At 45.5% G+C, this 144179-nt stretch overlaps 1 protein-coding gene across 1 annotated transcript; it reads right to left on the reverse strand.

The window, feature by feature from the left end:
• Nucleotides 1-23512: 23512 nt before the first annotated feature.
• tspan13a (tetraspanin 13a) lies at nt 23513-110141 on the reverse strand. The gene is made up of 6 exons (XM_038797470.1): nt 109878-110141; nt 62340-62507; nt 55958-56038; nt 46387-46500; nt 33339-33443; nt 23513-25053 (listed from the first exon to the last, which is right to left on the reverse strand). Exons 1-6 carry the CDS (start codon nt 109938-109940, stop codon nt 24979-24981), a joined length of 606 nt encoding a protein of 201 aa, XP_038653398.1. The 5' UTR covers nt 109941-110141; the 3' UTR covers nt 23513-24978.
• Between the last annotated feature and the right edge of the window lie 34038 nt (nt 110142-144179).

A 144179-nucleotide genomic window follows, 5' to 3' on the forward strand; every position in this document is an offset into this window, starting at 1 on the left:
CGGGGCCGGATGGGTTTCCGGTCGAATTTTACAAAATGTATGCAGACCTGTTGGGCCCCCTGTTGGTTAGGACCTTTAATGAGGCAAGGGAGGGGGGGCTTTGCCCCCGACTATGTCACGGGCGCTGATTTCCTTGATCCTTAAACGGGACAAGGACCCTCTACAGCAGGGGTGGGCAAACTACGGCCCGCGGGCCGCATGCGGCCCACCAAGATCAAATCATTAAAAAAAAAATGTTTTTTTTAATTTAAAAAAAAACTTTTAATATTTTTTTTATAAGGTTAATGGGGGGGGGGGGGGCCTGTTGGGTTACTGGTATAGGGTGGATACGTTGACTTGAGTAGGGTGATCATTGCTCGGCACAACATCGAGGGCCGAAGGGCCTGTTCTGTGCTGTACTGTTCTATGTTCTATGTTCTATATGAGGCGCCCAGAATCATAACCGGGTGAAGAGCCATTTTTGAAAAGTAGAGAAAAAGAGGGCTAAAGGCAGGATGCCGCTGGGGGAAGCGCTGAGGTATATGCCGCACGCTAATTGGTTACAACCGGGACTATTAATTAATATACTATGCGGCCCTTTAAAATTGTGGATGTCTGAATGTGGCCCTTGCACGGAAAAGTTTGCCCACCCCTGCTCTACAGTGTGGATCATATAGGCCGATCTCGTTGTTAAATGTGGATGCCAAGCTGTTGGCGAAGATCTTGGCCACAAGGATAGAGGACTGTGTGCCGGGGGTCATTCATGAGGACCAGACAGGGTTTGTGAAGGGAAGGCAGCTGAACACAAATATACGTAGGCTTCTGAATGTTATAATGATGCCGGCGGTAGAAGGGGAGGCGGAGATTGTGGTAGCATTAGACGTGGAGAAGGCCTTTGATAGGGTTGAGTGGGGGTACTTGTAGGAGGTGCTGGAAAAGTTTGGGTTCGGGGAGGGGTTTGTCAGTTGGGCGAGTGTAGCCACGAATAGGAGGACATCAGAGTACTTTCGGTTGTCCGGGGGACGAGGCAGGGGTGTCCACTGTCCCCGTTGCTCTTTGCGTTGGCAATTGAGCCCCTGGCCATGGCATTGCGGGAGTCGGGGAATTGGAGGGGTCTGATGCGGATTGGTGAGGAGCACCGAGTGTCGTTATACGCAGATGACTTGTTGCTTTATGTGGCGGACCCAGTGGGGGGAATGCCGGAGGTGATGCAGATCCTTAGGGAATTTTGGGGCTTTTCTGGGTACAAGCTCAACCTGGGTAAGAGTGAGCTGTTCGTCGTGCACCCGGGGGAGGAGGGGATTGGTAGGCTCCCGCTGAAAAGGAGGAGCTTTCGGTACCTGGGAGTCCAGGTGGCTAGGAGCTGGGGGGCCCTTCACAAGCTTAACCTCACTAGGCTGGTGGAGCAAATGGAGGAGGAGTTCAAAAGATGGGACATGTTGCCGCTGTCGCTAGCGGGCTGGGTGCAGTCCGTCAAGATGACAGTGCTCCCAAGGTTTTTGTTCCTGTTCCAGTGCCTCCCCATCCTTATCCTGAAGGCCTTTTTTAGGAGGGTCAACAGGACTATTACGGGATTTGTATGGGCGCATGGGACTCCGAGGGTGAGAAGGGTGTTTTTGGAGTGAGGCAGAGATAAAGGGGTGCTGACATTGTCCAACCTCTGTGGGTACTATTGGGCTGCCAACACAGCGATGGTGCGTAAGTGGGTAATGGACGGGGCAGGGGCAGCATGGAAGAGGATGGAGATGGCGTCCTGCGTGGACACAAGCCTGGAGGCGCTGGTAACGGCGCCGTTGCCGCTCACTCCAACGAGGTATACCACGAGCCCGGTGGTGGCGGCTACCCTCAAAATTTGGGGGCAATGGAGACGGCATAGGGGGGAGGTGGGGGGGCTCGATGGAGTCCCCGATACGGGGGAACCACCGGTTTGTTCCAGGGAGCATCGATGGCGGGTTTCTAGGCTGGCACAGGGTAGGGGTTAGGAGGTTGTGGACCTGTTTGTGGATGGGAGGTTTGTGAGCCTGGGTGAGTTAGAGGGGAAGTTTGGGCTCCCCCCGGGGAACATGTTTAGGTACATGCAGTTTAGGGCATTTGCCAGACGACTAGTGGAGGGGTTCCCTCTGCTGCCCCCACGTGGGATACGGGACAAGGTGCTCTCGGGAGTGTGGGTTGGAGGGGGGAGGATTTTGGACGTGTACCACGTCATGCAGGAGGTAGACGAGGCCTCGGTGGAGGAGCTGAAGGGTAAATGGGAGGAGGAGCTGGGTGAGGAGATTGAGGAGGGGACGTGGGCGGATTCCCTGGAAAGAGTGAATTCCTCCTCTTCCTGTGCGATACTTAGCCTCATACAGTTCAAGGTGCTGCACAGGGCCCACATGACCGGGCGAGGATGAGTAGGTTTTTCGGGGGCAAAGACAGGTGTGCTAGGTGCTCGGGGAGCCCAGCGAACCATACCCATATGTTCTGGGCATGCCAAGCGCTGGGGGAATTTTGGAAGGGGGTAGCAAAGACGGTGTTGAGGGTGGTGGGATCCAGGGTCAAGCCAGGCTGGGGACTCGGAATTTTTGGTGTTGCAGTGGAGCCGGGAGTGCAGGAGGCGAAAGAGGCCGGTGTTCTGGCCTTTGCGTCCCTAGTAGCCCGGCGGAGGACCTTGCTTCAATGGAAGGATGCGAGGCCCCCAAGCGTGGAGGCCTGGATCAATGATATGTCAGGGTTCATCAAATTGGAAAAGGTGAAATTTGCCCTGAGGGGATCAGTACAAGGGTTCTTTAGGCGGTGGCAGCCTTTCCTGGACTTCCTGGCAGAACGGTAGGAATATAGGCCGGCAGCAGCAGCAACCCGTGGGGGTGGGGTGGGGGTGGGGGGGGGGGGGGGGGGGGAGAGGGGGGTTTGTTTCGGGGGAAGGGAGAAATGTGTATATGTGTTTATTGAATATGCCGGGTGTTTATCTATTTCTTCTTATTGTAGTTACTGGGGGTGGCGGGGGGGGGGGGGGGGGGGGGGGGGGGGGGGGGGGGTTGGTTTTGGTTTTGGAGGTTAGTGTGTTTTTATTTTTGTTGTTGTTAATACTGTTTTTTTGTTGTTCTTATTGGAGCACTCCAATAAGGAATCATAAAGAGAAACCCATTGACATAGACATAGAACATACAGTGCAGAAGGAGGCCATTTGGCCCACTTAAGCCCTCCCTTCCACCCTAGCCCCCTAACCCAATAACTCCTAACCTTTTTGGACACAAAGGGCAATTTAGCATGGCCAATCCACCTAACTTGCATGTCTTTGGACCGTGGGAGGAAACCAGAGCACCCAGAGGAAACCCACACAGACACGGGGAGAGAGTGCAAATTCCGCACCGACACTGACCCAGCAGGGAATCGAACATGGGACCCTGGCGCTGTGAAGCCACAGTGCTAACCACTATGCTACTGTGTTGCCCATTGTTGGCTTAAAGGTTCAGTGACACCTTGCTGAGATCCTCCAGAAGCAGTGCAAGATCACAGAGAGATTTTTTTTCCTGTCAGATGGATGAAGAAGGCTGACATTACCAAAGAGCCCTGATCAGAGGTGAACAGCCAGGGAAATCAGCAGTGTGATTGGATGTAGTTTCTTTTGGCATATTCAGTAATTATCAAGCCAGGCAATAACTCCTCCAGTAGCCAAATGGAGATTTATGAACCCTCCACTGAATTTTACCAGCAGATAGTCTTCAATATGAGTCATCGATTAGGGTGCACCGCAGCTGCAGCCTGGAATCCCTGCAAGGCTCCACTTCTGGTAATTTGCTGCACAAAGGCCTTATCCACTGTAGAAATGGTTGTGGAGAACCCATTGTTGGCGTGGCAAGTTGAAGCCGGGTGAGTGGGGTATGGGGCCCGTGACGAGGTGTTTTGATTCCATTCCTGTTGCCATTGGGTGCAGTGTAGGCTACTCCAATCTCTGCATTTTTAGTCCGATCAACCACCTTGCTCCCCACCCAGTTCTATCTCAGCAAGGATCAGAGGAGGAATATTGGGCAGTCCTCCACCAGCCTGTATTTGCTTCCTCCTGTTGAAAGGGTGCATGTGTCTACATCTCCCACTCATGCAGCACTCTTCAGTGAAGTGAAGTGAGGAGGAGAGTGGGAACTCACATGGCATGTAATCAGTTAGTGATTAGATCATGCTGGAAAGGAAGAGCATTATATCCGCGGGTTGATATTTGAACGTTTAGTGGGCAGGATTCTCCACTTGTGAGAATAGGGGCGGCATTCTCCATCAGCCGACACCAAAGTCGTGAAACGCGACTGAGCAGAGAATCAGTCATGATGCCAAAATCGTGGAGGATGCCTGGTACATGCCAGAACGCCATACTTCAGTGCCTTGACAGCGGCGTTGATGTGTTCTAATCCGCACGTACAGTAAACGCTGTTGACACATAATTAGCGGGCCTGACCTGGTACTCTCCAGGGTCTCCGCAATGCTCCGCCTCTGCCGGGGAATTATCAATGGCCAGTTTCACTTGTGGTTTTAAAAATCTGGAAATAGGTGCCGTGACTGTTGAGGGAGAGAGAGGATGTAGGACATGCAGAGGCGTGACCATGAGTTTCCGGCCCTGCCGCCGGCAGGTCTGGCTGGGGGGTGGAGGTCTCCGCCAGGCCCGGGACAGCAGGGATGATGGGGGGAGGGGTCAGGGTGACACTCCACGGGACCGGGTGTTCAGGCACGGACCATCTTTCTATGCACCCCGCTGACCGCCCACCGTGGCCCTGGTTGTGCAGAGTGTCATCGGTCATTTGAGTGCACATCTCAGTATGGGGGTACGCACCATGATAATATGTCTGATTTTCACCCCCGAAGACAATGGACTTTGGAATCCAACCAGGAATGGTGGCCTACACCTTGTCGCCGCAGCCCTGGGAGATGCACTGAGGCTGTATGAGCTGGAGCTGCTCAGGGAGGACCCGCAGGGGCAAAGCCTGCCCCTGAGGAACTGGAGTCAGCGGTGAACATGGAGAGCCAGCGTCCCAACAGGCCGAGGAGGAGGAGGTGGGAAGGAGGAGCCACATGAGGCCTTGTGTATAGCGGCAGCGCCCATCATTCAATGACCTGCCGAACCGGGCATGCCATTGAAGACTCAGGCTGAGCAGGGGGACAGTGGAACATATCTGCCAGATCACGGAACACTGGCACTGTGGTATGGGAGAGGACACCCACGCCCGGTGGCCGTCAAGGTGACGGTTACCTTGAACTTTTACACCACGTGTCCTTCCAGATGCTGAGTGGGGACCATTCCGGGTTTCACAGACCTCAGTGCTTAGGTGCTTCAGCGCCGTCACGGAGGTCCTATATGACTGCCAAGGCACTACATCCATTTCGATGTGGACCAAGCCTAGCAGGATGCCCAGGCGGCAGGGTTCGCTGCCATCGCCGGGATACCGCAGGTCCAGGGGGTGATTGACGGGATGCATGTCGCCCTACGAGCTTCACAAATGGAAAGGGGTTCCACTCGATGAACATGCAGCTGGTGTGTGATAATGAGCAGAGCATAATGCACATGTCTACGGTCATACTTGGTCAGTGTGCACGACGCCTTCATCCTGGAACACTCAACAGTTCCTGTCCTCTTTGAGGTGCATCCCTGGCTGAGGGTTGACTCCTCGGCGGCAGGGGTTATCCACTGCAGCCATGGCTGATGATCCCCATCGGAGGCCACAGACAGACGCGGAGAACCCGCTACAACTACGCCTATGCTACGACCAGGTGCGCAATCGAGTGGTGCTTCGAAATCTTGAAGACGCGGTTCAGGTGTATGAACCACTCTGAAGGGGCCCTCCAGTATGACGCTGGTAGGGTTTCCCGCATTGTGGTGGCATGTTGCGTCCTCACGCAGCAGACGGGCGATGTGTTGGCGGAGGAGGACGACCGCCAATCCTCCTCCCATGAGGAAGATATGGGGGGCGACTGAGGATGAGCAGGACACGGTGCTCGGGCAGGAACAGGAGGCCACACAACATGTGCACCTGGGCCGGGCATGCACAGGACGTTCGAATCACCTCCAGGTTGACCGAATAGAGGGCATGGCCAACGGCATGGTCATCCCATCCCAACCACCCCTCCCACCGTCTAACCACTCCCTCCCATGAACCCTCGCTCTAAACAGCCCCACCTTCTTGCAACCCCTTCCGTGATTCCTACCTGCCTCCCTCACTGCATGTGTGAGGCCCTCAGTTGGCAGTAACAGCGGGTGAGGTCAATGGGATGGAGGATGATGACATCCCGCTCTGCGCTGAGCTCGACAAGGTCTGACTCCTGCCCACGGTAGCACTTTCCACTGTCCACCTAGGTGATCTCTGCATACAAGCTGGCCATTCAATCACATAGTCCCACCAAATCCTTGGGGTGGCGGACGTGGGGACAGTGGGGGTTTGGGGAAAGAGAGGTGGGACATCAGAGCTGTGAGTGCTTGCTGAACTGGAGATGCTGCACCACGCCCACCTCCATCATCCACCTATCACGCCATCCCCCACCCTCACCAGCCTCTGCAGGCAGCCCATACCAGCCAATCCCATCCCTCACATCCTTCTGACAGAGCATCGAGGCAGGTAGTAACATTGTGAACAGCTGTTTAATGTGAACAGGTGAACAGATATGTACAGGTTTGTGGCGTAGCCCCTATTGCTATCTTCTGTGCTGAACCCCTGCCAACTTAATGTGTCTATCTTTCTGGACTTAAAGACCTGAATGCTGCGCCTAGGTGGATCCCCAAGTGGTACCCCAGGAGGGGAAGCGGTCTGCTAGGATTCCCATCCTGTGACCTGGGTCCCCTTTGGTGGCCATCTTCTGGGGCGTCCAAACCTGGATGCGCCCAGCTGCTGCTTGGGTGTCCCTGGTGGTGTGGTGCTGCCCTTCAAGCAGGAAGGCAGTGCACGGTCCCCTGCAGTCATCTCCCTCCAAAGCAGGTATATCGTTTTGGATACTGTTGGGGGAGATGGCTCACCAGGGGAAGGCAGCAGGAGCCAGGTTCATGGCACCATGGCTGGCTCTGCTGTTCTTCCTCTGCCTGTTGGTCACCCATTTCCTATCTCCCTCAGTACTCTTTATCTGTGGTATGACCAATTCACTAAACGTTGGGCACTTTAGTGAAGAGGCTCCTGGCCCACTTTCTGGTGTGCACCACATACTGTGCTGTGGTACAGTAGGTAGAGGTAGGAAACCCCAATGGAGCAGACATTCGGAGGGCAGCCCGACCCCAGGAAAAAGTGTGGTAGAGATATAGAGATAGGGGATTCGATTGTAAGGGGAGTAGACAGACATTTCTGCGGACGCAAACAAGACTCCAGAAAGGTATGTTGTCTCCTGGGTGCAAGGGTCCTGGATGTCTCAGATCGGCTGAAGGACATTCTAAAGGGGGAGGGTGAACAGCCAGCTGTTGTGGTGCATATAGGCACCAACGATATAGGTAAAAAGAAAAAGGGGTGACGTCTTACATGCTAAATTTAGGGAGTTAGACTAAAAAGTAGGACCTCAAAGGTAGTAATCTCGGGATTGCTACCAGTGCCACGTGCTAGTCAAAATAGAAATAACAGGATAAACAGAATGAATGCATGGATTGAGAGATGGTGCATGAGAGAGGGATTCCGATTTTTGGGACATTGGAACTGGTTCTGGGAGAGGTGGCACAATTACAAATTGGACGGTCTACACCTGGGCAAGACTGAAACCAAATGTCCAGGGGGTGTGTTTGCTAGTGCTGTTGGGGAGAGTTTCAACTAATGTGGCAGGGGATGGGAAACAACGCAGGAAGTCAGAGGGTAGTAAAGAGAGGATAGAAACAAAGGCCAGTAAGGAGAAAAGTGGAAGGCAGAGAAACAGATAGAACTGCATTTATTTAAATGCAAGAGGTCTAACGGGCAAGGCAGATGAACTCAGGGCATGGATAGGTACATGGGACGGGGATATTATAGATATTACTGAAACACGGCTTAAGGAGGGGCAGGATTGTCAGCTCAATGAAAATCCAAAGAGCTTTTACAGATACATAAAGGACAAAAGAGTGACTAGGGAAAGAGTAGGGCCTCTTAAGGATCAACAAGGTCATCCACGTACGGATCAACAAAGGATGGGAGAGGTCTTAAATGAATATTTGTTGTCAGTATTTACTGTTGAGAAAGATATGGATGTTAGGAAATTTGGGAAATAAAAAGTGATGTCTTGAAGAGTGTGCATATTACACAGAAGGGTGTGCTGTAGGTATTAAAGCGGATTAAGATAGATAAATCCCCGGGACCTGATGAAATGTATCCCAGGACATTGTGGGAGGCTAGGGAGGAAATTGCCGGCCCCCCTAGATGAGATTTTTGAATCATCGACAGCCACAGGCGAGGTGCCTGAAGATTGGAAGGGAGCCAATGTTGTGCCATGTTTAGAAAGGGCTGTAGGTATACACCTGGGAACTACAGACCAGTGAGCCTTACTTCTGTAGTGGGTAAGTTGTTTGAAGGTATTCTGAGGGACAGGATCTACAGGCATTTAGACGGGCAAAGGCTAATTAGGGAAAATCAACATGGCTTTGTAAGGGGAAAATCATTTCTCATGAATTTCATTGAGTTTTCTGAAGGGGTAACCAAGAAGGTAGATGAGAGCAATGTGGTTGATATTGTCTCCATGGACTTTAGCAAGGTCTTTGACAAGATATCGCATGGTAGGTTGTTGCAAAAGGTTAAATCTTATGGAATCCAGGGCAATGTAGCCAATTGGACACAAAATTGGTTTGGCAATTGAAGCCAAAGCGTGGTTCTGGAGGGTTGTTTTTCAAACTGGAGGCCTGTGACCAGCGGTGTGCCTCAGGGATCGGTGCTTGGTCCACTGTTATTTTTTACATATATTAATAGTTTAGGTGAGAATGTAGGAGGCATGGTTAGTAAGTTTGCAGATGACACTAAGATTGGTGGCATAGTGGATAGTGAAGAAGATTATATAAGATTGCAACAGGATCTTGACCAATTGGGCCAGTGGGCCGATGAATGGCACATGGAGTTTAATTTGGATAAATGGGAGTTGATGCATTTGGTAGTTCAAATCAGGGCAGGATCTACTGAGTTAATGGTAGGGAGTTAGGGAGAGTTACAGAACAAAGAGATCCAGGAGTACAGGTTGATAGGTCCTTGAAGGTGGACTCGCAGGTGGACAGGGTGGTGAAGAAGGCATTCAGCCTGCGAGGTTTTATTGGTCAGAATATTGAATCCAAGAGTTGTGATTGTAATACTGTGGAATACTGTATTCAATTCTGGTCACCCTATTATAGGAAGGATATTGTTAAACTAGAAAGAGTGCAGAAGAGATTTACAAGAATGCTACCAGGACTTGATGGTCTGAGTTATAAGGAGAGGCTGGATATGCTGGGACTTTTTTCCCTGGAGCGTAGGAGGCTTAGGGGTGATCTTATAGAGGTCTATAAAGTAATGAGGAGCATCGAAAGGTAGATAGTCGACATCTTTTCCCAAAGGTAGAGAAGTCTAGAACTAGAGGGCATAGGTTTAAGGTGAGCGGGGAGAGATACAAAAGAGACCAGAGGCAAATGTTTTTCACACACAGGGTGGTGAGCATCTGGAACAAGCTGCCAGAGGCAGTGGTAGAGGCGGGTATAATTCTTTACTTTAAAAAACAGTTAGACAGTCACATGGACAGGGTGGGTGTGGTGAATGTAACCGTGTCGCGTCTTTTCGTCCGACGTCACTTCGTCCAACGACACTTCGTCCACGTCTTATGGTCCAACGTCTTTTTGGCCGCCCGTCTTTTGGTCCAACGTCACTTCGTCCAATTATCCAATTACAAATTGACTCCGTATAAAACCATTTAATTGATAAAATGCAAGTACAATACAGCAAAATGCAAGTACAATACAGCAAGTGAATTTAATTGCTAAAATGCAAGTAATTGATAAAATGCAAGTAAAATGCAAGTTGAAAAATGCAGTTAAAAAGTTAAAAAATCTAAAAATGCAGTTAAAAAATCTAAAAGTTTACTAATTACTTAAAATTCCCGAAATTACTTAAAATTGATGTAAATTGTAAATTCCCGAAATTCCCTAAAAGTTAGATTTCCAGAACTGTACCCGAGAGAGAATAATGGGGAGAGGACAAGATGATTTTATATTCTACAATTCTGACAGACACAGATATAAGTGGGAGTCTAATTGGATTTAGACAATGAGTGCAGTTCTGAAAGAAGCAGATTTAAACTCGATTTTCGTCGAGTGATTAAAACCTCTGGTTGGCAGTGGGTTCTGACATTACAGGTCTGAAATGATCAAATATTCCATCAGATACAATGGCTCTCATCACGCTGGAGCATACATGGGTGAATATCCTGCAGCTTATCTTAATAATGTCTGGAGATCAAGCAGCACAAATGCAGAACTCAACCTCAAGAGGCGAAATAGGTGGAGAGGATCCTTGAGCAGTAACATTGAAAAACTAAATTAAACTATTTGTAATTGGATAATTGGACGAAGTGACATTGGACCAAAAGACGGGCGGACAAAAAGACGTTGGGCCAAAAGACGTGGACGAAGTGTCGTTGGACGAAATGACGTCGGACGAAAAGACATAGCACCGAATGTAACATGGTAATTTACACTGTATCTTTGTAAGCACAGTAGCGTTATCCGACCACAAGGGGGAGTAGCTCTGGGAATGCTCAGGAGCTTGTACAGGGCTCCACCCACGACTCCTCCCCCTTGTGCTGCTGTATAGATACCCTTGTCCAGAGTCAGCCCGCAGTTCACCGAGAGTTCATCAACGGGCAACAGGCTGGCTCTGTAGTAAGTAGATTAAAGCCTACATTCATATTGGAAAACACGTGTCTGGTGAATTGATGGTTCCATCAGTGGGTATAGACGGATATGGGCCAAATGCGGGACTAGCTTAGTGATAGAAACTGGGGAGAATGGACAAACTGGGCCGAAGGACCTGTTTCCATGCTGTAAACATCTATGATTCTATGACTCTAACTGAGATGAATGTCTTTGGGATGGTGGAGGGTGTTAGAGACAGTTGTGATGGAAAGTCAGTGTCGGCCCCAGTCTGGTGTTCCAGGGTGTATCACGCTGCGGGCCAAGGGCTCCCATCGGGCTCCGAGTCCTCCTTCTCGCTGCTCTCCTTCTGGGGTTGTGCAAGGGTTGGGGGCACGTTCCCGCACCAGAAGGGCCCACCTCATCGGCAGTTGATCCTGTAAGATACAAGACAAGGTGCATGATTGGACCATGTGTTGGGGTGGCGGGTGGAGGTGATGCTGGAGAGGGCATTGTGGGGGTGGGGGTGAGTGTGGTAGGGTTGGTGGAGGGGACAGTATTGGGGGGTTGTGTGTGTGATAGTGTTGGTGGTGGGTGTGGGGGTGGTGCCACACGTACCATGGGGAACCACAACTCAGCGGTGTTTCATTGCTGGCCTGATGCCAACCTCCGCCTCGGTGACCGCCCTCTCCCCAGGCCCACTGATCAAGTCCAGTGCCCACTGCTCAGCTGCGGTGAGGTGCTGCAAGTCCAGCATCCCCCCTCGGTTTTTGCCCTCTCCTGGTGGTTGTGATACAACTTCTCCTGGGGTGGGGGAAAGACAGAAAATGCATGATGTAGGACAGTCGGATGCACGCACACTGTCCTGGATGAGCACAGTATCTTCTCTGCCTCTCTGCCAGACAATGCATCATTTTACAAGTCCGTAGCAAATGAGGATGTGGTGAACCTCTGTTCACCTGTATTAGGGGATGTACGGTAGGACCTGCACTATAGGTTCGCCGGTAGCCCCTGCCGGCTAGCACCGCCCACAAGGTGCCATATAAATATGCGTGACCTCCTCCTGATCAGCCATTTCGCCAGCTGCAGCAGGAGGCCACGCATCTGACTGCAATAAAGCCACAGTTGTACCAATCTGACTCTTTTGTGCAATTGATCGTGCATTGATTTATTACAGTCAGATTTTTCTACATTATGGACATCAGAATCAAACCAGATCGCCTGCAGCTGGATCCGCACTCACCAGACGCCAGAAAGGACTTTAATCACTGGCTGGCTTGTTTTGAGGCCTACATCAACGCTGCGACCCCCGCTCCAACGGAAGCTCAGAAGATCCAAGTTCTATACTCCAGGTTGAGCTCCAACGTGTTCCTGTTGATCTAAGACGCCCCAAGTTACGCGGAAGCGATGGCACTCCTAAAAGAGAACTACGCTCAGAAGACAAACACACTCTTCGCAAGGCACGTACTCGCGTACAACTATCTGGTGAGTCGATCGAAGACTTCTGGCAGGCTCTTATCCCATCGTACGGGACTGTGACTGTCAGGCCGTCACGGCCACTAAACATTCCAATCTCCTCATGCGTGATCCATGCGTAACGGGGATTGCATCGGACCCCATCCGACAACGACTGCTGGAAGGGGCCACGCTCGACGTAATGGAGACGAAAACTTTAGCGCTCTCCATGACGGTTGCATCTCGTAACGTCCAAGCCTACCCCGCTCACCGCGCGGCCCACCCGTCCTACCCCTCCTGGACCCCGCAAACGACCCCCCTGGCTGGGGCCCCTCCTAATCAATACGCCTGCGCCACCGCCACGCATCCTGGGTGGTCCCCACTGCTACTTCTGCGGCCAGCAAAAGCACCCCTGCCAATGCTGCCCATCCCGCACCGCCACTTGCAAATCCTGCGGTAAAAAGGGCCACTTCGCAGCTGTGTGCCAGGCCCGCGCAGTCGCCGCTATCACGCCCGCAATTGCCCCCTCCCCCCAGCCGAATGCACAATGGACGCCGCCATCTTCTCCTCCCGGGGCCATGTGCGACCAGTGGGCGCCGCCATCTTCTCCCCCCAGATCCACGTGCGCACCATGGGCGCCGCCATCTTGCCCCGCCCCCACAACGTGCGCTCCATGGATGTTGCCATCTTGTTCCCAACAGGTCCTCCGGACGCTGCCTTTTTGTCTCCCCCACAGGACTGGACTGCTGGATCCGGGTCACCGACGTTCCCCATCTGAATCCTCGGACGACCACCCGCAGCTCGCCTCGATGACACTGGACCAGTCCTGTCCTCACAACCTGGCCACCGATTTGACGACAGTGAAAATCAACGGCCACGCGACCTCTTGCCTGCTGGACTCCAGGAGCACCAAAAGCGTCATTCACCCAGACACTGTAAGGCGCTGCTCCCTCACGGTCCACCCCGCCAACCAACGGATCTCCGTGGCCTCCAGATCCCACTCTGTCTCGATCCAAGTTTTCTGTGTGGTCGATCTCACTGTCCAGGGCGTAGAATTCAGCGGTTTCTGCCTCTACATCCTCCCCAACCTCTGCACTGCACTATTGCTGGGCCTGGATTTTCAGTGTAATCTCCAGAGCCTCACCCTCAAATTTGGCGGGCCCCTACCTCCACTCACCGTTTGCGGCCTCACGACCCTCAAGGTTGACCCCCCCTCCCTCTTTGCCAATCTAACTGCGGATTGCAAGCCCATCGGCACCAGGAGCAGACGACACAGCGCCCAGGACAAGGCCTTCATCACGTCCGAGGTCCAGCGGCTGCTTCGGGAGGGTATTATCGAGGCCAGCAATAGCCCCTGGAGAGCCCAAGTGGTAGTGGTTAAAACTGGGAAGAAACACAGAATGGTCGTTGACTACAGCCAGACCATCAATCGGTACACGCAGCTCGACGCGTACCCCCTCCCACGCATATTTGATGTGGTCAATCAGATTGCACAGTACTGGGTCTTCTCAACAATTGACCTGAAATCCGCCTTCCACCAGCTCCCCATCCGTAAATCGGACCGTCTATACACTGCCTTCGAGGCGGACGGTCGGCTCTATCAATTTCTTAGGGTCCCTTTCGGCGTCACTAACAGGGTCTCAGTCTTCCAAAGGGCGATAGACCGAATGGTCGACCGGTATGGTCTGCGGGCCACGTTTCCGTACCTGGACAACGTCACCATCTGCGGCCATGACCAGCAGGACCACGACGCTAACCTCTCTAAATCTCTCCGCACCGCCTCTCTCCTCAATCTTACATACAAGTGTGTGTTCCGCACGACCCGTCTAGCCATCCTCAGCTACGTAGTCCAAAACGGACTCCTGGGGCCCGATCCCGACCACATGCGCCCCCTCATGGAGCTCCCCTTCCCCCACTTGGGCTGATGGAACGGTTAAGTGTGAGGTATTTGAGATTGGGTTGGTCGCCATGGATCCGCTGGGAGGGCAAGTCATGGCAGCCTAGCATCAAAAGCACTGAATCAGGGCCTCCCTTGCATCATAGCACCACTGACGTTTCCAGATTTCAACCTGCCCCTCCTCACCTTCTGGCTGCCTGAGATCTGCATCAGAGTCAATATTGGTGTCCTCTTCTGAGCCAAGTGCAACAGCGACGTCCTGGTGCAGAGGTTCATCCCTCTAAAGAGCAAAATTATGAAGAGCACAGCATGCAACGACGATGAGCAACACTCGCTCAGAAAAATACTGCAGGGCACTGGCGGATCGGTCTAGGCATTGGAACCTTGTCTTTAGCAGCCCAATGGTCCTCTCCAATACTGGATACATGGAAACGGTTGTATCAGCCATCAGCCATCTCTTCAACTGACATCTCTTGTCACCAATCAACCACTCTTCCAGCCCAGCTGGAGCAGTATAGAACCTTGGCACTGAGTGCTGCAGTATGTAGACACTATAAGAGCTGCTAGGGTACCTTGCACAGACCTTCAGAATCGGGGTCTTGACACACTATCTGAACATTCATGGAGTGGAAACCCTACGTGTTCACAAAGGCGCCCAGCTGGGTATCTCTGGGCCAGTCATCTGGCAGATGGTCATTACAGCTTTTCTTGAAAGTTGAAGACTGCTGCAGCACTGGGCCTTTGTCATGCCCAGGGTGTTTGATTGCTGTCTGTACATCCTGGCAGCTGGGTCGTGGCATCTTCTGCAGAGGCATCCTCCTTGCCCTCCCTGTTGGCCCTAATGATCCTGTGTCTGTGCCTCTGCCCAAGGGTGGATGCCAGCAGCCACCAGGCCTCTTCTTTCTTCTGTTTTTGCTGCAGTTAAGCCGACATTGGACACTGCTTCCTTCTATGCAGGTGAAAAATAGAGCAATGATTTTGTGCTAAGTTAAAAAGAAATTGTGCTCTAAAGTTATTTTTGTTACATTTTTTTTGCTTACCCAAACAGTGATAGCAAATAATGGTTCAGTTTCACATTTCTAAATTCCTTAACCTGTGCCCGAGAAACTTTTAGTACAAGGGAGAGATCAAAAATTAAAAATAACTAATTAAAACTAATAGAACCAACCAAAACTGGAACCTTCTAGACTTTAAGACTTAATCGCATGTTGAATTTATCTATTCGGCCATCAGAATCTGTAAAATGCAAATTTATAAATGTTTTAATCTACTTTTTCAAGCAGTGTGACAGTGATTTCCCCGACCCTAATTAAATTGCGCAATAGTTTTAAGAAAAAATCCTGGGCTTACCTATATCTGCCAGCTATCTCTTCTGTGTCTGGCTGATGTCTTACTCCAGAGAGTTGAGCGTAGTACTGAGGTGTGTCATCTTTTGTGCAAGAAATCAATCCGAGGTCCTGTCTGCCTCTGATCTAAAAGGTCCAATGACACTGTCCGAAGAAGAGAAATGGAGTTCTCGCAGTGCCCTGGCCAACATTTATCCTCCAACCATACCAACAAAAGCAGATAATTGTTTATGTCTTCTACTGCTCTTTATGGGATCTTGCTTTGCACATTACAATAAATTAAGACAGTTAAAGTATTTAATTCACCATGAAACAGTCAAGATATCGCGAGGATGTGGAAGGTGCCATGTAAATATATTTATTTTTCATCCAGAAATACGATTCAGTATATACTGGAATGAGTAGGAATTGGGCATCATGCATAAGCAAAAAGGAGTCTCGGTATTAATATATCTTCAAAATAATCAAGGAAACCTCATTTTGGAAGTAGTTAACATAATAGCTCCGATGAGTATTTAAACTTATTGATGAGCATTGCAATATCAATGAAGAATGGAATCTCCTGGGTAGCTTTGTTGTGCTTCATATATGAGGTGACTTATGTTGAAACATTTGGTGGCTAATTTTAATTTAACTAGTATTGATTTAATTGATTGTCAAGGATAAATAAGAGAATCACTTGTATCAAATCTACCAAACACAAATTAGTTAAGAAAGGAATCTGCCTGATTAGTTCCGTTAACGTTTTTGAGGAAGTAACATTTTAAGCCGATTATGAAAAACGTTGTCATTTTGTAACTAGATTCCCCAAAGCCTTTGGCAAAGTTCCACATGAACTTGGGGCAGCACGGTAGCATAGTGGTTAGCACTTTGGCTTCACAGCACCAGGGTCTCGGGTTCGATTCCCGCTTGGGTCACTGTCTGTGTAGAGTCTGCACGTTCTCCCCGTGTCTGCGTGGGTTTCCTCCAGGTACTCCGGTTTCCTCCCACAGTCCAATGATATGCAGGCTAGATGGATTGGCCATGCTAAATTGCCCTTGGGTTAGATGGAGTTGCTGGGTTACGGGGATAGGGTGGACGTGTGGGCTTCAGTAGTGTGCTCTTTCCAAGAGCCGGTGCAGACTCAATGGCCCAAATGGCCTCCTTCTGCACTGTAAATTCTATGATGAACGTCTTCTACCCAAGTTCTCCTCCTCAGAGGAGGTTCTCCCTATTGAGTATACTATACCCATTTGCAAATGGAGCTGACCTGTGTGCACAGGGTGACAGTGGGACCTATATTTCAGGTACCAGGTGACAGAAATGTCCAGTGAGCTCCACAATGTGATAAATAAAAAACACAGAAAACTCTTTCAATACTCAAAAACACCCGTCACCTCATTCCCAGAAACTGTTTGCTCCAGCCCCTTTTATCACATCCTTGATTGAAAAATGTTCAAGAATGGTTGATCCAACTGCCCATATTCCTCTGGTGACGAGCTTGCAATGTAAAATACAGGTCAGTTTGGCAAATAGTCCACCAACTAGATGCCTAATTATCGCTAGACATGCTGCTGATCCAGGCCTGAGCCCTTCAACCGAGATATCGTGCACATGCGTCTACCCAGTACGTATAAAATTCTCCCCTATGGATAGTCACCTTGTGCAGTTTTAATAATACAGCTGAAACAAATTATACCAGAAATATAAGCAGCTTTAGTCTTAGTACCTAGTCCAACCCATGGCTTTAACTTTAAAAATAAATTCAGAACCATTTACTAATTTATTTGGAGCACGGTTGCCTATAAAGAAAACAGAATGGACCATAAATCAATGCAATTAGCAGACATTTGCCACAATGATTAATTTGATCGAAGGGTGCAGCCTATACTGTGAGCAAAATGTTCTTTGAGCCAGCACCGAAGACCAGGAAACTCAATTTGAACTGGGTGTGACATGTGTTTTAATCTCCTTGATCGTTTGCTCTGGTTTGACCATTTTTAGGCAAAATGGAATTCTATCCCAAAAGCTTTGACCATCTGCTAGCAAGCTGTTGGAACCAACAATTCTACGGACACGTGCTTGTAGGATTAGAATAGCGATTTTGATATACTCACAACAGAGCCAGCCTGTTAGCCATTGAACTTTCGGTGAACTGACCGGCTGACCATGTGGCACTGATCTTTATACAGCAGCTCCAGGGGGAGGAGCCCTGGGCGGAGCCAAGGGAGAAGCCCAGTACAATTCTCGAGCATTCCCAGAGCTACTCCCCCTGGTGGTCAGGTAGTGCAACTGCACTTACAATATAGACACATGTATATACAGATTATAACCCGGTGTGAATCACATTCACCACACAAGGTACAACTCTCGGAGTACTGAAAGCAAAAATTTTAACTGTAGTTCATTCACTTCTAGTGCAGCCCTGGACATTATAATTTTTTACGAGGCTTTAGCTTTGAAAATATGACTTCTCAACTTTCGCCAAACTGGAAATTTTGCAATTTGAACTGAGGCACAGCAAATTGCTTAAAAATGCAAAGACACCTTCCAAGGTAGCAGTGTGAAACAAGCATATTAGCCTCAGGGGATTGTGAATCATAGAATTTAAAGTGCAGAAGGAGGCCATTCAGCCCATCGAGTGCATCAGCCCTTGGAAAGAGCACCCTACCCAAGCCCGCACCTCCACTCTACCCCGTAACCCAGGAATCCCACCTAACATTTTTGGACACTAAGGGCAATTTACCACGGTCAATCCACCTAACCTGCACATCTTTGGACTGTGCGAGGAAATCGGAGCACCGAGAGGAAACCCACACAGACATGGGGAGAACATGCTGACTCCACACAGACAGTGACCCAAGCGGGAATCGAACCTCGACCCACAGAGTGATGAAACAACAGTGCTAACCACTGTGATACCATGCCGTCCAAAGAGAGGGACATTTCCTGTAATCCAGCCACCCATTGAAACTCGTAACTGCGTAAGGAACAGGCATTAAAGATGCAAAGTGCTGAATATTGAAACATCACTGCCACAACTAACACAACCAAACCTCTTGGAAATGAACAATGGGTGAAGTATTTCAAGGCAAGGCTTCCAGCCACTGGAGAGATTGCAAGTGACATAGGCAGTTTCAAGAACGTTTTCATCAGAGGAAACAAGCTGATGGCTGCTCTTCCTCCACATTCAGCATAAACCTTGTTCATGAAGTTAACTCAACCAGCAAACGGAGATCCTGTAATAATTGCACTTTTACATCTGACTGCATCCAAGAAACAAGCTAACCTAAATCTGTGCCTCGAAGGGCAACTAAGGACATCTAACTATACATTCTTCGACCATTTTTTATTCTATTCAAATGCCGCTTATTTCTGATGTTTGTGTGCTCACACAAATGACTACAGGAAGGCTGAATACTTGACATCACGCTTTTATTATTTTTCCTTGGGTTCAGGGTTAATCAGCTTGCTTTGTTTGACACAAGAAAACCTTGTTTTATTGGCTAACTGCTTATATAGTTAAATGTATTCTTAAGTGGCAAAGGCTTATCCTTTTCTAGAAGACATTTAAACCTTTTCTGTGACCAACGGAGGAGCCTGAACAGAGGTGAGTTAGTTCACCCCTTCTCACCTGATCATAACAGAATGGAAATATTAGGACTGTTCTTTTGTGCTGCAGAATCTCTGCTGAATTCTTTCAGAATGCCTTTCCCCGTTTCTTGCTCTTTTTTTGTCTCTCTCACTGCTTGCTATTGTTTTCTTGCAGCATTCTTCCTTTTCCTTCTTCATTGAGAGTCCAGCAATAGTCCCATGTTTGATTTTGAAGTGCCAAGTGGAGGATACCACAGACTAGAATACATGATCAGCAAAATTTGGAAAAGCACTCAAATAATGGCGAAGTTATAACCAAGTTCACCGTCAGATTTCTGCCGCCATTATGTCAATTACTACATCAAATTGTATTTGTTGAATGTCAACACAGAACCAAAAGTAATATACTGAACTTGAAACACTTCTCCAGTTGCCTGGGTGATTGCAGCTCAAACAATATGCAAGAAGCCTGACACCATCCAGGATCAAGTAGCCTGCTTGATTGACACCCCATTCACCACCTTTATAGAGTGATAAGAGTTTTACAGCACAGAAAGAGACCCTTCAGCCCATTGTGTCTACACTGGCCATCAAGCACCTATCCACATCCACTCTCTCCATCACCAATGTATCGTGGCAGCAATACTACAGCAAATCACCAAGTCTCCTTCAAAAGTATATTCCAAACTGACCACTTCTACCTCCTAGATGGGCAAGTGCAGGGAATGCATGGGAGCACATCCACCTACAACCTTCCCTCTCGTTACACACCATACTGACTTGATGTGAAGATGCCGGCGTTGGACTTGGGTGGGCACAGTAAGAAGTCTTACAACACGAGGTTAAAGTCCTAGCTTTCGGAGCGTAGCTCTGTCACCTGATGAAGAAGCTACCCTCCGAATGCTAGTGATTCCAAACAAACCTGTTGGACTTTAACCTGGTGTTGTAAGACTTCTTACTGCATCCTGACTTCGCAATACATCAATGTCCTTCAGCTGGATTAAAACCCTGGGACTCCTTCTCTGGCAGCGCTGTGGGTGTACCTGCATCACATGGACTGCCATGGTTTAAGAAGGTGGCTTCCCACCATCAGCTCAAGGACAATTATGGATGAGCAACAAAAAAGCTGGCCTAGCCAGAGGTGCCCATATCCCACAGAAAATAAAAATATCTAATGGAACATTGTCCTCTTTCACCTTAAACCCATTCACTATATGTTTTGTTTTACACTTATTCAGTTTTTCGACGACACGATAGTTAGTCACCACATACAAACAATCATTTTAACTCCCTTTCTCGCATAAATTCATCTGTGTTCCTGGAAAAATCACACATGGCTGTCAAATCCCCATTCTATTAGCTATCATTGATGATGTATTCAATAGCATCATACAGGGTGGGGTGGCATCAGTGGCCACTGGTAAAATTTATTTTTGAGAACAACTGGTAGAATTGGCTGGAGAGCCAGTGCACACCACTCAGCCTCTTGAGCTATGGATTGATCAGTGCAGCCATGAATGTCTTCAAACTTATTATTGCTTTGCCTGGCTCAAATGCATATAAAATAATAGATCCTTATCTAACTCCGTTGTTGTTTCATTATCAGTAGGTGTAAATGCCAAGGTTATACTGGGCACAGGCCTTTAGGACCATGTAAATAAGGAGCAATGTGCAACTTTGAGATTTTGTTACCATTTGGAAAAAAAGTGGTGTAAATACATGTATCCAAACAATCTGCTTTATTGTTTCAGAATGGCTAGACATGCAATTGAGAAATAATCCTCAGTCCATTTGCAGAACTCTGCAAAGCATTGATAGGACATTTTGGGAAAAAAAGAGAAAATAGATCAGGAGAGGGGCAGGGCACTTTTCAGCCAAGACCAACATATAATTTAGCTTCCGGAAGGGTAAATGAGCCTCATGATCAACACAATTCATTTTGAAAGACCCTTATTTGAGGATATGAGTTATATGCTTTGTGGTCCATAAGCCTGGTAATTGATAGCCTTAGGCGCTAGAGGATGGCTGACATGTCACAACCCATTTTGGATGGATTCTCGAGTATCGCAAGTAAATGCTCATCATATAACTAATGAGGCCCCAGAAATCATTATCCATAGATCAGGAATAAGACTATAAATCCAAACATATAGCCTAGGAAGGACCAGCTCTATTTTCTGGATAAAAGCAAATTACTGCGGATGCTGGAATCTGAAACGAAAGGGAAAATGCTGGAAAATCTCAGCAAGTCTGGCAGCATCTGTAGGGTGAGAAAAGAGCGAACGTTTCGAGTCCGATGACTCTTTGTCAAAGCTTTGACAGAGAGTCATCGAACTCGAAACGTTAGCTCTTTTCTTTCCCTACAGATGCTGCCAGACTTGCTGAGATTTTCCAGCATTTTCCCTTTCAGCTCTATTTTCTTGTCTCTCTGCCACATAGCTGCTACTGAATCTCTGTACCTTCTGCTGTTGAGGGTATAGTATATGTCCGTGATGCACTCGGGTAAATTATGGTAAAGGATTCACACATTTTATGGCAAGTTAACTGTTGGGGCACTTGTGAATAGATTCAGTTACCAATTTCAGGGTTAAAGCCTGCATTTACCAGTTATCTGAGGACAAACTAGCGTGAATTTCACTTGCTTGGACAAATTATTAGTTTCAAGGATATGCATGCCCAACTATGAAAACTGCGACATGATGCAAACCTCTTTAATAGCTCGAATACAGTCCAGGTAGGACAGGTTTGATCAGCTTTGGGCACTGCTGATGAATGATCAGTCAATGAGAGACTGTGATTCTTCCTGTTCAGCTCCAGGTGACATTATAAACCACTACACATTAAAGCCACTGAACCTGCTGTACCAGCTTAACAGCACAGGTGGACAGTGTGGGTTCTGCTGGCTAAGCTCCAGCAATATATTGCAGATACTTTTGAGAGACAAACCTTTGACTCATACTAGCTCAAGCAACCTTAATTTAGGTACAAGAGGTATGCCTGCATTGAGGAAAAGTATGTACATCCTAAATGACAAACAGAAGCTCTAACTGCATGCGTTTTACAACACATTGCTTTAGAAATCATTGGGCATAAGTGGTTTGCGCAAGTGTCAGATCCCACCACATACAATTTTATTAACTTCAGATCTTCTCCACAAAGTTATGATTTTTGATCATACACTGACTGCACTTCTGTCATATGTACAATTCATTTCCTTCGATTACCTGTGCAGTTTCAGCTTGGACTGCCTTTTACCAATCATGGCACTTAACCTCATTTTGCCAACAGGTCTCCGCAATTGGTTAATTCACCCACTCCCGCAGCAGTCCAGTGGCTAAGATCACTGAAGTCATCAGCAGAAAAGAAAGAAAATACAATTTTGGACTGTGTGGCCGAAAGAATACAACAAAAATCTTAAAGAGTTTGTGATTTATGGAAAGCATCAATCTAGTCCAGCTGGAATACTTCCTGTAATTCTCAGTGTGATCAAAAAAATACACCCAGGCATTAGAGGCGAAAGAGAAAAGGCCAACTAAATTCAGAAACTGAGATTAGTTACCAGAGGTATGAGGAAAGAATGCAGAAGCTACAATGTTCACAATGGAAAACAGATGACTTGAGTTGACCTTAAAGAAGCATTCAAAATAGAAAAGGTATGTGGCAGAGTCATAAAATTTGCATGGAAGTATAGCCTAAAATTAAGTAGAGGGATTTAACTATGCAGAAATAGAATGACTGCAATGAGAGGTAGTGGAGACGACAGGTTTGTCAGCAATTTCAGGAGATGTCTGGATAAATACCAGAAGAATGAAAAGTAACAGAAGGTATGACTGATATCATAAGGCACGACGAGCAGGTGATGGGTCCTGGACATTACAATGTTTGCCATTCAGGATCACCTCGAGGTGGGGATTATACATAAAGCAGTGTAAGAAACAGGTAAATCTTCTCAAATTAATACAAACAAGCTTAATTAAAATATCTTACACAAACAAATCCACTATGCAATGTGATATTGAGACATGAAGGCCAGTTCATATTCACCCCTGCATGGTTAGCTGATCTTTGCCAGGAAAATAATGGTGGTGCATCTAAAGAACTTACTGAATTCACAGGTTTTGTTTTGGTGGAAGTGTAGGATAGCGAGGAAACACTAAAAAAATAGCTAATGTTCCTGATCTTGTTTATTATCCAATGATCCATATTGGACTGAGCATGTGTGGATGCTGGGCAATAGATAAGACACTGTGGTTACAGGAATAAATATTTAAACCTAGGTCCTATGCAGCTTTTGGATGCATATGCAATATCCACCCAAACATTTAAAATGTCACTTCCATAGCTAATTATTAAAGCAACATTATAAGAAGGAATTAGCCATATTAAGCAGAAAGTAAAAAGATCATGTGTTCATTTTTTTGATTCAAGTCCTAACAAGCAAAGTATATAAATAAATTATAGTTGAAAGTGCAAAGAAAATAAAAAGAGAACATCCACCCACACAAGTGAAACTTTAATGGTTGGAGTCCACAATTTACCCATGGTCTCTTAAATTTTACAAATCTCATAAATACAGTAGTAATATTCTCCACATTAGCATTTTTCCCACTAGACATGTTAAATCACTGCTGTTTCTCTCCAGTGATGTGTTATGAACAATCAATGCTTTGGCCTATATACACAAATATACCAAGATACCAAGCTGTCAAATATACTTATAATTCTGGATAGTTATTCCATGAGCAAAACTGCACAATAATCAATATTTTAAATAACCAAATAAAAGGTGTTTCTCGATCATTTGCAAAGAAAAACAAATGTGTTGCAAACACATCTTGCATGATTTGTTTCCAAATAAGCTACATTTCTAACAAATCAACTTTACTATGTGCACTTGAAGCAAAACATTTTTTAAAAATCAAATGCCCCTGAAAATAATGTTAATAGATTAAAGTATTACTACCAAACCTCAGGGAAAAAATTACAGTATATTAAATCTATCAGTAATTATCAGGGCAGTGGAGTGCTATATCTAAACTTCACATTATAAAATCACTCTGGCAGGTGCAAAGACAGATTACAAGCATTTCCAAATAAGGTAGAAAACTAAATCAGCCATTTCTGATGGTGTCATTAAGGAAATTAGCTTTTCACACACGTACACACAATATCTTGCAAATGCTTTTGAACTCAAAAAGATCTTTAAGCAGCTAGAGATGCATTTCTTCAGGCTAGTATTGCTCACAGTGGATCAAGAGATCCGTGTGTTTAAAAACTTCTTGAACTTCTCAAATTTTGCCCAGGACAGAAAGCAAATCTGGAGATGTTTTCTGAAAAACCCACCAAATACAACATGAAAATGTTACAACAGTGAACTGCTCCACCACGCTGTTAATAAAAAGAGCATTACATTAATACTTCCATTTATTTAAATTCCAATTTGCTCAACATTAACTGTGATTACCTCCCAATTAAACAAAATATCCTTAATCTTAGCTAACATGCACTTACGGAAAATGGACAATTTAAAAACTAGAATTATATCATTAGACACTGCAATACTTTAGGGACTGGTGTGTCAAATAATGTTGTAAGCCAATTGCCTAATTTCCATTGATGTTAATTTTCAACATCATCAGTATTGTGCTTTTCTAAGAACGCACACGCAGGCAATTTTTAAAAAGCCAGAAACCTCGAGAGAATCATTAGGATATAGGGAACAATAATCAGCAGTACATTCCTTACAACCTTGAATGCCATTAGCGATCAACCAAGCTCAGTTCTCAGTTTCAGAACAACAGAAAGCAATAACAGATTTAAAACCCCCTTATCCCAGATGAAAGACGTGTCTTGAAAGCAGGTGGAGCTTCAGATATACAAATTCTCAACAACAACAAAAAAAAAATAGGAGGCTCCAGTACTGCAGTGTTCCAGTGATGTGACATTTCAGAGGGTATCTCCTACAGGAAAGCACTTGGATTTGCTCGTGGATCTTTCTGATTTCTGTATCTATGTGTTAGCCACACACCCAGGATCTGAAACAAACAACACTTGGAAATTATAAAATAAGCTAATGTGCTGGAACAACTTGTTTAAAAAAGTTAAAGGTGATGTTATAATTTCAAGAAAAATGCTAAACTTGTTGCTGTACAAACACATGCATATATATTTATATATATATATATATATAAAATGGCCAGTCAATATCACTCATTTTTCACCCAGCAATAAAAGTTAAAAATCACACTCCTTGTACTTAGACTACTTTTACTCTGGACAGAAAAGCACTGACTAAATTTGTGTAAAAGTTACACCATGATTGTGCAAATTGCAAAACATACACCAAAAATGCTTTCTCATAATGTGCATATGGTTCCAAAGTGGCATGACAGAACCACAATGCTTGTAGAAACGAGATCACATTGAGAAGATGTGGTGTATGTTGGCTCTCCAGACCGGCAGCAGGTCCAAAATAATTAACTGGAGTCATTTTGCACAATGCACTTATGCTTGGCATTTCACCTTCTCCCACCCCACTCCATAAATACAACCTCTCAAGTTACGTAGCTGAAGTGCAACAACTTTTCCATTTTTGAGCACATCTCTACTCACAAGGAAAACACTTATATCCCAAGAAAACCTCTCCAGTATGCCCATAATTCTCCCCATACTCTCCAGCGGGTCAGACAAAAACAGCAATAGGTCGTCTGCGTATAGCAACACCCGGTATTCCCTACTCCCCCTCACAGTACCCTGCCTTTCCACTCACCCGCTAGGGGCCATTGCCAAGTACTCTATCCCCAGCGCAACAGCAGTGGCGACAGTGGACTCCCCTCTGCAATCCAAAGCTCAGCTTCTCATCTCATTTGTCCTTACACTTGCCACCGGGGCCATATACATCAGATGCACCTTCTCAAACTTCAGGCCAAACCTGACCCTTCCCAAGATCTCAAAACAGGTACCTCCACACCACCCAATCGAAGGCCTTCTCCGCATCCATCGAGACCACTAACTCCGGTACCCGCCCCTCCGACAGGTGTTTAACAGCCTCCTGATGTTACTGGAGAGCTGACTGCCCTTCATGAAGCTCGTTTGGTTCTCAGCGACCACCCTTTGAACACACTCCTCCATCCTCCCCATCACTAACGTGGCCAACACTTTCACAGCCTTGTTTAACAGTGAAATGGGTCTAAATGACCCACACTCCAGCAGGTCCTTCCCCTTCTTCGGGATTAGTGTAATTGACGTCTGTGACAATGTCTCTGGTAGCTCCCCCTTCTCCAGCTTCACGCTAAACATCCGAGAAAATGCGGTCCAACTCATCCGGGAACTCCTTACAGAACTCCGCCGGATAGCCATCTGGCCCCAGGGCCTTCCCTGACTTCATCCCCCTTAAACTATCCATCACCTCCCTCCTCCAGCGGGAACTCCAGCCCTTCCAAAAACCGCCCATATCTCCCTCCTCACCACTCGGCTCAGCACTGAACAGCTTCTTGTAATATTTCCTAAATGCTTCATTTATCCACCCTGGCTCCAACACTACCTCCTCCTTCCCGAACCGCACCCTCAAACTTTCTCTGGATGCAGCCTGTCTCCATAGTTTGTGGGTCAGCATGCTACTCGCCGTCTCTCCGTATTCATACTGCAACCCCCCACACTGCTCTCCACAACTGCCCCACTGTCTTTCCTGTTGTCAGCTGTCAAACTGCCCAAGTAACCTTTTTCTCTCCACCAGCCCCTTCTTGGTGGGAGCCCTCAACTATTTCATTCAACAACTGTCCATACTCCTCCGTCCTCCTCTTGTCCCTGTGTGCCGTGAACAAGATAACCTCCGCCCCCCCTGAAAACCATCGCCTTAACGCCTCCCAAAACACGACTACCGACACCTCCCCATTCTGACTGATCTCCACAAACACCTAATCCGCTAAAAGCCCGGAATCCAGCCTCCATCCCGGCCTCTGCTCCCCCCTTGAACTAAGTCTGACCTCCAAACAGTGCGGTGCATGATCCAAGATCACGATTCCCTTGTACTCCGCCCCACCACCCAAACCAACACCACATGACTCACTACAAAAAAAATAAATTCTGGAATATATCTTGTACATATGCGATAAGAAGGAATACTCCCCCCAACCCAGGTTCCTAAATCGCCATGGGTCCACCATTCCCATATGATCCATGAACCCTCCCAGATCCTTCACCATTCTCAATCTTCCCATTGATTTAGGGCTCATAGAACACAGAACATACAGTGCAGAAGGAGGCTATTCGGCCCATCGAGTCTGCACCGACCCACTTAACCTCTCACTTCCACCCTACCCCAGTAACCCAGTAATCCCTCCTTCCCCTCCTAACATTTTGCACATTAGGGGCAATTTAGCATGGCCAATCCACCTAACCTGTACGTCTTTGGACTGTGGGAGGAAACCAGAGCATCCGGAGGAAACCCACGCAGACACAGAGAGAACGTGCAGACTCCGCGCAGTCAGTGACCCAGCGGGGAATCGAACCTGGGACCCTGGCGCTGTGAAGCTACAGTGCTATTGTGCTGCCCAAACCTATCCACACTCAGTTCCAACACACAGTTGAATTTCCCCCTCCCCCATCATCAGCTGATGAGTGTCTAGATCCAGGATCACTCCTGGCAACCATTTCATGAACCCCACATGTCTCAATTCGGCGCATATACATTCAACTAGCACCACTGACGCCCTCTCCAGCGCCCCACTCACTATCACATACTTCAACCCGGGTCCACACTTCTTTGGCTCCTACAAACCCCATTCTTTTGCTCACCAAGACTGCCCCCCCACCCACGCCTGAGACTTTAAATCAAACCCCGAGTGGAATACCTGACCCACCCATCCTTTTCTCAACCTGACCTGATCCTTCACCCAGAGGTGCATCTCCTGCAGAAACATTATCCCCGCCTTCAGACTTCTCAGGTGGATGAAGACATGAGCCCTCTTCACCAGTCCGTTCCATCCCTGTATGGTCCATGTTATGAATCCGAGGCTTATGCCTCCACTTCCCTCTACCATCCACCATCATCCCTCTTCGATTCCACCTCCTTTCATTTTGCCCTGAACCGGGCCGAACCAGGATGGCCCCCTTCTCCGCCCATAATAGGACTTTAAACTAGAGATTGGGGGGGAAGGGAAAGTTAGGGAACCAAGAGGTGAAGGAATCAGTGGGAAGCGTAGCTGCTTAGGATTACAAAAAATCACGAAAAGACAGAGCTCAGGAGAGGTTACGATAGTCCCCATCTCACAAAATATGACAGAGTGTATGGAAAGGCTCAGTAAACCAAGGTCCACCACACTAAGAAAACAAAAAGGGACAGTCAATAGGGAATTAAAGGTGCTATATTTAAATGCCCGCAGTGTACGGAACAAGGTAGATGAGCTTGTGGCCCAGATTGTGATTGGCAGGTATGATGTGGTAGGCATCACAGAGACGCGGTTGCAGGGGGTTCAGGACTGGCAGTTAAACATCCAGGGATTTACAACCTATCGAAAAGACAGAGAGGTGGGTAGAGGGGGCGGGGTTGCCTTGTTAATTAGAAATGAAATTAAATCAATAGCACTAAACGACATAGGGTCAGACGATGTGGAGTCTGTGTGGGTAGAGTTGAGGAACCACAAAGGCAAAAAAACCATAATGGGAGTTATGTACAGGCCTCCTGACAGTGGTCAGGACCAGGGGCACAAAATGCACCACGAAATAGAAAGGGCATGTCAGAAAGGCAAGGTCACAGTGATCATGGGGGACTTCAATATGCAGGTGGACTGGGTAAATAATGTTGCCAGTGGACCCAAAGAAAGGGAATTCATTGAATGTTTACAGGATGGCTTTTTGGAACAGCTTGTGATGGAGCCCACGAGGGAACAGGCTATTCTGGACTTAGTGTTATGTAATGAGCCAGAATTGATAAAAGATCTTAAAGTAAGGGTACACTTAGGAAGCAGTGATCATAATATGGTAGAATTCAGTCTGCAATTTGAAAGAAGGAAGGTAGAATCAGATGTAAAGGTTTTACAGTTAAATAAAGGTAATTACAGGCGCATGAGGGAGGAACTGACGAAAATCGACTGGAAGCAGAGCCTAGTGGGAAAGACAGTAGAACAGCAATGGCAGGAGTTTCTGGGAGTAATTGAGGACACAGTGCAGAGGTTCATCCCAAAGAAAAGAAAGGTTATCAGAGGGAGGATTAGGCAGCCATGGCTGAAAAAGGAAGTCAGGGAATGCATCAAGGCAAAAGAGAGCCTATAATGTGGCAAAGAGTAGTGGGAAGTCAGAAGATTGGGAAGGCTACAAAAACAAACAGAGGATAACAAAGAGAGAAATAAGGAAGGAGAGGATCAAATATGAAGGTAGGCTAGCCAGTAACATTAGGAATGATAGTAAAAGTTTCTTTAAATACATTAAAAACAAACGGGAGGCAAAAGTAGACATTGGGCCACTCCAAAATGACGCTGGTAATCTAGTGATGGGAGACAAGGAAATAGCTGAGGAACTTAATAAGTACTTTGCGTCAGTCTTCACAGTAGAAGACATGAGTAATATCCCAACAATTCAGGAAAGTCAGGGGGCAGAGTTGAATATGGTTGCCATCACAAAGGAGAAAGTGCTAGAGAAACTAAAAGGTCTGAAAATTGATAAATCTCCGGGCCCAGATGGGCTACATCCTAGAGTTCTAAAGGAGATAGCTGAAGAAATAGTGGAGGCGTTAGTTATGATCTTTCAAAAGTCACTGGAATCAGGGAAAGTCCCAGAGGATTGGAAAATCGCTGTTGTAACCCCCCTGTTCAAGAAGGGAACAAGAAAAAAGATGGAAAATTATAGGCCAATTAGCCTAACCTCGGTTGTTGGCAAAATTCTAGAATCCATCGTTAAGGATGAGATTTCTAAATTCTTGGAAGTGCAGGGTCGGATTAGGACAAGTCAGCATGGATTTAGTAAGGGGAGGTCGTGCCTGACAAACCTGTTAGAGTTCTTTGAAGAGATAACAAAGAGGTTAGACCAAGGAGAGCCAATGGATGTTATCTATCTTGACTTCCAAAAGGCCTTTGACAAGGTGCCTCACGGGAGACTGCTGAGTAAAATAAGGGCCCATGGTATTCGAGGCAAGGTACTAACATGGATTGACGATTGGCTGTCAGACAGAAGGCAGAGAGTTGGGATAAAAGGTTCTTTTTCGGAATGGCAACAGGTGACAAGTGGTGTCCCGCAGGGTTCAGTGTTGGGGCCACAGCTGTTCTCTTTATATATTAACGATCTAGATGACGGGACTGGGGGCATTCTGGCCAAGTTTGCCGATGATACAAAGATAGGTGGAGGGGCAGGTAGTATTGAGGAGGTGGGGAGGCTGCAGAAAGATTTAGACAGTTTAGGAGAATGGTCCAAGAAGTGGCTGATGAAATTCAACGTGGGCAAGTGCGAGGTCTTGCACTTTGGAAAAAAGAATAGAGGCATGGACTATTTTCTAAACGGTGACAAAATTCATAATGCTAAAGTGCAAAGGGACTTGGGAGTCCTAGTCCAGGATTCTCTAAAGGTAAACTTGCAGGTTGAGTCCGTAATTAAGAAAGCAAATGTAGTGTTGTCATTTATCTCAAGAGGCTTGGAATATAAAAGCAGGGATGTACTTCTGAGGCTTTATAAAGCACTAGTTAGGCCTCATTTAGAATACTGTGAGCAATTTTGGGCCCCACACCTCAGGAAGGACATACTGGCACTGGAGCGGGTCCAGCGGAGATTCACACGGATGATCCCAGGAATGGTAGGCCTAACATACGATGAACGTCTGAGGATCGTGGGATTATATTCATTGGAGTTTAGGAGGTTGAGGGGAGATCTAATAGAAACTTACAAGATAATGAATGGCTTGGATAGGATGGACGTAGGGAAGTTGTTTCCATTAGCAGGGGAGACTAGGACGCGGGGGCACAGCCTTAGAATAAAAGGGAGTCACTTTAGAACAGAGATGAGGAGAAATTTCTTCAGCCAGAGAGTGGTAGGTCTGTGGAATTCATTGCCACAGAGGGCGGTGGAGGCCGGGACGTTGAGTGTCTTTAAGACAGAAATTGATAAATTCTTGATTTCTCGAGGAATTAAGGGCTATGGGGAGAGAGCGGGTAAATGGAGTTGAAATCAACCATGATTGAATGGTGGAGTGGACTCGATGGGCCGAATGGCCTTACTTCCACTCCTATGTCTTATGGTCTTATGGTCTTATAACCACGCTCAGTCTCCAACTCTGCCACGTCGCATGCCTCTTCCCCCCCCCCCCCCCCCCCCAAACCTGGCCATCCCGCGCAGTCGCCTCCCTCACCTCAATTCCGTTCATCTGCATTACCTGCCAACGTGATAGCTCCTGCCCGAAGGCTCATCCTACCTCCTGCTGCATTCCTCCCCCCCATCTTTCCATCCTTGGCCTCTGCAAACAGCTCCCGTGGACCTCACCCTCCCCACATAAACAAAAACACATTCAAAACCACAGGCGGCCCCTTCCAAAAAAAAAACACCACTGATGGCGGAGGGAGCAGTTGAGTTGCCCCCTTACAAACAGACAAAATCACACAGCCCAAAAACTCCCCACCATACCTGCATACTCCAACCTCGGCAGTTCCAGCTCCTCCATCTCTCATCCACATGCAGTTCTCCCCCATTTTATGGCTCTAATGGTCATTGGCTTCTTCTGGCATTTCAAAACAATACTCCAACTTTTGAAAGTTACTCATAGTTTAGTCGGGTAAGTACCCCAAACCGAGTCTGCCTTCGGTGTAGCACCGCCTTGGCCTTGTTAAATTCGGCACGCCTCTTTGCCAACTCCGCACCGACATCTTGGTAAATTCGACCCGGTTCCCCTCCCATTCGCAGTTCTGCTTCTCCCTAGCCCACCACAGAATCTTCTCCTTCTCCGCAAACTTGTGGAGTCTCACGATCACCGCCAACGGCGGCTCTAGCACTCTTGACTTTTGCTTTAGGGACTTGAGCACCCTATCCACCTCTGGGGCCTTGACCAACTCCCCCTCCACCACCAGCCCCGCAAGCATCCACAAAATGCATCTTGTGGTGCTTGTACATTCCAAGTCCTCCAGCAGGCCCACAATACACAAGTTCTGTCTTCTGGGCCTGTTCTCCTGCTCCTCTACCTTTGCCCTCAGCGACATGCAGAAAGTCCCCCAGGATCCCCACCTCTACCTCCAACGACACCACTGTGATCAGACACCACCTCTTCCATCTCCCGCATCTGCGAACCGTGTGTCTGGAGACATTTCCCTACTCGCTCCATCAATCCTTTCAGGGGTGCTACTACTCCGTCAATGGTCTTTGACCGATCCTCGTTCATGTCCTTTCTTTGCTGATGAAACTCTTCTCTAATAAACGCCATAAACTTCTCCATCTGGGGCTTTCCAACTTGTGGCAACCTTTTGCCCTCCACCATCTTCGCAATTGCTACTGTGCCACAGGTCTCCTCTGGTTCCTTGACCAGGTCCATAACCATGTTTTTGACGGGTCTGATAACCACTAGACATGCCACTTGCAGGGGGGAGCTTTTCCTCATACTTTCGGGTCAAAAGAGCTCAAACCAACACCTTCGAGCCGGAGCTGCCCTGTGTGCGACCGCTCACTCCATGGCCGCCACCGGAAGTCCCTCAAAAGGAAAACACAATTGCCCACGAATGACAAAATCACTAAGGTCCAAGTTGGAGTAAACACCTCTTTGTGTTTCAACAACTGAGCTCAGCAAAATATTTCAAAAATGGGGCAAAGGGTAACTTTTAAAAAATCATTTGAAGAGAGAGTTCATAACACTGCTGGTCATCCACTATAAGTATTTGATGTTTCTTCTCATGGCATACTAAGCAATTAATATTACTTTTGGAAAGCTTCCTCAATACATAAACTATATAAAGTAGAACTCTGTAACAATGGAAATTTGAGTTTTGACATTAACTCGTTCTAAATTATAGGGCAGCATGGTGGCACAATGGTTAGCACTGCTTCCTCACTATGCCCGAGGTCTAATGTTCGATCCCAGCTCTGGGTCACTGTCCTTGTGGAATTTGCACATTCTTCCCGTGTTTGCGTGTGTTTCACCCTCACAACCCAAAGATGTGCAGATGAGGTGAATTGGCCATGCTAAATTGCCTCTTAATTGGAAGAAAATGAATTGGGCACACTAAATTTAAAAAAAACTAATTCTAAAATATATTTAAATTATTTCAATTTTCCATAACTTTAATGTAAATATCACTGCCCTTGTTAACAGAGCTACTCAGTTTTCTTTAATGCTATTGAAAGTTTTACCAACCTCAGTGAAACTGAAGAAAAGACCTATGCCACCAACAAATCTCAGTACTTCTCCAGCATAGGTTTTTAGGATCGATCCACATGGAGGACATTCACCAACACAATGCTAGAAAAAGAAAAAGGTGGCAGAGATTGTATTTGTTTACAATTCAAATTTTCAATAGTGAACTATGCATTTTTGGCTTCTTAGGTTGGCCGCAACAGTCCATTCTCCCCTCAATAATTCAAAGGTGTAATATGAATACAACAGTGCACTAAGTATTAATACAAAGGCCATTTTACTTGCTTGTTTGCCCAAGACTTCTCAAGAGATAATGGTGACTTTTGCCATCACTAAGGAAGAGTTCCACAACAGTGGAATCAGAGAAATTGCAGCATAGGAGCAGACAATTCACATAATTTTGTCTACGCAAGTTCCAGCCATCTGCATGCACTTATCGCCCAATAAAAAAAGGTTAGCTAGGTACTGAATTAGGATTCATCCAGGGCTTCACACATGCAGTTTAGGCATATTGAAACATTCTAGGGTACTGAAAAATCAATGGTTGAAAATTATGGGCAATAGCCTTCGATTTCCAATGTGGCGGCACCGTAGCACAGTGGCTAGCACTGTTGCTTCACAGCTCCAGGGTCCCAGGTTCAATTCCCGGCTTGGGTCTGTGTGGAGACTGCAAGTTCTTCCCGTGTCTGCGTGGTTTTCCTCCGGGTGCTCTGGTTTCCTCCCACAAGTCCCGAAAGATCTGCTTGTTAGGTAATTTGGACATTCTGAATACCTGAACAGGCGCTGGAATGTGGCGACTAGGGGCTTTTCACAGTAACTTCATTGCAGTGTTAATGTAAGCCTACTTGTGGCAATAAAGATTATAACATATGCACTAGTTGTCTGCAGCAGAACCTTCCAAAAAATACCCTGACATTTGACACAAACAACAAATTCAAAGTGGCTAAAATTTAAAATTCACTGACATTTATTTGTACATAAAACCTTACCGTATACAAACAGATATCTGCACCAATGATAAACAGTAGCTCGTCAGTTCAAATGAGTTCATAGTTATTGTCTACAGATTAGAGTTCATAGATCAAGCATTTTCCAAGTTTATCAATTAGATTCATTAAGAAGTTCAGAGGTACCCACCAACAGCACCTCTAAATTAAATATAAATTGTGATTTTAAAAAGTTAGATTGGAGGCTGGATTCTTGACCCTGGCAGATTGGAGATGGGCAAGAGTTAATCTGTTACTGGGGATATTTTTGTCAGTTCCTGGTTTCATCCCACTCTGTGTCACTGGCAACTCTACATGTGTCAAACAATTAGGCAATTACCAAACAAATTGAGGCTAATTAAAGGAAGCTGACTGGAATTTTCCACTTGGCCTCCAGCTTCCCACAGGCAGTAGGCCAATATTCCTGCCCGAGTGTTGGTACAGCAACATGCCACTCTGTATCCCACCCACCACCCCGACATACCCATCAGCTCTACCCCACCCACAGTGGAAGCCTGGCTGCAAAAGTCATTTTATAATTTAAGAGAAAAACGTTTGAGAGAGTCTCTCCATGTTGAAGTGCTCTCTTCAGTTGCTTGTAGGAACCTCACACTTTCAATTTCACTTGGCCAACACCATCATTCTCTTTTCTATCTTGGTCTGCAGATCTCTACTCCTCCTCTAATCACTTCTTTCAACAAGTGCTCGTGCCTTAGAAATGGCCAATCAAATCATGTTGCCTCTTCTTGATGATCACCATTGATGAGACCATCAATTCAAGCGACGCATGGTTAGAAGTGAACAGTGGTTTTAATCGTCTTACAACAGAGCCTGCCTGTGACGAGATGAACTCTAGATGAACTGGCAGGAAGGCTCCGACTGCCAAGCTTTATACAACCAGTGGGGGTGGGGGGGGGAGTGAAGGGCGGAGCCAAGGGTGGAGCCCAGTACAAACTTCCGTACATTCCCAGCACACCTCCCCCTAGGGGCGGAGCCGTGCAACTGCTCATGTGCCGAGCTTACAGAGGCATGGTACAACATGTGTGATAACAGTGTGAATTATGCTATTCTGATTCACCACATTCACCCCCTGTAAAAAAATCAAGTCCAGCGGGGGTGATAGTTTACAGATTGAGCCTGTCCGGTGGTCGAGTTGTCCGTTGTGATCGGCGGAGCACCGGGGTTGCAGTCTCTTTTGGTGGCTGGATGATCACGGTCAGTTGGGGTACGATGGCTGACTGCGGGGGTGATTCTGTCCGAGCTTCATACCCGTCTGGTTCGACTGGGGAGTGGGGCGCTGGGAGCTTGCGGGTGCGGGCGCGCGGAACATGTGTAGCGAACTGGTAGGCGCGGGGGCGTGGGGCACTGTGAGTTGGGTGGGGTGTAGTGTGAGGGGTACCTCGGCAGTGGTAATGGTGAGGTTTGATCCTGCAGGCGCTAGGTCCCAGAGGGATACGGTGTCATGACGGCCGTCAGGGTACTCTATGAAGGCGTATTAGGGGTTAGAGTGTAGTAGGAGCACTTTTTCCACAAGCGGGTCAGTTTTGTGTGTCCTGACGTGCTTCCTGAGGAGCACTGGGCCCGGTGTCTTCAACCCTGCCGGGAGCGAAACCCCCGTGGTAGTACCCCTGGAAAAGATAAAGAGCTGCTCGTGAGGGGTCTGATTGGTGGCGGTACACAAGAGGGACATAATAGCGTGGGGCGCGTCTGGGAGGACTTCTTGCCAATGGGAGATTGGGAGATTCCTGGACCGGAGCGTCAGTAGGACGGTCTTCCAGACCATCGCATTCTCCCTCTCCACCTGCCCGTTCCCCCTGGGGTTATAGCTGGTAGTCCTGCTCGAGGCGATGCCCTTGTCGAGCAGGTACTGACGCAGCTCGTCGCTCATGAAAGACGAACCGCGGCCGCTGTGTACATAGCTGGGGAAACCAAACAGGGTGAAGATGCTATGCAGGGCCCTAATGACTGTGTGGGAGGTCATGTCGGGGCACGGGATAGCAAAAGGGAATCGGGAGAACTCGTCGATGACATTTAGGAAGTACACATTCTGGTTAGTTGAGGGGAGTGGCCCTTTGAAATCGATAGCGAGGCGTTCAAAGGGCCTAGAAGCCTTGATCAGGTGGGTCCTGTCTGGTCTGTAGAAGTGCGGTTTGCACTCCGCGCAGATCAGGCAATCCCTGGTGACGGCTTTTACCTCCTCCGTGGAGAAAGGCAGATTTAGAGCTTTAATGTAATGGGCGAGCCGGGTGACCCCCGGGTGGCAGAGGTCATTGTGGATGGCTTTTAAGCGGTCGCTCTGCGTGCTGGTGCATGTGCCGCGGGACAGGGCATCTGGGGGCTCGTTGAGCTTCCCCGGTCGATACATAATATCGTATTTGTAGGTGGAGAGCTCGATCCTCCACCTCAGAATTTTATCATTTTTAATTTTGCCCCTTTGACAACTCGCAAACATGAAGGCAACCGATCTTTGGTCAGTGATGAGGGTGAACCTTCTACCTGCGAGGTAGTGCCTCCAGTGACAAATAGCCTCCCCAATGGCTTGTGCTTCCTTTTCGACCGAGGAGTGTCGAAGTTCCGAAGCGGCGAGGGTTCGGGAGAAAAATGCGACTGGTCTCCCTGCCTGATTTAATGTGGCTGCAAGAGCTACCTCTGAGGCATCGCTCTCAACCTGGAAAGGGACGGATTCATCCACCGCCTGCATGGCCGCTTTGGTGATGGCCTCCTTGATGCAGTTGAAGGCCTGACGGGCCTCAGCTGACAGGGAAAAAAGTGTGGCCTTAAAGAGTGGGCGGGCTTTGTCCGCATATTGAGGGACCCACTGGGCATAATATGAAAAGAAACCCAGGCACCGTTTGAGGGCCCTGGGACAATGAGGGAGAGGGAGTTCTAAGAGCTCCGGGTCCGGGTCGGGGCCCAGGACTCCGTTTTCCATGACATAGCCGTGGATGGCTAGTCTGGTTGTGCGGAAAATGCATTTCTCCTTGTTGTACGTGGGATTAAGCTTCTGGGCCGTCTGGAGAAATCGATTGAGGTTGGCATCATGGTCCTGCTGGTCATAGCCGCAGATGGTGACATTATCCAAGTACGGAAACGTGGCCCGCAGCCCGTACTGGTCCACCATTCGGACTATTGCTCATTGGAACACCGAGACCCCATTTGTGACGCCAAAGGGAACCCGGAGGAAGTGGAAGAGGTGGCCATCGGCCTTGAACACCGTGGAGTGGCGGTGCCCCGGGCAGATTGGGAGCTGGTGGTATGCAGACTTCAGATCCACCGTGGAGAAAATCCGATACAGGGCTATCCAATTCACCATGTCTGCAATCCTGGGGAGGGGGTATGCGTCGAGGTGCGTAAACCGATTAATAGTCTGACTATAGTCTACGACCATGCGGAATTTTTCCCCGACAACCACCACCTGAGCTCTCAGGGACTGTTACTGGCCTCTATGATCCCCTCACGTAGGAGCCTCCGAACCTCGGTTCGAATGAACACCCTGTCCTGTAGTCTGTACCGCCTGCTGCGAGTGGCTACGGGTTTACAGTCCGGAGTGAGATTGGCAAAGAGAGGGGGGTGGGGATTCACAGCATGGCTAGGCTGCAGATAGTGAGTGGGGGTAGAGGTCCACCGAAGCTGAGGGTGAGACTCTTGAGGTTGCACTGAAAATCGAGTCCCAGTAAGAGTGGGGCGCAGAGTTCAGGCAGGACGTATAGCTGAAAATTAGAATAACTAGCGCCTTGGATCGTTAGAGTCGCAACGGTGCGTCCTTGGATGTGGACCCGGAAGAGTGGGAACCCGAAGCGAGGGAGATAGTTTGCCGTGCAGGAAAAACAGGGAGCGTAACAGCATCTTACCAGATCTGGGTGTACGAAGCTCTCGGTGCTCCCGGAGTCGAAAAGGCACGGTGTACCGTACCCGTTGATTTGGACCATCGTCATAGAGTTGTGGAGATGTTTTGGGCGCGATTGGTCCACTGTGACTGCGTTGAGTTGCGGGTAGTCGGCGGCTCGGTCGGCTGCACTGGGGTGGCCCCGCGATGAGTGCCCACTGAGGTCGCAGTCTTCAATCAAAATTTCTGAGTTTGGAGAGGATGGAGCCCAAGATGGCCGCTCCCGTGGATCGTACGTGGCGGGCGGCGAGGAAGTCGCACATGGTCGGCCGCGTGGTGGGGGTCCGTCAAGATGGCGGCCCCCATGGATCGCACGTGGCGGGTGGAGGCGGAGTCGGGGTATAGGCCGCAGCGTTCCGGGGCCTGCGAGTGTGGAGTGCGGTTGCTTTGTGCCACGGGAGAGTTAGGGGCTGGGGCCTTCCTTGCCAGACACACTCTGGCGTAGTGACCTTTTCACCCGCAGCTGCTGCAGGTCGCGTTGCGGGCCGGGCAGTACTGCCGCGGGTGCTGGTACTGGCCACAAAATAGCAGGCTGGGGCAGCATGGTGGCTGGGCGGCAGCGCGGTGCAGGCCTGGAGCAGTCGCTGGTCGGGGGCCTATGACGGGATCCGCAGGAAACGAGGTGAGGCTACGAAACGAGACCTCCATAGTTGTAGCGAGTTCAACAGTATCTTCTAAATTTTGAGCCCCTTTCTCCAGCAGTCGCTGGCGCACGTAATTCGATCTGAGGCCTGCAACAAAGACATTGCGGACAGCAAGTTCCCTATGTTCAGCAGCATTTACTGCCTGGTAATTACAGTCCCAGGAGAAGGCTTTTAAGTCTCTTAGAAATTCTCCTAGCGATTCTGTGGGGCGCTGGCGGCGATTAGTAAAAACGTGGTGCACGTAGACCTCATTGACGGGCCTCACGTACATTTTGTCGAGTAGGGCCAGGGCCTCTGTATATAAGCCGGTACAATTTAACTGAGTAGATATACAATGGCTCACCTTTGCGTGCAGTAGGCTGAGTTTCTGCTCCTCCGTCGTTTCTGTGGTGCTTGCTTCAGCCAGGTAGGCCTTAAAACATCGGAGCCAATGTGAAAAGATTTATTTTGCCTCTGCATCCTGTGGGTCGAGTTCCAGTCGATCAGGCTTGAGGGCTGATTCCATAGTCGTTCCTTACTGTTTCTTAAGACGATTAAATTGATGAGACCATCAATTCACACGACACGTGGTTAGAAGTGAACAGTGGTTTTAATCGTCTAACAACAGAGCCTGCCTGTGACGAGGTGAACTCTAGATGAACTGGCAGGAAGGCTCCGACTGCCAAGCTTTATACAACCAGTGGGGGGGGGGGGGGGGGGGAGGAGTCATGGGCAGAGCCAAGGGTGGAGCCCAGTACAAATTTCCGTACATTCCCAGTACACCTCCCCCTAGGGGCAGAGCCGCGCAACTGCTCGTGTGCCGAGCATACAGAAGCATGGTACAACATGTGTGATAACAGTGTAAGTTATGCTATTATGATTCACCACAACCACCATCCTGAAGACTTCTTCATTGCTCTTGCATTCTCTCCAACCTATCCATTCCATCCTTCACCAGACCACATTTTACCACTTTCAAGGTTTTGGACATCCATTTTTCTTGGGAGCCACATTTCAGTCCATGCAACAAGACACTTCAAATCAGTCCTGATAATTATTTTCTCAATATCTTTCCTCATTACTATGTTGGCCGATTCTTCATGCTTTGAGAATGCATTCCTTGCCATTGATATTCTGGTTTTGATTTCTTTGATGGGATAACCATGTTTTGATCAAATGCTTCCCATGTACTTAAATGATCACAGTGACAGACTGCTGAAGATGAAACTCTATGCTGACCAATGGATGTTGATATTATATATCAATGCACATGCCCAAAGGCACTCAGATGAAGAAGTAGAAGAAGCAAGAGTGCCAGAAACTGGGAGAACTAATAGAAAAGGAAAATAAAACAGAAAGCTGCTTGCTGATCATGGGAGATGTGAATGCTGTAGTCAGTGAGTTGAAAATGAAAAAATGAAAATCGCTTATTGTCACGAGTAGGCTTCAATGGAGTTACTGTGAAAAGCCCCTAGTCGCCACATTCCGGCGCCTGTCCGGGGAGGCTGGTACGGGAAATAATGGAGTTAGTGATGAAAATGAAATTGAAAGTCATAGACTGGGTACCAGAATAGAAGAGAGGGGCTGGTTGAGTTCCATAGAAGCTGGAAGCTGGGCATCATTAGTATCTGGTTTTAAGCATTATCAGAAGAAACCTAAAAATAAGCTGGGGATCTGAAAAGGTATCAAAATGATTGCATCCTTGACAAGCAGGGATAACAAATCAGCATTAAGAATTAATGTACTTGAAATCTCATCACAGGGTTAGAGCAGAGATTATGAATTGGGCAATTCTACAGCCATGTTTCAGTTATGCCAGACAGTTTAACAAGGTTTAGCAAAAGTTCCAGATAAAGGAGCCTCTGGGGAAATTGGTGTCACCTAGCAAAGGAGATTCTGCAGGAGTGTGCCTTTCGGGAAACGACCAGCTCCAGGAAACTTGGATAGAATGCAACTTCTGGTGAACACAACTAGAGTGTTGAATTCATAAAAGTGGTAAGTGAGAGATCAGACAGACGGAAGTTGTTGAAAAGACTGTGGATCACACAGTCTTTGCGCGTGGAATGATGAGAATATCTGTAATCTCATGAGAGTCTTTGGTATATCTGTTATTCAATGTGCAATTTATAGTTCATACCAACCGTAATTTGCCTATCAATTCAGGCTTAGCTTATGACGATTCTAATTTGTGTTGAAGTTTTTTTTTTAAACGTGAAACCTTGTTGGTCATTTCTTCCTGTACGTGTTGTGTGGTAAATGTGGTTATTTTGGTTTGAGTGTGGAGAAATGGAGCAAAGACAGAGGAAAGGAAGAACTGACACTCTGAGAAAATAATGGAATTGATTGGGGAAGGGGAAGGTAAGTAAGAGGAATTGACAGGAGGGTTGGTACTCTGATCATAGAATCGGAGGAAGAATAGATGGAAATTGTATGACGATCAGTATGAGAACAATGCCAAGCCGATAGAACAAGGACCAGAAAAAAATACATTTCCCAGGATGATTTAGGGTCTCATGTTGAAGAGCATGAAATATTTGGAGTATTATAGAACTGAAGCCAGGTAAAGTAATAGGATTGATGGAATCACTACAGAAATAATAAAATAACTTGGAGAGAAGGTAACAAGAGAATCATCAACTTGTGTAAGGAGATGTACACAAAGGAAGAATGGCTGGAAGACTTTGAGGAGCGCAAGGGTTCCATTGGACAAGGTGGCAAAGACCACAAAATGTGAAGAGCATTGCATCATAACTTTAATTACACAAGAATCAACAGTAATGTTAAAGATCCGAACAGATTGATTCCAGATACTCATGGATAGAATGAATTAAGTGATAGATGCGTACAGAATGAAATGTTTGCACAAAAGATGAAAGTTATAAAGATTGGAGAATTAATGATGGAAAAACAGAGGTCAAGATAAATTGTCAACAATTGGAACAGTTAAGTATCACAATTTAAAATAATAAGACAACCAAATCAATGTAAAATTACGCCAGTGAGGCATGAAACTAGGCTAGCTGCCATGGAGATCTGAAATGTTAATTGGCTTCCCATAGAGAGATGTGCCAATTTATATATCCCATGATTAAACGCTGCTTAATTATGCATGTTTCTAGGACTATGAAGTACTGAACAGACCCCAGGCGTTCAGTCAGTTGAAATGGCCAGTCACTAGCAAGCATCTTCGGATAACTATTATTTTCATTATAGCTATTCTCAGCTAAATAAACAAGAAATGTTGTTTGCCTATGGTACGAAGTTTAGGAGTCTTTGTGGCTGAGGATTTGTGCTGTAGAGTTGTTGATTATCATAAACTTGATACTGATAGGAAAATAACCTGTTCCCCTTCTCTAAGACAATGTGGGTGTGAGTTTTAGCCAGCTGTAAAAGAAAAGCAAGAAATAACTAATTTGAAGAGGCTTAGCGATATTAGGCGCACATCAAGGGAATCAATAATGTTGTAGCTTTATTATTTTTAATATACAAGAAATTGTCTGTTGAAACAAAAACATCGTCTATTCATAAATTTCATAAAAACAGGCCAGTTTTTGGTTTAAAGGAATGATTTGTCTTGATAAGAATGCTTTTCGATCTATCTTCTCTTCATAGGCTAGGTGCGATATGTCAGTGGCTAACATATACAGAGCATGTCATCTATGGTCCCATCCCCAGGTTGTTATTGTTTAAATAGATATCAAGCAGAAATAAAAAGTACCTTCTGGTTTTCAATGCAAGCAAAATCTAATTACACAATTGACTGGGGACATTGAACCAAAGAGAATATCATAAAACTCAAAATAAATAATGATCACATTTATGGTCATGTTTGTAGCAAATTCACACCAAATATTCTGTGGTTTATTAGAAACCAGGGGCGGGATTCTCCGAACACCCGCCGGGTCGGAGAATCGCCAGGGGCCAGCGTCAATCCCGCACCTGCCGTGTCCCGGATTCTCCGCCACCCGAGATTCGGCAGGAGCGGGAATCGCGCCGCGCCGGTCGGCGGGCCCCCCGCCGCGATTCTCCGACCCGCGATAGGTCGAAGTCCCGCCACTGACAAGCCTCTCCCGCCGGCGTGGATTAAACCACCTACCTTACCGGCGGGAGCAGGTGGCGCGGGCAGGCGCCAGTGTCCTGGGGGGGGGCATGGGGCAATCTGACCCCGGGGGGTGCCCCCATGGTAGCCTGGCCCGCGATCGGGGCCCACCAATCGGCAGGCGGGCCTGTGCCGTGGGGCACTCTTTTTCTTCTGCCTTCGCCACGGTCTTCACCATGGCAGAGGCGGAAGAGACCTCTTCCCCTGCGCATGCGCCAGGATGACATCAGCAGCCACTGACGCTCCGGCACATGCACAGACTTACTCCGGCCAGCGAAGTCCTTTCAGCCCCGGCTGGCGTGGCATCAAAGGCCGTTCACGCCAGCCAGAGGAGTGGGAACCACTCCGGTGCGGGCCTAGCCCCTCAATGTGAGAGCTTGGCCCCTAAAGGTGCGGAAACGTCTGCACCTTTGGGACGGCCCGACATCAGAGTGGTTCATGCCACTCCAACACGCTGGGACCCCCCCCGCCCCGCTGGGTGTGGGAGAATCCCGGTCCAGACACTTTGACTACCAGGTAAATGGTTATTTCTAGGTCATGTATATTTTCCAATAAAATACAAAATTATCCTGCAAATCCTTACAAATGTGACCACTATCATTCATGAATGATGACAAATATATAGATCCATTGTTCTTAGTTCAATAACAAAGTACTTTTACTGGTCTTCGGGTCATAATTTTGTCTTCTGATGAAGGTGGGGCTAAAATCAAAAAAGATGAAATCCTGATGTTTTCCTTTGCAAAAACAAATTTCCTCTCCCTTCCCACCGCATACTATTTTTGTGTGGTCTTTTCATGGGTCAGGAAGCCCTTGACTCAGGGCACAACAAACCCAGAGCCCCACACTGAGGACAGGGCCACCAATGTGATCCCTATGGGAAGCTTGAATTTCCTTATTCGCCATTATTTTCATGTCCTGATGCAGACACACCTTGGGATCTTTAGTATAATTATCTGAAGTAATTTAGTAACCAAAATCCTGTTCACATTGGAAAAAACCCTTTAACCTTTCACCTAAAAGAAAAAAGCCATCTGTTTTTGCACTGCTTTGATTAACAGGACGTCTGATGTAGCTTAGAAAAAAAAGTCATCTAGCTTTTTAAGTTTCATTCGACTCTGTTCAGATTTCATATTGTTTATTATGACATCTAAGCTTATTATGCATGCTTGGCCAAGTTTCAAAGGTTTTTGAACGACTTCTCTCAACAGGGGCTATGATTGACCGTTTTAAGAGGTGATTACATGTTTATCTCTTCCTGATATGATATGCGAGTAAATGTTTTAATAAGAGTTGAATTTTATGAATAAGAGTTTATTCAGTTAGAGGTTTCTTAGAAATGACAGGTCTATTAGATTGTTAGGAGTTTATTTTTTTAATGTTCTTTTCAGAGTCCTCCTGAGATTTGCATATAGCAGCTACTGGGTAAATGACTAAGATAAGTAGGGGACATGAAAATAAAGTTTGGAAACTGGACATTAAAAAAATGAAATTGAAACAAAATATCAAATATAGAAATGTACAAATTGCTCATCTTCACTGGTCAAATGTTTTTAAAATAAATATTAATTGTGTAGCCATCTGGGATGGCCACTTTCAGTATATAAAATGGAAACTCGCAGAGCCTATACGGAAAATGGACAATGCAAAGCAAACAAGCAGGCACAGAGCCTGAATGTATATTTGGAAGACAGACTGTAGACGGAACCAAAACTCTGGGTCGATTTACATATTGATGGCCCATCTCCGGGAAACAAAGAACGAGTGCTCAGGTAGCCAATACTGTTCCAGACAGTCCGGCGCCACTACCCCAACCAGAAGACACAAATAAAGCAAGGCCAATGGCCACTTAGGACACACCCAGCCATCAAGGCACCCACCGCTTTATTGGCTTAGATTGATGACAATGATCAAGAAGCTGCCCAATTAATTGGGACCAAATTTAAGGCCCGCCTAAAAGCGCGCAAAGCCCCTCCAAGTATAAGAAGGAACCCCCACGAAAGGTTCACTCTCTTGGATTTCGCTCTCAAGCGGAGAGACCCTTCCACCAGCACCACCAAAAGCAAGTAAGTTCAAGTTCAAGGCTCACTACCAGACAGATGACCTTAGCTGTTCTCCTGTTACCTCTTCGAACCCAACAGTCTCAGATCCGAACAATGGCCATTGTTCCTCTGACCTAAGTGGGCACCCGAAGTGAAGTATAGGTGTTAGTGATAGATATAGTTTAGCCTCTCGTGTTATTGTGCATGAGTAAATCATACTGTGTGTAAATAAAGTAGTATTGGCTTTGAACTAACTAACTGGTGTATTGGCTCTTTGATCGGTATTCAGGTTGAACCTTGTGGCGGTATCGAGAGATACCTGGCGACTCTGAAAGCATACTCATAATTAGGATTAAGAAAGGCGACCTTATTAACCGCCATATTTATAGCAAGTAAACAGCAACAATTGGAAACAAATATCTGGAGAATTATTGAGACAAACTCTAAAGACAGAGAAAGCTAAACTGGACATCCCTACAATGAGTGGATTACTCCACACCCATTTAAATACATCATGCTAACGATCATGATTTTGCTGTGGAACCAGCACTAAATGTGCTGTTCACAGAATGCACACATTAGCACAGAGCCACAAGAAATTATAATTTCTTGTAAGTGTTACTTAAAGCCAGCCAACATCTTTTGAGGGAAGGTGCACTAGGGCTGCTGCAAGTGGCAACACCATTTGGATTTGCAAGAAAGAACAATGGTTGTCAATGGAAAAACATGTATACCAAGGTTTTCCAATGCTGCACTGGGGATTTTGGTGGAGTGGGTAGAAAGGAGGCAAGATATTTTTATCTAACAGGGCAGAAAGCCCTCCAAACACACAAGGCTTTGGGATCCTAAAGTTGTGAAGATAAATGCTAGGATTTCAGCTACAAGGACCGAGATGCAGTGTTGAAAGAGATTGATTGACCTCAGTGATCAACCACAGGGAATGCATTTCAAATACTATATCCTGCCACCAATAACCTCAAGCACTTCTCAGACCTGCATGGAGATCAAATAAGAGCTGTGAATGCATGTTTGGACAGAAGTTCAGAGCTTTTCTTCCTGACCAGTGAATGTTTTCTGCATGTGGATAGAAGCATCTGCTTTCTCCAACACAAAACTACCTTATCGGCACATTATTAAAAGTGACAGCTTGCCACTGGGTAGAACTATTACTTGCTCCAGTGTGAAGTGGCCCAAAGGAATGTTTGAGGGTTTTGCAATGTTCTGACTTTATTACTCTCAGTCTAAAGACCTGAACTACCAGTTCTGTCACATTGATACATACTGACCTAAATATTTGCAGTTTTGTGCAGCCTAGAAACAACCAGAAATGAATTGTTGGTTCAAAGACTTTTCACCAAAGGACAGGTGATAAGTTAGAGCATGGATTCCAATCTGATGTTTTGTACACTTACTGCTTTGCAGGTTTCGTTTATGTTCATTTCATTAAAGCCACAGCAGTTTAAATATCCTTCCACATCCCCTCTGGTTTCCACAGATTTGTTCCATCCCACTTCCAGAAAATGGTTCTGAAAGAAAACAACAGTATTATCTTGCATTTTGATACAATTGGTAAGGAAAAGAACTTACATTTATATAGTGCTGTCTTAATGTCTCAGGGCATCCAAAAGCGCTTCAGAAATGAGAAAACAGATTGTCAGGACCTCAATTTACTATCTCATCGAAAAGACAACACCTCCCACAATGTCAGTTTGTTCCTTTACTTATTTTACATAAACAAAGGCTAAGGATTAGACAGTACGATTGAGTGCAAAGTTAAAGTCTGTGGTTCTGTGGTGGGATAAAATGGAATTGTAGGTAGGTGGAGTCAGCCTGAGGGACTGATGAACTGTGTTTGCAGTAACTTGTGGGGAAGAAATTAGTCACGGGCAGAGTATCGGTGCATGCACTGCTGGAGGGCCAAGGGTGAGTCAATCAAATTTCAACCCTGAGCTAGCAGATGTGACCAAAGGATCTCAGCCATCAACAGTGGGCACAGGCATATCTGTATTCTCAGAAATGGGGTGAGGATCATGGGAATTAATTTCAAGAAGCAAAGGATGTAAAATTCAGGGATCAAGCGCAGGGTAAAAGATAAATCCAAGGAATCAGTCTGGATGAGGAAATTGGTCCATGGGGTAGCAGCAGGGAAAGGGGGAGAATACAAAATCAGTCTTTGCAGTAGAATCTGGAATAACCGGCCCAACTCAATCTGACTGTGAAGCGGAAGGCATAAAAATAGAGATTGTGCTGCAATTTGAAGCAGTACCCAAGATACGGTAAGAACTAACAGGAGCAGATTGGAAGCCTTTCAGTGTAGAATTAAATTTTTCTAATGATGGATCTGAGAACAGAGATTGCAGAAATAGATCAAGGACCTAAATGGATGGAATCCAGCTGAGAATACAATCTTGTAGAAAACAGCAACAAAGGGTGAAGTCACTGTTAGCCCAGAAGCCAGTGTAGAAATAGATTTCAGCCCGGAAATGGATTTCTGGCCAGGACCAACACAACAGTAAACCGTGAAGCCAGCAGTGCACTGAACTACAGCCCTGAAAATGAAGTTATAGGGTGATGTAGAGAGCAGGTGCTGGGCAGACCAGAACCAGCAAATAACAAGTTGCAGACCTTCACTTGATATTGGGCCACCATGACAATTTAGGAAATAAGCAGAAAAATCACCAAGCAGGGTAAGGATGGTAGCAGAACTTCCGCAGAGATCTTGGTCTAAATATGGGGTCATGACTTTGTTCTGAAGGAAGGGACAGGGCAAAATGAAAGGCAGGGAGAAGAACAATAATTTAAATATATACATTTTCAGGGGAGGGGGGAATTATTTACTTTACAAAATTGAAGTCTATTTCAATGGAAAATTGCTTGCAAAAAGAAAACAATTGATTTATACATGGATTACATCATTGTGCTATTAGTAGCAGGTTTGCATCTGCACCGTGGCAAGCATCTGCGGACTTAAGAATTACCAATAAAAATAAATAGTTTTCAAGTAATGTTACAATATCTTCCTAAAACATTACTCAAAACAAATCTAACAGCAGAGAGGTTTGTAGGCAGGACATGCAATGAGAAAGGAGGCATTGCTGGATCTGGTTCTTCAGAATAAAGTGAGCAAAGTGGATCAAGTGTCAGTAGGGCAACACTTAGGAAGTGATCATTGCATCACAATTAATAAACCAGTAACAAAAACAAAATGCTGGGCATTTCATGGGGAAAGAGGAGGTGGTTCAGAGTCACTTGGAAGCATTTAAAATTGATAAAGGGGATGTTTTGGATGAGCTACCTGCAGAGTTGATAAGACACCAGGTCTGGATGAGGTCCATTTAACGGTACTGAGGGAAGCGAGTGTGGAAACTGCGGAGGCACTGGTCATAATTCTCGGGGATGGCGTCAGAGTGCTGGAGAGTTGCAAATGTTCAAGGTAAAGGTAAGAAGTCCAGCAACTACAGGCTTGGTAAGTAGGGAACCTTCTAGAAATGATCATTTGGGTCAAAATTGTCACAGGGACAAATGCAGGTTAATTAAGGAAAGCCAGCATGGACTTGTTAAGGGCGAATCATGTCTAACTAATTTGGAGTATTTTGATGAGGTAACGGAGACGGTCAGTGATGGTGACGCTTGTGATGTAATATACATGGACTTCCAAAAGCCATTTGAAAAAAGCCACTCGATAAAATGCCACACAACAGACGTGTGAGCAAAGTTGCAGCTCATGGAATAAAGGGGCAGCAGCAACCTGAATGTGAAACTGGCTGTGATACAGAAAGCAAAATAGTAGTTCATTGTTGCTATTCAGATTGGAGGAAGATTTATAGTGGGGATCCCCAGGGGTCAGGATTAAGATCCCTACTCTTCTTGACATATTAATGACTTGGACCTTGGGATACAGGCCTCAATTCCAAAATTTGCAGATGATACAAAACTTGGAAATATTATGAACTGTGAGGAGCAGTGGAGAACTTCAAACGGGCAGAGAGGTTAGTGGAATTAATACTCATGTGCAATATTGTGTCCAATTCTGGGCACTGCATTTTAGGAAGGATGTAAAAGCTTTAGAAAGATCTGCAAAAAGTGTCATGAAAATGGTTCCAGGGTGAGGAACAGATTTGAGAATTTGGGACTCCTCTTCTTAGACAACAGAAGGTTCAGAGATTTGATCAAAATATTCCAACTCATGAGGGGTCGGGACAGAGCAGTTCCCATTGCTGGAATGACAAAGAACCAATGTGCATAGATGAAAGGCAATGGGCAAATGAAATGACATTGGCAACATGTGGGCAGCACGGTAGCACAGTGGTTAGCACAGTTGCTTCACAGCTCCAGGGTCCCAGGTTCGATTCCCAGCTTGGGTCACTGTCTGTGCAGAGTCTGCACCTTCTCCCCTCATCTGCATGGGTTTCCTCCGGGTGCTCCAGTTTCCTCCCAGAATCCAAAGATGTGCAGGTTAGGTGGATTCGTGGATTGCTAAATTGCCCTTAGTGTCCAAAAAGATTTAGTGGTGTTACTGTGTTACGGGGATAGGGTTGAGGTGTGGGCTTAAGTAGGGTGCTCATTCCAAGAGCCAGTGAACTCGATGTGCCAAATGGCCTCCTTCTGCACTGTAAATTCTATGATCATGAGGAAAAACCTTTTGATGCACCAAGTGGTTAAGATCTGGAATGCACTGCCTGTGAGTTTGGTGGAGGCAGGTTCAATCAAGGCATTCAAGAGGGAATTGGATTACGATCTGAAAAAGAAAAATGTGCAGGGCTATGGGGTAGAAGGCAGGGGAATGGTTTTAGATCAATTGTTCCATCAGAAAGCCAACATTAAACAAGGGGCGAAATTCTCCAACCCCACGCAGGGTCGGAGAATCGGCCGGCGGCGCCGATATTGCCACTCCCGCCATGTTAAAGATTCACCCACCCGCCATAAAACGGCGTTCTTCAAATCCCGCCGGTTGCCTCGGATAATGGCTGGCGCCGGCGGGATGCCATTGTTTTTTTAAGCTTTTTTATTCACCGGCCCGGATGGGCCGAAGTCCCGCCGACGTGGCCACAGGTCACGTCGGCGAAAATCAAAGTAGGTTTATAACGGCGTCAACCATTGATGATGGTTGGCGCCGTTCAGTTACCTACATCGAGTGCGGGGGGGGGGGTAGGGGGGTAGGAGGGTAGGGGGGGTGGGGGGGTAGGGTGGGGGTAGAGGTAGGGGGGTAGAGGTAGGGGGGGTAGGGGTAGGGAGTAGGGGGTGGGGGTAGAGATGGGGGGTAGGGGGGTCGGGGTAGGGGTAGAGGTAGGGGGGTAGGGGTAGGGGGGTAGCGGCGTGCAGAGGGGGGGGGGCGATGGTGCATTGGCCCCGGGCATCCATTGGATGGGGGCATCAGCAGAACTTCCTCAAGGCTCCACTTCCTCCCAGCTGCCTTGTCTTTGTTTGAGAGGGAGAGAGAGAGAGAGAGAGAGAGAGAGAGAGAGAGAGAGAGAGAGAGAGAGAGAGAGAGGGAGATTGTGGGGACGGACAGAGAGAGAGAGACTGAGAGAGGGAGTCCCGTCCGTCCTCTGGCTGAGAACAGGGCTTTGGTGAGTGCATTGCAATCTGCCTAAACCCAGGAATATTGCCTGGTTAGAATGCAGAGGGAAATGCTGGGATCCCGGGGTGGGAGATGTGTCTGGATTTGTCTATTTCTGCTTCAGCCTCTGCGATTTCAGGTCAGTTTCACAACAACAGGAAAAACGCGCGGAGAGAGAGGGATAAACTTTTGGCAAAGTTTCTGGGTTCTGCCTTTATAATTCACAGCGCAGAACCCATTTAGAACAAAGAACAGCACAGCGCAGGAACAGGCTCATCGGCCCTCCAAGCCTGCGCCGATTATGTCTGTCTAAACTAAAATGTTCTGCATTTCCGGGATCTGTATCCCTTGAATCCCACCTTATTCATGTATTGCACCAACTCCCCTGCCAGCGCATTCCAAGCACTCCACACTCTCTTGTAAAAAACATGCTTTACATATCTCCTCAAACCTTTCCCATTCTCACCTTAAACCTATGTCCCCTAGTACTGACTTTTCCACCCTGGGAAATAGGTCCAACTATCCATTCTGTCCATGCCATTCAATTTTGTAGACCTCTATCAGGTCGTCCCTCAACCACCGTTATCCCAGTGAAAACAATCTGTGTTTATCCAACGTCTCCTCATGGCTAATAACCTCCAGACCAGGCAAAATCATGGTAAACGCCTTCTGTACCCTCTCCAAAGCATCCACATCCTTCTGGTAGTGTGGCAGCCAGAATTGTAAGCAATATTCCCAACGTGGCCTAACAGGTTCTGTACAGCTGCAGCATGACTTGCCAATTTTTATACTCAATGCCATGACCAATGAAGGCAAGCGTGCCTTATGCCTTCTTGGCTACCTTATTGCCTGCATTGCCGATTTCAGTGATCTGTGGACCTGTAAGCTCATAAGATACAGGAGCAGAATTAGGCCATTTAACCCATCAAGTCCGCTCCGCCATTCGATCATGGTTGATCTCACGCTGGCCTTAACTCCACCGTCCTCCTTCTTCTCAACAACTCTTCAGCCCATTATCAATTAAAAATCTGTCTAACTCCTCAAATTTTCTCACTGCCCCGCCATCCACCGCAGACTGAGGTAGCAAATTCCACAGATTATCATAGAATTTACCGTGCAGAAGGAGGCCATTCGGCCCATCGAGTCTGCACCGGCTCCTGGAAAGAGCACCCTACCCAAGGTTAACACCTCCACCCTATCCCCATAACCCAGTAATCCCACCCAACACTAAGGGCAATTTATCATGTCCAATCCACCTAACTTGCACATCTTTGGACTGTGGGAGGAAACCGGAGCACCCGGAGGAAACCCACGCACACACGGGGAGGATGTGCAGACTTCGCACAGACAGTGACCCAAGCTGGAATTGAACCTGGGACCCTGGAGCTGTGAAGCGATTGTGCTATCCACAATGCTACCGTGCTGCCCAAGATGATTGATGAAGGAAGGACAGTCGATGTTGTCTACATGGACTTCAGTAAAGCCTTTTACAAGTTCCCTCGTGGTAGACTGATACAAAAGGTGAAGTCACACGGGATCAGAGGTGAGTTGGCAAGATGGATACAGAACTGGCTCAGTCATAGAAGTCAGAGGGTAGCAGTGGAAGCATGCTTTTCTGAATGGAAAACGGTTCAATCACTCTTCATATGACAAACCCTTCATCTCTGGAATCAATCTAGTGAACCTCCTCTGAACTTCCTCCAATGCCATTACATCTTTCCTCAAATAAGGGGACCTAAACTGTGCACAATACTCCACATGTGGTCTCACTAATGCCTTGTATAGTTTCAACAACACTTCCTTACCTTTATTCCTTTAGCTATAAATGCCAACGTTCCATTCACGTTATTATCTGCTGTATCTGCATGCTAGTTTTCTGTGACTCATGAATGAGGACCCCCACCTCCCTCTACAACGGTGCACCCCAAAGTCTCCCCCCAGTTAGATAAGTTGCCCAGAACTCTCTGCCTGTCAATACTCCTAAGGGTTCTGTCATTTACTGTTTAATTCCCATCTGCAGAAAATGCATTATCTCACATTTGTCCAGATGAAACTCCATCTGCCATTTCTCCGCCCAAGTCTTCAACCAATCTATATCCTGCTGTATCTTCTGATAATCCTCTTCACTATCTGCAGCTCCACCAATCTTTGTGTTGTCCGCAAACTTGCTAATCAGACGAGCTACATTTTCCTCCAACTCATTATATATACTACAAACAACAACGGTCCAAGCACTGACCCTGCGGAACACTATTTGTCATAGCCTTCCATTCAGAAAAGCATGCTTCCACTACTACCTTCTGTCTTCCATGACCGAGCCAGTTCTGTATCCATCTTGCCAACTCACCTCTGGTCCCATGTGACTTCACCTTTTGTATCAGTCTACCATGAGGGAATTTGTCAAAGGCTTTACTGAAATCCATGTAGACAACATCCACTGTCCTTCCTTCATCAATCATCTTCGCCAATTCCTCAAAAACGTTAGTGAGACGTGACTTCCCCTCCACAAAACCATACTGCCTCTTGCTGATCAGTCCATTTGTTTCCAAATGTGAGAAAAACTTGTCCCTAAGAATCTTCTTCAATAATTTCCCTACCACTGACGTAAAGCTAACCAGCCTATAATTTTCTGGATTTTCCCTGCTATCGTTCTTAAACAAAGGAACAACATTGTCTCTTCTCCAGTCCTCTGGGACCTCACCTGTAGCCAATGAGGATACAAAGATTTCAGTCAAGGTCCACGCAATTCCTTCTCTTGGCTCCCTCAGTATTCTATGGTAGATCCCATCAAGCCCTGGGGACTTATCCACTTTAATGTTTTTTAAGACATCCAACACCCCCTCCTTTTGATATCACCAGACTATCTACACATCCTTCCCTAGACTCATCATCTATCAAGTCCTTCTCTTTGGTGAATACTGATGAAAGTACTCATTTAGTACGTCGTCCATTTCCTCTGGCTCCACACGTAGATTCCCTCCCTCCTCTGTCCTTGACTGGGCCAACCCTTTCTCTGGCTACCCTCTTGTTCTTTATATAAGTATAAAATGCCTTGGAACTCTCCTTAGCCCTGTTTGCCAAGGCCTTTTCATGACCCCTTTTAGCCCTCCTGACTCCTTGTTTAAAGCTCCTTCCTGCTTTCCTTCTACTCTTCAAGGGCTTCATCTGTTCTCAACCTTCTAGACCTTACGAATGCTTCCTTTTCCTTTTTTGACTAGGCTCATAATATCCCTCGTTTTCCAAGGTTCCCAAAACTTGCCATACTTATCCTTCATCCTCACAGGAACATGCCGGCCCTGAATTCTAATCAACTGATGTTTCCCACATGTCAGATGTTGATTTACCCTCAAACAGCTGCCCCCAATCTAAATTCTTCAGTTCCGATTAATATGCTTGTAATTAGTCTTTCCCCAATTTAGCACATTCACCCAAGGACTACTCTTATTCTTATCCTCAAGTACCTTAAAACGTGCGGATGTATGGTGACTGTTCCCAAAATGCACCTCTACTGAAAATTCAACCACCTGGCTGGGCTCATTTCCCAATACCAGGTCCAATATGGCCCCTCCCCGAATTGGACTATTTACATATTGCTTCAGAAAGCCTCCTGGATGCTTCTTACAAACTCGGCCCATCAAAGCCTCTAGCACTAAATCAGTCCCAGACAATATAGTGAAGTTAATATCACCCACAACAACCCTGTTGCGTTTACATCTTTCCAAAATCTGTCTTCATATCTCTCTTGATCCCTCTCACCTGTTCTCTCTCCCCAAACATCTTGCGCCCTCTCACAGTTTCACTCTCCCAACATCCTTGCTCCCCTTCCTGAGCCCCCTCACTCCAACAATAGGGAGTGACAGTGGCGTAGTGTAGTGTCACTGGACTAATAATCCGGTGTCCCTGGCTAACGTGCATAGTGGTTAGCACTGTGGCTTCACAGCGCCTGGGTCCCAGGTTCGATTCCCAGCTGGGTCACTGTCTATGCGGGTTTCCTCCAGGTGCTCCGGTTTCCTCCCACAGTCCAATGACGTGCAGGTTAGGTGGATTTGCCACACTAAATTGCCCTTAGTGTCCAAAAAGATTAGGAGTTATTGGGTTAGGGAGATAGGGTGGAAGTGAGGGCTTAAGTGGGTCGGTGCAGACTGGATTGTCCAAATGGCCTCCTTCTGCACTGTATGTTCTAGGTTCCAATCCTCTGGGGGCCTGGGTTCAAATCCCACCAGGCCAATTGGTGGAATTTAAATTCAAGTAACAAAGGCTGGAATTAAAAGTCAGTCTCAGTAGTGGTGACCATGAAACCATGGTTGACAATTGTAAAAACTCACCGAGTTCACTAATGCCATTCTTACCTTAGCCTACATGTGACTCTTAGATCCACAGTAATATGGTTGACTCTGTGCTTCTTTCTGAATTGGCCTAGCAAGCCACTTAGTTCAATGGGAAACAAATGCCAGTCATGTCCACATTCCATAATAAAAAAGAATAAAATAAAATAACTGCACTAAAGCAAAAGTGGGTGGTCAAGTCTGGCAGCACTATTTCGATAAGTTCCTCAATTTACAAACCATGCAGAAACGTGCTATTAGAATGAGGTTTTAACCAGGGGTTCTCTGTACAACTAAACAACAATTAAGCTCCCTCAGGGCAAACTGCCATTTCCACCACCAGCCATTCTATCACCTCTGATGGAGTCTACCAATTTATTACCCAATAGTAGGAGTTTTATATTGTCACTCCACGTCTACCCAGAAGTGAGTAGAGACTGTTCTAACTAATTTTATCCAGAAAAAAGACATCCATCAGAGTCAGACTTGAATCCAAATTGAGAAGGTGAAAGGGCAGCAAATGTAAGGTGCCACCAATTTACTTATAGATAGAAACTGTGAAGTGTCATGACACATCCTATCAGTCTCATAGATTTACCAGTTTTTTTTTCAAATCGATAACACTAAATATAATGTAATAGTTTTCAAGGGTCAATTTTATGACGATCTATAGGTTTTCAATTTCCATACAATGGGCTTTAGGAACTTGTCAGAACGTCCAAATGGATTCCCTGAGCATGTACTTTACAGCAGGGCACCAGATAGCACAATCTTCCTAGGAGTTGCCTCCTGATCGGCCTCAACATGGAGTGGGCCTTGGAAGAGTAGATACAAACAACAGAGGTCTGTATCTGCCAGACCGCTAGGTCTCAAACCCTGGCTAGTACAGGAATTATAAATTTCTCAATGGATCTGTGATTAATATTCAGAACTGAGAAGGCTAACATTCAGGCTACTAAAATTCTTGTTGTCAAATCAAGTGTATAAAAGAGCTCGGTCGCTAAGCAGAAAATGAAAAATTAGTTCAACTCAACGCAACAGAGAAATTGAGAACCATTTCTGAATTTGCAAAAATAACAAAGAACTTAATTTTCTCACCTGTTGACTCTCATTAAGTGCAAGACTTGCGCAGGAGATCGAGAACTGGACGACAAATACCAAGAACAAAATGATCATATACTGATAATCAGTAGTTAAGGAAGCAAATATTAATAAAATCTTTTGCTGATCTTATGATATATTTTAATAGGCAACTACCACATCAGAAAATATCTGACCTGAACAAAATCAGCCAACTTGTCATTATGTTAAGTATTTTTGGTCATTTATCTATAAATTTGAAAGTAATACATTTTTCTCAAGAGTGGTTATGGTCTGAAATACCCTAACAGTTTCAATTGTGGTTTCCAAAAGGAAATTGGCTAAGCACCTGAAGATAAAAAGTACTTACAAGGTCATGAGGCTAGGACAGGGGAGTTAAACTAGCTCAGGCTTGTCCAACCTGTGGCCCAGATCTTAGCCCCTGAAGATATTCTATATGGCCCCAAGAACCAAAATGCCAGTAAGACAGATTAAGAGAGGTTGAAGGTTCTCAAGTGGCTGCTCCTCCAATCACAGGTTGTTCCTCTCCTGCACTTCAATCATTAACAAGAGTACAGTAGACAGGAGAGGGAAAAATGTAATTTTACCCGAACTACAGCTTCATTTTCAGTTAATCAATACAATGTTAAATTACAGAAGCAATACTTCATTATATTTCTAACAGGTGCCTGTTTAATCTCGAATATGAATGATTATTTATAGTCTTCCTCATTCTGTTCATCTGTGCACATTATTGTGGAAATAATGCAAATTCCACAAATAGGCGGCATGGTGGCACAGTGGTTAGCACTGCTGCCTACCAGCACCAGGGATCCGGATTCAATTCCGGCCTTAGAGTTTGCACGTTCTCCCCGTGTCTGCGTCAGTTTCCTCCCACAATCCAAAGAGGTGCAGGTTTGGTGGATTGGCCATGCTAAATTGCCCCTTGGTGTCCAATGGTTAGGTGGGTTACGGGGATCGGGCAGAGTGCTCTTTCAGAAGATCGCTGTAGACTTGTTGGGCCAAATGGCCTCCTTCTCCACTGTAGAGATTCATTGATCCTATGAAACAGTGCCATGGCATATTAGTTGTCTCAATACCTAAACAGTCCAAGAACAGAGTAGAGTCATTTGATTTACACACATTGGAAACTGATCTATCCCAAATGTCCCATCTATTGTTTACATGCATCCTTGATTCAGCCATCTTCCCAAATTATCTGTAGTTCAGCCAGCAGAGGGACTCAGTTGTTCTGCAAATATGCAAAGGCAATTAAATTTTAAGGATTTTGTTCATTTTACTAGCTTATCAGAATTTCAATCAGCGTTAATAATCCTAACTAAGCAGCTGGATAGGGTTTGGTCATTCTGCTAAATCAACAGGTTAGCCTTCTTGAATTTCAGAGAAAATTAGTTCAGATTTGGTCATTCTAATGGAGTTAATATTTTGCTTAAATGGCTTCTCCTGGACGAATAAATAAAGTCAAACTTTCGAAGTCGGTAAACACTTCAACTTAGATACGTGAACAATTGTAATAATTTTCACTTTATTTAAAAATGGAGGAAATAGTGAAAAGCCTTAAATTCTGGTAATACATTTTCTTGTTCATGGATATCAACGTGTTAAGCAAATATTAGAGCAGTGTCATCCTGCATAACTAGACTAACCACGCTTTCTGTGAAGTCAAACAAAGGGACCATTGCCAGATATTTATTTTCCCCACAATGCATTTAACTTCCTGTGGCAGCATATAGGATCCATTAACTTACCCACGTGCAGGCACAAACCATTTTCCAACTACTTCATACACACACGATTGCTCCAATTTCCTTCAACCGCTGTCCTGACATTTTCTTTCCATTTTTAGAATAATTTTCTCCCTTCCAATTACTTAGAATTTTACAGCACAGGAAAAGTACATTTGGCAGAATAGTATATAGGAGTGCGGGTCGTATAGGCCCATAGCCCTATTGAATGTAGATGCCAAGATATTGGCAAAGGTTTTGGCAGTAATGCTGGAGGGATGTCTCCCGAAGGTGATTGGGGAGGATCAGACTGGGTTCGTGAAGAGACGGCAGCTGTTCTCGTAAGTGAGGAGGTTGCTGAATGTGATCTTGTCTCCGGCGGGGGGAAAGGAGACGGAGGTGGTGGTGACACTGTACGCAGAGAAGGCTTTTGATTGGGTAGAGTTGAATTACTTGATGGCGGCATTGGAAGGATTTGGAAATGGGTCACGGTTTGTGGTGTGGGTACATCTGTTGCACAAGGAGCCGATGGTGAGCGCTCGCACTAACAGTACGAATTCGGGGCACATTGCTCTGCACAGGGGTTGAGGAAGGGGTGCCCTATGCCCCCCACTGTTGTTTGCACTGGCTGTAGAGCCCTTGTCCATCGTTCTAAGGAGCTCGGGACTATGGAAGGGATAGTGAAGTGGGGTCAGATAGAGCATAGGGTATCCTTACACACTGATGGTCTGTTATTGTATATCTTGGAACCGAGCACATCAGTGGGAGTACAATTGAGCTGCTGCAAACATTCAAGACGTTCCCAGGTACAAATTGAACTTTGGCAAGAGTGAGTATATCATGGTCTCCCAGATGGGAGTCGGGGCTGGGGTAAGAGGGTTGCCATTCGTTTGGTGCCAATCCACTTTCGGTACTTGGAGGTATAGGTGGCTCGGGATTGGGGTGGCCTCCGAAGAGATAATTTTACTAGTCTAGTGGGGAAGGTGGAGGCTCATTTGTCAAGGTGGGAGAACTTCTCCCCATCATTGGAGGACCATATTCAGGCAGTTTAAGTGAACGTTTTCACGATTTTTGTTCTTATTCCAGTGCCTACCAATCGTTTTACTGAAATCCTTCTTCAAGGAGATGGACAAATTGATCTCCTCGTTTATCCGGGGGGGGGGGGGCAGGATTAGGAGGGTGTGTCTTGCAGAGAGGCGACAGGTGGGGAGGGTTGGGCCTCTCAAACTTGTTGTCTTATTATTAAGTGGCGATTGTGGAGAAGGTGCAGGGGACCAAGGAGGGGGAGGCCCGATGCTGGCAACGGCGCCACTCCCGATAGCTCCAGGAAAGTGCTCGGTGAGTCACATGGTGGTGGCCACTTTGGAGATGTGGAAGTAGTTTAGGCTTCATTTTAAGCTGGGGGTCGGGGGGGTGCTGATTAGGGGGAATCATGGGAGGGTGGAAGCAAGGGTTCAGTGATGGGACGAGTAGGGGAATATCAAGGAAATGAAGGACTTGTTTCTTGATGGATGATTCGTGAGTCTGGAGTTGGGAAAGAAATATGGATTGCCGCAGGGGGGTTTAGGTACCTGCATGCTCAGGATTTTGCAAGGAAGGTGTTCCCGACCTCGATAGTGCCGGTCTCCTCTTTGCTGGAGGCAGCGCTGCCACCGGTAGGTGGAGAGGGTGGTTGTTTCGGCGATCTATGGGAGGATGCTGGAGGAGGACAGGATATCTATGGAGAGGATTAAGGCGAAGTGGGCAGAGGACTTGGGGAGGCAATGGAAGAGGGACTGTGGAGTGAGGTGTTGCTTTGGGTAAATGCCGCAACCTCGTTTACGAGGCTGGGTTGAACAGTTGAAATTTATGCAAAGGGCGCACCTCACAAAATCAAGGAAGAGTTTTTGACCCCAAAGTGATGTTTGAGCTGGAGGGAGGGGGGGGGGGGGGGGGGGGGGGGGGGGGTTGTGTGAAGGAAGGGTTCTACAATTCTTGGGGTTTGTTTATTATGCACTTTCGGAGTTGGTTGCCGTTGACTGTTGAGGGGGGAACTGTTCTCTTTTACATATTGTTGCTGTTGATCTATTTCTGATTCTCTTTTGTATGGTGAAAATTATGAAAATATTGCGAATTAAAATATATTTTTTAAAAATAGGTTATGTTAATGTTTACACGCCAAAGGATCTTCTTCCCGTCTTACTTTTATTGCATTGTATCGACACATCATTTGATAGAGGTTTGTTTTGATCAGTGAGTAGGTAGATTGTAGTCACAGAGCAATATTAGAAACCAGTTACTCAGTATGTTATGGCATATTGCTGCATAGAGTAAGCTAGTAGGGTTAGTGGGCAGCATGGTAGCACTGTTGTTTCACAGCTCCAGGGTCCCAGGCTCGATTCCTGCTTGGGTCACTGTGTGGAGTCTGCACATTCTCCCCATGTCTGCGTGGGTTTCCTCCGGGTACTCCTGTTTCCTCCCACAAGTCCCGAAAGACGTGCTCGTTAGGTGAATTGGACATTCTGAATTCTCCCTGGACCCGAACAGGCACGGAATGTGGTGACTAGGTGCTTTCACATTGCATTGTTAATGTAAGCCTACTTGTGACAATAAAGATTATTATCTGGTGACAAGAATTAAGGGTGGGATTCTCCGTCTCGCCGCACCAACTTTCTGGTGTGGCATGTTCCCCCCAGCAGTGGAATTCTCCGTCCCGCCAGCCGGCCAATGGGGTTTCTCACCGTGGGCAGCCCACACTGCGGGAAATTCCTAACCGCTGGTGTGCTGTTGGCGCAACGGAGAATCCTGCGAGCGGAGAATTCAGCCCTAAGTATTCCAATGCTGAATCTTATCACTGCAGAAAATAGTCATAAATATCTGGATCATGCGGAAATGTGCATTTGCTATAGAAAATCCAACTAATGACAAGCTTCTAATTCACCAATGTTTGATTTTTCATTTGATCGAGCTGCATTAATGGATGAATGCACCCCACACATACTGAGCCAAGTATCAAAAATGATCACGTGAACAAATTCAAAATATTTACCTAACACAGGAGGTTGGACAAGACTGCTCCAATTTGCCTTCTTCATTGTGCAACTTGAGAAGTATACATCAACTTTGTAAAACTTAATGGAGGCAGAAAGCAAAGCACTCTGACAACCTTTCAGCTCTCTCACATGGTTTGTCTTGCAGCAGTTTGGCCATTTAAGTAGGTAGAACCTCTATGTGCTTCTAATGCCACACAAAATTCTTTGGAATCAAGACCCACTAAGATCATTGCTGGTGGAACCAACTTCCCCATTATCTATTCAGGAGTTTACGGGTGGTGCACCAACTGGTCTGGACTGGACAATGCTCTACCAAATTTCATTCCAATATGGATATTTTGTATTTGATTACTGGAACATGATTTAGAAATGTGGGCAGAGGAAGCACTTAAAGGCACCAATCCAAGGTCAACTGTAAAAGGAATGTGGGAGGTGTGGTCAAAGGACTGTCACCATCAGGATACCTACCATCGTTACATGTTATTCTCTTTCATATAATAACAGAGCATACACTGCAATACCGCAGCATGACTCAAGATATATTGACACGCAACCAGTCATAAGGATTAGTTGCAAAAATGTTTACATTTGGTTTGGTACCTTTTTCATTTAATCTGGTCCCAACACTCAAATTAGTTTGAAACAAATAAGTAACTGCAGTCTACATGGACACCATTTAGAAGGATGGCTCAAATTGGAAGCTTGAGGAATGGAGCTAAGCTCATACTGTACACATATTTCAGACATCTACCAACTGCAGTATTTTGCTTCTAACCATGTGTACAATTAGATCTGTTGAATGTGTACAGGACAGTCAATTAACTTTGAATCTATTATTCAAGATTAAACACTAATCGGGAATACACACAGCATGTGCCAGAGTTATTCAGAAAATCTGCTTAGAACTTTCAAAAGTCAGGCTCTGATTACACAATGATCAGTTGCTGTACATGGGCAAGGAACAGGCTCTGCAAGTATACCCCTGGGAAACTAGCCCCTGTGGATTATATGGCATTTTCAATGGATTTGAGATGTCCACTTTAATGTGCACAGGGAGACCTTGATGCTATTGCTCATGGGTAATCCCAGGATATAACAGGGCTTTTTTTGTACCGATGTTTAATCCAATTCCAATATGTCTCAGCCATATCACACTGGTTCAAATCATGGTTGCACGTCTGAAATTGGTTCATTTTCACACCAGTCATTCTGTGATTTATGAATAAGATAACCAATTTAGAGATGTTTTTTTAAAGCTGTGGACTGGACACATCACCAGTAGAAACAGGATTGAAACTATGTAAATGTAATATGTGAAAGAATCTTAAACCCAATAGCCTTTCATCCTATTTAACTCAGTTAGCAACGTGAACACAGGCGAAAGACCAGCACCTAACCCACTACACCATCCAATCATCCAACAAATCAATGCTGCCTCATGGTTTCACTGACATTTTTTGCACCCAATCATAACAGAATTATAAAAAAAATGAATGGTGCATTTTACTGTGTATATTTCTATTTTGTACTTACTCCAGTTCTCTTCCATGCATCATTAAAACCCATTTTTTGAACTGTCTCAATGATCAAAGTAAATATTAATTATTTTCTGTTAAAGGATACAAAAAACAGCAACACTTGGTGATGCTTAATGGCTCCCAATAGTCCAATCAAAGCAATAAAGAAAAGAAAGATTCCCACACCAATTACTCCTGCGACAACAGAGAAGCTTGTAACGAGTCCAAAGGTTTTACCCCATGCTGCAATTCCAATCAGCAACAGACTCACCAGCTGTAAAAAGAAAAGCATACGTTTAGAATTACAGAGAGCCAAGTTCAGATGATAATTTTGTTCTCAGAATCACAAAAGTTTACAGTAAAGGGGAGTTCTTTCGATCATTGCTCCAACAATCAAAAGCCAATCCCATTTTCCTACATGTCCTTTAAGTACAAATATTTTTCCAATTTCCCCTCAAAATAAAGCAACAAATGAAGTCTTTGCCTCAAACACTTCCTGTGACAAAGCATTCTGTACCCTAATAACCCTCTAAATAATTTTTTTTCTGCGCCCTCTCTTCCCTCTGAGCAATGATTTGAATTTGATGATCTCTTGTCTGGCTCCCATTAAAAAAAACATTGGGCCTGGATTTTGCAGCCACGCCCACCTCAAGATCGCCATAGAAGGGACGAGGACCATATAGATGTCCGTTGACCACAAGCGAGAATTTCTGGTCGCCGGGCGAGCGTACCTGAAAAATCCTGCCCATAATTTTCTAATTCACAAATAAAACTTCAGGATTTCTCAAACTTTGTATTAAACTGGAGCTTAAGCTGCTGCATTGGAAATAGTTCCAGTATCTCGGGAGTCACTTCTTGACAATTTTCCCACTTCCACATCCTCTTGGAAAATCTATACTGTACCATCTTTATAATGTTATTACTTTTTCCACAATTCAGTGTGGTGTACAGTGCTCTGTAACCAAACAATGTTTTGTACATAATCATTACTTCCTTTCCTCTTCTACTTTACATGTATAAACAAAATGGTACCAGCTTTTTTAAAAACACATATAAAGTTTTATACTATTTTTATATAAATAATGCAGCAGAAAAAAAATACACCACACAACCGGAACCAGGACAGAACAGAGCTGAAAGTGATGTTACCCAGGGCTCAATGTTGGGACCCTTGCTTTTTCTAATTCATATAAATGATTTAGAAGTGGGTTTGGGGTGCAAAATCTCTGGGCGGGATTCTCCGATGTCATGCCGGGTCGGAGAATCACCGGCGGGCCACGCAAATCGCGCCATGAGTCCCGACGTCGGCACGCGAGTGGCCGTAAAAAAAGAGCAGAGTCCTGCCGGCACTGTTCTAACCTGCTCTGGGCCGGCGGGACTTCGGCGTTGAAGGGTCGGGTGGCGACCTTTGGGGTGCGGGGGACAAGTCCTCTGATGTGGCCTGGCCCGTGATAGGGGCCCACCGATCGGTGGCCAGCCTCGGTGGTTGGGGGCCTCCTTTCCTACGCACCAGCTCCTGTAGTCCTGCGCAATATTGCGTCGGGGCCGGCACGTTGAAGGAGGCCACTGCACATGCGCGCATTGGCGCCATGCCACTGCGCATGTCCTCGTTAGCGCCGACGCAACTGTGCATGTGCGGATCCCGCAGCACACAGTTCGCATCAGGATCTGCAGATGGAGCGGCGCGAACTGCTCCAGCACAGTGCTGGCTGCCTGGAGGGGCCAGAATTAGTCGTGGGAGCGGCCCGTTCAAGCCATCGTAAAACGCGACACCGTTTATGACGGCGTGGACACTCTGCCGCGGGATTGGAGAATCCCGCCCACAAAATGTGCAGGGAGAATACTGAATTGTGAGGATCACGCTGAGCGACTTCAGCGGGACTTTGACAAGTTGGCAAAATGGGCAGACACCTGGCAGATGAAATTGCAGCAAAATGTGAGGTAATGCATTTGGTCGAAGAAACATGGGGGAGACAATATAGGTTTAATGGTACAATGCTGAGGGGAGTACCGGAGCAGAGGGACCTTGGGGTTCAAGTGCATAATTCTAAGAAGGTGGCCAGGCAAGTTGAAACAAGAATGCTTCTAGTATCTTTGAATTTATAAATAGACGCATAGAGTATAAAAGCAAGGATGTGATGCTACACCTCTACAAATTATAGGTCAAACCACATTTGGACTACTGTATTCACTTCTGGGCACCTTATTTAAGGAAGGATGTTAAAGCACTGGAGAGAGTGCAGAGGAGATTTACTGGAATAATACCAGGAATGTGGGCCGGGATTCTCCCTTTTGGGGACTAAGTCCCCACGCCCGCCGGAAAACGGGCGAGAATCACTCCGGAATTTTTCCTCGAAAGTCCAGGGTGATTCTCTGTTTTCCAAGGGGCTGACAGAGCCCCAGCCTGCATCCCGCAACCTCTGGCTGCCGGCGGGGCCTGCTGTCCAGACTGCGCAGCCGCGCCTGCGCCGCCGACATAGTGGAGCAGTGGAGCTGCACAGCAGGCCCACGCGGAGTAAGGTAGGTCCCCCCCAGATCACGATGGTCTGCCGATCGGTGGCCCCCGATCGCGGGCCTGGTCACTACTGAGGCCACGCCCCCGGAGTCAGATTCTCCTCGACCCCCACCGCGGCCGCGGGTCCCAGCTCCCGCCAGGTGGTACCAGATGTAAACCACAGAGAATCTTCGCGGGGACCTGCTCCAATGGCCCCCGACAGGCGTCGCAACGACTGCGCGCGTGCGACTGGCGGGTCCGCGGAGAATCGCGGAAGCACCGTCGCGCCGGATTTCCGGCATGAACGGCTATTCTCCGACCCCGCCCCAGGCATGATTCCGGCGCGGAAGGTCGGAGAATTCCGCTCATGGAATTTTAGATATAAGAAAGGATTGGAAAAATTGGGCTTGTTCCTTGGAACAGAGAAGATTAGGAGGCAACCTTACTGAAATGTTAAAAATTCTGAACAATTTTTAAAGGTTACAGATGGATACTCTGTTCCCACTAGTCAGTGACTAGAGGGTCACAACTTCAAAATGGTCAGCAAGAGAGTAAGGAGTGAGATGAGGAAAAACTTCTTTACTCAGAGAATTGCTGCGGTTTGGAATGCGCTGCCTGGGAGAGTGGTGGAGGTGGATTCCATAGGTTTCAAAAGAGAGCTTATATATTTGAAAGTGATGTATTTAGAGGTCTACGGAGATAGGGTGGGGAATGGGACTAGCTATGTTGCTCGTTTGGGAGACAATGGGCCGAATGGCCTCCTCTGTGTTGTAAATTACAAAAATAAATGCAATGTAAGAACAAGCAAGACAGGGTCACTTCAGAAAAATGGACGTTAAGAACTAATAATACCCCCCGATTTAATACTGGATTATTCAGAAAGTGGGGAGGGGGAGAGAAAGAGGAGAAGGCCATATAAATTTGATAGGATAATGTCTCAGGCTGGCAGACACCTTTATGGATAGCAAAATCAAGACTAACAATATGACCCATGAGAAATTTCAGAGGAAGCTTTGCAAGAGTAAGTCAGACAATGCAGGATCTAGAACACAAGACATCATAAAACTTGCTCTCCAACTGTTTAGGTTCCACAGAAATCAGGACTTTTTCCACCGGGGAAATACAGGAGTTGAGATGCAGGCTTGTCTGATCAGGATAAAGTCTTTGATATACTTTTAAGAAGAGTTTCTCCGGATGTCAAATTGTTGGCAAAGCTGCTCAAAGGATGACAAGGAAGCATTACTGAACATATCTCCCAGCTTACAAATGTCTCTATTTCTCCAAGTATCAAATCCATAGTCTAATGTCTCCATAAAATTGTAGGGCAGATGGTAGCACAGTGGCTAGCACTGTTGCTTCACAGCGCCAGGGACCTGGGTTCGATTCCCAGCTTGGGTCACTGTCTGTGTGGAGTCTGCACGTTCTTCCGTGTCTGCGTGGGTTTCTTCTGGGTGCTCCAGTTTCCTCGCACTGTCCAAAATATGTGGTTAGGTGGATTGGTCACTCTAAATTGCCCCATCGAGTCCAAAAGTTGGTGAGTTACGGGGCTAAGGTAGAGGTCTTGGCTTAGGTAAGGTGCTCTTTCAGGGGCCGGTGTAGACTCGATGGGCCAAATGCCTACTTCTGCACTGTAAATTCTATGATTCTATGAAGATAATGGTAGACCGACTATCAAGCCAAATGGAGGTAGGATCCTTTCTAACCCACTTCCTTATAAACTTCTGATGAGAGACTAATTGGTACAATCTAAAGTTTGGGACACCCAGACTCCCCTTGGAACCTGGGAGCTGCAGCTTGGTGAACTTTAGGCAAGACTTCGTCTTACTCCAAATAAACAAATAAATCACTCCATTAATCTCTTTACAGACTCCCGCAGATAGCAAGATTGGCAACATCTGCAAGGGATACAGCAATCTAGGCAAAACATTCATCTTAACCAAAGCAATCCTACCAGCAATGAAACCGACAGGGACGACAACACAGCTTTTCTCGCCTATTACAGCACCTCGCGCAATTTTGTGAATATTCCACCATATGGTTCTGCTTCAACTAACTTTTGAGCAACAGAGTTACAAAAACACATGATCCTCAGAGAAAGAAATTCTCCTTACCTATATCTTAAATGAAGGACCCCTTATTTTTTTTTAAATAATTTTTATTCAAATTTTCACTAAATAGCAATAACAAAATACAATTTTTAAAAAAGAGGAAACAAACCCCCCATATATATACAAAAAATAAATAAATTAACACCCATCATCAACAACAAACAAATATCCACGCCCTTTGAACGCAAAACAGAGACGAACACCCCCCCCCCCCCCCCCCCCCCCCCACCCGCCCCAACGCCCCCCCAGGTTGCTGCTGCTGCTGGCCTTTTTTCTACCGTTCTGCCAGGAAATCTAGGAATGGCTGCCACCTCCTGAAGAACCCCTGCACAAATCCCCTTAGGGCAAATTTCACCCTCTCCAATTTAATAAACCCCGCCATATCGTTGATCCAGGCCTCCACGCCTGGGGCCACGCATCCTTCCACTGAAGAAGAATCCTCCGCCGAGCTAGCAGGGACGCAAAGGCCAGGATACCGGCCTCTTTCGCCTCCTGCACTCCCGGCTCCCCTGCAACCCCAAATATTGCGAGCCCCCAGCTAGGTTTGACCCTGGATCCTACCACCCTCGACACCATCCTTGCTACGCCCTTCCAAAATTCCTCCAGCGCTGGGCATGCCCAGAACATATGGGCATGGTTTGCTGGGCTCCCTGAGCACCTAACACACCTGTCCTCACTCCCAAAAAACCGGCTCATCCTTGTCCCGGTCATGTGAGCCCTATGCAGCACCTTAAATTGTATGAGGCTGAGCCTCGCGCACGAAGAGGAGGAGTTCACCCTCCCAAGGGCATCCGCCCACGTCCCCTCCTTGATCTCCTCACCCAGCTCCTCCTCCCACTTACCCTTCAGCTCCTCCACCGAGGCCTCGTGCTCCTCCTGCATCACTTGGTACGTTGCCGAGATCCTCCCCTCTCCAACCCACACCCCCGAGAGCACCCTGTCCTAGACCCCGCGCGGTGGCAACAGTGGGAATTCCGCCGCTTGCCGCCTGACAAACGCCCTTACCTGCATATACCTGAAGGTGTTCCCCGGGGGGGAGCCCGAACTTCTCCTCCAGCTCACCCAGGCTCACGAACTTCCCATCCACAAACAGGTCCCCCATCCTCCTAATACCTCCCCTGTGCCAACTCAGCAACCTGGCGTCAATTCTCCCCAGGACAAACCGGTGGTTCCCCCGTATTGGGGATCCCACCGAGCCCCCCACCTCCCCCCTGTGCCGTCTCCATTGCCCCCAAATTTTGAGGGTAGCCGCCACCACCGGGCTCGTGGTATACCTCGTTGGAGGGAGCGGCAGCGGCGCCGTCACCAGCACTTCCAGGCTCGTGCCCACACAGGACGCCATCTCCATCCTCTTCCATGCTGCCCCCTCCCCTTCCATCACCCACTTGTGCACCATCGCTGCGTTGGCAGCCCAGTAATACCCACAGAGGTTGGGCAGCGCCAGACCCCCCATCCCTACACCGCTCCAGGAACACTCTTCTCGTCCTCGGGGTCCCCTGCGCCCACACAAACCCCGCAATGCTCCTATTAACCCGCCTGAAGAAGGCCTTCGGGATAAGGATGTGGAGGCACTGGAACAGGAACAGAAATCTTGGGAGCACCGTCGTCTTGACTGACTGCACCCTACCTGCCAGAGACAGCGGCAGCATGTCCCACTTCTTAAACTCCTTCTCCATTTGCTCCACCAGCCTCGTGAGGTTAAGCTTATGCAAGCCCCCTAGCTCCTGGCCACCTGGACCACCAAGTACCTGAAGCTCCTCTCCGCCCTTTTTTAGTGGGAGCTTACCAATCACCCCCTCCTGATCCCCAGGGTGAACAACGAACAGCTCGCTCTTCCCCATGTTGAGCTTGTACCCTGAGAAATCCCCAAACTCCCTGAGAATCCTCATTACCTCTGGCATCACCCCCACTGGGTCCGCCACATACAACAAGTCATCCGCATAGAGCGACACTCGGTGTTCCTCCCCACCTCGCACCAGCCCCCTCCAGCTCCTCGACTCCCTCAACGCCATGGCCAGGGGTTCAATTGCCAGCGCAAAAAGCAGGGGGGATAAGGGACAACCCTGCCTCGTCCCTCGGTATAGCCGAAAATACTCCGACCTCCTCCTATTGTGGCCACACTCGCCACCGGGGCCTCATATAGCAGCCTCACCCACCTGACAAACCCCTCCCCAAACCCGAATCTTTTCAGCACCTCCCACAAGTACCCCCACTCTACCCTATCGAAGGCCTTCTCCGCGTCCATCGCCACCACTATATCCGCCTCCCCTTCTACCGCCGGCATCATTATAACATTCAAGAGCTTCCGTATATTAGTAAGGACACCTTATTTTTAAACAGCGATCCCTCGTTCCAGATTGTCCCACAAGAGCAAACATCCTCTCCATATCCAAATGGTCAAGACCCCTCAGGATCTTAGATGTTTCAATTAAGGTACCTCTTACTATTCTAAATTCCAGCCTAATCTGCCCAACCTTTCCTCAAAAGATAACTTGCCCATTTCTGGTATTAGTCGAGCAAACATTCTTTGAACTGCGTTTATACCGTCCCTCAAGTAAAGAAATCAATACTGTCCACAGTACTCCAGATGTGGTCGCACCAGTGGCCTGTACAACTGAAGTATAACATTCTTACTTTTATAATGAATTCCCCTCACAATAAGTTATAATATGCTATTAGCTTGCCATAGATGCCATAATGCCATAATGGGGCTGTTTAGCACAGGGCTAAATCGCTGGCTTTGAAAGCAGACCAAGCAGGCCAGCAGCACGGTTCGATTCCCGTTAACAGCCTTCCCGAACAAGCGCCGGAATGTGGCGACTAGGGGCTTTTCACAGTAACTTCATTTGAAGCCTACTCATGACAATAAGCGATTTTCATTTTAATTTCATTGATGTCACAGATGTCATAGATGTTTACAACATTGAAACAGGCTCTTCGGCCCAGCTTGTCCATGCCACCCAGTTTCTATCACTAAGCTTGTCCCACTTGCCCGCATTTGGCCCATATCCCTCTATACCCACCCTGCCCATGCAACTGTCTAACTGTTTGTTAAAGGAAAAAATTGTACCCGCCTCTACCACTGCCTCTGGCAGCTCATTCCAGATGCTCACCACCCTGTGTGTAAAAAACGTTCGCCTCTGGTCTCTTTTGTATCTCTCCCCGCTCATCTGAAACCTATGCCCTCTAGTTCTAGACTCCTCTACCTTTGGGAAAAGATGTTGACTATCTACCTTATCTATGCTCCTAATGACCTCTATAAGATCACCCCTAAGCCTCCTACGCTCCAGGGAAAAAAGTCCCAGCCTATCCAGCCTCTCCTTATAACTCAGACCATCAAGTCCTGGTAGCATGCTCGTAAATCTCTTCTGCACTCTTTCTAATTCAACAATATTCTTCCTATAATAGGGTGACCAGAACTGAACACAGTATTCCATGTGTGGTCTTACCAATGTCTTGTTCAATCCCAACTCCTGTATTCAATATTCTGACCAATAAAACCTAGCATGCCGAATGTCTTCTTCACCACCCTGTCCACCTGCGAGTCCACCTTCAAGGAGCTATGAACCTGTATCCCTCGATCGCTTTGTTCTGTAACTCTCCCCAACTTCCTACCATAACTGAGTAGGTCCTGCCCTGATTTGATCTACCAAAATGCATCACCTCACATTTATCCAAATTAAACTCCATCTGCCATTCATCGGCCCACTGGCCCAATTGGTCAAGATGCTGTTGCAATCTTATATAACCTTCTTCACGATCCACTATGCCACCAATCTGCTACCTCACCCTGGATTCTGTGAGATTTAACCTTTTGCAACAATCTACCATGCAGTACCTTGTCAAAGGCCTTTCTAAAGTCCATATAGACAAAGTCGATTGCACTGCCCTCATCTACCTTCTTGGTTACCCTTTCAAAAAACTCAATCAATTTTGTGAGACATGATTTTCCCCTTACAAAGCCATGCTGACTTTCTCTAATTAGCCCTTGCCTTTCTAAATGCCTGTAGATCCTGTCCCTCAGAATACCTTCTCACAATTTACCTACTACAGAAGTAAGGCTAATGGGTCTGTAGTTTCCAGGCTTATCCTGACAGCCCTTCTTAAACAAGGACAACTTTTGCTCCCCTTCAATCTTCAGGCACCTCTCCCGTGGTTGTCGATGATTCAAATATATCAGCTAGGGGGCCGGCAATATCCTCCCTAGCCTCTCACAATGTCCTGGGATACATTTCATCAGGTCCCGGCGATTTATCTATTTGATGTGCTTTAATACCTCCAGCACCTCATTCTCTGTAAGATGTACACTCCTCAAGACATCACTTTTTATTCCCCAATTTCCCCAGCATTCATATCTTTCTCAACAGTAAATACTAACAAGAAATATTCATTTAGGACCTCTCCCATCCCTTGTGTATCTGCACATAGATGACCTTGTTTATCCTCAAGAGACCCTACCCGCTCCCTAGTCATCCTTTAACCCTTTATGCATCTGTAAAAGCTCTTTGCATTTTCCTTTGCCTTATCTGCCAAGACAATCTCACCTTTTTGCCCTCCTGATTTCTCTCTTAACTCTATTCCGACAATCCCTATACTCTACAAGGGATCCACTTGATTCCAGCTGCCTATGCATGTCATATGCCTCCTTCTTCCTTTCGACCATGGCCTCAATATCCCGAGTCATCCAGGGTTCCCTCCTTCTACCAGCCTTACCCTTCACTCCAAGAGGAATGTGCTCACCCTGAACCCTAGTTAATACCTTTTTGAAAGACTCACACTTACCAGCTGTCCCCTTGCCTGCAAATAGGCACCCCCAATCAACGTTTGAAAGTTCCCGCATAATACCCTCAAAATTGGCCTTGCCCCAATTTAGAATTTTAACTTTTGGGCCAGAACTGTTTGTGCGGAGTCTGCACGTCCTCCCCGTGTGTGCGTGTGTTTCCTCCGGGTGCTCCGGTTTCCTCCCACAGTCCAAAGATGTGCGGGTTAGGTGGATTGGCCATGCTAAATTGCCCGTAGTGTCCTAAAAAGTAAGGTTAAGGTTAAGGGGAGGGTTGTTGGGTTACGGGTATAGGGTGGCTACGTGGGTTTGAGTAGGGTGATCATTGCTCGGCACAACATCGAGGGCCGAAGGGCCTGTTCTGTGCTGTAGTGTTCTATGTTCTTCCTATCATTATCCATAGCTATCTTAAAATTAATGGAATTATGGTCACTGCTCCCAAAGTGATCCCTCACTTCCATCACCTGCCCTTCCTTATTCTCCAAGAGGAGGTCAAGTTTTGCCCCCTCTCCAGTCGGGTCATCCACATACTGAATGAGGAATTCTCCCTGAATACACTCAACAAATTTCTCCCCATCCAAATCCCTAATGCTATGGCTGTCCCAGTTAATGCTGGGAAAGTTAAAGTCCCAACTATTACCACCCTATTTTTCTGGAAGCAATCTACAATCTCTTTACCATGGCAGGTTGATGGAAAAAGTGAAGTCGTATGGGGTTCAGGGTGTACTAGCTAGATGGATAAAGAACTGGCTGGGCAACAGGAGACAGAGAGTAGTGGTGGAAGGGAGTGTCTCAAAATGGAGAAGGGTGACTAGTGGTGTTCCACAGGGATCCGTGCTCGGACCACTGTTGTTTGTGAAATACATAAATGATCTGGACGAAGGTGTAGGTGGTCTGATGAGCAAGTTTGCAGATGATACTAAGATTGGTGGAGTTGCAGATAGCGAGGCGGACTGTCAGAGAATACAGCAAAATATAGATAGATTGGAGAGTTGGGCAGAGAAATGGCAGATGGCGTTCAGTCCAGGCAAATGCGAGGTGATGCAGTTTGGAATATCTAACTCAAGAGCAGACTATATGGTCAATGGAAGAGTCCTGGGGAAAATTGATGTACAGAGAGATCTGGGAGTTCAGGTCCATTGTACCCTGAAGGTGGCAACGCAGGTCGATAGAGTGGTCAAGAAGGCATACAGCATGCTTGCCTTCATCGGACAGGGTATTGAGTACAAGAGTCGGCAGGTCATGTTACAGTTGTATCGGACTTTGTTAGGCCACATTTGGAATACTGCGTGCAGTTCTGGTCGCCACATTACCAGAAGGATGTGGATGCTTTAGAGAGGGTGCAGAGGAGGTTCACCAGGATGTTGCCTGGTATGGAGGGTGCTAGCTATGAAGAAAGGTTGAGTAGATTAGGATTGTTTTCGTTGGAAAGACGGAGGTTGAGGGGAGACCTGATTAAGGTCTACAAAATTATGAGAGGTATGAAAGGGGCAGCAGGGTAGCATGGTGGTTAGCATAAATGCTTCACAGCTCCAGGGTCCCAGGTTCGATTCCCGGCTGGGTCACTGTCTGTGTGGAGTCTGCACGTCCTCCCCCTGTGTGCGTGGGTTTCCTCCGGGTGCTCCGGTTTCCTCCCACAGTCCAAAGATGTGCGGGTTAGATGGATTGGCCATGCTAAATTGCCCGTAGTGTGCTAATAAAAAGTAAGGTTAAGGGGGGGGTTGTTGGGTTACGTGGATATGGGGGTTTGAGTAGGGTGATCATGGCTCGGCACAACATTGAGGGCCGAAGGGCCTGTTCTGTGCTGTACTGTTCTATGTTCTATGTATGGACAGGGTGGATAGCAACAAGCTTTTTCCAAGAGTGGGGGTGTCAATTACAAGTGGTCACAATTTCAAGGTGAGAGGGGAAAAGTTTAAGGGAGATGTGCTTGGAAAGTTTTTTACGCAGAGGGTGGTGGGTGCCTGGAATGCTTTGCTAGCGGAGGTGGTAGAGGCGGGCACAATAGCATCATTTAAGATGCATCTGGACAGATATATGAACGGGTGGGGAACAGAGAGAAGTAGACCTTGGAAAATAGGAGACAGGTTTAGATAAAGGATCTGGATCAGCGCAGGCTAGGAGGGCCGAAGGGCCTGTTCCTGTGCTGTAATTTTCTTTGTTCTTTACATATTTGCTCCTCAATGTCCTGATAATAAACTCCTCAATATGCCAAATTATTTACTGCGCCTGCATACCAACCTTTTGTGATTGATGCACTGGAACACCTAGATCCTTCTGAATCTCAGGAGCTCTGCAATCTCTCGCCATTTAGATAATAGGTTTATTTTTTTATTGTTCCTGCCAAAATGGACCACTTCACATTTTCCCACGTTATAGTCTATTTGCCAGATCTTTGCCCACTTACTTAACCAATGTCACTTTGTAGCCTCCTTACATCCTCTTCACAACTTTTCCTACCTGTCAGAAAATTTGCAACCATACCATCTGTCCCTTCATCTAAGTCATTTATAAAGGTTGTAAAAACTTGAAGCCTAACTACTGATCCCTGTGGCAGACTACTGGTTAAATCCGAGCAATCAGAAAACGACCCATTTGTGCCATTCATCCCATCTCGTTTACTTTCTGCCAACCAATTTTCTATCTGACTATCTTTCAATATTTCCATCAGACTATATTTTCTCTTGCACTTTTATAACAAGCTTCAAGACATGTTATGATGCAGTTTCAGATGATCATATACACACTGCATTCGCTTCATCGATCCAATTGGCTATTTTTTGAAAAATTGTCAAATATAACATGCCTTTTACAGAAATGTGCTGATTGTCCTTGATCAATTAAACTATTTCTAAATGCTTACAGGTCTTTTCAAATTATGGATTTGAGGAAAAAGAAATACTGCTTCTTTTAAAGCTTTGCAAAAATCAGGGTGAACTCAATTTCATTGTCAATGTTCCAATACATGCTACCACTAATTCCTCTTCATTTAACGCAATTCACGTGTAATTAATATTAAAAGTCATAACCATGTATATTTAATAACATATTTAAGCTGACACATAGAATAAATGTTATTTTAGGAGGGCTTGGCAGGATGTTTCCCAATGGCTTTTTGGATGAGATCCAGACCTGGATTCACCCACACTCAAGTCATTTTTTGGGGGCTTGGGGAGTTTCGAGTCCACACTTCAAACTTTTTCTCTGCAGTGGGGAATAAACTCACCAGCCAGACCGCTCCTCAGATCAGGTGCCATTTTGAAACAGTGCACCGATCTCCAAGTGCATTTGAGAGTCCCCCACGGATAACGCCATCCACGGACATGGAATCACCCCCTTCCCAAGTGAGCACATCCCACTATGGGCCATTGAAGACCCCCCCACCTTTAGGGCCTCCCCCTTCACCCGCCCAACCTTTATGATACCCCTGCATGGATCCCTCTCTTCCCCCCCCCCCCCCCCCCCCCCACCCCCCCACCCGACCCCAACCCTGGAGTGGTGACTCCCGGGAGCCAGTAGATTGTGGACTTAACCCAGCCATGCATATTTACATGAGCCTAATGTATCATTTAAATATGATTATCTGGATCATGGCCCACATCGAGTCAGAGTAACTCACGTGCAGTTTTGAGCCTGGCACGAGGCCGGCTTTGGGCAACGAAATCAGTGCCCGGCAGAACACGGTGGCAAAATTACGCCTGTAAATTTGCTTGCTAACAACTGCTCAAGAAATTTGAAAAATAAATAACAGTTGGCTTCAGGTCAGTATAACTACTTCTAATGGAATAACGAGCTGCAGAGAAATGTCCCAAAGTCTCCAAGGATAAGTTACAGACAAACATTTCATTTAAAAATAACATTGAGAAGGAAGACAAAATCTCTCATTGCAAGCTCTTACAAAGAATTTCCATTTCCATTGATGCAGAAAGTCATTGTTTCTCTCAAAGCATTACTAACACTATTTACAGCAGTCTTGCTTTGACATTATAAAAAGAGGTCATTGTTATCTTGTTTGCCATGGGTGATGAAGTACAAAAGGTACCAAGCAACACCATGTTATAATTTATCCACAAACTGAGGTCTCAAATAACAATGTGCTGCTCAGTACTATATAGTAACTTGCCCAGAATTATAAAGCATAATTACTGTTTTACATGTCTCAGTAAAATTAATTTGGGGGGGGGGGAAGCTAATACATTCACTGTAATAGTATATCCTGGGAAGTTTATCACTGCCAAAATGGCTGTTATCTTCTGAAATGAACAATTTGTCAACATTCAATGCAAGAAAATATTCAATTATGCCATTATCTCAAAGAAAATTATGGATTAAAGCATAGGTTCAGCAGTTCTCCAGACGAAGGACAGGGTGGGAAATCACAGGTGAAACATATAGGTTCCTTTTGTTCATTAGTTGCTAGCTAAAACGCATTGGCATAGCCCTCAAAATCGGTTGCCTTGCCCAACCTCTCACTTAAACATGTAACTGCAAATGGATGGTGGAAAAATAAGATTGGAAGGGAAAAATCTGTTAAACTGTCAACTAAGGAGAATTTTTAATCTCGTGGTTTTATATCTAGTGTAATGGTTCTGCTCAATTTATTGATAGTAACTGACAACCAACATTTATCAATAATCATTGGGTAGCACTGTAGCACAATGGTTGGCACAGTTGCTTCGTAGCTCCAGGGTCGCAGGTTCGATTTTCCGGCTTGGGTCACTGTGCGGAGTCAGCACATTCTCCCTTGTTGGCGTGGGTTTCCTCCGGGTGATCTGGTTTCCTCCCACAGTCCAAAGATGTGCAGGTTAGGTGGATTGGCTATGCTAAATTGCCCTTTGTGTCCAAAAAAAAAAGGTTAGGTAGGGTTACTGGGTTGCAGAGATAGGATGGAGGTATGGGCTTGGGTAGGGTTCTCTTTCCAAGGGCCGGTGCAAACTCAATGGGCCAAATGGCCTCCTTCTGTAGATTCCATGATTTATGTAGGGAAACATTTGACACTGCTTCAACACTGAGCTGCATGGACACCAAGCAGATTGAAGATGGGGCGGGGGTGGGCAGACCAAAGGGTGAGAGTGCAAGTATAGTTGAAGTAGCACCCTTGAAGGAGACAGGAGACTTGATGATTGCACAAAATGTAACAGTACAGGGAACTGGGAAGAGAATTCAACAGTACACAAGTGAGTAAACAAAATGTGAGAGATTGTGGGACAGAGCGGGGCAAAAGGCAAGAGACTGCAGGACAGAACAGCTAAAACTGAGACACCCAGGACAGAGATGGGGTTACCCATCAGCAGGAGGAGCCAATCAGAATGAAAGAAATCGAGGTGTGGCATCACAGGGAAGGAGTAGATGTGTTTTATCCATTTATCTTATCTAAATTAGGGAATTTTAATCAGGATAAGTAGAACATTATCAGAAGCATGACGAGAGACATTAAAATGTAATTAAGAAAGCAATTAATTATTTAACTAAAACACAATAAAGGTGACAGGTGATGCACTGCAGCTGAAGTACGTGGTGCCTGCTTGAAAACCAGTGTGATCCAATGCAAACACGACCGCAGTAAGTGTCTGTGGCTCGGAGTTAATGACCTGGAGTCTGAGGTTTGGACACCGTGATGCATCACGAGGGGGAAAATTACTTGCACACTTTGATCCAGAAGGCAGCCACACCGCTTAGGCTAGGACCTTCTGATTTGGGCTATGGCCAAGCACAGAAGGGTGTGACTGCAAGCGAGGTAGGCATGGGGATTGAAACGGTAGAAGTGAAGGAGCCTCAGCCCTTGTAATTGGTTTGAGGTTCTTGTAGCTTGTATAGATGAAAGCAGGGATTGCAGGGTGGATGAGCGATCTGACCAGCACACCATGGTGCAGGTAACCATTTAAGTAGGGGTACTAAATAGGAATATCAAGGTAGTAGGAGATAGTCAGAGGGATAATTCTCTGACGCTGACAGCAAGAGTCCATAAGATTGCATTGGCTGCCTGGTAGCAGTGTTAGGGATATCTGTCTGGGCTGGAGAGGAACTTTCTGTGGAAGGGGGAGGATCCAATTGTCATGGCCCACATAGGTACCAGCAATATAAATAGGATGAGGAAAGAGGCTCTGCTTGATGGTATGAGGAGCTAGGGGCTAAATGAAAAAGAACCTCTGCTATTAACACCTACTCAGGGCCATTGCTCATTTTTTACTACTGCCATTACCACCCGCTTTGCCTTTTGTTCCATTACATCGTTGGTGCTTAATCTTCCCAACATCTAACCCATCCCTGACCTTCCCCTTTACTCCACCTGGCCGACCCCCCACTTCACTCCACTTTCAACAGCACAAAATCCCATTTCAACCTTTCTTCACCTCCGAAGGAGAATCGTATTGGACATGAAACATTAAATCTGTTTATCTTTCACCGGGTGCTACCAGGCCTGCTGAGTATTTCCAGCATTTTCTGTTTTTGCTTTAACGGTAATAATCTCTTGAAATTAGCAAATTGACACATTGAGTAAATAAGATCAGAGAGTTGAATGCATGGCTCAAAGAATAGGATGGAAGAAATTAGTTTCAATTCATGGGGCACTGGAACCAGTACTGGGGAAAGTGGGATCTGTACCTTTGGAAAAGTCTGCATCTGAATTGTACTGGGAGCTGTGCTCTTGTGAGACGAGACATATAACCAAGGCATGAGAGAGGGTTTGGAAATAAATAGTGAGGGTGAGATATGAAATGAGTGAAGAGGTGGTAAATTGAAGAAAAAACAAGGCAAGAGAGCAAGGTAGCAATAAAGGCAATGATAATCAGAGCGTGGAAGGCACGCAAAATATAAGGGGATGGAGAGAGAGAGAGAGCTGGCTAAAGTGAACATGGAAATTAGGTTAACATAGAACATAGAACAGTACAGCACAGAACAGGCCCTTCGGCCCTCGATGTTGTGCCGAGCAATGATCACCCTACTCAAACCCACGTATCCACCCTATACCCGTAACCCAACAACCCCCCCTTAACCTTACCTTTTAGGACACTACGGGCAATTTAGCATGGCCAATCCACCTAACCCGCACATCTTTGGACTGTGGGAGGAAACCGGAGCACCCGGAGGAAACCCACGCACACACGGGGAGGACGTGCAGACTCCGCACAGACAGTGACCCAGCTGGGAATCGAACCTGGGACCCTGGAGCTGTGAAGCATTTATGCTAACCACCATGCTACCGTGCTGCCCATAACGGTTATATGTCTCGTCTCACAAGAGCACAGCTCCCAGTACAATTCAGATGCAGACTTTTCCAAAGGTACAGATCCCACTTTCCCCAGTACTGGTTCCAGTGCCCCATGAATTGAAACTAATTTCTTCCATCCTATTCTTTGAGCCATGCATTCAACTCTCTGATCTTATTTACTCGATGTGTCAATTTGCTAATTTCAAGTTAAGAAGTAGGTCAGCAGTGATGGAGCAAAAGAGGTTTAATAAGGAAATAGTGGATGCAGTGAACAGGTTTTGTGTCTGCCTTCACTATAGAAGGCAGAAATAACATCGGAAATAATTGGAAATCAACGGGCAAAGGGATCATATTACAATTACCAGGGAAAGGGACTGAGAAAATCATTAGAACTGAAGCTTGACAAATCCTCAAGTCCTGATGGACTTCATCCTAGAGTTCTCAAAGAAGTAGTTGCTGAGATTACAAAATTGTTACAGGCAGGAAGCGGCCATTTAGCCCACCGTGCATGTACCAACTATACAAACAGTCATTATGGCTTAGTGCCATTCCCCCACCTTTTAGTCAATTAATTGGTTTTCATTTTCCCAAACTCCAAGATTCTGGAAGGTCCCATCTGTTTGGAAAATAGGGAATATCACTACTCAATTCCAGTGGAGGAAGAAACATAAAGCTGGAAACTACAGGCCAATTAACCTAATGTATCATGAGAAAATGCCAGTCTATTATTAAGGAGGATAAATCAGGGCACTTAGAAAACCTTAACGTTATCAAGCAGAATTAACGTAGTTTTGGTGAGAGGGAAAAGGAGTTCTTTAAGCAAGTAATAAGCAAGGTGGCTAAAGAGCACCCTGTAGAAACTGGGCAGCATGGTAGCACACGTGGATAGCACTGTGGCTTCACAGCACCAGGGTCCCAGGTTCGATTCCCCGCTGGGTCACTGTCTGTGCGGAGTCTGCATGTTCTCCCCGTGTCAGCGTGGGTTTCCACCGGGTGCTCCAGTTCCTCCCACAGTCCAAAGGCATGCAGTTTAGGTGGATTGGCCATGATAAAATGCCCTTAGTGACCAAAAAGGTTTAGGAGAGGTTATTGGGTTACGGGGATAGGGTGGAAGTGAGGGTTTAAGTGGGTTGGTGCAGACTCGATGGGCCGAATGGTCTTCTTCTGCACTGTGTGTTCCATGTGGTGTACTTGGATTTCTAAAAGACATTTCACAAAGCGTCACATCAAAGGTTACTTCACAAAATAAGAGACAAAGGTGCTGGGGGTAATATATTAGCATGGATAGAGGATTGGTTGGTTAACAGAAAAGAGACTAGGGATAAATTTGTAATTTTTGGTTTGGAAAGATGTAACCAGTGGAGTGTCACAGGGATCAGAACTCGTTCCTCAACTATTTACAATCTATATCAAGGACTCGGATGAAGAGACCGATGTACGGTTGCAAAATTTGCTACTGACACAAAGAGAGGAAGGAAAGTAAGTTGAGAAAAGGAGATAAGGGGCAGCATTCTCCCCTACCCGGCGGGAAGGGGGGTCCCGGCGTAGGGGAGTGGTGCCAACCATTCCGACGTCGGGCCTCCCCAAAGGTGCGGAATTCTCCGCACCTTTGGGGGCTAGGCCCGCTCCGGAGCGGTTGGCACCACAACGACTGGCGCCAAAACCGGCACCAGCGGCCTTTCAGGCCCGCCGCCCGGCACCGGGGCTGGCCGAAAGGCCTTCGCCGGTTCACGCATGCGCCGGTGGTGACGTCAGCCTAGCGCATGCGCGCTGGGGGATTCTCTTCCACTTCCGCCATGGCGGAGGCCGTGGCGGAAGAGAAAGAGTGCCCCTACAGCACTGGCCCGCCTGCCGATCAGTGGGCCCTGATCGCGGGCCTGGCCACCGTGTGGGCACCCCCCGGGGTCCGCTCGCCCCGCGCCCCCCTCAGGACCCCGGGTGCCCGGTCGCGCCGCCAATCCCACCGCCACCAGAGGTGGTTCAAACCTCGGCGGCGGGAGAGGCCTCCCAGCGGCGGGACTTCGGCCCATCGCGGGCCGTAGAATCGCCGCAGGGGCCTCGCCGATCAGCGCGAACGTCACGCCGATCAGAGGGACGTGATTCCCGCCCCCGCCAATTCCCGGCTGGCGGACCCCTGCTGGGGGTCGGAGAATTTCGCCCCAGGAGCCTGTAAAGGGATATTGATAGGTTAAATGAGTGGGCAAAAATGTGACAGAATATAATGTATGAAGATGCGAACTTGTCACTTGGCAGGAGGAATAGAAAAGCAACATATTTAAATGGAGGGGGATTGTAGAGTTATGTAGTTCTGTGGTAGAAAGGGATCTTGATGTGTTGGTACATGAATCATAAATATCTGTATGCAGATACAGCAAGTGGTTTAGGTGGCAAATCGAACATTGGCATTTACTCCAAAGGGAATGAAACATAAAAGCTGCTACAATTGTCGAGGGTGTGGGTGAGGCTTCATCTGATGAACTGTGTATAGTAAGGAGTTGTTTTCGGAGGAAAGGGCAGACATATTGGGCCTGTATCTATTGGAATTTGGAAGAATGAGAAGTAATCTTATTGAAACATACAAGATCTTTAGGGGACTTGAGAGGTGCATGCTAAAAGGAGGTTTTCCCTTCTGGTATGGGAGGGACTAGAACAAGGGCAGAGATATTCTGGCGCAGTGGGTAGCATCCCTGCCTCGGAGTTAGAAGCATGGGTTCAAGTTTCATTTGAGGACTTGATGGCCAAATAAGATGCCTTCAAAACACGGCCACGGCCAAACAGGATCAACTTGTAGATCCTTTTAACATAGTAAACGCCAGCTGGGAAGAGTGGGAAAAATTCCTGGTCAGTCATGTGATGGAAAGAAATTGGAGCTTCTAACATCACTATCCATAGCTCTTGGCTACAACTTGCATGTAAAAGTATACGCTGTCACAACATTTTGGACTCTTGGCTGGATGATCATTGTAGATCAGAGTGGTACCAACAGCACAGGATTTCTATCCCACTCTGGCTATGGTAGACTCAGGATCTGCCTCCTTGACCTACCCATGGTGGAGATGTTGGATCTATTGGTTGAATCTGCCTTCGGGCTGCAAACTCAATAAGGTTAAGAACTTGAGGATCAAGTTTAAAAATAAGGAGTTTTCTATTTAAGATAGAAATTAGGAGAATTTGGTTCTTAGAAGGTTGTTAGTCCGTAAAATTCTCTTCTCCAGGGGACAGTAGAGCAAGGGTCATGGAATATTTTTAAGGCTGAGTTAGACTTGAGTCAAGAATTTAAGGATATTGGGGCTATGCAGGAATGTCGAGGCCACAATAAAATGTATATAAAATTTTGCTACCCATGAAGGAGTGAGAGGAAGGATGAAAATTCAAATTCAAAGAGCAAAGGCTAAAAGGTGAGGTTTAAGGATGGAGAATATTGCAAAGTAGAGCTTATGCATAGGATGGCAATAGGCAAACTTACTTGCTTGCCCTGTTTTACAGAATGAATGTTCATGTTAGGCATGAAAATCAACATAAACATAACATAGATACATAGACATAGAACAGTACAGCACAGAACAGGCCCTTCGGCCCTCGATGTTGTGCCGAGCAATGATCACCCTACTCAAACCCACGTATCCACCCTATACCCGTAACCCAACAACCCCCCCTTAACCTTACCTTTTAGGACACTACGGGCAATTTAGCATGGCCAATCCGCCTAACCCGCACATCTTTGGACTGTGGGAGGAAACCGGAGCACCCGGAGGAAACCCACGCACACACGGGGAGGACGTGCAGACTCCACACAGACAGTGACCCAGCCGGGAATCGAACCTGGGACCCTGGAGCTGTGAAGCATTGATGCTAACCACCATGCTACCGTGAGGCCCCAAATAACACAGAAGATTAATGGGAAAGCATATCATTTTAAAAAATGAATGTGATCCTCTCCATAGAGTTAACAGCTAAAACAAATACAATGCATCAATAATTTAAAATGTCATGTGACAGGATTTATTCTTTGGATCAATGCTGGAAATCCTCTACCTCATTTGCATCAATGAAGTGAAATAAGGTTACTTTGCAATGGTTTGATCCAGAGCCAGGGAGAAAAATCATGGACCCTGGTGCATCTCTGCTTTCCAGGCCCCTTATTCCCCACATCCTCCCCCCCCCACCCCACCCCCAACCCCACTCCCATTTAACCCTCCCTTTCCATCATGTACGACATTTTGTCTCCTTTCAAGATTCACCAATCAAGTCACCAAACAATCACAGAAAGGTACTAGTAAAATGATAACGTCGATTGTTGGTATGTGGTTACAAATATCATCTGATGTATGTGTAGCTTGGGTTATTAATATTAAGGGCAGCAATGATAAAATGCAGTGTTAGTTTTTGTGTGTCTATATGATCCCACCACATTGGGAAAATGTTTGATTCCATTATAAAGGATGTAATTGAAGAGCATTTAGTAATATATAATATAATCAAGCAGAGTCAGCATGGCTTCATGAAGGGGAAATCATGCATGACAAATTTATTAGAATTCTTTGAGGTTGGAATGAGCAGGATAAATAAAGAAAAACTAGTAGATGTAATATATTTGAATTTCAAAAAAGCGTTTGATAAGACACCACCCAAAAGATTACTTAATAAGATAAGTGCCCATGGTGTTGTGGTAATATGTTAGTATGGATAGAGGATTGGCTAATTGATAGAAGACAGAGAATTGGGATGAAGGACATTTTCAGGATAGCAAACTGTAACTAGTCAAGTACCACAGTGATCAGTGCTGGTGCCATAATTATTTACAATATTTATTACTGACTTGGACAGGGAAAATGAATGTATTATTGCCAAGTTTTGTGAATGACACAAAGATAGGTAAGAAGGCATGCATTGACGATGACACACATCTACGCAGGGATATAGACAGGTTAAGTGAATGAGCAAAAGCCTGGCAGATGGAATATAATGTAGGAAAATATGCACTTCGGTAGGGACAATAAAGGAGCTGAATATTATTTAACTGGAGAGACTGCAGAAATCTGCAGCTCAGTGGGATTTGGAGGTCCGCCTGCATAAATGATAAAAAGCTAGCATGCAGGTTCAGCAGGTAATAGGGAAAGTAAATGAAATGTTGGCTTTCATCTCAAAAGGAATGGAGTATAAAAATAGGGAAGTTTTGCTAAAACTATACAAGGCACTAGTTAGACTACACCTTGAATACTGTGAATTTAGTCCCTTTATCTAAACAAAGATGTATTGGCATTGGACGCAGTCCAGAAAAGGTTCCCTAGGTTGATCCTGGAAATGGAGGGATTTTCTGATGGAGAGGTTGAGACAGTACTTATTGGAGTTTAGTAGAAAGAGAGGAAACCTTTATGAGACATCTGGGGCGGAATTCTTCATCTCGCCATACCCGTTTTCTGGTGCGGCACGTCCCCGCCAGCAGTGGAATCCTCCATTCCGGCAGCCGGCCTATGGGGTTCCCATTATGGGCATCCCCACGCCGTCGGGAAATCCATGGGCATTAGTGCACTGCCAGCGAAAAGGAGGATCCCAGCCCATGATTTTCAGGGAGCTTGACAGGGTAGATGCTGAGAGGTTGTTTCCCCTTGCTGGAGGTTCTAAAGAGTAAGGGATTACCTATTTAAGGCAAAGATTATGAGAAATTTCTTCTGTCAGAGGGTATTGAATTTGTGGAATTCTCTACCACAAAGATTTGTGGAAGCTGGGTCATTAGACATGTTCAAGGCTGAGATAGACAATCTGTAAAGGAATCAAAGGTTATGGGGATAAGCCAGGAAAGTAGAGCTGAGGATCATTTCAGATTAGTCATGATCTCATTGAATGGCAGACCAGACTTGATAGGTTGAATAGCCAACTTCTGCTCTTACGTCTTATGGACCAGTAAACAAACCAGAGTCCAAATTTTACTTGAACAGCATTGCGCAACATTGTTAATTTGAAAACAAAATATCCCATCAATTATTTAGAAAACTGCAAATAATAACACTGATTTTGGTGACTACTTCAGTCATCAGAAACATACTCTTAACATTGCACCATATGAACAAAGTAACAGTAAATTCATATTTGAAGGAAAGATTCAACACTTGCAACCCTGGTAAATTGCACAAGATCTTTTCCATTCTGGAGAAGAATTTCTCCTGCCTGGCTGCATGTATTATTCAAAATAATAATTTCATAGAAGGATGTAATTGGATTCTGTTTTATCAGTAATCTCAGAGTAGAAAGATCAATCTGCTCGTGAGCAACAAAGGGGAATGACTGAACAATCAGTGAAAAGCATTGAAAGCCCTCTGGTATCTCATTGCGACACGTTTAAGAGGTCAGAGGACAAAGACTGAATGGTTCATAACTGTATCTTTGTTTTATTGATCAGCAAGACTGAAGAATTTCCTGATTGCTCCTTCTCGCTGCAATTTATAATTTGCTAATATCTACAATGCAGCACAACTCTGTCACAATATTTAATTCCTCAAAAACTCAAAAGCGCCAAGTTGAGTGAGATAATAGGTAGTATACAAAAAAGACAAGATTGAAGTTGAGGGAAAAGATTCTGAGGATCAAGAACAGTGTAAAACAAGTTAGTGATTCACTATGCCATTATGCACTCAAGTCCTGGAAATTTCACCCCACAAAGCTTGATCAGAACTAAAGGACCAATCCTTTAAATTTAATGATATTCCAGGAGCAGAGAATGTAAACTAAAATGGGCATGTGAAGAGGGGATTACGATGTGTCTCTGTATACTGGAAATTGTCTTTACTATTACTAATTTTCCCTAACATTTATCATTACAGAAAATGCAATATTTACAATGTTCAATAATTAGTATATTCTACAATCAGTCTCTAAAGCATAATCCTTCTTTATTTTAGCCTAATTAAGTTACAAATAGCAAAAATACAGTACAGAAACCAGGTCTTCTACTTCTTACTTACATTAAGATATTTGAAAAATCAGAGTTACATAAGCAGATGGAAAGTGTATTTTAACATTTAAAATATGGAGTTGGGTAACTATAGTTTTGGCAGGCCTCAGGAATTCGGTGCATGCACCTGTCAGGAAATGGTCGCACTGTGCAGCTCATTGATTTCATATCTTTAGGCTGGAAACCGTTCATCCGCACACACGCAGAAGAAATGGAAAGAAGAAAGGTTAAATGATACAAAGAACAGGTCAGGTGACCTGGAACTGGAGCATCATTGCAGAGTGTCCCTCCCAAAGGAGCGGGACATAGGAAGGGGACAGGGAGAAGTTACAAAACCAAGAAGATGGTCCCAATCAGGGACTGGGACAGTAAGATTATCCAGAAAACAGCCCCAGGTAAGAGACAAAGATAAGGATCAGAGGTAGATTCCATTGAGTCAAGGTAAGCAATAGGAGCAAAGAAAAAGACTCCCAAGTTAAAGCAAGAGCTGCAGTGAACAGACTTGAAGTGAAGTGGTTTTGTGAGGTGCCCAAGAGATCAGAAAGCGCAACCGACATTTGGTGACTTTGTGCTACAGGCCAGAGGGAAAAAGGAACCATTTTGGAGCAGTGGTGTTCTGCTTTGCACAGCTGAAGATCAGCTTGAGTGCACGTAGAGATCCAGAGAAAAGACATTTCAGAAAGCAAAAATGGAACCCTGGATCCTTGTGAAGCCATCCAAGTGGGAGCGATGTTTGGAGATTTCTAAGTCAAGTTCTTCAAATGTGGAGATTGGAAAAGACACAGTTTTAGTGAGATTGTGGGGCTCACACTGTGACAAGCACTGGGTGGGTTATTGAGGCATCCATAGAATCTACTTGGGTTACATCTGTCATTTACTGGGGAGAATGGCATGTCTAACCATAGTTGACCTGTTAATTCACACGTACCGCTTACTTACCTGAATACTAGAGTATAAGGTAGATCTAGTAAATTGTTTTATCTTTCCAAATTTCTATGTGACTTTAAAGATATAGCTGGAGTAGGGCAGCACGGTGGTTAGCATTGCTGCCTCTCGACACCAAGGTCCCATGTTCGATCCCGGCTCTGGGTCACTGTCCATGTGGATTTTGCACATTCTCCCAGTGTTTACGTGGGTTTCACCTCCACAACCCAAAGTTGTGCAGGGTAGGTGGATTGGCCACGCTAAATTGCCCCTTCATTGGAAAAAATTAATTGGGTACTCTAAATTTATTTTTTTTAAAGATATAGCTGGGGTGAAGGATGTGAATATTTGCAATAATTTTTACATTTCTGAGAACTTTCCAACCATTTTGTTGGGTGTAATATACTTAATTTTCTTGTTTAATAAATGTTTTATTCTTTGTGTTAAAAGTTCATCAGCAGACTCCTGTGAATTTTTTCAGTAACTTTCCTCTGCAGTTTCTAAAAACAAAACATGGATCCAGGTTTCCTTCTGGGATTGGATTTGTCCAGTATTAACATTAGCTGGGATCTAACACAAGACTTGGATAGTGTGTGAATGTCTTTGATGTGGGCTTTGTTGAGTGGATGTCATGTCGATAACATAGCCTTGTGTTTTGTTTTATCATGAGTAAAGAAGCAGATGAAGGATCTAGCACAGGAGCATCACGTAAACTGTATTTTAAAAAATGGTAATTAAAACAGGTGTTCAATTTGCCCAATTTTAAGTATCAGAAATGAGTTATAATTTCCAAAATGGTATTTACAAGTGTGGTATTTATAAGTTGTATAAATAGGAGTATTACGTTATTCAACAAGTCATTATAGCTGAATTGTTACAGATTGAAGGCTCACAGTACGCAAAGGTTGATAACCTTCACTTCTAAATTTGGAAACTTAAATAAACTGACCTCATGAATTTTCTTTGAAAGCAGCTGCAACATTCTGTTCTCTGGGAAGGAACAAATGGAATGTATACAGTAACATTCACACAGTGAAAAATTATGAATGCCGGTCAATTAATTGATAAAAATGTGTGTGGACTTTCTAACAATCACCAGAGAATGGGCTAATGGGTTATCAGACATGCCAGATGCGTAATGGAAAACAGATTTAAATAATCCACAAGATAAGTGTATACAAACAAAAGCATGACAAAATAAAGAATTGTTTTAATAAGGGAATGAAGAGGGGAAAGCCAAAATGTAAATATAGCAAGTATAAACCTGTGGCTTTCTGTAGGATGTTATGATGGGGGGGGGGGATGTCGAAACAAATAATTCCTCCCCCTAACCTCCCACGTGCTGTGCTTCAACCCACAGTGATAATCCCCATCTACTTGCTCCCAATGTAGACATTTCACATATCATAAACGGCCATTTGCAGTGAAGAAAATAGAGGGTATGACTGAAGTCTGAGTTGCTATAGTTCAAATAAGAATGCCAAGCAGAAAAACAGAAGGACAGATTTTGAAGCTTATACAGAACTTTAGTGTAACACTGGAAGAGGCCGCGAAGGAAAAGCTAATTGTACAAATGGGAGAGGGACTTTCATGTCATAGCAAAATTAGAAACACACTTCAGAATTGGGATGTTGCACAAAACAGTCATGTAATCTGTATCTGATTTCCCCAGTGCTGTGGAAGTAGCAATGTCATCAGAAATTTTATCAACAAGCTTGAAGCACACTTTTCTTGGTCAATGCATGACCAGTTGACTGGCAAGAATGGCATGGCATGCTTTCCACCATGGGTGGTGGAAACACAAGAGTTGGGGGGGGGGGGGGGGGGGGGGGGAATGTTGTGAAGAAAGTGTGCTGAGAAAGAGATATGGGTTCATGGCTAGTAAGAATATGGGACTGACAGTAAGTTTGTCTTAGTTTGCAAAGGGAGGTAACAGAGGCAGCTGAACAAATTGTCTCTGTGACAGAGACTAAGAAATCCACGAACTTGACACCCTTATTAGGGAGGAGTGGATGGAGTGAGCAGGGGGGAAATAGCTTGATGGGGTAGTTAATAGTAAAGAAAAGTAGCCCGATGTTATTTTTCCATTTAGGATAATTAGACTATTTTGAACACCAAAAGGGAACTAAACAGACCTTTATGTGGTCAAATCACATCTAGTAACTGACAGTTCGGCACAGGTGCGATGCAGCTTGCATCCCTTGGACTTGCCAGACTGGAGATGGTTACCTTACCAGGCAATGACAAAATGGGAAAATTGTGGAAAGATTGTTGGAACCAAATGCATCAAAACTGGAAGCAACAGAATAAGCAAATCTACAACTGCAGAAATATCATGACAAACGGAAGATCAATGGTTCAGCACTTTTGAATTTGCAGTCATAATTGACTCGGGGAAATTTTTTTAAAATTTTTTTTAAGGTGGATATGTGGAAGAAAGTGGTGATGAGGTGGTTCAGGGGATGTGCCCAGTGAATGATACTGAGAAGTGACCTCATCAATGACACAAGAAAGAAAGAGGCTCTGAAAGAAGTTCTAGTCAATGAGGTGGTAATTTACATGGTTAGGAGAGAGGTGATGGCTGGAGGAAGGCAGTTAATTCAAATAAGGAAAAGAGGATCTGAGATGGAGACTGAAATTACTTCAAATAAAGGAGTTTGTCAGTGCAGTAGATAAGAATGGGGGTCACACCAATGATCTGCATCAGACTCCATGGGGTGCAATGGTAAATGCCACAAGGAAACGTTACTTTAGTATACAATTAAGTTATTTTATAATTGGAGCTGGTATAGAATTTACATACATTTAAATTAGGATGGTATTCCCTCTGCATACAAGCCCTGTCGGCAGATTTAGCTGAAGGAGAAGGAAATGTCAAGAATATCTGCTGGAGATAATAATATTCTTTACTAGTGTCACAAGTAGGCTTACATCAACACACTGAAATTAAGTTACTGTGGAAAGCCCCAGTCACCACACTCCGGCATCTGTTCAATTACACGGAGGGAGAATTCAGAATGTCCAATTCACCTAACAAGCACATTTATCGGAACTTGTGGGAGGAAACCGGACGCCACGGCGAAAACCCACACAAACACGGGGAGAATGTGCTGACTCTGCACAGACAAAGGCGATGTCATACATGAACATGAAACAAATTATGACTCACAAAGGAGGAGTGTAAGATTGATATGGTAAGCCAAGTGAAGTACAGAAACCATATGCAAATGATAATTGACAGTTTACATATGAAGGAATCAACCAATATAAATGTGCACCCTTTTAAGTTCTTTAACATGCCACAATAATGTATCTTTCACACCTCGGATCATAACAATAGGAGTCAACTATATAGCCCAGCAAGCCTGTGCCATCATTCAAAGAAATAATGGCTGATCTGAAACTTAACTCTATGCACCGACTTTTGCCCTATATCCCTTGATATTTTTGGATAATATCTATAAACCTCGGTTTTAAAATTAACCATTGGTCAAGCATCAATTGCCGTTTGAGAAGAGAGTTCCAAACTTCTACAACTCTTTGAGAGAATGAGTGGTTCTTAATTTCACTCCTGAAAAGTCTGGCTCTAATTTTGACTATGCCATCCAGCCCTTGACACAATAACTATGGAAATTATTTTCCCTACCTATCTCATCTGTCCCTTAATATCTTGAAAACTAGCCTTTGCCGAGGTGGTGAGGGAGCAGCTGCAGGCAATCAAGGCAGAGTTAAAAGCAGACGCAGAGGCCGCAGCACAGGCAGCAGTGACCAGGGCCATGTCAGGGGTGCAGCAGGCTCTGACCAGATTGGAGGAGAAAGTGGATGCCCAAGGGAAGATACTGGAAGCCCAGGGGGCAACCATTAAAGAGCTGGAGAAGGCAGCGACTGACGTGAGCGACCGGGTCATGTCCCTGGAGAGGGAAATGGCGAAACTGAGTGCAACACAAGGGAGCCTGAAGGGCAGGGTAGACGACCAGGAGAACAGCTCGAGAAGGCAAAATATTAGGATAGTGGGCCTGCCAGAGGGGATCGAGGGTAGAAATCCCACAACATTCGTGGCTGCGATGCTGGGCTCCTTAGTGGGGCGGGAAACTTTTCCCACCCCACCGGAAATGGACAGAGCTCATCGGTCACTGCGCCCGAAGCCCAAGGAAGGGGAAAAACCGAGAGCAGTTATAACCAAACTGCACCGGTACCGGGATAGGGAGACAATCCTGCGCTGGGCCAAGGAGAATAGAGCCTGCAAATGGAACGGGCACGCCATCCGAATCTACGAGGATCTTGGAGCGGACATAGCTAAGAGACGGGCGGAGTTCAACAGAGCGAAAGCAGCTCTCTACAAGAACAAAGTACGTTTTGGTATGCTGTACCCAGCAAAACTCTGGGTCACACACCAAAACAAGGAATATTTCTTTACAGCCCCTGCCGAGGCGAATAGATTCGTCGAGGAGCACGGGCTGGAAAAACACCATGGGAAGTAGGGACGAGGGGCCCATGGCAAGGAGAAACGTCATGCCGACGGGGGGGTGGGGAGGGGCGAGGCAAAGCCAGCCCCCTCCCCCCTGGCAGGAACACCCAGAACGAAAAACAACCCAATGCCCAAGGGCCCGCTCCAGGTGGGAGGCCAGGCCCCGGCACGAGGGAACGGGAGTACTGGAGAGGGGAGAGGAGAAGCGGGACAGCAACCTCCGAGAGGGGAGCCACCGTGCTAGCAGGAAAGCTAGCGACGGGGGCGCGCAACAGAGCAGGGCCACAGCGCACCCCCAACAGGGGGGAAGGCGCCAGGCAGGGGAGGGGGGGATCACCCATCAAAGGTGGGAGAGCAAATGGGGACAGGAATGGGGGAGAGAGGGGCAATGGAGGGGTATACACGGGAGGGGGGAAAAGGGATAGAGCGGGGGGGGGGGGGGCACTCGGGGGGAGAGAGACCAGGGAGGGGAAATGCAGGGACGAAGGGACAAAAGAGGCCAGAAAGGGAATAGGGCCACAAAGTGCCACGGACAAGGGCTCGAAACAGGGAACCGCTGCAAGCACCCACCCAGTACGGTCTGTGGGTGAAGGGGCCCCCCGGAGTGCAGGGGACTACCCGCGTGGCGGACACACAGTGGACGGCCATGGCGGGTGTCCCCGGGACAAGGGGGAACCCCGGAGCGCAGGGACCCGACCGCATGGGGAGAGCAGTGATAGTGGACATCCTGGACGGCCCCCTAACAAAGGGAAACCCCAGAGGGCAGGGGCGCGTCCACCGGACAAATATGGTTAACCCCACAGGAGCAAGGGGGCTGAAGCCCCCCACCAGAATAGTCACCTGGAACGTAAGGGGACTTAACGGCCCAGTGAAGAGATCTAGAGTCCTCACCCACCTTAGAAACATGAGGGCCGACATAGTCTTCCTCCAAGAGACGCACCTGAGGGAGCAGGACCAACTGCGGGTAAGAAAGGGCTGGGTGGGACAAACCTATCATTCCTGTTATGGGGCAAGGGCCAGGGGGGGTGGCGATCCTGATTGGCAAGAGGACAATGTTTAGGGCGACAAAGACGGTTACGGACCCAGGGGGACGGTATGTCATGGTCAGCGGGGCCCTGGATGGGGCGCCGGTAGTTCTAGTTAACGTGTACGCGCCCAACTGGGATGACACGAGCTTCATCCAAAAGACCATGGCAGAAATCCCGGACATAGCGACGCACCGACTAATCATGGGGGGGGGACTTCAACTGTGTACAGGACCCAAAGACGGACAGATCAAACCCCAGAACGGGGAAAACCTCAAACATGGCAAGGGAACTCAGTCACTATATGGAGCAGATGGGAGCAGTGGACCCCTGGAGATTCGCCCACCCGGGGGAGAAAGAATTCTCTTTCTTCTCCCCAGTACACAATGTGTACACCAGAATTGACTTCTTTGTGGTGGGGAAAACGGTGCTTCCAGGGATAGACAAGGTGGAATATTCCGCAATTGTGATATCAGACCACGCCCCACACTACATGGACGTGCGGCTGGAGACGGGAAGGGCCCAGCGCCCCATGGAGGCTGGACGGTGCCTTACTAGCTGACAAGGCCTTCAGCGAAAGGATAGCGCGGGCCATAGCGGAATACACGGAGAACAACCAAAACGGGGAGGTCTCAGCCTCCACGTTCTGGGAAGCGCTTAAGGCCGTACGAAGAGGGGAAATCATTGCCTACAAAGCGCAAAGAGATAGGGAGGAAAGGGTGGCTAGGCAGAAGCTGGTCGACTCCATACTGGAGGTAGACCGTAAATACTCCGAGGCCCCGACCGTAGAGCTCCTGGCGGAGAGAAAAGAATTACAAAGGAACTTTGACCTGCTCTCCACCAGGAAAACAGTACACCAACTCCGCCAGGCACGCGGGGCCCTGTACGAACACGGAGACAAAGCCAGCCGCCTGTTGGCACACCAGCTGAGAAAGCAGGCAGCCAGCAGGGAAATTGCGCAAATCAGAGGTACCAGAGGCACGTGGGAAACAGAACCAGAGAGGATTAACGAAACCTTCAAGGCCTTCTACCAAGAGCTATACACCTCGGAGCCCCCAACGGGGAAGGCTGGGATGAACCGGTTTCTTGATGGACTGGACATACCAGTCGTGGGAGAGGGCAGAAAACGGGATCTGGAAGCACCACTAGCACTGGGAGAGATCATGGAGAGCATTAGCTCCATGCAGACGGGGAAGGCGCCGGGACCGGACGGATTCCCGGCGGACTTCTACAAAACATTCGCGACAGCGCTGGCCCCGCACCTGCGGGAGATGTTCACAGACTCGCTAGCTAGGGGCACACTGCCACCCACGTTAGCACAGGCCTCAATCTCGCTGATACCTAAGAAAGACAAAGACCCAACGGAATGTGGGTCATACAGACCCATATCTTTGCTGAACGCAGACGCCAAAATACTGGCCAAAATCCTAGCCAAAAGGCTAGAAGACTGTGTACCTGAGGTGGTCACAGAGGACCAGACGGGCTTCGTCAAAGGTAGAGAGCTTACCGCGAACATCAGGCGCCTGCTGAACGTGATAATGACCCCCTCCGGGGAGAGAACACAAGAGGTGATCGTCTCCCTGGACGCAGAAAAGGCCTTCGACAGAGTCGAATGGAAATACCTCATAGAGGTACTGGAGCGGTTCGGGCTTGGAACAGGGTTCACCGCTTGGGTAAAGCTCCTATACAACGCTCCCATGGCGAGTGTACGGATCAACAATACCAACTCCCAATACTTCCAGCTGCACAGGGGCACCAGATAAGGATGCCCACTGTCCCCGCTGCTGTTCGCACTAGCAATTGAACCGCTAGCAATCGCGCTCAGGGCAGCAAAAAATTGGAGGGGGATCCGAAGGGGAGGTAGAGAGCACAGAGTCTCACTCTATGCGGATGATCTGCTCCTCTATATCTCGGACCCACAAAGCAGCATGGACGGAATCATAGCGCTCCTGAAAGAGTTTGGAGCCTTCTCGGGCTACAAACTCAACATGAGCAAAAGTGAGATCTTCCCAGTACACCCGCAAGGGGGGGGGGGGGAGGCAGCACTAAAGGGCCTGCCGTTCAAACAAGCCCGAAATAAATTCCGCTACCTGGGGATCCAAATAGCCCATGACTGGAAAGGGATCCACAAATGGAACCTCACCAGCCTGACGGAGGAAGTTAAAAAGGACCTGCAAAGATGGAACACACTCCCGCTCTCCCTCGCGGGGAGAGTCCAGACGATCAAAATGAACGTACTGCCCAGGTTCCTTTTCCTGTTTAGATCCATTCCGATCTACATCCCCAAGGCCTTTTTCAAAGCGCTGGACAAACATATCATGGCGTTCGTATGGGGGGGTAAAAATGCTAGGATCCCAAAGAAGGTCATACAAAAAACAAAATCCAGGGGGGGGCTAGCCCTCCCGAATCTACAATTCTACCACTGGGCGGCAACAGCCGAGCGAGTAAGGGGATGGATCCAGGAGCCAGAAGCCGAGTGGGTGCGTGCGGAGGAGGCCTCCTGCATGGGAACCTCCCTCCGGGCCCTCGCCACGGCAGCACTCCCATCCCCACCCAAAAAACACTCCACCAGCCCAGTGGTGACAGCCACCCTCCAATCCTGGAACCAACTGCGGCAGCAATTTGGCCTGTACAAAATGTCGGATAAGGCTCCCATCTGCAACAACCATAGGTTCAAACCAGCACTGACCGACGCCACCTTCAAAAGGTGGAGGCAGGACGGGGGGACACTGACAGTCAGGGACCTATACACGGACGACAGGATCGCAACACTGGACGAACTGACAGAGAAATTTCAGCTAGCTGGGGGGAACGAGCTATGGTACCTGCAGCTCAAAAACTTCCTACGAAAGGAGACAAGGACGTACCCACAACCGCCACGACAGACACTATTGGAAGACCTACTGGACGCAAGTATCCTAGAGAAAGGGAACTGTAGTGACATGTATGACCGACTGGTAGACAGGGACGACACCGTACTGGACGCAACAAGAAGGAAATGGGAGGACGACCTGGGGATGGAGATAGGGTGGGGACTCTGGAGCGAAGCACTGCATAGGGTCAACTCCACCTCCACGTGCGCAAGGCTCAGCCTGACTCAACTAAAAGTGGTACATAGAGCCCACTTAACGAGAAACCGTATGAGTAGGTTCTTCCCGGAGGTGGAGGACAAATGTGAGCGGTGCCAGAGAGGCCCGGCCAACCACGCCCACATGTTCTGGTCTTGCCCCGGACTTGTGGAGTACTGGACAGCCTTCTTCAAGGCTATGTCCAAAGTGGTGGGGGTGAGGGTGGAGCCATGCCCGATAGTGGCGGTCTTCGGGGTTTCAGACCAGCCAGATCTATTCCTGGGGAGGAGGGCGGACGCCCTTGCCTTTGCTCCCTGATTGCCCACCGTAGAATCCTGTTTGGCTGGCGGTCAGCAGCACCACCCAGAGCTGCAGACTGGCTGTCCGACCTCTCGGAATCTCTCCAAATGGAGAAAATCAAATTCGCCATCCGAGGGTCGGACGACGGCTTCCACAGAACGTGGGAGCCATTCATGCAACTGTTCCGGGACCTGTTTGTGGCCAACGTACATGAGGAAGAATAGTCGGGTGGCCAAGAACCAGGGGAAAATGGGCGGGAATCGGGGGAAGGTAGCCGGGGGGGGGGGGGGCTACGGGCTCGGTATGGGGGTTTGATGGCAAGCCAAGGCCCAAAACCAAACTATAAATAAATGCCTATAAACATGTGCCTCGGCCATATTGGGAATGTAAAATATGTATGCTGGCTAAAGGGGGCGGCCACAATTATTGTTATGAAGATGCTTACCTGTAAATATTCATGTTAAATTTTTGTGTTTTCCTTTTTTTTTCTCTCTCTCTAATAACTTGTAATTTGTCATATATAAAATATGAAAACTCAATAAAAAAACATTTATAAAAAATATCTTGAAAACTTCAATCAAATCACACCAATACCTTCTAAAATCCACAGAATATAACCCAAATTGTGTAACACCTCTTCAATTTAACCCCGAGACCGCAGGTATCATTTTGGCAAACTTATGCTGCCAGTATATACTTTCTCAGGTCTGGTGGTTCCAACCTCTCAGTGCTCGACGTGTGGTCAGACTACGGCTTTGTATAACTGAAATAAGACTTCCATGTACTGTATTCCATTTCTCTTAATATAAAGGCTAGAACTCCATTATCCTTTTTGATTATTTTCTGCACCTGTACATGATATTATGGGTCTGCACTTTTTCTCGCTTTGGAAAGTTCCTATTCCATCCTTTTTATGTCTGAAGTGGATGACCTCTCATTTCTCCACATTGAAATCTGGTTACCATGGTATTTCCCATTCACTTGATATACCAATGTTGTTTTGTACGGTAAGATTTTTATCTCCACTGCTACACTGCCAGCTATCATTGTGTCACCAGTAAATTTGGATATGTGGCTTTCTATCTCATCAAAGTCACTAATGAATACAAGGATTAGTCAAGGCCCTAACTGCGAGGCAACGAGTCAAATTGGAGTACTTGCCCATTATCCCCACTCTCTGTCTCCCTCTGCTCAGTTTGTTTATGAACTATTATCTATATTTTGTTTCCACCTGAGCCTCCCTTCATTACTAATTTCTAGCCCATGTCACTGCCCCATTTAAACTTCCCACTAGGACCTTGATCTCATCCTGTTTCAGGTGAAGCCTGTCCCAAAAGTAGGGTTCATGTTGTATGTGTTCCAAGAAATGGATCCTTTCTTTTTCTTGCACAATTCCTTCAGCCACATGTCACTTCCTGAATCTGTTTATCTTTGTGCCACGTTGCATATGGCACAGGTAATAATCCCCAGTTTCTAAAACCTGGAGGTCATGTCCTTTACCTCCTCGCACTCTCCAAGCAGGCTATTTCCACAATTAATGTCCATGTTGTGACCTCTTCAATACACATTCAAGCCAGTCGAATGTTCTCACTTTCGCATCAGGTAGTGTGATAAATAATTGAACATGATATTGCTGTTGAAAATTCTGAATCATTAAATTTAGCGGTGCATCCACGACAGGGCTTTAGCACAAAAAAAACATGGCACTGTCAGAGGTGCCATTCTTCAGATGAGACTTTAAAATGAGGTCCCATGACTGTTTGGTTGGATGTTAAAGGTGGCAGCATCTTGAAGAAGAGCAGGGGAGTTATCTCCAGTGTCCTGGCCAATATTTATCTCTCAATCAACATCACAAAAAGAATTATCTAGTCATTATCATATTGCTGTTTACAGGAGTTTGCCGAACATAAAATAGCGGTTATGTTTCCTACAACAACAATTACACTTCAAGAAGTACTTTATTGGCTGTACAGTTTTTCTTTTTTTCTTCAATATGCCAGAAGCCCTTTATAAGCTGTTGGTACTGGAAAATCTACTCTACACAACATCAGTACATCTACCACAAGCACAAATTAATATTCTACCCCACTGTATAATTTTATTGCTGGTACCTTGCAGCAATTATTGTTCACTATTAAATTTAAAAGGTTTATAAAAATAAACTGACAGATTAAACGTTACCATTTGTACAGAACGGTTGTAGGTATCTTTTCTCAAACCTACACACTGCAAAACATGCAGGGACACAAACTGCTTTCAAGTCAGGAACATTGATCGGGTTCTAATGAATATTCATTTTTGAAACGATGCATACCTGCTCCCTATGACAATTCAAATGAACTTTAAATAGGGTACTTCTAGCTTGTAAATAGTTGCTAGTAACTAAAGTAAATTCAGCAAAAGTGGACAACTTCATATTTTCGTACATTATATACATTTTTGCCCACTCTTTTAACCTATTTATATCCCATGGCTGACTCTTTGTACCATTCCAAAGATATGCAAATTTGTTGGATTGGCCATGCTAAATTATGGAGTGTCCAAAAATGTGCAGGTTAGATGGTGTTACGGGAAGGGGGATTGGGCCTACAGTTTGGGGCAGCATGGTGGCACAGTGGTTAGCACTGATGCTTCACAGCTCCAGGGACCCGGGTTCAATTCCAGCCCCGGATGACTGTGTGTGAAGTACATTCTCCCTGTGTCTGCGTGGGTTTTCTCTGGATGCCCCAGTTTCCTCCCACAGTCCAAAAATGTGCAAATTAGGTGGATTTGTCATGCTAAATTGCACATAGTGTCCAAAAGATTAGGTGGGGTTAAGGGGATAGGGTGGGCAAGTGGGCTTTGGTGGAGTGCTTGTTCAGAGGGTTGGTGTGGACTCAATGAGCCAAATGGCCTCCTTCTGCACTGTAGGAATTCTATGATAAATTAAAATCTAATCATAAAACACCATGCATTCCTGTGCTGGCTTTGACAATGAACTATCTGTTCCTTGTTTACATTACAATTTCTTTATTGCCTTAAAAATTCTCTTCCATTTGCAAATGCACTAGATTTTCATTCCTTAAAACTGCCTTGCAGAAATACTCATTAAAACAAGCTCCAACATATTAAATCACGTGGTCGTGACGTGCAGCATATCAAGATAAAACACGCTTCGATAAAAGAACATTGGATATTGAGGAATGTTTCTTTGAAATCAGCATAGCTTTTTAAGCGTTTTGAGAAACAAAAAACAGGTCCAATGTGTACATGAATTGCATCATGTGAGCACCACCTGATTGAACAGGGAAATAAAAACGTCAACAAGCATTCCTACCCTCCATCTTTAATTTAGTGACGCCTACTGGAAGTCATTGTTGAAGAAGTGATATACTCCTCACGATAAAGCAATTCCCATTTAGATACTTATTAACCTTGAACTAATTTTTGTTTCAGTATTTGTAACTTCATACTTCATTATATTGTACAGTTATTTTCTCGTAAACAACTGCACATTAACCTTCAATCCAGCAGTAATTACATCACAATATCTCAGAGAAAATTGATATACACCACCAAATGTATTGTTGTGAAACATGCATTCACAGAAATTTAGATTATAGCAGACTTCTAAATTACTAATTTGCATCAATCTATTTCTTATATGCTGATGCTCCTTCAGAAAGTCAAAAAACAGCAAGTCAATCACTGGGATGGAGGGATTATCAAATGAGGAGAGAGTAAATAGTCTGGAACCTTTATTCTCTGGAGTTTAGAAGAATGAGAGGTGATCTCATTCAAACGTACAAGATTCTTACAGGGCTCACTGCAGGGAGAATGTGTCCCCTGTCTGGGGGGTATGGAGTGTAGGGGGGTGTTCTAGAACCAGGGGGCACACCAGGTCTCAGAATAAGGGGTCGGCCATTTCGGACTGTGATAAGGAATTTCTTTACTCCAGAGGGCGGTGAATCTTTGGAATTCTCTGCCCCCGAGGGATGTGGAGGTTCAGTCATTATGTTCAAGACTTGGATCAATACATTTCTGCATAAAAAAACATCTAGGAATACACGGTTCGTGCACGAAAATGGTGAAGTCAAAGATCAGCCATAACCTGATTGAATGATAGAGCAGGCTCAAAGGGCTGGATAACCTATTCCTGCTCCTATTTCTTATGTCCTTAGTCACAGAAAGAATACCAGAGACCTGTTGGGATATTTTGTATATTTCCTCACTGTATGCATATTTTACAATCATGTTTTGTGACAACTTTTATGATTGTGACATTTAAAACAAAATTTTAAACTGCAAAGCTTCAACTTTTTTTGCAGCTCTATTTGCTCAGTTAAATTATCTTTTTTATATTTCCCTGCATTTAACTGTATTCACTTCAATAAGTGACATCTCCAGGCTAGTTATTGTTGTCCTTAAATATGTATGTATGGTTTTCCCCATTTTAAAAGAGTGTAATTTATGACAGCCAGGTTTTTTTCATTCGAGCTTGTTCGTTTTGGCATATGGCATATTTTACTGGGATGCCCTGCATGCTCAGCAAGATGCCCTGAAAAGGCATCCCTTGACTTGTCCTCTACGGAAGCTTTGCTGAGCAACCTCTCCCAATTTGCATAAATATTCCCTAATTTCATCAAATTTAACTCTTCAAAAAGATGTTCCTTGCTCCTGGTATTTCTAATTACTGGAGCACGAAAAACTTTACCTTCCTGAAGTAATGTGTGTGTGTCATCTGGCAAGTAATCTAAAGGCCGAGGTTAACACGCTGGGTATAAAGGTTTGAATCCCACTACCGCAGCTGGTAGAAATTAAATTCAGTTAATAAATCTGGAAGTCAAAAGCAAATCTTGGTAATAATGACAATTGTCATAAAAATCCATCTGCCTCACTAATGTCCTTTAAGGAAGGAAACCTGTTGTCCTTACTTGGTCTGGCTCGAGATCCACAGCAATGAGATTAACTCTTAACTGCCCTCTGAAATGGCCTAGCAAGCAACTCAGTTGTATCAAATTGCATTGATTTAGGAAACAACAGCCTTTTGACTCTGCAAAGTCCTCCTTACCAACATCAAGGGGCCTGTGCCAAAAGTGGAAAAGCTGTCCCATGGACTAGTCAAGGAACAGCCTGACTATCGTCTTTCACAAAATCATACCTTGCAGGCAATATGCCTGTCGGTGGGACAGGACATACCCATCGCTGGGTATGTCATGTCCTACCGAAAGGGCAAATCCACCAGAAATAGTGGCACACTAGCATACAATTGGGAGGGAGCTGCCCTTGGGAGTTTCCAACATTGACTCTGGACCCCATGTCAAGGAGTTCCAGTACAGCTATGACACCGACATCTGCCTAGCATTATGGAAAATTGGCTAGGTATATCCTGTCCACAAAAAGGACAAATCCGACACGGCCAATTATCATCCCATCAGTTTACTCGCAATCATCAGCAAATGATGGAGTGGGTCATCAAGTGTCATGAAGCAACACTTACTCAGCAATATCCTACACACTGGTTGGGTTCCTCCAGGGCCACGTAGCTCATGGCCTCATTACAGCCTTAGCTCAAACATGGACAACGAGCTGAACTCAAGGCGAGAGTGACGGCCCTTGACATTGATACTGCATTTGGTCGAATATGGCATTAAGGAGCTCGCAAAGCAGGAGTCAGTAATGAATCAGCCATGTAAATACTTTGGCTACCAGAGCAGGTCAGAAGCTAAGAATCCTGCGACAAGTAACTCACCTCCTGACTTCCCAAAGCCTATCCGTCACTTGCAAGGCATAAGTCTGGTGAGTGATGGAATACTTTCCACTTGCCTGGCTGAGTGCAGTTCCAACAACACTCAGAACAAAACATCCTGCTTGATTGCTAAACTTTCCACCACCTCCAAAATCCATTCCTTCTACCATGTAGTGGCAGCATTGTGTACCATCTACAAAATGCATTGCAGCAAATACAGCAATTCACCAAGTCTCCTTTACAGGACCTTCCACACCCATGTCCTCTACCATTAGGAAGGACATGGGCAACAGATGTATTCGAACACCACTACTTGCAAACTTCCCGGCAAGTCATTCAGAACTGCATCATCATTTCTTCACTGTCGCCAAGTCAGAGAAATCTGGAGCTTCCTGCAAAACAGCACTATGGTATACCTAAACCACATGACAGCAGCGGTTCAAGGTGGCTCACCACCTTCTCAAGGGAATTAGGGATGGGCAACAAAAATATTGACCTGGCCAGTGAAGTCGATGTCCCGTGAAATAAAATAAACAAGGAGAAAAGATTAAAAGTGATCATACATTTGTTTAATCAACTTGACTTTAAACTTCTTGGAGTTTTCTAGTTTATATTAGATTACACTCTCATCAAAATAATTTTCTAGTTCTCACATATTTTACCTCTTTTCAGAACTGGTAGCCAACAGAATGCCCTTAGTGCTTGCATTTAATTTTATATTAAAAGCTTGTTGAGAGTGGTTTATTTTGCGAGTTTTCTACACTGTACACAATTGACCTATTTTACCTCCAAGGCGTGTTGATACATATGGGTTACATCAACTTCTGTTTATTCCATTCTGTTTTATAAAATACTGTACATCCCCTACAGTTATATTTATTTCCATCCTCCAACTCAAATCATGTTTTTGATATGCACACAACATCCTAATTTCTAATAGTGGTCGCAGGTCTACAGCTTATTATATTTTTCCTCATGCATTCACCAGTTTCTACCTATCCCTGGTTTCTGATGCCCCCTTTGTTGTATCAGTGACCATGCCTACTTGTTGACTGCGCTCTACCTGACAATCCACCTCGTCTAGAATTCTGCTTTTCGGGCCCCACTCCATCCTAACCTGTCCAGTTTATTAGGCTGGCAGATTCAGCTTCAGTGGTTTTATAAGCTTTTGACCTTATTTGGTTTACTTGTAGCCTCCTGAACCCATCCTTCTTATTGTGGAAGGATTGAGGTATTCATGAAAATAATGTTCTTGTGCTTACACCACACTGCTGAGCCACACCATGCTGCTAAACCACTCATTCACCTCCATTTTCTGAGTTAACACTCTTATTCATAATTACTGGAATTATGCCTGAAAAAAATAGCTTGCATCCTCTATCAATGTGTCACAACATAAAAATTTGGAGCTGAGGTAGGCCACTCATCAACGTGACTGATTTGTTGTTGTATACCATTCCTCATTTGTGGTTTTTAAATGCCAATTTTTTATTTCTTCCCATGTCAGTTAGCTCTACATGGCCAACTATCAGTCAGTTCCTACCTGCCCCTACGATATACCTACCTATTCACTATCCTGAGCAACAATCAAGTATAAACATAATCTGTCATATGCAAGTTGTGTCTTTGTCCTTCCTGGTTTCTAACCATCTTCTTGGAAATTATCTTTTCAATGTTGGATAGTGTTTGCAATCTGTTGATAACATAGATTCCAGATAGATTATTGATTAGTAAGGGGTGAAAGGTTATCAGGGGTAGGTGGGAATTTGGAGTTGAGGTTACAATCAGATCAGCATGATCATATTGAATGGCTGGGCAGGTCAGAGAGGCTAAGTGGCCCATTACTGCTCCTAATTTGTTTGTTCGCATATAATCAGGAGAGCAACTATGCAGGGGTTTATACCAGTCTTGCTTATTTCACTGTAGTAATCCACGGGAGGCAGGAGTTCCGTCACCACACCAATATTTATTTACAATAACGATACTGTATTACAGGAGCAGCTACAAACAGTGCTGCTAGCAGTCCAGTCAACTAAAGACTGGCTCACAAAGCCTACACAGGTGATTATATGGGCCCCCTCAATGAGCTATCATTGAGGGAACTCATACTCCAATTGGCCAACCAATAAAGCCAATTGGAGTTCATTACCCCCCCCCCCCCCCCCCCCCCCAAAGGTCCGAGGGATTCCTGCCAGCTGGCATTCATCTGAGCTTCTTCCTGCTCCTCATGTCTGGGTCTGTCACCTCTGTGTCGTCCGCCGGGTCGTTCTCCGAAGTGGGCGGGGTGTACCTCATAGGTGCCCGTCTTTTCCTTGACGACCTCCTTGGAAGTTGTTCTTCCTCCTCCTCGGGGAGAGGTGTCGCGGCGGCCTCGTCGAGTGTGTCCATCTCCGACTCTGATGACTGGATGACGGGGTCTGGAGAAATTGCTCGGAGCTGGGGTGTGGGTATTCTTTCCGTCTGGGCTATCCCAGCTTGAGGCGGTCCTGCTTCGCCTGCCTCCAGGTGTGGTTCCGCTGCCCTTATTTGGTCTAGGTGTTTCTTCAGCACCTTACTTCCTATTGAAACCTCATAGGATATGGGCCCTGTTTGGGACTCTACCGTGCGTTTGACCCACGTTGGTCCATTCCCATAATTCTTAACCCAAACCGGTGCCCCCACCTGGAAATGTCTCTGCTGCCGACTATTATCATGCCCCCTGCGTTGGGCCTCCTGTTGTTTCTCCACTTTCCCTGTTAAATTTGGGAAAAGGAGACTCAGCCTCGTTCGCAGCCGCCTTCCCATTAAGAGTTCAGCTGGTGGTATGCCCGTTGTGGAATGCGGTGTGGTCCTGTAATCAAACAGCCAGCGGGAGAGCTTCGTGCCTATTGACGCTGCCGGCTGCTTCTTGGGTCCCGCTTTAAGTGTCTGGACCGCTCTCTCTGCCAGGCCGTTGGTCGCTGGATGGTAAGGGGCCGTTTTGATGTGACGGACTCCGTTTTCCTTCAGGAATTTTCCAAATTCCTTACTTGTGAATGCCGTTACGTTGTCCGACACCAATACCTCCGGAAGTCCATGTGTTGCAAACGAGGCCCTGAGCTTTTCAATTGTCGATGCTGTGCTTGCCGTGTTTACCCGGTGGACGTCCAACCATTTGGAGTGGGCGTCCACTATCACCAAAAAAATTGAGCCCATGAAAGGGCCGGCGTGGTCAATATGCAGGCGGGTCCACGGTCTGCTTGGCCATTCCCACGGGTGCAATGGCGCCGCTGGTGGCACACTTTGCCCCTGTTGGCACTCCTGGCACCGACGTACCAAGGCTGCTATGTCTGTCCAAACCTGGCCACCAAACGTAGCTTCGAACTAGCATCTTCATTTTAGACACCCCTGGGTGTCCGTGATGTAACTCAGTTAAGATTGCCTGACGGCCCCGAGCTAGGATGATTACCCGGGCTCCCCATAATAGGATACCGTCTTCTACGGTTATTTGGTCCCTTCTGCTCCAGTATGGGTGCATCTGGGGCTCCACTGGTCTTTCCAGTTCCCCTGTTAGCAGTAAATGCTTCATCTTGGCTAAAACTGGGTCTTTTTGCATCCACAACCGAATATGTTGTGCGTCTACTGGTAGGGTGTCCAAAAAATTTAGAGTCATTACTGTCTCCTCTACTTTTGGTATTTGCGGCAGAGTGTCCGGGAGGGGAAGTCTGCTCAAAGCATCTGCATGTGCTACCCGCATTCCCGGTCTGTGCTCCAGAACGTATCTATATGCCGCCAGTAGCAACGCCCAGCGTTGGATTCTAGCTGCTGCAATCGGGGGTATTGACTTGTCTTCTTTTAATAACCCCAATAACGGCTTATGATCCGTCACTATGGTGAATTTCCGCCCGTACAGATACTGGTGAAATTTTTTTACTGCGAATATCACCGCCAGTCCTTCCTTCTCGATTTGGGCGTACTTCCTCTCAGCCATCGCCAAGGTCCTCGAAGCATAGGCTATTGGCTGTTCTTCCCCATTCCGTCCTCTATGGGCTAAGACGGCTCCTACCCCGTAGGGGGATGCATCACAAGTGACCACCAACTCCTTCCTTGGGTCATAATGCTCTAGGACATTTTCGGATGACAGCTGTTCCTTAATGTACCTAAATGCTCGGTTTTGGCGGGTGGACCATTTCCATTCTTGCCTCTTTTTTAGTAGCTGGTGGAGGGGTTCTAGGATGGACGCCCTATCTTCAATAAATTTTCCATAATAGGTTACCAACCCTAGAAATGATCATAACTCCTGGACCGTGGTGGGAGCTAGAGCTTCTTTTATTGCCCTTACTCTGTCTTCTAATGGATGTAAGCCTGACTCGTCTACTTTATATCCCAAGTACGTCATTTGTGGGGCCAGAAAAACATATTTTTCACTTTTTAGCCGTACGCCTGCCTTTGCGAAACGCCTGAGCACTTCCTCCAGGTTCCTGAAGTGTTCCCTGTTTGTCCTACCCGTGATTAAGACATCGTCCAAATAAATCGCCACCTGCAGAATATTTTCCATCATACGCTGGACTATAGCGCAGGCTGATGACACTCCAAAAGGTAGCCTAGTATAATGATAAAGGCCCTTCAGGGTGTTGATCGTAGCGAACTTCTGGGAGCCCTTGTCCAGCTTTAACTGCAGGTAGGCGTGGCTCATGTCTAGTTTCGTGAACAAAAGCCCACCTGCCAATTTGGTATATAGGTCGTCTATTTTCAGGATTGGGTATTTGTCCAGCAGTGCATATTTGTTTACTGTCTGTTTGAAATCTCCACAGAGACGTATTGAGCCGTCTGGCTTCAAAATTGGTACCACCGGCGCTGCCCATTCCGAGAACTGTACTGGCCTGATAATGCCGTCGCGCCATAACCTTTCTATTTCATAATCTACTTTCTTCCTTAATGCAAAAGGTACCAGCCTGGCCTTACAAAATTTCGTAAGGGCTTCTGGGTCCACGTGCAAAGTTGCTTTGGCGCCTATGATTTCCCCCAAACATTCCTGGAAGACCTCCGGGTATTTTTGGAGTACTCCACTCAATTGCCCGCTTCCACTCTGGAAAATTTTCATCCAATCTAATTTTAGGTCTTTCAGCCAGTTCCGTACAATTAAGCTCGGTCCGGAGCCCTCTACTATCGTCAATTGTAATCTGAGCAATTGTTTCTCATATTCCATAGGTACATGAGTCGTGCCTAGAACTTCCAGGGGTTCCCCCGTGTAGGTTTTAAGTTTTGTCGATGTTTTTGTTAGGGTTAGTGGCTGGAGTCCATCTTTGATTTTTCTAAATGCTGCCACTCCCATTACTGATACGGCCGCACCCGTGTCTATTTCCATTATTGTCGGCCGCCCGTTCACCCGTGGGGTAATCCTAATGGGTTCTGCTTTCTTCGTTGTAATATTATATAATTGTTCCCCTTCGGAGGAGGATGGGGCGTCTAGGTTGTGTACTTCCCTGCGTCCCCACCTGCTATTCCTCTTTTGCCACCTCCTTCTAGGGTTTCTGTCATTGTTACCCCACTCTGTCTGGTGCCAGAAATGGTCCTTCTCTGTTGGGGGAGCCTCAGCCGGTACTTCCCTCTGTCTCCAGTTTGTCCTGGCAGGCTTGGGGGCAGTTCTGGGGTTTTCCTTTTTCCCTCTATTCCTCAGGTTTTTCCTGAGAGCGGCTATCTTGTAGCAGGACCCATTGTGGTAGTCCCTCTCACAGGTATCTACCTCGATTGGCGTGCCCTGTAGTTCCTGCGCCCCACTTGCTGCCTTTTCTAGGGACAGTGCGAGCTGTAACGCCTGAGTGCAGTCTAGCTCCGTTTCCGCCAACAGGCGTTTCTGTATTGTGAGGTTGTTTATACCACACACTAACCGGTCCCGAAGCATTTCATTTAGCGTTGAGCCGAACTCACATTTTTCCACCAGCCTTCTCAGGCGGGTCAAGAAATTCATGACTGACTCCCTGTCTTCCCGCTTCGCTGTGTAGAATCTGTACCTACGCAAAATGAAGGGTAGTTTTGGGTCATAGTGCTCTTTCACCAATTCCGTTACTTCTTGGAAAGTTTTCGTGTCCGGCGCATCGGGATAAGTCAGACTACGTATAATGGCGAAAGCGGAGGGTCCGCACGCCGACAGCAGGATAAGCCGTCTCCTTTCGTCCGTCAGTATATCATTTGCCTGGAAGTAACACATTCTCTCCACATACTGGGACCAGTCCTCAATAGCCGGGTCGAATGCCTCTAACCTTCCAAAAAACTGCATTTTTTTTAAATGGCAAGGCTTACCCTCCGAGTGCGGCAGCTGGTCTCTGCAAAATTCGTAGTTTACCTCGTCGCCACTGTAGTAATCCACAGGAGGCAGGAGTTCCGTCACCACACCAATATTTATTTACAATAACGATATTACAGGAGCAGCTACAAACAGTGCTGCTAGCAGTCCAGTCAACTAAAGACTGGCTCACAAAGCCTACACAGGTGATTATATGGGCCCCCTCAATGAACTATCATTGTGTCATTGAGGGAGCTCATACTCCAATTGGCCAACCAATAAAGCCAATTGGAGTTCATTACATTCACCAATGTTAATTCATCCAATGCCCCTTATTACTTGGCTTCCTTCAGCACTTGTCCTTCTGCCATGGCAACACTGGTCCTCATTGTTCTAGTCTCCAGCTCCAATGTCTTTTTGTTCACTCATGGTCTGATTCTAGCCTGGCCACAGAACTTGCTGAGATGACACATTTACTAAATTAATTACCAATTCCTATCCTCAGCTATCCATCCCCTGTGATGGTAATAGAAATATTCACCCTCTACTCTCCTTCCCTTTTGAATGTGTTCACTCACAACTATCTTTTCTTTCTGCCTGTCCTGAAAATACCCTACTAATGGCACCATTTTTGAACGTCATGGTCCACAAATTTATAATTACACAACATTTTTGTACCTTTACCAAAATTTCCATCTATATCCTTAAAAATGTTGGATCAGGTTTGTATTAATTGGGCTACAAGTCAGTTCAATTATTTAGTTTTCTGTCACTTGCCACTTTAAAAATTTAATAATTGGCAGGTTAGACTTTACAATCATTGTTTTTCCACTGAATAGTTGTATGCATTGTTCCTGTGGCAATTTTAAGACTAGAATAGTAGTTACTTTCAGATGAAAGCAGAAGGGCAGAAGCAGGAAACACAACTGCACACAAGAAAGCCAACAGGACGTCACTTTCTAAAGCCTAATTACCGATCTATCTTCAGAATGACAGTCGCCAAAGCCTTTGCAGGAAATGCTCAAGTTAACTGGTAAACATTGATTTTCTGACGAAAAATAATGTGGAAGTTAATCTTTTCTTTGAATTAAGCATTTGATAATCACATAGAAGTTCCAAATATGCAATGTGGCCACTTTTTTTCCACAATCTCACAGTGTGCTACAGATTTTTAAAAAACATTCTGGTTCAACATATTAGTCACTGCTACTGTTGCAAAAGAGAGAAAGTGTCTGTCATTAACTGCAAATTAAATTGGTTTTAAAATCTTTAAAAGTTGGACAATCCCCAAAAGTTCAAATTAAGTTAAGAAATACTGAAATATTGACTTTCTCAGTAAGTCACTGGGAATTCTATTGTAGTAATTGAAATAATTAACTCTGGTATTAATATCACTTACTGAAACCAGTGCGTCAACTGTAGACACTGCCGCAAAACAAAATTAATTCCGTTTTGCATAAGAATGAGACAGGATACCAGAGTCCAAAGAGCGATTAAAATGAACCACTGGTTTCACGCAAGTAGCTGTGACCAATTGGCATGTGGCATTGGTCTGAACTCGGGTTATTTCCTTCTCTATAATAAATACACTCCGATCATTTATAATGGATTATAATCCATAAAATGCTGCCAAAAAACAGAAGGTACAATTTTTCATCCGCATGAATTATTCATAAAATAGATTGATGACATGGGATATGGCGCTGCTTCTTTAACCTTAATATTGTCGACAGCTGTCCAAAGCACGTACAATGAATTTCAGCCTTACTAAAATTGTCACCCTAAATACAAAACTGGGGGGGGGGGGGGGGGGGTCTAATCTTGGGTACAGTAATGCAAGTGCTGAATGCTAAAGATACACGCCCAACCACACAGCTTCCTGAATATTTTATTGGTCATACAAATGTGTTACCAGAAGAACCATATGCAGGAGTGTTACACGTAGTGCACCTTCACCCAAGGGGTTAGTCATGCGGCGAATTTCGAACAGATTTTCAAAAACCACAGGGTACCACAACAACAACAAAAATAAACAAATCGTTGGTGATAGATGGGTAGCTGAAGGAAAGATAGAACCGGAGCGGCGAACGCACAAGACTATTGAAGCAGGATCCCCGAACAACCCTTCGGTGCAACAAATGCACCGAATGTAAATTCCGCCCGAGAGGAAATCAACACTTCAAAATGTGATCAACTGAAAATCAAAAGAGGCAGACAAAGAATTATATTTCTGGGGGAGGGGGTGATATTTTCACTCATTTCCGTCATCTCCAAGCCCAGCGGGGTTGCTACCATATGTGTCTCTCCCCACACGGACACAGGGTGTAAGCAGGTACTTACAATGTACAGCAGGTTCAGCACACACAGCGAGTTCTTGGAACAGGTGAAGCCGCCGCAAACCATCGTCACAATCAAGCCACTGGGCACAGATGTGTAGAGAAGGCGCGAGCTCCGAGACGGCAAAGACAATCGTCGCCCGCTGTGCTGCTGCTGCCGCTGGCCAAACCTTCCACAGGCAACAACTATTGGCTTGAAAATGACGCAAAACCAGCAGCTCCTACCGCTTCCTCCCTCAGAATGCAGGATCGCAAAGAGAGAACTACGGGGGGGGAGCTACTCGGAAGCGCAAACAACGCGCAGGCGCTGCCGCCTCCAACCAGCTGACGTTTGGTTTGGCCTGCTCCCCAAACTGTTCGGAATGAGCTGTTGGGTTGGCAACGGCAGGTCAGGTCCTAGAGACAGTCAGCAGTTTGAAGTATGTACTTCAAATAATGTACATTATTTTACATTATTTTAAGCTTCATATGCATCGAAATGCAAAATAAATTACATATGTGATCGGACCTCACTACTTGACATGAGTGGAGAAACTACGACATCTTCTTCATTGCCTTCAACATGTCATCGATGATGACAGAAATCTCGCCAAGGCCATCCAACCAGTGGCGGATTGGCCAGGGTGTCAGCTTGCCCGATGGCAAGTGGGCCCCTGATGAAGTGGGCCCCCTATATCAAATAAAAATGCAATAAAGAAACAAACACAGACAACTGTTTTAGTAATACAAAGGAATAAGAAAAAAAAGAGACCAGGACACAAATAAGCAGTGCGCGAAAAGGAACGAAGCAGGGGAGGTAGTGGAAGGATGTGGAATAGGGGGGCCCGGGTCGGGCATAATTAATGAAATTCCATGTTTTCAGCAAGAGTGTGTGAATTTAAAGATAAAGCTACAATTCGTGATTTGAGATGGTCGGCAACTTCAAAGGATATCAAGCAGTAGTCTTGGTTCAGCCGGTACATCGGTCTGGGGCCCGGAGAGCCAAGAATCTCTGAAGGGCCCTTAAAAATTATATTTAATTAGATAAATAAATCTCCAACTTCTTTCCTGAGATTTGTATTCTAACTTAATAAAATATAATTGTTTTTAAAAAGAGCAATACCAAATAAAAATGCAATAAAGAAACAAACAATCACTCAGTGTATGAAGGAACGAAGCAGTGTTAAACGGATGTGAAAAGGAGTGTGGGGGGGGGGGGGGGGGGGGCTGGTTCACCCGGGTCGGGCATATTTGGAAATCCACGTTTTCAGCAAGAGTGTGTGAATTTAAAGATAAAGTCACAGTTCGTGATTTGAGATGGTCGGCAACTTGAAAGGATATCAAGCAGTACATAGGGTCGTGAGGTCACCAAAAAGGAGAAGCGGTACCTTTGACCATAGAACATAGAACGATACAGCGCAGTACAGGCCCTTCGGCCCTCGATGTTGCACCAACATGGAAAAAAACTAAAGGCCATCTAACCTACACTATGCCCTTATCATCCATATGCTTATCCAATAAACTTTTAAATGCCCTCAATGTTGGAGAGTTCACTACTGTTGCAGGTAGGGCATTCCACGGCCTCACCACTCTTTGCGTAAAAAACCCACCTCTGATCTCTGTCCTATATCTATTAACCCTCAATTTAAGGCTATGTCCCCCCGTGCTAACCACCTCCATCTGCGGGAGAAGGCTCTCGCTGTCCACCCTATCTAACCCTCTGATCATTTTGTATGCCTCTATTAAGTCACCTCTTAACCTTCTTCTCTCTAACGAAAACAACCTCAAGTCCATCAGCCTTTCCTCATATGATTTTCCCTCCATACCAGGCAACATCCTGGTAAATCTCCTCTGCACCCGTTCCAAAGCTTCCACGTCCTTCCTATAATGAGGCGACCAGAACTGTACGCAATACTCCAAATGCGGCCGTACTAGAGTTTTGTACAACTGCAACATGACCTCATGGCTCCGGAACTCAATCCCTCTACCAATAAAGGCCAACACACCATAGGCCTTCTTCACGACCCTATCAACCTGGGTGGCAACTTTCAGGGATCTATGTACATGGACACCGAGATCCCTCTGCTCATTCACACTACCAAGAATTTTACCATTAGCCAAATATTCCGCATTCCTGTTATTCTTTCCAAAGTGAATCACCTCACACTTCTCCACATTAAACTCCATTTGCCACCTCTCAGCCCAGCTCTGCAGCTTATCTATGTCCCTCTGTAACCTGCAACATCCTTCCGCACTGTCTACAACTCCACCGACTTTAGTGTCGTCTGCAAATTTACTCACCCATCCTTCTGCGCCCTCCTCTAGGTCATTTATAAAAATGACAAACAGCAACGGCCCCAGAACAGATCCTTGTGGTACGCCACTCGTAACTGAACTCCATCCTGAACATTTCCATCAACTACCACACTCTGTCTTCTTTCAACTAGCCAATTTCTGATCCACATCTCTAAATCACCCTCAATCCCCAGCCTCCGTATTTTCTACAATAGCCGACCATGGGGAACCTTACCAAACGCTTTACTGAAATCCATATACACCACATCAACTGCTCTACCCTCGTCTACCTGTTCAGTCACCTTCTAAAAGAACTCGATAAGGTTTGTGAGGCATGACCTACCCTTCACAAAACCATGCTGACTATCCCTAATCATATTATTCCTATCTAGATGATTATAAATCGCATCTTTTATAATCCTCTCCAAGACTTTACCCACCACAGACGTTAGGCTCACCGGCCTATAGTTACCGGGGTTATCTCTACTCCCCTTCTTGAACAAAGGGACCACATTTGCTATCCTCCAGTCCTCTGGCACTATTTCTGTAGCCAATGATGACCTAAAAATCAAAGCCAAAGGCTCAGCAATCTCTTCCCTGGCTTCCCAGAGAATCCTAGGATAAATCCCATCAGGCCCCGGGGACTTATCTATTGAATCCATGAATCATGAGGTCAAAGATATTGAAGTGATAAGCCATGATCGGTAAACTCAAAGGGTTGCGACTTGTAACACTACACTGGTATCAAACTGGACATGTTAACTTTGGTCGTGGGTCCATTCTTAATGTCTTACTATAGTCGGACCAAACTCCTAAGTTTCAACAGTTGTCTCAGTTGCTTGCTGGTGTGAACACTGGACCGTGGATTGTCTCCTCTTCTGAAGCTGCATAGGCCACAGTAGTATTGACTAATGAACATAGCCTATTGAAGTGTAAGTAAATTATTTTATATTTTTTATCAAGTAGGGGTTTATCTGGCGTTCCTTCAAGTTATTCTTGCAATCATCAATATTCATTTTTCCCAATGTGGGCTATTTTTAATTAAGTTTTTATTTCAGGAATATTACCCCTACCAGCATGGAAAAGAAAAAGCATAAATCTGGGTCACTAAAACGCAAAGAACAAAAAGAAGCAGAAAGGAAAGAATCAGCCAAGCGATGCAGGCCTATTACAGAGTTTATAATACCACAAGCACAATCCACATCAATATCCAGTTCTGCAACAAATAATCAAGAAGCAAGAAACAATGCTCATGGTGATGATGCAATGACATGCGAGTTACAAGAACAGAGAAGAGCTACTTTGAATATAGAGACAAATACAAGTGCATCCATTACTAATCAACCCAGGCCCAATATTCCTTCTGGCTTCCTTGTTCTGGTATCTGTACTGCCTGTAGTTGCAACATCTGAACACATAGCTTCAACTAGTGACAGGGAATCAGATATTCCTTCAAGCATAAATGACTTGGTTTCTGAAGCACAGCCTGTAAATGAACCTACGCAAGAAAATGAAAGATCAATTACTGGAATCTTCCAATATCCATCACGAGCAAAGCTAAAACAGTTTTTTGCTGAACATCCACTTCAGCCACTTGATGATCTGCCATTTGATGCTCGTTTGTATGAGAGAAAATTATGAATAACTCAGTCCCAAGAAAATTACTAACATATAACAATGAAAATAGATGCTTATATTGTTCATACTGCTTAGCCTTTGAGTTTCCCAACACATGTAATCCATCACCCTTTGTACGTGGCTTTAGTGACTACAGGCGTATATGCCAGAGATTGACTTTACATGAATCGACAACAACACATGTCAGAAATGCTCAGCAATATATCAGTATGGTTAATGTTGGCACCTTAGATACATTTTTTGCAGCATCACTAATTAAAAGGAAAGAAGAAGTATTGAAGCAGAGAAGTATTGTCATGAGGATTATAGACGTCATAAAGATGTTAGGCAAGCAAGCACTTCCTTTTCGAGGTCACAGAAATGAATCGGCCTACACTCTAGATAATGAGGTTCTGAATCATAGCAATTTTTTAGCTACAGTGCAGTTGATGGCAAAATATGACCCCATTATGGCAGCTCACGTTTCTGCAGTGCAAAACAAATCTAAACAAAGAATCAAACGATTATAGCAACAAGGAAAGGCTCAAAGTAAAGGCCGTGGTGGACTTGTTACATACTTGAGTAAAATAACTATAAACATGTTAATCAAAATTATGAAGAATATGATACAAGAAAGAATTAGTCATGAAGTTTCTCAAGCAAAATATTATTCTATTCAGGTTGATTCAACACAAGATAATTCATCCATCGATCAGTTTAGCATTATTATTCGGTATGTGCTTAAAGGTATTATCTGTGAGCGACTACTTTCAGTTGTGCCAAGTAATGATGGTACAGGACAGGGACGTTTTGATCTATTGATTGAAACATTACAGCATCTTAAAATTGACCCCCAAAAATGTTTATCTGATAGCACAGATGGCGCTGCAAGCTACCATGGCCAGTATAATGGTTTACAAAGTAAAATTGCTGATGTGGCTGATCATCATATGGTGCTATGCCCATGTCTTGAATTTGGTGATAACTGAAACAACAAAATGTTGTGTGCCTGCAGTTTCTTTTTTCAATTTGCTCCAGAATATAGCAACTTTTGTGAAAGCATCATGCAAGAGAATGGCTGTATGGATAGAAGTTGTTGGAAAACATCTAGGACAAGAAAAAATGAAACGATTAAAGCTAATTGGTGAGACCAGATGGTCAGGAAAATCCAATGCAGCAACAACTATATTTGGACGTTTTGATGATGCCGCTGCCAGTACTTTCGTAAATCTATTGACATGCTTATCAATGATACAAGATTCAGAAAAGTTTGATGCAAAAACAGAACATGAAGCAAATGTTTTACTTCAAAGTCTTCTAAAGTTTGAAACCATAATGACAGCATTTACTTGTATATATTTGAAACTACAACCCCGTTATCAAGTTATCTACAGACAAGTGGTTTAGATATGTTTACTGCATGGAGTTTGGTAGATTCAGCTGCAACAAAGTTGAAGGAACAGAAAAGAACATTTGATAACGTTCACAGCAAGGCTTTGGAATTTGTAAATAAATGTAATGACAGCATTTCACAGATGAATATGGATGAAAATCAAACATTGGAAATTGATGCGTTGGAAACAGCATTGCCAGTTAAGAGGCAGAGGAAGAAGAAAAGAATGGCAGATAAGCTTATTGATGATGAAAGAAATTCCTCAGATTCTCTAGCTGATTTTCGAGTAAATGTGTTTAACCTAATAATGGATCGCATTGTCCAGTCACTAGAATCACGCTTTGTACAACACAAACAGTTGTATAAAGATTTGTCCTGCTTGGACCCAGCAAAGTTTAAAACTATTGCAGAGAAGGGCCTTGAAGATGAAGCATTGGAAGGTATTATTAAGCTGTTTCCACAAATCAGCAAAGATCAAGTAATATTGGAATTGTTTTCTTTTGCTTCAAACTTTGATGTATTAAAGCTATTGCTTAATGATGGTGAGAATATGGATTCCAGTTGCAACAATTGTAAAATTTGCAGCACTTGCCCATCGTGTGTACTAAAAATTCTGGCATCCAACAGACTTCATGACAAGGCATATGATAATCTTTATGAACTTTATAAAATCATCTGCACACTATCAGTTACTCAAGTCCAATGTGAGAGGACATTTTCAAAGCTAAAGATCATAAAGACAAGGTTAAGAAATTCGCTGTCTGAGGAGAATTTGGAATCATACATATTGCTATCCATTGAAAAGGAATTGTTAGATGAATTGGATGCAGAAGCAATTATTGGCAGATTCACACAATCATCTAGCGAACACAAACGATTGCTCTTAATATAGTGGACGGCATGCAATGCTCTATTGTGCTTTTGAACTCTCTGTTAATGTGTAAATTGTGCAGTAAACTATTTAAAAATATCAACCAATTACTTAAAAAAAAATTTTTTAATTCAATTATAACATTCTGTATTTACATTCGGTATCTACTGCCAGTAATATGTACAGTACATGTACACTGTAATTACTAAGAAATTCACATTTTTTCCACAAAAATTTTAATTATACCCTTTTTCCATATGTATTTTTTGAAAATTTTATTTATTCGTTATGAAAATTAAATGATAGCATTGTAGTTGTGGGTGGACCCCCTTTGTCTCCTGGCAACCAATATTTTTAGACCCAGTCCGCCACTGCATCCAACACCTCCACTACTTGCCTTTGAACAACTGCCTAACATCAAACAGACCATTGTTCGTAGTAAACTACCCAGTCTTCGGGAGAATAGCGACCGCGACTCCACACAACCCTGCCACGGCAACCTCTGCAAGACATGCCGGATCATCGACCTGGACAATAACATCACAAGTGAGAACACCACCCACCAGGTTCACAGTAAATGGTCATGCAACTCGGCCAACGCTGTCTACCACATACGCTGCAGGAAAAGATGTCCCGCGGCATGGTACACAAACAAGACCATGCAGACGCTATGACAACAGATGAACGGACACCATTGGCAGGATTCTCCAAAATGGAGGCAGAGTGTCCGCGCCGTCGTGAATGCCGTCGCGTTTCACGATGGCGCGAAATGGGTGCGGGCACTGCTGATTCTGGCCCCCTGCACGGCGCTGGAGCGGTTCATGCCGCTCCAGCCTCCCCGGCGCAACTGGGCGGCGCACCTACCCGCGCATGCGCAGGGGACTTCCTCAACGCGCCGGCCCCAACGCAACATGGCATGGGGGTTCAAGGGCCGGCCGCGTAACAAACTAGGGCCGGGGCTGGAGAGGCCGGCCTGCCGATCGGTGGGCCTTGATCACGGGCCAGACCCCATCGGAGCCCCCCCCCCCGGTGAAAGATCTCCCCTCCCCGCCCCACAGGCCACCCCCCGACCCTACACTCAAAGTTCCCGCCGGCTGCGAGCAGTTGTGGGCGGCGCCAGCGAGTCTCTGGCGTTTCTGCGCGGCTGCTGGGCCCATCAAGGCTGGGGAATAAGTGGCCCGGCCACGGACAGCGGCCCGCGACTGGCACCGCGCCAAACGCGCCAGCACAAATGGCACCGATTCTCCGCTCCTTGAAGAATCGTGTGCCGGCATCGGGGTGGTGTGGCGCAGTTGCGGCGATTCTCCGGCCCAGTACTGGGCTCGGAGAATCCCGCCCCATGTAACAGTCGTCAGACAGGAGTGTTCCCTTCCAATTGGGGAACACTTCAGCAGTCAAGGACATTCAGCCTCCGATCTTCGGGTAAACATTCGCTAAGGTTGCTTTCAAGCCACACAACAACGCAGAATCGCAGAGCAGAAACTGGTAGCCAAGTTCCGCACGTATGAGGACAGCCTCAACCGGGATCTTGAGTTCATATCACATTACAGGTAACCCCACCCCCCATCATATTGCCCAGGTTTGCAGAATCCTACTAACTGTCCCGGCTTGAGACAATTCGCACCTCAATTACCTGTGATTATCATCCACTCCACTCACACTGTTTGTTCCTGTAAATACTTTTTTTAGCTGTAAAGACTCACATTCCAACCATTCTTCGCATTCCAATCTGTAACTATGTTGTAATTGTGTCTCTTATTTATGTGCTGTGATTGTGAACCTGCCTTCACTTCACCTGATGAAGGAGCAGCGCTCCGAAAGCTTGTGATTTCAAATAAACCTGTTGAATTTTAACCTGGTGTTGTGAGACTTCTTACTCTGACATGACTTAGACTTAGTCGTTCTGCTCTCGTGTGGAACAACAGGGAATGAGACTCAGCCACCAGCCCTGGTCCATCGCAATTTATTGAAGGTCTTTCTTAAGGTCTTCTTTTTCTGGCCCCATCTTCTTTTTCAACCTGGTGATGTCCATTCTACTGCCACTCTGGCAGAACATACATCTACGAAGCAAAATACATGTCTTGTCAGTCTCAGTTGTCTCTCTGCCCTAATATCCTGCATGTGCGTCTCGCCAGTCCTCTGTAACACTTCTCATTGGTTAGTCTCTTTATGTGATGCCTAGTATCTTACATAGACAACGCTGGAGACAGATGAACAAATTAACGTCACACCTTTGCTGTTCACTCCCATGTCGCGCTGGCATAGATTGATACTACTATGGACATGTCATGTGACAACTTCATGGCCCTGTTGATGGTGTTGGATGGCTAGATCCTGTGATTCTGCTAAAAGAACAATGCTGCTTTACCAATTCTTGTGTGGACATCGATTTCTACATCATCCTCTCTGGAGATCTTGTCTCCTCGGTAGGGGAAGTGGTCAACATCCTGAATGTTCTGTTGCCTAATGATGAGAGGGCCTTGTTGCCAACCAGCAGTTGGTCTTCCTAAAGCTGGTACATACACCAATATTGACACCACTACTCTTAAGCCTGGTGTTCATGTATTGGAGTGCATGCGAGACAGTGTCATCGGCAAAACACTGCTCTGTCAACTGGTGGTGTTGCCACAGGATGTCAAAGTCTGTACCAACCATCACCTTCCTCATGCTGAAATTGATCACCAAGAGAAAAAGAAATGGGGAGAGTATGCAGCCTTACCAGATGCTTGTAATGATGTTGATGGAGTCTATGCAGCCCATGTTAGTCTTGACATGGCAGCTAGAGTTGTGGTTTAACGTTTGAAAGATGTTAATATACCGCTCTGGAATTCCGTATTATTTTGTGATGTACGAGAGGGACCATCAATGGATGCTATCAAAAGCTTTCTCTGAATCAATTAAATTGATAAAAGGTGGCTTCTGATATGCTATGCCCTGCTCTATAAGATTGAAAGGGTTCTTCCTGTTTATTCCCATACTTACTCTTTCCTTTTATTTTGCCGCTCTTATTTTGATCCGTGGATGATTTATGGGCATATCTCTTTAAGGCAAACAGCCTGTATCTTTAATTCAAGCAGAAGAATCCAGACGTTAAAGCGGAGAACTTTGCTAGTCTGTGCTGGTTTAAGCAAGAGCTGCAGGCTTAGCGAATGGGAGAGATGGGGTTGGGACCCGATTTGATTGATTGGCTGGTGGCCAAGGAATTGTGCTCTGCCTGGTAACAGGTGGTGATCGCATCCTATCCCATTGGAATACTTTTCAGTGTCCCAAGGTTTCAGTTTTCATTCTGGCAGCTCAAAGTCAGGACTCTGCTAATTCTCTCCAGTAAAGTCTGGTGTGAACCAACTAACTCTCTTTCCAAAAAGCCTGCTGTGAAGGCTATCTCTCCCAAGAAAAGCTGTGAGTGCTGAATTTCGAAACTGCAGAGAATCTGAATGAATCAGTCTACCGAGACAACCATTACAGGCTGCAAAAACGGGTACTTAGACCTGCAAGCTTGCTGTGAAAAGCGGTGTGCTACAAAAACCATCATCTGGAATAAAATTCTTCTTTTCCATTCACTTATGATTTCTACCCCTTTCCACACCTCCGTCTGTCATGTGTGGATGTGCAGAAGGTGGAGGCAAGTTAAAGTGGAAATTAGGTATTAGTTAACCATTTGTTTTTGCTGCATAATTCATTATAGTTCTTGTTATAAATAAACAGTAATTGTGTTTACATTTACAAACCTGGGGACTATTATCATTGGACAACCAAGAACCAAAGAGATCGGGTATTTTTATAAGAATCATTGGTTAATTCACTTGTGTTGTGACTTCGGGGCATGTGGGGCTGGAATTGACTGTGCACTAGCCCATGGTGTTGTAACAATACACCTAAGCATAAAGGTCTGCTCTCATGATCTGCCAACCTAGGAACCTGTCTGTTCTTCACAAAGGTTCCTGTTTATTTCTGCTTTCAATCTATTGAAGAGCTGAAGACCTTGGCAGGTACTGACATCGGTAAAATGTTCCAACAGTTGCTGAAGTTACTGAGGTTTTTTTCTTTGGCAACTTGTTTTTTTTTTCATTTTAAAAATAAATTTAGAGTACCCAATTCTTGTTTTTCCAATTCAGAGGCAATTTAGCGTGGCCAATCCACCTACCCTGCACATCATTTTGAGTTGTGGGGATGAAACCCACGCAGACACGGGGAGAATGTGGAAACTCGACACAGACAGTGACCCATGGGCTGGATCAAACCGGGGTCCTCATCGGCGTGAGGCCGCAGGGCTAACCATTGTGCCACCATGCCACCCGGATACCTTTGGCAACTTATTGATTACCCCTCACCTCCAGTCATCCGGGATGTCCTCCTTTGTCCAGATCTTTTTGGACAGTAAGAAATCTTACAACACCAGGTTAAAGTCCAACAGGTTTGTTTCAAACACGAGCTCTCGAAGCACTGCTCCTTCCCACCTGAGGAAGGAGCAGTGCTCTGAAAGCTCCTGTTTGAAACAAACCTGTTGAACTTTAACCTGGTGTTGTAAGACTTCTTACTGTGCTCACCCCAGTCCAACGCCGGCATCTCCACATCACAGATCTTTTTGAACCCTGTTGTTACCATGTTCTTGCTATGTTTCAATGGCTCCACTAGTACTTTCGTACTTTTCATACTGCAGCAGACATTTTAATTTTGCTTAATACTTGAAAGGTGGGATGTGCAGCCAGCTATTTCAATAGCCTACACCTTCAACAAAGGTGTGTGCAGCCAGTGTTGCTGATGTTCAGTATGTACTGATTAAGTCTGTAGGAAAAAAATGTGACTTTTTTGTGTGACGTTATAAATAAATCTGTTCATTCCAAAGGTGTTGCTGCCACCCTACCAATAAAAACACCACGTCTTAAAATGACTTGACTTTGCCAATACTGTGAATGCCAAAGTTTTTAGTGTGGTGCTTCTTTGATGTGGTTAGGACATTCTGCTTCATTCTCTCTTTTTTTAATTGTTTTATTGGCATTTCTCATATTTATAAACAATTGTATATATACATCACATTTTTCTTACCTGCGTTAATTTACTTTATTGTACAGAAAGGTTTATCTTGTCCTTCCTTTAATTGACCCTATAAACATTTCGCCGCCCTCTGGATAGCTCAATGGTTCCTCCCCGCTCCCGTCCCTTCCCCTTGCCCCCCCTCCCTTGCATACTCCCCCTGTCCCTTCCCCCCCACCCCCCAATAGTTTCCGCTGTGCTTTGCTTTTAAGTTCAGGGACACCCCCTCCCTCCTCTTCTCTTTTGCGATTTTCCCACCTTCCGTCCCCCCCCCCCCCCGGCCTTTCCTCCCTGGGCTGCGCAGTCCTTTGGTTCCTCATCTATCTTTTTTTAAATTTTTAACTTACTCCTCATTGCTGGCCTCAAACAGGTTTTGGAACAGACCGACGAACTGCCCCTATGTATCTAGCGGTGCCAAGGACCCGCGTTCGAATCCTGACCCTGGATCACTGTCTGTTTGGAGTTTGCACATTCTCCCCATGTGAGCATAGGTTTCACCCCCACAACCCAAAGACGTGCAAGTTAGGTGAATTGGTCACGCAAAATTGCCCCTTGATTGGAAAAAAAAAAATTGAGTATTCTAAAAAAAAAGTCCCCGACCATCAGTGTGCCCCCGTCCCGCCTCCATCTTTTGAAGGTGGCGTCTAGCATGGCTGGGGGGAATCTGTGATTGCCACAGATGGAGCCCATGAGGAACATTTAAGGTAGCTCGAAGTGTTGTCTCAATTCGACCCATGTTCTCAGTGTGGTTGCTACCATTGGGCTCATTGTGGATCTTGTTGAGGGGGATGGGAGTGCAGCTGTAGCCAGGGCCCGGAGGGTCATTCCTTTACAGTAGACCTCCTCTATCTGTACCCACTCTGTGCCGGGTTCACGTACCCATCCCCTCACTCTTTCTGCCATTGCTGCCCAGTGGTAGCATTGTAGGTTCGGTAAAGCCAAGGCCCCTTTGATTTTGCTTCTTTCCAGTGTCGGTTTGGGAATTCTTGGGTTCTTAACCCCCCACAAAAACACCATAATTAGACTGTCTACATTTTGGAAAGCAGCCTTGGGGATGAAGATCGGTATGGATCTAAACAGGAAGAGGAACCTCGGCATTACGTTCATCTTAGTCGTCTACATTCTCCCCGCCAGGAGAGTGGAAGTGAGCCCCACCTTTGTAAGTCCTTTTTTACTTCCTCCACCAGGTTGGTTAGGTTCCACTTGTGGATCTGTGTACCAATCTCTGGCTATCTGGATCCCCAGGTAATGGAATCTGTTCTGGGCCGTCTTAAACTGGTGCCCCTCCAGCTCTGCCCCTCCCCCATTTGGTTTCACTGATAATGTCTCACTTTTGCCCAGGTTAAGTTTGTAGCCTGAAAAGGTTCCAAGCTCCTTCAGGATCTGCAGTATTGCCTTCAGTCCCTCCTGTGGCTTCAAGACATAGAGGAGCAGGTCATCTGCACAGAGTGAAACTCTGTGGGCGCGATTCTCCGCTGCCCACGCCGGGTGGGAGAATCGTGGGAGGGCCGGACGACTCACGACACGCCGCCCTGGCACCACCCGTGATTCTCCCACCGCCCGCTCGGAGAATCGCCGCTCGCCATTTTTCATGGCGACCGCCGATTCTCCAGCCCGGATGGGCCGAGCGGCCTGCCGTTCCTGACCGGTTCAGGCCGGCGGCAACCACACCTGGTCGCTGCCGTTGTGAACATGGCGCCAAAGGTTCGTTTGTGGCTTGTGGCGGGCGGAGAGGGGAGTGAGCACCACGGCCGTGCTCGGGAGGGGACTGGCCCGCGATCGGTGCCCACCGATCGTCGGGTCGGCGTCTCCAAGAGACGCACTCTTTCCTCTCCGCCGCCCCACAAGATCAAGCCGCCACGTCTTGCGGGGCAGCGGAGGGGAAGACGGCAACCGTGCATGCGCGGGTTGGAGCCGGCCAACCTGCGCATGCGCGGCTGACGGCACTTAGGCGCGCCGTCGCGTCATTCTCGCAGCTCCGCCAGCGTCAAGGCCCGACGGCCGGGATTTACGGAGCGCTGCTCCTGGCCCCCTGGGGGGGGGGGGTATGAATAGGGTGCGAGGAGCGGCCTCCGAGTCGTGAAACTCGACCGAGTTCATAATGGCCTTCCCGATGCCTTGCGGGAGCGGAGAATTCCGCCCTGTGTTCTCTGTCTCCTCTCCGGATACCCTCTGTAGCCATGTAAAATGGCCACCTGCAAAGGACCATGGGAATTGTGGTCAATCTGGGACACAGACAGGTACACAGCCTCTGTGTATTGTGCAAAGAAACCAGACTTGACTGAAGCTTGACTGAAAATTACCATTTTCCCCAAGACAATAGCATTCGCATTAAGGACAATCAATGATAGCAGACTAACTGGTGCCAACCTCCTTATTTGGAAAGGCCTACTTGCCTGGGACAATGATAGCTAGGACCCGCCCAGCCATAAGGTATCCGCACCCTAATTGGCTAAGATCGATGAGGGTGATCGAAACGCTATCGATCCATTGAACCTGGAGTAAGGACCGCCCAAAAGGGTGCAAAAGAGACGAAGGATAAAAAGCCCTGCGCACTAGAGATCGGTCTCTTTTGGGATCGGCCTGTGCAGGACCAACTGTAGCAGAACAACCAAGTTCAAGGACCAGCTGAGATCAATCCAACAACATCCAATCGACCACATGGACCCGGATAAAGGCCTTACCTCGAACAGTGCCGGCCACTCGAAGTTAATTAACGGTCATCTTAGTTGTTAGGTGTAGTTTAGTACGGAGCCGGGTGTATTATTGCACAGAGATACAAGTCTTGTGTTATTAATAAACTGTGTTTTTGAGCTAACATACTGGTTGTGTGGTCATTTGGTCGATATAAGAAACAGCTTGTGGTTCACATAAAAGGTAAAAAGGCAACACATTCCACCTTTTCGCTTCCCGCAAGGCTATCGCCAGGGGTTCGATCTCTAGTTCGAACAAAAGTGGGGACAAGGGGCAGCCCTGTCTTGTTCCTGCTTCATTCTCATCCAGCTGAAACCTCTCGTTGATTCTGTTCACTCTTGGGAGCCAAGCCTGGGTTCAGAACCTGGAAGTGAGAAATGTCAAATGGTGGTATGCTGGATTGTATATCTGAGCAGCCCTCAACTATCTCCTCCCAATTTATGCAATGTGTTTTATTGTATGTCTCACGGTTACTCATTTTACATCACTTTGTACCATTTACATGAGTAACCATAAGAACATTGGATGTAAGAACAGGAGTATAGGCTATTGAGCCTTTCGAGCCTGCTTCGCCATTCGCACCCCTACCCCCCACAATAACCCTCGACTCCCTTGTCTATCAACTCAGCCTTGAATAAATTCAATGACACAGCCTCCGCTATTTTCTGGGAAAGAGAATTCCTCAGATGAATGATCCTCTGAAGAAACATTTTTTCCTCATCTTGTCTTAAAAGACAGATCTTGGGTTGGATTTTCCGTCCCGCCACACCACATTTCTGTTTGACCCCGCCGTTGAGATGCTCCGTTATGCCGGCTGGTCAATGGGGTTTCCCATTGTGGGGCAGCCCCACACCATCGAGAAACCCCCGGGCTGCCGGCAAAACGGAGCATCCCACCGGTGGAGAATCCAGCCCCTTATTTTTAAACCATGCCTCCTGATTCTAGTCTAGCACCCCCAAGAAGAAATATCCTCCCTGTCAGTATCCACCCTATCAAATCCCCACAGGATCTTGTATGTTTCTAAAAGATCATCTCTCATTCTTATAAACTGCAATGGGTATAGGCCTAACCAATTCAAACTTCTTTCATAAGATCTTCCTTCATCCCAAGAATCAGTTGAGTGAACATTAACTGCTTCTAATGTATTTATATCCTTTTCCAAATAAGGAGACAAAAATTGTACACCATTCTCCAGATGTGGTCTCACCAAGGCCCCATTCAGCTTGAGAAGTAAAACTTCCCTGTTTTTAAATGCCATTCCTGTGCAACAAATGCCAAAGTTCCATTAGCCTTCCGAATCACTTGGTGTATCTATATGCTAACTTTAATGATCCATGTACCAGGGCACCCAGATCCCTTTGTACCACAGAGTTCTGTCATCTTACTCCATTTAAATTGTATATTGCTTTTCTATTCTTCATGCCAAAGTTGACCAGTTCACATTTTCCCACATTACACTCCATCTGCCAATTTCTGCCCACTCACTTGGCCTATCTATATTCCTTTGCAGACTCCCTACAATCTCTTGACAACTTACTTTCCTACCTATATTGGTGCCATCAGAACATTTAGAAATTGTACATTCGGTCCCTTCATCCAAGCCATTGACACAGATCTACAGAGAGTAGGGTGAACTGACAATCCTATACTGCCAGTAGAAAGCCATGCAAGCTGGTACTTATCAAAGAATCAAGGTACAAAATGATTACTCTATCACCACCCTGTGCTCCTTGGGAGTTTGGCTTCCTGGGTGGGAGCACAATATATGTTTCTTTGCTTTTTAAAATAAATTTAGAGTACCCAATTCTTTTTTTTCCAATTAAGGGGCAATTTAGAGTGGCCAATCTACCTATCCTGCACATCTTTGTGTTGTGGGGGTGAGACCCACACAGACACGGGGAGAATGTGCAAACTCCACACGGACAGTTACCCGGAATCAGGGTCAAACCCAGGTACTCGGCACCGTGAGGCGGCAGTGATAACCACTGCACCACCGTGCCAAACCATTGGGAGCATAATATCATGGAATGTACCTTTACGTCTCTTAAGTAAAGGCTTAAATTACTAAAACGATACTTCATCAGAAGTCAGCATTAAAGCCACCTATTCGAACTGCCACATGTGCACAGAAATTCTGCGGCACAGGGATAATGCTCCAATAGTCCTCTGAGGCAAATTCAGAATAGCACTATCAATGATGATTTTTGTTTGTAGGTGCAAATATGCAAGAAATATTAATGATAACATTCGCAAAACAAAAATTTCCTGAAACTGCTTAGAATGAGTCCAACTTCTATTTGTTTCTTTTTTTTAATTTAGAGTACCCAATTATTTTTTTTCCAATTAAGGGGCAATTTAGCATAACCTGCATACCTTTGGGTTGTGGGGGTGAAACCCACGCAGACATGAGAATATGCAAACTCCACACGGACAGTGACCCAGGGCCAGGATTCGAAGTCGGGTCCTCAGTGCCACAGGCAGCAGTGCTAACCATTGTGCCACGTGCCGCCCCTGCTTAGCTTCCGAGATCAGACGAGATTGGGCGTTTTCAGATTAGTATGACCGTAGGCTAACTCTCCATTTGTATCACAGTTTAAACTTTGCACGTTTGGATAAAACTGATTATCTTTAATAATATGCATTTTTATCTAATACCGTTTTCACAGAATCACAGAATTATTACAGCGCAAGGGAGGTCTATTTGACCCATCTTGTCTGCATCGGCTCTCCGGATGAGCAAAGCACCTAGTGCCATTCCCCTGCCTTTTGCCTGTAACCCTGCACATTCTTCATTTGTGGATAATAATCCAAATCTTTCCTGATTGCATCAATTGTACCACCTTTCAGCACACTTCCAGTCAGCACATTCTTGATCTTAACCACTCATTGTATGAATAAGTTTCTCCTCCTGTCTCTATTGCTTCTTTTGCCAATTCCTTAAATCTGTTCCCTCTCATTCTTGATCCTTCCACTAGTGGCAATGGTCTTTCCACATCTAATCTGTCCAGACCCATCCTGATTTTGAATACCACTGTCAAATCTTCCGTCAACCTTATCTCGCCAAGGAAAACAGTCTTAACTTCTCCAATCTATCTCTGGAATTAAAGTTTCTCATCCTTCGAACCATTCTCGTGAATCTTCTCTGGACTATTTCTAATGCCTTCATATATTTGCTAAAGTGCAGCAGCCAGAGTTGAATGCAATACTCCAGTTGAGGACGAGCCAGTGTTTCAAAAACGTTTAACATAACCCCCTTGCTCTTGTACTCTATGTCCCTCTCACTGTCTGCTTTAGTTACCTATCCTGACACTATCAATGACTTTTGCACATATCCATCTGCACCTCTGCACCCATTTATATTTATGCCCTTTGTTTTATTATGTCTCTCCGTGTTTTCCTACCAAAATGACTTACTTCATACTTCTGTGCATTGAATTAATCTGCCACTTGTTCGCTCATTCCACTAAACTGTCCATACACTTTTGACGTTCTACACTATCCTCAGTTCACAATGCCCCCAACTTTAATAGAATATTAGAATACCAACAGTGCAGAAGGAGGCCATTTGGCCCATGGAGTCCACATTGACCTTCTGAAAGAGCACCCTACCCAGGCCCACTCCCTGATAAACCCATAACCCCACCTAACCTTTGAGCACTAAGGGACAATTTACCATGGTCAATCCACTTAACCTGCACATCTCTCGATTGTGGGAGGAAACCAGAGCACCAAGAGGAAACCCACAGATACTGAGAGAATGGGCAAACTCCACACAGACAGTTACCCAAGGCCAGAATTGAACCAGAGTCCCTGGCGCTGTGAGGTAGCATTGCTAACCACTGCCACCGTGCCACCCCTGATGGCTGATTGAGGTGGTTTCTAAGGTTGAGAGGATGAAAGTAACCTGGTTTAAGCTGCCTCAAATAGAGATTCATCAGCATGTTAAAACCACAATTTAACTTGCTTGTTTGCCATTGGGGAGCACAAGAGGCAATGTGAGAGTTATCTCATTCCCCAGCTGTGAATAAAGAGAAAATATTTCAAGCACGTTCTGACCCAATCTTAGGAAACCTCCAGGCAAATTGGAAACTGTAAATGATGAACTTATTTTAATTAGGAAATGCACTCAAGTAAATGGCTCTTTGAAGACTTTAGTTGACTCCACAACCAGGATTTAATGTGGGTGACAGGGGTCATGCCCACCAGTGGGAGAAGCAGCCAGAGACCCGGATTTCCTATAGTTTCACATGCTTTAAGATCAGCAACCTCGTAAATAGGGCCTGAGCTATTTGCTCACTGTGCAAGTTTGATGTTGAAATAGGCTGCATCAAAGCTATCCTGCGGAATAATGGCTACGCAGATCAGATCATTGCTTGCTGTATATCACTCAAACTCATGAATGGGCCTAAAGCTGTCACATTTTGTCCTAAGTGCCTACCTCAGATTACCCTTGAAGGGTAAAGTGTCTCAAAATCTTGAGCAACATGTGAAGCTAGCCATTTTATGTTGATATTATGCAATAGCAACACGAGTTGTATCCTTTACTAACAGCTGTCACACCAAAAAACCTCCTGGCTACCACACAAAGGAGAAACATGTGATGCTAGGTATGTAGGCTGTACATTCCAATGACTGGTGGATCGTATCAAACAACAGATCCTTTTGGCTGTTCACAACAGGTAAAGTGCTAATTGAAGTCAATCAGCCCAAGCTTGTAAAACTCAGAACATGGTGTCCAGTATTAAATATTATTCTTCGATTGGACACACATTACTAAACAATTCAAATTGTACTGGGAATTATACTAACAACTGATTTAAGATCATCAGTTAGGCTTGCAGTGTGGGTCATTTACACATGCTATGAACTATACATATTCACACACGGGGCCCTGTCCTTTGCAAACAAAAGAAACATGACCACAGATCATGCCTTTTTTAACTAACAAAAGTTTGAGGGACAGACATCCCAAGTTTATTCCCCATGGCACTGTCTTGACCAATCAGCATCAACTTGGCTGATTAGAATTTACACAAAAGCTGGTCAGTTAACCATTCCTTGCGCATTCTCTACTCCAAAATCTTCTTTATATCCTCTTCACAACGTACTTTCTTACCTATCTTTTTGTTTCCAGCAAATTTAAATACCATACATTTGATCCCTTCATCAAAGTCATTGTTGTAGATTGTAAAAACTTGAATCCCCAGCACTGATCACTGTGGCACTCCAGTAATTTGAGCTTTCTAACCCTTACATGACCCATTTATCCCTACTCTCTGCTTCCTGTTAGCTAACCAATCCTCTATGCATGCCCCCACACTATGAACTCTTATTTTGTGCAGTAAACTTTGATGTGACACCTTATCGAATGTCTTTTGGAAATCCAAGTACATCACATTTGCCTCCAGACTAAAATCCAGGCCAAAGAAGCGGTGCCCAAACCATTACAATAAACAAACCTACTGCTCCTGTTGGAGTGGATAATGTGGGGTGATTGGTAGATAAAAAATTGATCTCGTGCTAGTTTAACTTCGCCAAATGAATGTCGAAGATTTCTACAAGACCTTTAGCCTGTAATGTACAGAATCTTGTTATCATATGTTACTGTCATTCAAGCTATAATTTTATTTGCTTTCATTTTTTTTTTTACCCTTTCATAGCTTTCACTTTTAATAGAAACTACAGAAAAAGGTGGGTGAAAAATACAGAAGGAATAAGCCTTCTGAGATTGTACTTCATTTATAAGCAAAGCAAAAGGGAGAGATCAAGAAAAAAAGTTAATTGCAAATGCTGGGAATCTGAAATTAAAACAGTAAAACTAGGAAAAGCTTTAGCAATTTTGTGAGCACTTGTGAAAAGAAAAATAAAGCTTCGTATGTGGTGTGTTGACACTTGGGCTCAGAACTGGATGAGTTTGTAACTACTACAACGACAGGATCTTCCTCAAAGCTGCTCGTGTATATCATCCCCTGCTGCAACTTCAAGTGAGCCGAACTGCATGATTATGGGCTTAAAGGAAGTTTCTGCCATACAACTGGTTACAGGAATGGAGCAAAAGCAAGAAATGTATTCCCGATCTCTTTGTGTGTTCTGAAGTGGTATACCTATGTGTTTATATGTGGCTAACATGTGGATTCTGATTAAGATTTTTTCATTGTTTCGACACAGCATCATTGAGGGTTACCACAATAGTCCATACTGACTCAATCATCATGTCCATAATTAGCACTGGGCCGTTATGCCATACAAATAGCAGGATAATGTTACCCTGCACCTTGGAACTAAAATACATTGTTGGATTACACAAACAAGTTGGTGCTTATACTGCTGAAAGAGTAACTAATTATTTGAAAATACATTTAATTGTTTCCACATAAACCTTTGCTGGAGGTTGTGGATTTCGGTCCCGGAAGTTAGGAAGAAAATGTGTTGATGGTGCATCATGTTTAGTTTAAATTTTTATGCATTACTTTTTGAAAAATGGTTTACATCATATTTTAAAACAAGATGCTTGTCATTTACAGACTTTGACTAGAGACGTGGCCTGTTTCAGTGCTGAATCATTTAGCAACATGATTAATAATTGATTTATTTTCCTGGATATTAGGTGACAAATTACATTTATCCGAGCACCTAAAGTTACAAACGTCTGTAGCAAAAAAGAGCTTTTATGCTCAGCTCAGTGGGTCCAATGGTTTAGCAAATATATTAAATAGATAATTAAAGGACATGGACCACAATGTTTTTTAGATTTAGTACCAATTTTAACTAAGCTACTGAACTGTAACCAATGAGGAAGTAAAAGTGCTACAGTTGCCCTCAATGCCCTTGCATGAGAAGAAAATCAATCAGCACTTCCTAGATTGTTATCCAGTCATCTATATGAATGAGGACAGGATGGCGCTCAGTTATGTGGCAGGAAACCTGGCCTCATTTATTGTTATGGCCAAGGTACCAGAGATAGTCTATAGCCATGAACTCTGAAGCCCAGCAAGGAGTCATAATGTGTCCAGGGGCAGATAAAGGAAACTGGCAAAGGAAAGACAATTTGTTATACTAAGGTAACCTAGGCAACTGGAAACAATTATTATGATGCCTATCCCTAGGAGCCAGGGTTTGCTTTGAAACCACTACTGACTTTTATTTATTGTATTTATTGCATATATTCAGTTATTACTCACCCTATCAGTATACAGCCGAGGATTGACCACATGTTAACTCTCTGTAGACTCTGAAATTTATATTTTTATTTACTGCCGTATTCCACTGGTCACATCTTCCTTATTAATAACTATCAACAACTACAACATGCTTTCTCTATCAATTTAACAGTTCACTTTGCCGCTTCTGTTGTGTTTGGTGTTCAAAGTCTGGTAAGGAATCTACCAAACGGATTGACTATTCCAAACCATGATCTTTATTGAATCATTCATGGTAGGATAGTGATCTGTTACAGAGCAAGATATCGCGGAGTTTCTTTGTACTGCTCTGGAACTATCCTAGCATGACTGTCTACTTCTATGTCTTATAACCATCTGACTATGGCCAGATATGCCCCCACCTATATTGGAGTCCCTTGTCACATGATCACTGTCTTGAGATTGCATGGTGTGTCTGTACCGCCACCTGCCGGTTTCAGGTCACACCACAGCCATCTATGATATTGCTTGCAGACATATCACCACATTCCCTTTCCTCAGAAAACGTGAAGATTTGTTTACAACCCACACTAATCTTTTAACTTTATACATTCATGATGTGTCTAAAAATGTGAATAAGTTTAACTAGGATATCCATAAACATGATATGCCTGGCCAGTGTCCGTCTCTTTCACACAAGTCATTGTGCCTCCCTCACGGGATCACCTCTGTGATCATTTGGGCTGTCGCCAGCCTTTTTGAAGACTGGTTTGTGTGCTGGCATCAAGCTTCTTCTCCTCTTTGCTCTGTGTCTTTGCAAGGCCTGTGACCATGATTGCCACATGTCTCTTTCCTTTGCGCTTCCTGCCACAATGCTGTTTGCTGCTTCTCTTTATTTCTGTTTCTGGTTTGTTAGCGGGATGAGCTCATTCTCCCAGTCTTCTCTTCTTCCTTCTCTTTGTTCTGAGAATGGAATGATGTAGTTTCTTGTGTTTGTGTTCAGGCTTGGCAGCCTTAGGTGTAGTGCTGGTCTTCATCCTGTGCTCTGAGGTCTGTGGAGTTTCAGGTGGACCCTCACGGGCTGATGCACCATCACTGGGTTGTGTGACCAACCCACTTCTGTGACCTCCATGGAATGTTGGAGCGCCTTGCATTGTGGTACCTGTGTGGAGGTTGGAACTGCAGCAGCAGGTGGTGCCCCCTCTTGGCTCGCTGGAGCATCGCACAATTACTCTCCTTCACGAGAGACTACAATGCTCTCTGGTCGTGATGATTCAGGCTTTGGGTCATCTTGGTCAAATTCAAGAATGTATGAGTGATCCATTGAGCTGCATAGCGAGATTGTCACCAGCTCCTCCTCTGGGTCACTCGGAGTCGCCAATCACTTCAACTTCCAAGTTGCTGTCATCATAGTCATCATCAATGTCTTCCCATTCATTGTCCATGTCCTCAAGGATATGCACTGTTTCAGTCCTAGAGTCTTCAAACTCTCCAACATCAGAGTTGCTGCCGTCGCTTTCACCATCAATGTCTTCCCACTCATCCTCAGTGTTCTCGATGATCTGGGAATCAACGACAGGAATTGTTTCAAAGATCTGGAACGAGTCACCGCGTACCTCTAAAACCAGTTTCTCCAATATTGGGATGATTTCTTTTGTGTCTAGCTTGGTCAGTTGCTGACCCTCCATGGTGTCAGCAGCTTCGATTGCAGTTTCTATTTTTGAGTGCACCATCTCTGAGCTCCCGCACTTCTCAGTGTCCAGCGCGATTGGGCATGCCCCTTGTCATGGAAATCATAATAAAGACAAATTCCTCGAGGTTCGATTTAAGGAAATTTATTTACACAAATATATTTGCGGAGAGAGAGTGTTCCAGCTGCAAAAGCTAGTGCACTGCACTCTGAGATTCAATTGAAGAATGCATATTTTATAGTCTGAAAAAATAACAGCTTGAAGTAAACAGGCATGTTAAATAGACCTTGGAAAGTACATAAAATGAAATACGTAGTACGTATGTTCTTGCCCTTGGATAAAAACAATTAGAGTACACATTTTGTTATCTTTCGGAGGACAATTGTTTTCATTATTAGGCTGAGAGCAGAATATTAAGCAGTATTTTGTTTATGTTACCTGACCTACTTATTTTAGTCCAAAAGCATGCTTGAATTATAGTCAAGCATTTCCCAATATGCTTCCAAATTGGCAACTCATTAATTTCCCTTCCACAATTCCCTCCTTGTTGATCTTTTGACCAACACCTTTTAGTAAATTATCGTGTCCTCCGTAGAGAAGGGTGGTTTATAATGTAAGGGGAATGGATGTATGACAGTTTCCTGCATGTTATGAGCCTCGTAGCAAGGAGGCAAGGTGGCTAGGGCTGTTCTCCAGTGTTAGCACAATAAAAATATCTTGCGCAACATTAAAACAGTAACCATACGACAATCAAGATTACAATGGTGATTATAATCCAGAACACAATCCTCTGTTCTGATGATCCTACCATCCAAAGCGAAAGTCCCATCGCTCATTTTCATGTAATCTTGTTACCGCTCTACGAATGCGATCCACTAGATTATCAATTTTTCTGAGTTATCAGGGATGTATGTGCAACAGTCACTTCCAATCAGGGCACAAGTGCCTCCCTTTTCAGCTAACAAGAAATCAAGAGCCATTCTATTCTGCAGGGCAACCACTCTTGTAGCAACCATCTCAGTTTCTTTCTGTTTACAGCTTCTGCAGTGTCATTAGCTACCTGCTCAAGGATGTCTCATAGTTCGCATAGTTCGTATGAATTATTGGCTATTCCTAATGGTGGTATTATTATTCCCAGCATTTGTGCTCATGTCATAATACTTTGTGTCGTCCTCTGATGGGAATGGTCCTGCAATTGCTGAATGTGATGCACGTAAGGGACTACCTATCCCAAATAGCAGGAGCCTTCCCAATTTTCAGGTATGGCCACAGATAAAATACGTGCCGTTATATGTGGTCAGGTTTCCTTTACTATCAGTCACCATTCGTCTAATTGGATCCCCTTCCCAGAAGCCTCCACTAGTTTGATTTTCAACTCCTGACTAATCAAAGATGAATAATCCTTTAGCTGTAAGGTGGAACATAGGGGGTTGCCAATTCAACGTCTGGTCGCACTGACTCGTGCCGACTGGGTAGGTCCCATATGTTTTATGATTCTTACAGCATATACTTCCTTTTGGGACTCCAGTATAATTGGGAAGGATCAACCAGGGCGGTTGATGTGTTACATTAAACCTAGGCCCCCACCATTCCTCAAACCTATTCATATCGTATCCAGCTAATCTCCAATCTAACATATTCTGTGTATCTTCACCACATCCTGTACTAATTTGTCTTTGAGCCCATTCTACTATCACTTTACTGGTGAATGGAATAGGTCGCACAGGGACGCCCTCCCCCGAGCATCTGGGAATTTGTGTACAAATCCAACAACTGAATTTATTTACCCTCTCTGCGTATGAGTGAGAAATGTATATTAAGGTATTAGTATGAAGTTTACCCTCTACATAATGTTGGATTAATATGACAATATAAAAACTTCAATGCCATCATTCTCTTCAGGTTAACGTTTCAATAGTACTCTCAATGTTCCGTATGATGTAGTTTACACGAGTTGTGTGGATCTCATCTGGCTTTTCTTTTACTTTAAGGGCTGTTCGGGTTGTTAGCAGCGCTTGGTCAGGTCCATTCCACCTACGAGAAAAATAATCTTTGTTTAGTGCTTTCACGTATACTTGATATCCAGGTTTAAAGGGTGTGTATTTCCCTCTTTTGGATGCATCTGAGCTTGTGGCACCTTTTCATGATTTTTATTTATTTATTTATTTCCAGCGGTTTCACACATGGCCTGGGCATATTTTAGTGATGCCTCATCTGCCCATATTAAGGCTACTGCCACTGTAGTCATTGGGGGTTTAGTTCCAGTTGTCATGGGACGTTCCATTAATATCTCATACGGGGTTAAGCCCGTATTACGATTTCTCTGATTTTGCAGGGCATACATTACTATGGGTATGGCATCTGGCCATACCAGCCCATTTTGTTGACACACTTTTGTAACTGCAGTTTTAATTATTCCATCCGCCCTTTCCACCATTCCTGAGGATTGTGGCTGATATGGTATGTACAATTTCCAATCAAATCCCATGGTTTCTGTTTGGGCTTTGGTCAATTTGCTAGTGAAATGAGTTCCTCTGTCACTGTTAATACCCATTGGTATCCCAACCCTAGGTATTATTTCCTTTAACAGAATATTTACCACTGTACTAGCATCATCTCTTTTGGTTGGAAAAGCCTCTACCCACCGTGAAAACATGCTCACTATAACCGATTATTCCTTTGATAAATCATACATGCACTTCAACTTCATCTTCAGTCTTTGATTTCTCCTCTTGTCTTAACCTGTGACTTTGTGACCTTGTTACCACACAATCCAGAAAAATCCCAGGATATTCGTTCTTCAACACTTCAGTTGTCTGATTTTCCACTGGCTTATCAACTACAGTAGGCATCACTCCCACCTGCGATCCAGCTACATCATTACCCAAGATAAACTGTATTCCTGGACAATATCGTTTCTCTATTACTCCTACTACCACTTCACCACTCTTCACTGGACTTTCCAACCTTACCTTACATAATGGAACACTACTCCTCTCACCCTGAATTCCACATATTACCACCTTTTCTGGTGGTAATTCTTCCCAGACTACATAACTCCTCACCTCATCAATCAAAGATTGACCAGCTCCGGTATCTCTTAAAATTGTGACTTCTTTACCTGCTCCTCCTGATACACATGAGTAAACTTTACCCACACAAGTAAATTCTTTAAAGAGATCTGGCACCTTCTCATCAATCACCTCTTCATCGGGCTGCACAATCTTTTGCACCTCCTTCGCTTCACTTGGGCTTTCCTTTACCACTTGAGTATTTCTCATGTCCCCAGTTTCTATCCCTCACAGGCTGAAACTGATGCTCCTGTAGGGAGGCTTGCTCCTGTGCCTGTTTTAACTTTGGTTCTGTTATGGTGGATGGAAGTTCCGCTTGTAGCTTGGCTGCTGTTTGAGAGCCCCTTCCTTTGCTATTTTATCAGCAAATCTAATGTCGCATGAGACTTCATCGTCTGCAGTAGTATGTGTTTCACACTTCAAAACGGCTATCTTGTTGGGCAGCTGAACAGCATCTCGTAAATCTATAACCAATTTAGCATGTTTAATAGGTTGACGGAGGAGGTAATGAATCCCCTGTTTTTCCACAATTGGCCAAAATCATGTACTACCCCAAAAGCGGATCGGGAATCACATAAATATTGACTGTTTTATTTTTAGCTAGAATACATGCTTTAGTAAGGGCAAACTATTCAGCCGTTTGAGCAGACGTTCCCGAAGACAGAGCAAAAGTTTCCACTATCTCGAATAGAGTTACTATTGCATAGCCGGCCAGGAGGGTCATATCATTTGGTCGATTTGCTGACCCATCGGTGAAAGAGACGATGTCTGGATTTTCTAGTGGGTGCCTCAATAAATCATGTCGAGGGGTTGTGGTGGCTTCAACCAATTGTAAACAGTCATGATCATACATATGTTCTGTTTCCGAGGGCGCAGGTAAGAGTGTAGCACGGTTGACAGCTGGCGCTCGCTTGTAATTAAAGTTGGTTTTTAGAGAGGATTACTTCGTACCCAATGTGTCGAGCTGCAGTAAAATGCTACGTTGCGGATAAATTAAGCAGCAGCAAAACTGACTTTTTTTCTACTATGGCCGCTGTGGCTGCTACTGCTCTTAAGCAATTTGGCATACTCTTTACCACAGCACATAGGGCCACCGAGTAATAGGCAAGGGGTCTTTTCCCTCCTCAATGCTCTTGCACCAGGACCCCTATTGCAAATCCTCATGCTTCATTCACATAAAGAGTAAAGGCTTGCTGAAATTAGGAAGTCCCAAGGCAGGGGCGCTAATCATGGCTTGTTTCAAATTATGAAATGCTTGCTCCCTCTCTGGTAATAATTGAAGGGGCGTCCTGTCGGGTAGCCTTGCGCAGTACTGCATCCATCTCTCTCTAGTCCGGTATCCAATGCCTGAAATAGCCCACCATTTCGGGGAAGGTAAAGGTTTCCTTTTTCGTGCGTGGAGTTGGAACCCTTGCGACAGCCTGTACGCTTTCAGACCCAAGGCTCCGCTGTCCTTGCTGCAGCTGAAATCCCAAATACTGAACTGTCTCCTGACAGAATTGCAGTTTGTCCATTGAGACCCTATGCCCTCTTTCTGCCAGATGTGATAACAAAAGGGTATTCTGTTGACAAACTAGCCCTCCCTCTGAGGCTATCAATAAATTGTCATCATATTGAGGGAATGTTGAGCCTACAGACAACTGGCACTCGTCCAAGTCTCTTTTAATACTGTTAATTCCGACATGTAAAGCAAATAGATATAGACTTTCCGGGTGCAATGGTATGGAGAAAAAGACTGAGGAAGTATCCGTTGTTGGTGGTATAGAAGAAAAAAAAGACATTTGAGTCCAGCACCAATGGAGCAATAGTGATAACAGTTTCATTGATGGTTCTAAGATCTTGCACAAACCACTACTCGTTGTGTCTTCCTCCCTTTGGAGTGGGGAGTATAGGGGTGTTACAAGGGCTTTGTGTTCTCTTCAGCACCCCTTGCTGTAATAGTGCATTGATCACTCCCTCTATCCCTTTTTCTGCTTCCGGTGCCAACCTGTATAGTTTTAAGCAGGGCAGGGCAACGTTCTTCTGTAACTGCACCCTATGTGCTGGGGCAGAATGTACTTTTCCAACATGATTTTTATGTTGGGCCCATAGATGGGCCAGTACCTGGGCCAGGATTGAAGGGAGTAAATGATGGCTCTCTCGGCGAGGTTGTTGTCTTTCAAATGTAGCGGGCCATTGCTCCTCTTTCCAGGTCACTTTGCCCTCCTGTTTGCCGTAAAATTCTATCAGGGAATTTTGTCCGTCCATTTCAATATAAATCCCAAGTATTACTTTTTTCTTCTGGCCTCTTTGATCACTTCTCCTATTTGCTTTGCCTTAGCGGGATGGCTCACGGCCAATGATAAATGGGGTTCTGAAGTTAAACCCATCCTAAAAAGGTCCCTCTGACTACGGGTCAACTGTACTAACATTCCTAATCCCACAACATGGAAAAATAAAAAGGAGTGACATGCAATGATGTCTGCTTTCCTCAGTGACATTACGCTTGTAAATTGTATGCATGCTCATCCTCACGAGCATACCAAGCCGTGCAATGGGTCACTATATTCACTCATCTGGACTCTATCAGGTGTTTTAATAGCTGTGCCCAAGGGTCATTAATCTTTTGTAAGACTTCCTGCAGTTTTTAATTTTTTATTTAACAGTGGTACTGTAAAGGTTAACGTTCAGCTGCCAGCACAGAACACAGACACAGAGCGATCAGGCGCAGGCTCAGAAGTTATTAAATTTTGTAGCTGGTGTGCTCGTATTTGAGACCGTTCTATAAACATTCCATTATCCATGCAATGTATTACCACTCCTAATTTGTAGAGTGTCTGTCTGCCTAATAGGGGAAGGTGTCGCTAGTTGCGGTACATCCTTCCTGGAGGGTTAAATGCTTCTTGGCCCCTTGCGTGATAGCCTCTTTCCCTCTATTTGCCAACCAGTGTTCCAGGGACTCATTTCCTTCATTCAAATGATTATCATTATCGGGAACCCAGCCCCTATTTATGTCGGGTGGACTCCCATCCTTCAAAGCCAAGATGCGCCATAAGAGTATTTTAGAAGCAGTAAAACATCCCCTGGGAGGGGGCTATAAATAGCACACATTTAAGTCAATTTCCAATGATTGATTTTATAGGCATTAGCTATTCTTAGAGACGTATATTTTTTCTTTGTGAATTCAGAAAAGATCAACTGTCTGCTGAAATGGTTAATGTTTCCTGCAGAATCTAAGGGGCAGAGATCTTGGCATGATGCCATTTACGTCTTTTCACGTAATCTAAAAACTTATTCATATTCAATTACTTTTATTCGTAAAGGCACTTTCTTTTAAACTGATTGTAATTTCCAATGTTTCCGTTCATTAGAGAAATCTCAGCAAAAATCACTTAAATTATAATCTCTGACTCACAATGACAGACGATAAAAAATACAACCCACTTAGCACTTCATGCTTTGCCTAAAATTAATTGGTTAAACAAAACACACAGATTCTCACAGCTCACAAATATGACAGTTAACCGTTAGCTTTATCTCACACACAAATCTGAATATCTTTTTCTACAGGAACCCATCTGTTATGCTTTTACCTTAATCTTCTATTTACTTTTACTCCCCTGTTTTTTGTTTTGAGAGGGGGTCAGCTTCATTAGATTCCTATGCGGGACATATAGGTTTTCCTACCTCATTCCGTTGCTTTATGATTGTTTCTTTTCATTTTCTTACACATTTTGACTCCCTTAACTGTCCTCTTTAAGGAGTTCACCTTCTTTCTCGCTCCGGATATCTTTACCAAGGCTTCGGGATGACCTGTGAGGGGGCGTTGAGTTCATTGCTCATCGTTCCTTCTGAAAAATACTTTAGAACATATATATAAAACAATAACAAGAACCGCGGAAATCATTTACAAATACTACAGGGAGTGCACACCAGTGTTTATCCTTTCACGAACGTCGACGTCTTTTTCCTTTTAATCTCTAAGGCACCTTTTTCTTCCCATGCAACTATCATTACTTTATTCATTAAGATAACTCTCCTCGCATGAGTCACTAGCCAGTAATTAAGGCTGCCGATCCGCAGACCCCTCCTTTCAGCTGGGGTCGCGCTATGGCTCTCTCCCTTTCAGCTGAGAGAGTCCTGTTTAGAGATTCATTGCGGGGTTCACTTCCCGTTAAATTAGGGAAACTGCAATGACTACGCCAATTTGTCGTGGAAATCATAATAAAGACAAATTCCTCGAGGTTCGATTTAAGGAAATTTCTTTGCACAAATATATTTGCGGAGAGAGAGTGTTCCAGCTGCAAAAGCCAGTGCACTGCACTCTGATATTCAATTGAAGAATGCATATTTTATAGTCTGAAAAAATATCAGCTTGAAGTAAACAGGCATGTTTATATTAAATAGACCTTGGAAAGTACATAAAATGAAATACGTAGTACGTACGTTCTTGCCCTTGGATAAAAACAATTAGAGTACACATTTTGTTATCTTTCGGATGACAATTGTTTTCATAATAAGACCGAGAGCAGAATATTGAGCAGTATTTTGTTTATGTTACCTGATCTACTTATTTTAGTCCAAAAGCATGCTTGAATTATAGTCAAGCATTTCCCAACATGCTTCTAAATTGGCAAGTCATTACTTTTCCTTCCACACCCTTTGACCATCTCTTCATTCCATCCAAACCACCGGAGTAGTGCTTCTTCAGCCTTTTCATTGAGCCCGTCTTCGCGCCTGTGAAAAATACCTACAACTAGTTCATACTGGTCTTCATCTGTCTCAGCTTCCACACCATCACTTTCTGCATCATCGTTGCAATCTTCAAACAGATATTCGTAGTAGTCATCATCGGATTCAGCATCGTCTGCAATGAATTCCCCTGTAAAATACAGCATCGCATACGGAATTATGTGTTCACACGGAGGCCGCCAAGTTCAAAGTCAGTCTTGAATTTGGCTGCCGAACGTTGACTTAATATTCTACCCTGTGGAACTTCAGGAGGACTGAAGAAATTAAAGAACGATTCATTTGGTGCAATGTTCATGATTGCTCTGCAAGCATTTTGACCTTTCTGCTTCGGTTCCGTTTTAGTTGCTTTCATCGTGACATTTCTGCCCCCCCCTCCAGTCGATCTTACAACCTGTGCACCCTATGATTTCTGGTTCATCAAAGAATGATGTTGTGTTTGGTGTTTGATGTCTAGCAAGTAATCTACCAAATGACTTGACTTGTCCAAACCAGGATCTTTATTGACTCACACATGATAAGATAACAATCTGTTACGGAGCAAGTTATCATGGAGTTTCTTTGTACTCCTCTGGAACTACCCCAGCACGACTGTTCACTTGTACGTCTTATAACCATCTGACTGTGGCCAGATGTGCGCCCACTTATATTGGAGCCTCTTGTCACATGATCACTGTCTTGAGGCCGCATGGTGTGTCTGTACCTCCACGCCACCTGCTGGTTAGCAGTCGCACCTCCGGCCATCTATATTGTTTACAGGCATATATCACCACAACTTCCTTATCCATAGAACTTCTCATGTTAGCCATATCTTTTTATAGAGTTGGAGAAATGTCAGCATGTCTTTCTTCAAGTGCTCATTTGATTCCTTTATACATTTTCTGATTGACTGAGCTCCAGTAGCTGCTTATAGTATTACATTACCTATTCTAATAACCTTTTCAATTAAGATGTTTCTTCCAGTCTCATCAATTACTGCAATTACCAGTACTAATCCTAGATTTAGCGCCTTTTTGAAGAATTGTACAAAATATGTTTTCAACATCAATTGCTATTTGAATTAAGTTATCATCATTAATCAATTCAATTGTATTCCCAAAGGATTAATGTTTTATTTTCAAAACTCAAATAATCAAGGGCAGCATGGTAGCACAGTGATTAACACAGTAGCTTCACAGCTCCAAGGTCCCAGGTTCGATTCCGGCTTGGGTCACTGTCTGTGTGGAGTCTGCACGTTCTTCTCGTATCTGCGTGGGTTTTCTCCGGCAGCTCCGGTTTCCTCCCACAGTCCAAAGATGTGCGGGTTAGGTGGATTGGCTATGCTAAATTGCCCTTAGTGTCCAAGAAGGTTCGGTTGGGTTGCGGGGATGGGTTGGAAGTGTGGGCTTGGATGGGGTGCTTTTTCCAGCGACCAGTGCGGACTCGATGGGCCGAATGGCCTCCTTCTGTACTGTAAATTCTATGATTCTATAATCCTACTCAGTAGTTCAGGCATTTTTGTTGACTGCGCTCTCTGAATCTGCTGCAGAAATATTTTCTTGTCCTTCATTGCTCCTTACAAGTAGAAAAACATGTTCAGACTTTTAGGGACTTTCCATCCTCACCATAACAAGTAAAGCAGATATCATTTCCTGGAAACATTAGCTTTCAGAGAGCCTTTGTCAGGTGATTGGGTTGCTGATTTCCTTCTTTACCTCCCCCAGTATCACAGAACAATGATGACATCCAGCAATTTGCCCTGTCAGAACATGGCATAAGCAGAGTAAAGGTTTGCTCTGTGGAGCTATAATTGGGGTGGGGGCAGGGTGAGGTGCTCCATAGTATGAAATGCAATTTCGATATTATGTGCTTCAACTGCTTTCTTCAAAGAAGCATTATTTGTCTCAAAGTATCTCTTTCTAAGTTTCTCTGTCTTATGATTAAAAATATATGAAATGTTTCAGATCTGTCAGTATTGAATTTCATTTGCCTGTCCAATTTTGAAATGTGTTTAAATTTACTGTATGCCAGGTGATGAAACTTCAGATTGTTTCATGATAATTATTTGGATAACATAGTTTTATTTTAAAATCTGAGTTATTCTGTTAGGTTTTCAGCTGCCAAATCTCATTGAGGAAAGACATTTGTAGGGTCAATGGTTGTGAAGTTGTTGCTATAGCTAGATAAAGAAATCTAATGGGTTACTGTGAAGCAATTGATTAACCATGTATACGAGAGCGCTCCCTATGGGTCAGTTGGTAAATGTGCATGGTGTGAATGTCAGCCAATGAGACAATGTGATCTCAGGAAATAGGAGCACTACAATTGGCTCAGTACTCATAGAGTCCCTGCAGTGTAGAAGGAGGCCAGTCGGCCCATCGAGTCTGCACCGATCCATATCCCACCCTATCCCTGCAACCCCATAATCTGACCTTCACATCTCTGGACACTTAGAAGCAATTAGCATGGCCAATCCACATACCCCATACATCTTTGGACTGTGGAAGGAAACCGGAGCACCCAAAGGAAAGCCACGCTGTCACGGGGAGAATGTACAAACTCCACATAGACAGTGACCCAAGGCCGGAATTGAGCCCAGGTCCTTGGCGCTGTGTTGCAGCAGTGCTAACCACTGAGCTCCCATGCCTCCTGGGTTAATTTGATATTTAGTTAGTCCTTGCTCAGAGTGGGGGTGTGGGGGTGGGGGGGGGGGGGGGGGGGGTAGACAGGATCAGATGTCATATATAATTGAATAATCTGGGTACCACTTATTTTGTGTTACTTGCTGCTACTTTGATCTGATGCCAGCGCAGTGTTAATTGGCCAGGTTAGATTTATTCTGCTTTTTTAAATTGGGATATACCTCGAACAATTTTTCGCATCTGTTGGGAAGCCATAGTTTAGTGGTATTGTCACTGGACTAGTAATCCAGAGTTCCAGGGTAATGCTCTGGGTCCTGGGTTTGAATCCACCATGGCAGATGATGGAACTTGAATTCAGTAAAAATCTGAAATTAAAAGTCTAACGATGACCATGAAACCAGTGTCAATTGTCGTTAAAAAAAGCATCTGGTTCATTAGTTCCCTTTAGGGAAGGAATTCTTCAGTCCTTACCTGGTGTGGCCTATATGTGACTCCAGATCCTCAGCAATGTGGTTGACTTTTGAGCGCCCTTGAAATGGTCAAGCAAGCCATTCAATTGTATTAAACTGCTGGTAAGCCAATAAGGAATGCAACTGAACAGACTATGCGGCATTGACCTGTGAACCAGAAACAATAATGCCAAGCTCAGCCCTGTCTGCCTGCAAAGTTCTCCTTACTAACACCAGGGGGCCTGTGCCAAAATTGGGAGAGCTGTCTCACAAACTAGTCAAGCAACAGCCTGACATAGTCATATTCATGGAATAATACCTTACAGAAAACATCCCACACCAACTTGGATATGTCCTGTCCCACCAGCAGAACAGATCCAGCAGAGGTACGGCACAATGATATACAGTCAGGAGCAAGTTGCCCTGAGAGTCCTCAACATCAACTTTGGACCCCATGGAGTCTCATGGCATCAGGACAAACATGGATGAGGAAACCACCTGCTAATTACCACTCCCCCTATCCCCCAACCAACTGGCTAATCAGAACTCCTTCATGCTGAACACTTGGAGGAAACATTGTAGGTGGCAAGGGCACAAAAGTACTGACTGGGGACTTCACTGTCCATCACCAAGAGTGACCCGGTAACACTACCACAGACCAAGCTGGCTGATTCTTAAGGGACGTAGCTGCTAGACTGGATCTGCGGCAGGTGGTGAGGGAACC

Source organism: Scyliorhinus canicula, chromosome 5 (genome assembly GCF_902713615.1).
Source record: "Scyliorhinus canicula chromosome 5, sScyCan1.1, whole genome shotgun sequence".
Lineage (NCBI taxonomy): Eukaryota > Metazoa > Chordata > Chondrichthyes > Carcharhiniformes > Scyliorhinidae > Scyliorhinus > Scyliorhinus canicula.

Excerpts from the sequence above, each read along its gene's own strand:
- tspan13a (XM_038797470.1), bottom strand. The coding sequence starts at position 109,940 with ATGGTTTGCGGCGGCTTCACCTGTTCCAAGAACTCGCTGTGTGTGCTG. Across the intron at positions 62,508-109,877 it reads TGCTGAACCTGCTGTACATT|CTGGTGAGTCTGTTGCTGAT; the intron begins GTAAGTACCTGC and ends TTCTTTTTACAG. Across the intron at positions 46,501-55,957 it reads CACTTAATGAGAGTCAACAG|AACCATTTTCTGGAAGTGGG; the intron begins GTGAGAAAATTA and ends GTTTTCTTTCAG.